The sequence below is a fragment of the Malus sylvestris genome, chromosome 11 (assembly GCF_916048215.2).
Source record: "Malus sylvestris chromosome 11, drMalSylv7.2, whole genome shotgun sequence".
In the NCBI taxonomy this organism is placed as follows: domain Eukaryota; kingdom Viridiplantae; phylum Streptophyta; class Magnoliopsida; order Rosales; family Rosaceae; genus Malus; species Malus sylvestris.
The window spans coordinates 6,523,171-6,664,224 of record NC_062270.1 but is presented as its reverse complement, the minus strand read 5'-3'; the positions used below and the strand labels follow the sequence as shown (position 1 = coordinate 6,664,224).

Below are 141,054 nucleotides of genomic sequence, written 5' to 3'. Positions count from 1 at the left end.
AACACAAACTATTTAACGTGGTTCACTCAAAATTGGATTGTGTCTATAAAGTATTCTTTAATTTGTACATAGGTCGCATATTTCAACTGTATACATGGCTTAAGGGTTTTGGAACCATGCAGTACTAGTACTCTTCGTTACTGGGAATTTGCACCTTGCCAAATCTGCAGCGCAGTATATATGCATATATATAGTATAAATCTGGTGTTTGGTTTTTATTTTCTCATTCAAAAGAAGCAATTAATATTAGTTTATTAGTGTCTGTCTTGTAAATTTTATCTTTTGAATTGCTGATAGTGACCGTACTTCTTGATCTCAAATTAAGAATAATATTTGTATGCATTATCCATACAAAATATAAAACTTACGGCCACTATTAGCAATTCATAATATAAGGGTGACTAGCATGCTTGTATGCATGCATGTTCTTGTCGCTGTTTTTCTTGCTAAATTAATCCTAGCTTAATTAGTTGACTAAATATTGAGCTGACTAGCCAACTTACAAAATTGAAACATAATTGTGGACAGTACATCATTAGTCATTCTTCTCTTTCTTGTTCTTGACATTGATATAAACAAAATTTGATTCAGCTCTCACCTCAATGCGGGACATGATATATATATATATATAGACGTTATACAGGTTTAAATTTGAATCGTTTTAAAAAAAATAATAAACTAGTGGTTTCGTTACGACAATTTATTTGTTTGCGAGCCATAAAATTGTCCACAAGTTATAAAACATCTAAGGATTGTTTAAAGGGAACTTTAACAAAAAGTTCCCGGTACTGTTCACTTTAACGAAAAACAACATTTTTACACTAAAAAGTCAATCATGGTATTATTCACTTTACCCTTTATTTTGTCCTTATCATTAAAACTCAAAGTTTTCAAGCCCTTTTCATTAGTTTTCCTTTGTTTTGGGAACTTTAACAAAAAGCTCCTGGTACTGTTCACTTTAACGAAAAACCACATTTTTACACTAAAAAGTCAATCCTGGTATTATTCACTTTACCCTTTATTTTGTCCTTATCATTAAAACTCAAAATTTTCAAGCCATTTTCATTAGTTTTCCTTTGTTTTGGGAACTTTAACAAAAAACTCTCAAGAAGACAGATTTGTGACATCACTTTTTTGACACAATTTTTGACACATGCTTTTGTAGGGCTCACTTTGTACTGTATTTCAAGATCTAAACCATCTATCTTTTAGCCCTTCCCTAAAAAATCATGTCTACCTAAATCACCCAAATCTGAAACCATATCACTGTTGGATTAAGGATTTAGAGTTTCTTTGTACAACAGTATTCGTCTAGTTTCTTCACTACAAATGAATGTTTTAATGGTTTTGGATTTGTTGAATTTTTTATCAATGATGATCTCTGAAAGATGTTCTAAAAAATAGACAGTTCAAATTATTAAAATATATTATGAAGTAGGCTCCACAAAAACTTATGTCAAAAATTGTATTAAAAAGTGTCGTCACATATCCACTCCCTTTAAAAAAAAAGTGACAATGAACAGAAATGACTAATGTAACATGTAATATAAACACGATTAATTAATTTAAAAACCCCAAATCTTTATCATACGGCAAAGTGTGAGGGTGTAGTTGAGAAGGCCACCAAACTTGTGGGCTGTGTATGCCTAATCCTACCTAGTGTTCCAGTTGACTTGTTTAAAAACATGGGTATGCTAGTGCTACAATCTTACTAACAACTTCCACTATTAACTGCTACATGTCGTTTTTGTAGGTGGTGCAGAAGAACATCTCAAGATTGTGTTCAAGCAAGCCCATTGTCACTGTCAATGGAAGGTATCCTGGTCCCACCATTTATGCTAGGGAAGATGATACAGTACTAGTCAAGGTGGTCAACCATGCCAAATACAACGTTAGCATCCATTGGTAATGTCCCAATTTTGTCCCGTTGAACTTATTTTTATAGAAGATGCGATTAGTAATATGATTAGTAAGTATACGAATATGTTGTAATATTATTTTCCGTAGGCACGGGATCCGACAACTTCGGACAGGTTGGGCCGACGGGCCGGCATACATAACCCAATGTCCTATTCAGCCGGGCCAACAATATGTATACAACTTCACCATCACCGGCCAAAGGGGCACACTTTGGTGGCATGCACACATCCTCTGGCTCAGGGCTACAATCCATGGTGCCTTGGTCGTCTTACCCAAGCTCGGTGTCCCGTATCCATTTCCTGCACCCCAAAAGGAAGTGGTTGTAATTTTGGGTGAGCTCAAGATCACTACCCTCATACTCTCATAATGTATCTTCTTTGTTCGAATCTTCCTCCCTTACTATGGCTCAGTATAAAAAGAAATCTATTTGGAAAGAGTCTTTTTCCTTATGATTGTTATAATTTAACTTGCAGGTGAATGGTGGAAATCAGATACGGAACGTGTCATCAGACAGGCTTTGAAATCTGGCTTAGCCCCAAATGTCTCTGATGCTCACACAATCAATGGTTATCCAGGGCCGATCTCAACTTGTCAATCACAAGGTAAATATTAGCGGATCTCATTAGTTGATCACATGATGTGATAGTTAATGTGTATTTATTACGTAGATTACATAGTTATTATGATCAATTATTTTAATTCATACATAAACTGTCACATTATCTTTACAGTTTTGCTCGATTTCTAATCGTCAAATTTATATATGATATATATCCAGGAGGATTATTACCAGTAAGACCTGGGAAGACATACATGCTAAGAATCATCAATGCTGCACTTAACGAAGAGCTCTTCTTTAAGATTGCTAACCACAAATTAACAGTAGTTGAAGTCGATGCTGTGTACACAAAACCTTTCAAAACCGACACCGTTCTCATAGCTCCGGGGCAAACAACAAATGTTCTTGTATCAACAAACCATGGCTCAGGAAAATACTTGGTCGCAGCCTCACCATTCATGGACAATCCGACCATCGTCGTGGACAACAAGACCGCCACCGCTACATTGCATTACATAGGCACCCTCGAAAGCACGAGGACTATTCTCACATCCCCACCTCCTCAAAATGCCACACTTGTGGCAACAAATTTTACAAACTCCCTCAGAAGTCTAAACTCAATCCGGTTTCCAGCTAGGGTTCCATTGAAAATTGACCACTCCCTTTTGTTCACTGTTGGTTTAGGGCTTCACACTTGTGATTCGTGTGCCAATGGTATTAGGGTGGTGGCAGATATCAACAATGTCACATTTGTGATGCCTAAAATTGCACTTCTTCAAGCACATTTCTTCAACATGAGTGGAGTTTTTACCGATGATTTTCCCGGAAACCCTCTGAATCCTTATAATTACACGGGGACACAGCAGACGAATATGCAGACCAAGAAGGGGACTAGGCTTTATAGACTTGCTTACAACACCACAGTGCAACTTGTGTTGCAAGGCACTGGGATGCTTGCCCCTGAAACCCATCCAGTTCATCTTCATGGGTTTAATTTCTTTGAGGTTGGGAGGGGACTAGGGAATTTCAACCCGAACACGGATCCCAAAAGATTCAATCTTGTTGATCCTGTTGAGAGGAACACAATTGGAGTGCCATCTAATGGATGGACTGCTATCAGATTCAGGGCTGATAATCCAGGTATATCTTCCTTAATTATGTGTTTAGTTTGTGTTAGAAAAATAATTGGAAGATGATAATTTCATATTACTTCTCGAGTTGCAAAGAACCAAATTTAAACAAACATATTGCACTCCAGAAAAAAATAAACAAAAAGAATTTCAAGGCTCAAACTGGTTAAAAGCATTTATCCATCTTAGTCTGATTCCCCTACTCCAATATTGTACAAAACAAACATGAATTATAATCAACAGAAAAAATTAAGGCATGAATAAAGCTGTCAGATGTAACTAGATGCGTGAAATGAGCATAATTAGAAGACAACATATAAGATTTCACATCAGTAGTATTGATTAACAGTCTAATAATATAACATAAAAGACTTTATCCAGTATAATATTTTCAATAAAACCATATTTATCTCCTTTGTTTTTGTATGCAGGGGTTTGGTTTATGCATTGCCATCTTGAAGTGCACACAACATGGGGGTTGAAGATGGCATTTGTGGTGGACAATGGCAAGGGCCCAAATGAATCTGTTCTTCCACCTCCAAGTGACCTTCCCAATTGCTAGTTAATTACATCTAAACAATATTTCCACCACAAATTGTTGCCAATTCAATTCTCAATCCTCATAGCAATAACAAAGAACAAGCAAAGAGGGCCAAAATTCTGAGATAGGAAGACTTCTTTGGAGCAAGCAAAAGGAAGCTGCTGCTGCATGTTGAATAAAACTTGTTCTAAGACTAGGTCTCTTCTTCTTTTTATTTTATTTTTTTGGGGGTTATTTTTTGGTATAATCGGGGTTAGGGGATGTAACACTTTCTCTCGGATTCTTTTATTACATGACATGATTAAGTCATGTGATGAAAGAGATAAAGATAGAAAGATAACAAAATCTCTTCTGCTAAAGTGTCGGTGATGTTCCTATAAAGATCAATTCTTACCCAAAAAGGAAATGAAACTGTTATTAGCACTCTAAAAATCTTATTCTAAACTCTTTACAAGTGTATTTTTTTTTCTAATTATATAATTTTAGAGTGCAAAATGGAATTTTTAGATTGTCAATAACAATTTCGAAAAGAAAAGGAGAATAAAAACCTATATATGCATTATGCACCAATTGTTGTTAAGAGTGAACCATGTCATTCTTGGCCCAATTGTTACTAACAAATAAGCCCAGCATGTGATGACATCAAGAAGTTCATGTCTGGGCTTCGCTGGCAAATGGCTCGCATTGAAAGCATTTCACAAAAATGGTTGTTGTCACGATGCGAGTTAGATTAGTTAGTTAGGAGCAGAACACTCATGTTTGAATATTTTTCATGTAAATTAGAATAATTCAATAATTATTGTCTTCTTAGAAAAAAACCACTTTTAACATTTCTCTTCATGAAAAAATTTCATTATGACCGGAATACATATGGTATATCACGTATTTTTATATAAGTGGTGAAGATTTTTATTTATAAGTTATTAATTTTTTAACACACATATTCCACTATTTATATAATAACACATGATATAACATCTTGTGTACCGATCATATTGAAAATTTTCTCGAGACAAAGAGCACATGATGCACATGCAAGCTAGAGTAGTAGCAATATGTCTGACTTTTCGACTTTTATGGAAAGAGGGTGGGGGCAGGATTCTCGCCAGATCTTTTTTTGGGGATCATAGGGATTTCGTGATCGTTCATCGTATATCGTACGATCAGTTTTTATTAAGTATTATTTATATTTAATTTTAAATTTTAAATTTTGAAATGATTTCTAACCACACGATATACAATAAACGATCACAATCACGTGATCTCTACTATCCTAAAAAAAGGGATCCCGCGAGGATCCTTTTCCAAGGTGGGGGTAACACTTTGAAAAGGGAATCTTTCCTTTAATGGTAACAAATTCGTGTTGGTGCCCCACCTGCCCCAAAACCCCTATTTAATTCAATTATTGGGTTGTACCTTTTTTTTTAGATTTTTTTTAATAGTTTTTATTTATTTATTTTATTTTCATGCATATACAATTATCCATCATTTCAAGTTGCATTAGCCAATTTAGAAGGGCACCAAATTACAGAGGTGTTAGGGCAATTAGAAATACTTGAATTTTGGTAAATCTAAATAGAATAATTTTTTCTTTCTATTTTTCGTTTCAAGCTACTTGACTTTATTTTTCGTTTCTATTTTTTTTTCTTTCTATCTTGTGATACAATTAGATTAAATGCTCATTGAAAAAAAAATTGGAAATTTAGATACATTTTTTATTTGAAGGTGTAGCTAACATCTTTCATTATTAATGGTATTATTGGTATTAAATTGGACAATATTTTAACAAGTAGAAACAAGTCTCCAATTGTTTTTGTGTTGTTTCCTGCTCCCCATGCTTTGCCTGCATGCGCACAGGAGCAGCCTCCCATACGCATATACGCGGAGAACCCAACATGTGAAAATGATATACTAACAAAAGGTTTAATATATAAATAAAACCTTAAGACCATATTTCCAATGTAAGATCACAGGTAAGAAACAGATAATGGAAAATTTTTTGTTTGTTAAGCGGTGGTGAGCATTACCAATGCATTGATTGTCGTTAGATGAGTATAAAATTCAACTTTTTCACAAAAAATTTGTGAACATTGTTTTGATCATAATCTTGCGTCCATTGAGTTTTATGTGCTAAACTCCCTGTTGTATTTGTTGGTCGATGCCAAATTGTGTAAGTGGTTAAGTTAAAATATTATCAGCGATGAACCAATCAGTAGAGAATTGTTGTGCCGCTTCTTTAAAATCTGAACAAGTTAATAGTGTTTACTTAAGCGCACTTGTAATTTTTTTTCTAGAAAATAGATGTTGGTTCTAGTTTAATTATTTGTTGTAGAAAGGGATTATTTATTATGGCTACATATTGGAACTTTTTTTAGCATTATTTTATATGTCATTATTGTTAGGTATGGTGTAGCTTCTATCTAATTGTAACCTTTGTGTCGACATGCATTTTGATATGAAAAACTCGTCACGTCTATTGGCTATGTGTATTTTTAAATTTTAGCAAAAAATAAATAATTCCCATTTTTTTTTTTTTAGGATTTCGTGATTTAGAACATTCATATTGTTTTGACGGACATATTTTAAGCTTTTTAGATAAGATCGTCTACTGTTTCAACAAACTATACATAAGAAATTCCAAGAAAACAAACCAGACGTTAGCTAACTTGGCTTTATTTTTTTAGTTTCACTTTATCCTATGAAATTTGTTTTGTTCCAACTTGCCATCTTTTTTTTTTTCATCAAACAACTGAATTCATTAAATATAAAACACACTAATACAAAGTGAGGCTAGTTTGAAGACAGTCCACAACACAGTAAAAGTGCAGCCCAATACAAAAGTAAAGGAAACAAGCCCCAAAAGTGAGCCCAAGATAAAGCCTAAACCGAAAACCCTAGATCTGGAAACGAGAATCAACCGCTTCACCAAAACAGCCGCACCACCATCACAAAGCCGCCGCCACTGGTAAAAAGAACCAACGAACTGAAAGGATGAACGGAAAATGAGGGTGGGCAAGCCACCCGCTTAAAAAGTGCTCTCATAATCCTATCAAATAGTGCGAAATGCACTTTAGCAGCCACCGAAACCCAAGGCACGCCTCCAACCAAAGTCTAAAAAGGAAGAGCACAAGAAGCCGAATAGTTAAACCAAGTGGGTAGGAGCTCACGATTGGCAACAACAATTTGAGAAGGAAACAACGTGAAACTCGTATCTGCAACAAGATTGCCAAACACTGAGACAAAACTCAAGGAAAATGAGACAAGCTCAAAGCAAACACAACTAGCAAACACTTAGATTGTTTGCCCTCCCCAACCTATACCCTCCACATGCCCTCCTATTTATGTGGTCACAGTTAAGCCACATCAACATTTTATATTCCCATTACTTTTCATCTTATTATTTCTATAAAAAAAAAAATCAATATAAAATGTTGACGTGGCTTAACTGTGACCACATAATATAGGAGGGCATGAGAAGAGTATGGGATGAGGAGGGCAGACAATCCAAGTCTGGGAGAGAGAGATCTCCAAAACACATATATGTCTCACTTTACTCTCTGCCGTTATCTTCTTCCTTCATATCCTTGACGTGACACCCACCTGTCAAAAAACATAGGACATTTCTGCTAAGAGAAAAATAAGAAATTAGTTTCAAAGGTAATAAGTCCAATCTAATTCATTTTGGAATCCCCATCCCTTCATCAAAACAAACACACGATTGTATCGTCTAATTGGTTAAAAAAATTAACCAAGTATATTATATAACACTTAGCGCATCAGACCGTGTTTTTTTTTTTGGCACACAGAAAAACTCTCTAAACAATGGACACGAAGGTAATGGGAGAGCTACTGGGCAAATGCGAGACAGCGACCTTGGCTCATTAATAGACACGTCGGCCTATTGATTCAAAATTGCGAGATTCGAGGTGGACTCTTAAGGGATGATGGTGGGCCCCTACACCAATCAACAATACAACATGTTTTCCCCCGATGAAAAACTGTGTGCATGTGGCAACAGGCATCTCCTTCCTTGGGCTTCTTTATTTACACATGATAGTCCAAGCCCAATCTCAAAGTTAATTACGGCCCAAATAATTAGACATGGGTAACAAACTTTTTTATATATTGAATATTAGGTGCCAACGAGAATTAGAGCTAGCTTTGTATAGCGAAGTACGGTGCTAAGAATAGCCCACTCACAATAAAAGGGAATGACTGATTAGTCTTTAATTGGATTTGGATCCACTCCGAACTTTAATGTCCGGAGCTTAGGAATCAAATCATCTAGGCTGCTAATTAGTATGTAAAAGAAATCAGAGCCGTTAGTTTTGTGTGGTAGGCTAGGAAAATGAGTTAATGGGAACCGTTTAATTGAATTTGTACGGCCCAGATGAATTGATCCCTAGGCTCCAGACACTAAGATTCGAAGCAGATCCAAATTCTCTTTAATTAATGTATAGCTCGTTCGGAAGTATTTTTCATATGATTGAAAGCAATTTTGGTGAAAATATTATTGAACCCATCTTTCTTAGTAAAAATACAAGTTGATTCTAAAGAAGCACTTGAAGTGCTTCTGCAAAAAACAAATATTTTTTCTAAAAATACTTTCAGTTATTTGAAAAACACTTTCAAACAAACTCGTACTACCGACTTGTTAGTTATAATGATGTTAAATTTCGACAAACTTATTTTTCTAGGTTAAACATGTAAGATATTTATATGGAGAAAATATGTAAAGGGTCCTTGTCACGTGGTAATGTAGAGTAGCATAATAGTTTTTTACATGTGTTTATATTTGATGATCAATTTTTATCTATTGAACATGTGTCATCTTATAATTATATTGTTAAGTGGAGGATTGTTAACACTTTTGTGCGTTAAATAATAACGGATGATTAATGCAAAGTCTACTTCGAGACTCAAATCTATTAATGGTTAGTTCTTTACACAAACATAAACAACTCAAATGATTAAAATTACTTTGGACACTCGTTGATCTGCACATATGTAACTGTTAGTTATTGGTTAACCATTATTCGCCAACAATTAATAATCAGTAACATATGTTAACCAAACATAATAGTTCATGTTCAAAGTCTAGATGTGAATAGTCGTAACATACTATCTGAAAAGATCTTATGTTGTCAAACAGTATGCATGAAAACATTTTCAATCGATTATACTTTATTATTCTAGTACGATATGTCACATAGTATTACAGTTTAGTAATATTTATCTACACTTATAAGTATAGGTCTTAGATTCTAATATCATGAACAACGAGATTAAAACTAATTTATTTCTCTTACTTCTTAATCGTTGTAGCAAAAGAAATTCTAAATCCATCAACGGTCAAGAGTTATCTAGATAATTAGAACCTTTAAGGAATGAGAATAATGGTTGAACTCAAATCACAACAAACTTTAATGAACGAAACCGACTATTTTTCAAGTTACACTTTATAAATCTTTCTTACAAAGGTAGAGGACATAGCAGTGGAGCAGTTGGTCACATCTGAAGGGGACCGCCTAGTTGTATTGGTTTGTATTACAGAGCAACAAAAGCACAAAGAACCAACTGCATACATAACGCGTGCCCCCACGCTCCAATAGATTATTCCGGTTTTCTGGTGTTAAAAGTTATAGAAATGAGAGTGAAATGCACGCGCATTCAAGAGAGTAAATATTACATCATTTTGAACATTTGAGAGACGAAGGAAAGAATAAGTGAGCTGAGAGAGGGCGGTGGTGGTTGGCTAAATTATCAGAAGGAAACCAGCAACACTCGGGTCCACGATTTGTATTCCTACGTGGTTCCAGCTCATTGGCCGACGCAGCTCCTTGAGATCATAACTTTTGCAATGATAAAGGAGGCTGACCAATCATAGCCCGGAGGAAAAACCACATGAGGGCCCCCTACTCCCTCAAGTTGCAACTGTACAAAGAGTTTGAAAAGGATTTCTTATCTCAGCAGTGGAAATTGGCTTAGTTAGTAACCCCGTCCTCACTTGTACGTCGCTCCATTAAAGTTTGAGTCTATCAGCCATTCATGTTGATGTGCGATACATAATTTTTTTTGTAAATTCATATCGATAGAACATTGCAGTCACGTGCAAGTTTTTTCGATTCAAAATTGTAGGTATACCTTAGCGCTGATGGGGAGAGTAATCAATCTCCTTCTAAACTTTCTGTTACTGAAAAATAAAAATAAAAATCTGACTATTTTATCAAATTTCAATTAATCATGCATTAGAATCCTCTACAATTTTTCTATATCTTTTAGGTTAAACATTTGCTTTTTAAAAATTTGATTAAAGTGCTTTGACCAATAATCACCTCTATTTTTTAAAATTAGAATAATTTTTGAATTTATCCTTTTATCAGCATGATGTATATTTCCTAGAGATATTAGTAATTAAACTTTTTTTTATCACAGTTTTTTTTTTGTTATGCAAACATTTAATATTATTTCTTTTTTCAAATGGTTTTTTTTTCTTTTTCAAATAGTTGGTGATCAACATAAAAGCTCTGTGTAATGTTTTTCAATTTTTTTTGTGAAATTATATTTTTTTGTTTTTTTAAGTATAGTTGTTGACGAATTATTATTAGGTACAATACGTTACTTATATATTATCTGTGAGTACGTTTGAATTTAAAAAAAAATCATTAATTGGTACGTTTATTTGCAATTTTGGTACATTTGATTTGATACATATTGTTAATATTGGTACATTATTATTATTTTGGTACGTTTTATTTTGTACACATTGTGTATTGGTACGTTTATTCTCAATTAGCCCGGAGGAAAAACCACATGAGGGCCCCCTACTCTTTCAAGTTGCAACTGTACAAAGAGTTTGAAAAGGATTTCTTATCTCAGCAGTAGAAATTGGCTTAGTTAGTAAGCTCATCTTCACTTGTGTGTCGCTTCACTAAAGTTTGAGTCTATGCCGTTCTTGTTGATGTACGATACATAATTTTTTTTTTTTGTAAATTCATATCGATAGGAGATTGCAGTCACGCGGAAGTCTTTCCAATTCAAAATTGTAGGTATACCTTAACGCTGGTAGCGAGAATAATCAATCTCCCTCTAAACTTTCTGTTACCAAAAAATGAAAAAAATCTAACTATTTTATCAAATTTCAATTAATCATGCATTAGAATCCACTACAGTTTTTCTATATTATTTAGATTAAACATCTGTGCATTTTTAAAATTTGATTAAAGTTCTTTGACCAATAATCACCTCTATTTTTTTTAAAATTAAAATAATTTTTGAATTTATCCTTTTATTTGCATGATGCACTTTTTCTTATTTAGTGGAGATATTAGTAATTAAACTATATTTTCTCTTCTTCCAAATATGTTTTTTTAATCACAATTTTTTTGGCAAACATTTAATATTATTTCTTTTTCCAAATGGTTTTTTTTTTCTTTTTCAAATAGTTGGTGATCAACATAAAAGCTCCGTGTAATTTTTTTCAATTTTTTTTGTGAAATTATATTTTTATTTTGCTGTTTTTTAAGTATAGTTGTTGACGAATTATTTTTAGGTACAATACAATATGTATATATTATCTGCGAGTACGTTTGAATTTACAAAAATCATTAATTGGTACGTTTATTTGTAATTTTGGTACGTTTGATTTGATACATATTGTTAATATTGGTACATTATTTTTATTTTGGTACGTTTTATTTTGTACACATTGTGTATTGGTATGTTTATATTATTCTCAATCATATTTTCTCTTAACGTACTAAAAGAAAAACTTATTTCGGTACGTTTGATTTTGGGGGATTTAAAAATATTTTAAACTATTTTGGAAAGAAAATATCTTAAATCCTAGATAATTATTGCTAAATTGTAGCATTATTGTGAAAATAAATTGAATTTAACCAACTTTTTTTTTTTACAATTATCTCTAACGGAGGAGAGTGTAATAAAAAAACTATATTATAAGAAATTTGTTACAATATAATGTGCATATAGCACCAAAATTATGACAAATTTTATTTTTTTAATAAAATCATTAAAAGGTATGAATGTTTGATCTAAAAAATTCAAAACTGAGGCACCTATATCAAAAGATTTTTTTTTTTCAAAAGAATAAAAAAGTCTTGCTTTAAAGGTTGGTTTAGAAGAAGCGATAGGGATCAAATTGGCTGCTGTTGACATCCAACATAGTGGAAAATTCGTTAGGGCTGTTAGACAATGTCAATTTTCGTACTGTGAGAATACTGTGGAGTCTGATAAGACCTAAATACAAGGGTCGCATGCTTCTTGCGAAGGACTTGCCTATAATTTTTGTAAGCTATGGTCACATTCCAAACAATAACGGAATTTCGTGTTTTACTTCCAAAGATACGTTACTAGCCTACATGTTAGTGGTGAGTCCAATAGGCAAACATGATTTTCCTAGCCATATAGAGTATCTCCACTAATTGGTGGAAGGTAAGGAAAAAGGCAACAATATTGCCCTCCAACTCCAACCCAAAAAACAAGTGGCGGCCAACCACTGCCAGCCCAATTGCCCAGCCTTCTCAAGCCCGGCCTATTGCTTTCGGGTAAGCTGACGTCAGCACACAATTTTTAATTTTTTTTTATCAGGGACGTGTAACACACGCACCCAAAAAAGAGAGTGGCCAACAAAAATTGCAACGGTGGAACCTGTTGCTGCAGAAATTAGACCAACAAGATCCTGTTCGGATCCTTTTGGTGAGGATCTTGAGGATCTGTGAATCGTGTCCGTTCATCGTAAATCGTACGGTCAGTTTTTGTCAAGTACTGTTTATATTTATTTTTAAATAAAAATATTTAAAATGATTTCTGACCACACGATATACGATGAACGGACATGATTCACGGATCTCCAGGATCCTCACAAAGAGGATCCGGCGAGGATACTGACTCGAAATCAGAGACCTTTCCAACAGCTACTGACATGGCGCTTTGTGGACTGTTGGATTTCCAACGGTTAGATGATGGACCATTGGATTTCCAACAGTAAAACAAATTAAAAATAATACCATTGCGACATGTGGCACAATATGGTGCCTTCGATTTCAAATCATTTTGAAAATCAACGGCAACAAGTAATCCAAAGTTAAAAAATAAAATAAAAAGATTAGAAAAAATTGAAACAAATTATTAAAAAAAAATCTGGAAAATGAAAAAAATTAGAATTTTTTATATTGCCGTTCTATAAATACTCAATCTTCAATATTCATTTTTACTGCACTCTTCCATATTTGTTTTCCACTTTCTAATTTAAGGCACATCCAGACTGAGCAATCTCTGTCGAGTAGGTACAAACATCTACATAAAGATTTGAAAGTTTGGGAATAAGCCCTTGAAAAAGCAGAAGGAGTTTATGCTAGTGGCACTAAGAGCATGGGAATAAGCCATTTGACATTTCTTGCAGAAGATAAGGAAATTCCACACTTCAAGGGAAGATGGACCGAGCCATATTGATTTTATCTCCTAGGTTATGCTATGCTTTTGGCTTGTATTTGGAATAATTTATTAGAATTAAACACTCGTTTAAATGTCAAAAAAAAAAAAATTGTGAATGGTACTTGCCTGTGCCCTTGTTGTTACCATTGTCAAACAAGTGGAGTTGCATAAGGACAAGTACTATTCAAAGTGAATAGTAAGGGCAACTTACATGTCCTTACCTTTGCCTTCCACTAAAGGGTGGAGATGCTCTTAGACAAAAACTTATCAAAGGGAATGAGCAAAGAAGTAGGCAATTATAGCACTCTCCCAGAAAAGAACATACCACATAGATTCCTATAACACAATTTTGCTAATTTAATTTGCACACTCCCCTGGTGATGCTTTAGGAATTCTCAATAAAAATGTCACCCTGCTCTCACAAAATCGTATTAAAGTTTTGTTTCTAAAAATGTGTCAAACAGTTTTATCAATTTTTTTTTTTGCAATAGACAAGTTATTACAGGGTGAACTTCCATCAATCATCATCAGTTGCCAACCCATTGTTTCCTCACAACTCAAAATTAAAGAAGGAAATTTGACCTTCAAACCAATAAAAAAACCCAAAAATCAGAGTGAGTGTGCATTATAATAAGAGGGAACTTTTTCATAATTTGAAGTATCTACAAACACCTTACCCTCCAATCACAGCCACCCCACCTTCATACTCTCTCTCTCTTCCCCCCTCTCTCAAGATTTTAGATTCATTTCTTGAAGCTTTGCTTTTATCTGAGCTCCCTATAGTTTTCTTTTTCCATTTCATAGCTCAAACACTACACTTTTGTTTTTTCTTTCTTCTCTTTTCTTTGTTGCTGAGAGGGCCTCAAAGAAAAAAGGAAGAAAGAAGAAACCTTTCCCTACTTTTCCTTCTCACTCCTGCTCTCAAATTCAGAGCCCCTCTCACTCTACTCCCCAATTGGGTTTTCCCCTTTCTTTTCAGTTTCTCTGTCTTTCCTAATTGGGATGTGTTAGAATTTGAAGGAGAAGAAAGAACAAGAACTTGCAGATACAAGTGAGCTTTCCTGTTTTTAAATCCTGCCCAAGATTCCAACTTCCATTTTCTGAAAACGGTTTCAGTTTGGTTCTCTGTCTATGATCTTTGAAGCTTCCATGGGTTCAGATCCCATTAGGGTTTTTGGGGTTTTTGGATTTGGAGCAAGTTAAACTAATTTGGCTTCTTGATTTGGTTTTCAAGATTTCATTTTCGATTTCGAAAAGTTGGGTTCTTTTCTGGATTCCTCAGAGAAAAGGTATTCTGATTCCTTTCAGAATGCCCCTTGATTTAACACATTTCACCACTCTGAAATCTCCACCCCTCTCGCTCTGCATTTCCTCTTAAGGGTTCTCCTTCTCTTGCTCTGTTTCTCCAAATTCTTCAAGTTTTTCGTTATGTTAGTGTGAATTGGAGCTCTTTAATTCGATCATATGAAGTTTGAGATGGAGATTCTGTCCCCTTCGTCCTACTCTTCGACTTCGAATTGGCTTGTCGAAGAGAGCAGGAGCGCGAGATGGACTTCGGCGGAGAACAAAATGTTCGAAAACGCCCTGGCGGTGTACGACAGGGACACGCCGGACCGGTGGCACCAGGTGGCGGCTATGATACCGGGGAAGACGGTGAGGGACGTGAAGAAGCAGTACGAGGAATTGGAAGCTGATGTTGGCCAGATAGAAGCAGGGCTAGTTCCAATTCCGGGATACAGCACCTCTCCATTCACATTGGAGTGGGTGAACAGACATGGCGGCTATGATGGGTTCAAACAGCAGGCTTACGGGTTTGGCGGCAAGAGATCTTCGTCGAATCGCCCTTCGGATCACGAAAGAAAGAAAGGGGTTCCGTGGACTGAGGAAGAACACAAGTAAGTTTTCCAATGTACAATTGAGAATGTAATAACATTTTGATCTGTTGAAGTAAATTGGATTGAAGTTTTAACTTTTTTCGAGTGTATGATCAACAAAAAGTGCGAAATTTTGGTATAAATTCGGTATTGCGTATCAAGGTTAGCTAAGATGTCGAAATTCTGATGAAAATTATATTGGTTAAGAATTTTTCAGATATTGTTTTGACATGATATTTTGATGATTTTGCACAGGCTGTTCCTAATGGGGCTGAAGAAGTATGGCAAGGGGGACTGGAGGAACATCTCGCGGAATTTTGTGGTGACACGAACACCTACTCAGGTGGCTAGTCACGCACAGAAGTACTTCATCAGGCAGCTTTCCGGGGGCAAGGACAAGCGAAGAGCCAGCATCCATGACATAACAACTGTCAATCTCAACGACATGAGAACTCCGTCTCCAGACAACAAAAGTCCTATCTCTCCAGAGCTGCCTCAGCATCCGAATTCTGCTGCCACCGCAAGGGTTCCATTTCAGTGGCATCAGCCGCAAGGCGGTGGAGTAAACATGGGTTTCAATCAAGGGCATGGAAATATGTTCATGTCTTCCCATCCTTATGGGATTAGTTCATATGGACTAAAAATGCAGGGGCAGGACCTGCACAAAGGTGCTGCTAATAATTTGTACTATGGACCGCAAAATTTGGGTTTCCAGATGCAATCCTCGCAGCACTACCCGCACGGATGATCTAGCAGCGGCAGCTCTCCTGTCCTCAATCCTCTGCAGCTTCACATGCCGTCATATGGTCTTTTAGTTCCTTAGTTTAGCTTGATCTGAGCTCTATTTTCATGGTTTAATGTAAATATGTTATTCAGAACTTTGAGTTAGCCAAGCAGTATTTGGGGAACAGGATCCAAGTTTTTTCTTGGAATTTCTAATTATGAAAGTTGAAGCATCTCAAACCCTATGGATTTGATGTTCTTGCCCCACTCTGGATTTCATATTCTGTTATGTGATAAGGTAGTGGTGAATTATTGCATAAGGCATCTAAATGATGAACAAGAGCATGGATGAGAGAGAGAGAGAGATTGATTTTACTTTCTAGAATCCGGTTTGCGAGAAAAACTAACGAAAAGTTCAAAAAAACTTCTCTTTTAACAAAAAGTCATTTTTAAAGGTATAGTGAATAGTGCCAGTTAAAAGCAAAAATATGATTTTTCGTTAAAAGTAAACAGTACCGAGAGTATTTTGTTAAAACTTCCGAAAAACTTAAGAAGGGCAATTTGATCAGCACCACTTGAGTCACACACTCTCAAAGGGACGAGGCCGAGGCCCACATCGAATCCCACATAGGTTATACTTCCAATGTACACCGGCCTTTTGTGAGAGTGGCCGAATCAACTGACCGATTAGGTTGCCTTACTGAATATTTTCTCCCGGCTTAAGGATCTTATCTTAAAGCAAGATGCTAAGCTGAGCGGTTTGACTGTTCTTTATCTGAGACCTTAAAAATGGTTCCTCTAGTGAAGAATGGAATGCAGGAGGGAGATCATACATCAGATCAGATCGCATCTTAGTGAAGATAAAGCATCTTTAATCAAATAGTGAAAGCATAATTAGTACGTCTTAGCATCTCACCTGCATATTAATTATGAATCTTATGACCAGGATTAGTACTAATCATGATTAACTTAATACGCACGGGGATCTTCCAAGCTTTAGTTTTTCTCTACCCTTTGAATTTTAGTCAAATGTCTAGGACTTCTATTTTTGCCACAAAGGCTCAAACTTTGCCACTTAACAGAATACGGGAAAATTTAAAATTGTTAAAAAATCTACGAGCATCTCACATCGTGCTTTGACTACTTGGAATAATTTAAAGAGAATGATTCCCGCTTACTCATTTTCTCCTTCTGCACAATTCCGTTTATTTTTGCCATTGATTCTCCTTTGATTTATGCAATCAAATAATCTATGAGCATCTCACATTACGCTTTATCTGTTCAGGGAAGAAAAGACGTTGCGGAAATCACTTCCCTAACTAGTCTTTAGACTATGCAGTCAGACTTGTTGCTTTCCACCAGGGAAAAAAAGGGTAAAGAAAGGCACTGGATGCTGGATTTTGAATTCAAATAGGCCAAGTCATAGAGCACTTATGTTTGGAATTCGATGGTAATTGGTAAGTAAGACTGCCTACTTTTAACTCTTTTTAGACTGTCTCACTACTTTGGTTCAAAAAATGGGCAAGTTGACTAGCCAAGACCTTCAAAGTCCAAAAGCTTTGATTAAATGCTGACTCTTCCCTGCACTAACTCAAGCATCTTATGCTTCTTCAATCACTTTTCTGGCAATGTTTCTATGAGATCCTCTTCTAATTAGGAAAGAAGATCCCCTTCTAGTAGTCTAGGAGTGATGATTAATGATTTAATTAAGCTTAGAAAATACTCGATTCGTTCCAGGGAAGGAGTTTTTTTCTTCTTTTTACAAGTAAATCACAGTTTGACACGTGAATATAAATTTTTCTTTTTAATAAGTCAGTTTAGTATATGTATCAGCCGATAACTTACTATTATTGATGAATGACTCATTAATTGAAAGGAGCCAATATTAGTGGTCCATTATATAATAATATACAGCACAGAACAAGATACAGAACAGATTTGGTCTGGTAAGTTTCTATAAATTGGTGGTTCATGTTTTCAGTGCTGGATTTGGAATTTTGACGATGGTGGTTTTGTGATTCCAAGTGTACGGCACCTATCAACTAAATAATGTTAAAAGAGATTAAATTGTCCTCTAATCAGATCTTAGACTCAACTTGTGATCATGATACAGAATTTGGAGACAATCCTTTTATTGGCAGAAAGACTTCTTAACCCTTGTTTCTCTGAGTCTGCATTATTATTATTATAATTTCAAATATATATATATATATATATATATAATGACGAGGAATTTGTAACACCAATTTTTTTACAAAATTTGTTTACTTGATTTTGTATAGTTCATTACGTAATTTGAGATTCTCTTTTGGTGGGGATATGATTGACTTGTAATATATTTTCCTTTTGACTTTCTTCTTTTATTTATTTGGAAGAAGAATCTTGCTTCTAATTAAGTGCTACTTTGAACTAGTAATATGCAATGCCATATGGTAAGACAACCTAGCAATTATTACCTACTATTTAGCTGCATAATGTTCAATGACAGTACAAGCATATTTTGGAAGCTGAGTTTGCATCACACGTGCAAAATATGAGTGTAGTGGAGATGATAATACTTCGTTGGATATGTGCCCACATGAGAAATGATAGAATTAAGAACGAGGATATCCGAGGTAGTAAGAGTAGTTACAATTGAAGATAAGACAATAGATAATCGGTTAAGGTGGTTTGGACATAGAAGACATGCAGATACTCTGGTTAGAAAATGCAATTATTGAGATAGGGCCTCATGGAAAAAGGGATGGAGGAAGACTTTAGAAGACTTGGAAAGAGATTTTAAGAAAAGACATGGAGCACTAGAGCTAAACACAATGGCGGGATAGGATTCATACAATCAACCCCAATTAGTAGGATAAAGCTTTGTTGTCATTATATCCTTAGAACGAGGGAGTATTCAATAAGGCTGTCGCACTACTACTATGGTACATTGGCAGACCAAGGGGTTCAGGACACGGTCATTGGGTGAGAGTTAAAATATAGGTGATGAGTCACGTGATCTGGATGCTCTTATTAAAGTTTTTTTCTCCCTCGTAACAAGGTTTTTGTGGAACTAATTTCCGCATTGGACTAATGATCCATTCAAAGGTAATGTCATGGCATGGATGTTTGCCACCCAAACCCAAAAAGATCAACTTGTTAGGTGATACCATTTTCCTAACCTCGTGAACCCATGAATTGATCGAACTCATTCCTATCCGGTGTAGTGTTCCAGTCCGTAACATTCACCCCTAATCGAACATGAAACATCTCTTCTTCATCGTTGAACACCCTGCCTATCTATGTGTGATCTCTCAGCAGATTTCTAATATCGATGTGCAGATCATATAGTAGACATTCCGAAGCGTTACTTTTCTCCAACAGATGGTTAAAGAAAAGGGATGAGAGAATCGATGGAGAGAAAACAAGAAAAACCAAAAACAACTTCAGGGGATTTACTACGTGAAACTTCAACTTTATATGAAAGGAAACTTGCTATTGCAGAGCATACAGTTAAACAAAATGGCAAAACAATAAACAAATGGCTCTAGTTGCACTGTGCTGTTTTTCACTTTGTTCCATTTTCAAGATAGGCATACTAGGGTTACACCCTCGTGTCAGGGCAAAATCTTGGGTGTAACGGGGAAGATACCCCTTCTATCTTACTTATTGCGTGACCGTGCCAAATATATTTTTCTCGGTCAATGAGATACTGTTCTAAAGAGGTCGCACTTGGTGCGATGGCAAGTGTCTTCGCCCATGAACGGTAGGTCTCGGGTTCGAGACTTGGGAGCAGCCTCTCCATAAATGGGGGTAAGGCTAGCCGACATTCACCTCTCCCAGACCCTGCGTAAAGCGGGAGCCTTGTGCACTGGGTACGACCTTTTTAATGAGATACTGTTCTACTCAACCCTGTGTATGAAGTAAAGAATCCAGACCAACTCGGGCAATATAGTCATTGACAATTGGGTTTCTCCACAGTAAAATGACAAACTAATCACCATCTTTTTCCAACCCTTTCTGCAACTTGGAGAGGAAAGCATCCTATACCACTTTATTCCTAGTTTGATTAACATCTCAAAAACTAATTCTAACCACATACATATAGTATCGCACCATCCGTACTTCTACTTTCGGCCATCTTGTTTTCTCTCCATTTTCTCAACTTGTATTCTGATTCTTCTCTCTCAAATTGCTAGTAGCTAAAATGCACTCCAGAATTCCCTATGGACCCTAGGTCCGGTTTTTGCTACAGTAAAACGGGATCCCTGCTAAGAAAGGGCTAGATATTCATACATCAAAAGAAAAGATATGAGAGGACTTTTTGTAGGGTTTGATTCTCTATGATGCTTCACTTCAGTGGCCCCCCGGAGATATCTGGGAATAATCTCTTGTGGGGGAACCTATTTCTACATATCAAAGTAAAGAATATTGAAGGTCGGAAAGCAGAAGATGCATCATATCTGAACAACATTAGTTAATGTAATCACAGATTAAACGGGTTTCATTTCCGTGTGAGTAATAAGAATCGGAGAAACAGTTGAACAGACTAAGGAGTAGAAGTTGAGGCATACCTGGACAAGAAAAAGAGTATAATAGATAAAGACATACCATTGTCAATAATATCAGTTGGGATCCGAAGCTTTAGTTGGGTAATATGAGACTGGAAACCTTGTCCTTCTATCTCTTTATTGTAATGAACCGAATTTCAAATATCTGATAGTACGACTTGTATCCGCTCTAAGAAAACATTGCATAGTCCACCCTTCATGCCAGCTGACTATAATGACAAGGAACAAGCGGCATGGTAATAAGGTAACATAAGAAAAGAACAGGATAAATTCATACATTCAATAAGTACAGAGACATTTGATATCCAGGTGGAAATTATTCCTGAACGGTGGTTCTGCTAAAATAGACTCAGGAAACTCAGTCTACTCTTGCGAACGGTCTCAGTCATCGAATGATTTTAGTGCAAGGACCTTCCCTTATTGTAAGTCAACCCGAAGCCAAGAGGATATAAAGGGTCATATGAGTTGTCTCTGGCGTTCATGGGAAGCTGTTCAACACTTTTAAACCATGAAACTGGTAGTCTGCCCTCGAAGTCATAATCTCCGAAGATAACATCTGTAATTCCCTCTCCTTCACTACCAGGCAACCAAGCAGCGACAAGAGCATCCATCTTTTCCAAGAGTTGGGGCTCTAAAGTTAAGGGCCTTCCAGATATCAGAATCACCAGCGTAGGGAATCTGTCAGCAACTGAGCTTATAACATCAGCTCCATTAAAGGGGATCACAAGCGTTAAATTGTCACCCCTGAATTCCGCATATGGACCTTCACCAACAGCTACGACTGCAAAAGAGATATCTTGGCGTGCTAAGGTCTCTGTTGACGGACATAGCTCATAAATAATTTCTGTATCGTCTCCAACTGCCTTCTCGATAGCTTCCAAGACGGTTGTGCCTTCACATGTAAATCACTTATTAGTTAAGTGTGTCTGTGCAATCAAAGCGACAGTATAAGATATTAACATGAAAATATACAATCTAAGAATTCCTTGTTCTCTACAAAATTTCAGCATAAGATTTAACTATGTTGTTGAAAAACAATAGAACCTAACTAGGGAGCAGAGGAAAGTTTTCATTGTTTCTTCACCCCCGAAGAAAACTGTGGGCCAAGACCGTGGGAGCATACAATGATTTAGGAGTAATACATTACCAGATTCCCCAGTGACAAGAAAGGAGAATGTCTCTTCTTTGCATTAGTTATTCAAGAAGCAGATTTTCAGTTCAATAACTCAAAACAGAAAACTTATCGAAAACTATCTGTATGAAAGTTAAAATCCTACTGTCCTCGTCTAGTGAAGTTATATATAATCACATTAATAATTGATTATAACAATCAACCTATAGCCTTTTCAATTATTCAAACGGTGGGCACATAACATTTCATACCAATTGTGATCCTGCCACTGCGACCATCCCAAGTAGCTGTCCATCCTCCACACTGATATCCAAGATCATCGGCATGTGTTCCAGTAACAAGTATTCTTTTTACTTTTCTATCTAATGGGAGAAAAGGTTTCCTTGGGTCCTTTCCATTCTTCAACATAACCAAGGACTTGCGAACTGCTTCCCGTGCTAGATCTCTATGCAGCTGTACAAAACAGTAACAGTAAAAACTGCATCTCAGGTATCAAATCGATTGGGGAAGTTCTTGTATAACTGTTGCTAAATTTAAAGCATTACAAGGTCCAAAATGCCTCAAATAAGAGTAATATTTTTAAAATAGAATATGTTCAATGAGCAACGCGAAGCATGTGATTTTCTATGAGGTGAATACAAGACACTATGAACTTACCTTGCAACCAACTATGTCTAGCAAGGATCTATCGGAGAAAGGATGCTCAAAGATACCGGCAACAAACTTCACTCTCAGTATTCTTTCAACAGCATCATCTATCCTGGACATCGGTATCTCCCCATGTTCCACCAGATATACCAAATCCTCCACAAACTGTTCATATCTGAAAGGCACCATCACCTGCATACCTTGTCAATCAGACAAAAGAAGTGCCAATCAAGGATTGAAACAAACAAATTGAACTTAAAGTTCAATGTCTACCATGTCAACTCCTGCATTAACGGAAGATGAAATGCAGAAACGATAGTCTGAACCTTGAGGTTCACAAAGTCGGTCAAGTGCTTCCCAGTCAGAAATCACAAAACCCTGCAGCAGAAAAAACACTGTTATTTATCTGACATCCCGCCTTTTAATGTTAGAGAAACTACTTTAAAAAAACCACGCAAAATCTGACAGTCACATCTAATACCAATAAAAATGTGCCTCTTTTAATTAATTTGAGTTTCACTATATCATTCTAATGTTAGCAAAGTTGCATCAAATTGATCAGTAGGAAGCATATCCAGAGCCCAGAAAGCTAGCAAAAAGCAAGCAAAATGTGCAGTGTCACATTTCTTTATAGAATCTATGATTATAACAAAAGCTCTTACAGGTGCATGTTATATGGTTTCTTTACCTTAAATCCTAGCTTATCTTTCAATACTTCTGTCAGGAGAAAACGATCAGCATGTAATTTACTTCCATTCCAACTGGAATAGGATGCCATAACAGTAGAAACTCCCTGAGAAATACAGTCCAGATATGGTGCCACATGAATCCTCTCTAAGTCCTCGTAAGATGATATGGTATTCCCCTCGTTTAGACCTTTATGTGTACCCCCATCTCCGACAAAATGCTTGGCACATGCAATAGTTTTGTTTCTGGAATAAAAAGAAAATGGAAGTTAAAAAATAATTTATAATCTTTATTAGCAAGTTATATCTGACTTAGTAATGGAATACAAAATCAAGGTATGAATATGTTAACATGAAAGATGAGAAAGTGAGTACAATTTCTAAATATCTAAGATAATTGAACTATGTGAAAGCATCTTGACATAACTTCAGATACAATTAATACACAGAACAAAGGAGATGAGTTTTCAGGAAACGATCTCATCAGTGTCTATGTGAATCTCCAGCAAGTATTCTTTTTCCCTTTTCTTCCCTCTTGAATTCAGGCAAAGATGTAACATGTTTGATGAAAGACGTATACATGGAAAATTTTTAACAGACGACTTCTACTTACCTTCCCATTACAAAAGGGTAGCCCTTTGGATGTCCTTCAGGTGGCTGCCCCTGCAAGCCTGTAACAACGGTAGTCATCTTTCTAACAATTTCAGTGTCTTCACTGAAACTCTCATAGCATCTTCCCCATCTGGGATCTTTGCAAACCTGTCAGAACCCATTCAAGTGAATTGCATGACTAATACATTTAATTTCATCAGTCTTAATGTAATAACAAACATATGTCCCTCGTGACATACAGCAACACAGGGAGCAAAAGTATAGTGAATGCCACTGGCCCTGACTTCAAGAGCAGTTGCAGCACCAATCCTTTCAGCCAAATCAGCATCTCTGTCACACAGTTCATAATAGATGAGGGGAAATACAGGACTAAAACAGAACTTGTATCTATAATTTAGTAATTTAACTCCACTTTTTCCTTCTGGGTTTCTTTTTTTCTTTCTTTATATCATTCTTTTTAACTGAATGGCAACACGAATATCAACCACTACAAGGAAATCAAATTAAAAGGACAAAGAGAACATAGAAATAGCCACCAACCCATTGGTGGTTAAGCTGTACAAGTTATTAGAATGTGAGCATTCCATTCAAAACCAATTGGCAAGACTTCAATTCTCTGATGTGGGAATCGTTTTCTCAACACTCCCCCTCATGTGTAGCGTCACTCCAACCAAATACCTAACACGTAGCCTGCTCTAATCCCATACGAGCATCCAACGCAAAACCAATTGGCGGGCGGAGAGACCCAAGATCTTTTAAACTGTTATGCAAGGCTTTATTTCTCCGACGTGGGATTCACAATCTCAGTTTGAGCAGCATTATAAATATATGACTAAATTGCTGTTCCAGAAAAGATGAAATCTTGGGTCCATGTTCTTGCCATTCAACTTCCAGTAATTAACGTAACTGTAACCTTTTGAGTAATGAATAGGGATTCAAAACATAAATGATAAATTTCAATTCTTTTCCAACATTTTCTTAGTAACCAAACAAAGCAGCAACAAGAAGTAAAAAACTGGATCAATTACAACTTTGAACTCAAAAACCAGTGAATGAAGCTAACCTGGATGCCCCAAGACCAACATTGTGAGGAAATATGGTGGCACCATATACACTGTTGTTCCCATGAACCGCATCAATCCCATATATCATCGGTATTCCGAGCCTGTTTTCAAGTGCCGACCTCTGAAACCCGTCGACCATATCTGCCCAGTCCTTTGATAAGGCATTCTCAAAGGGCACACTGCCTCCAGCACTGAGTATACTCCCTGCATGATAGAAACGCAGATATTGCCCTCCAGATTTTTTATGAAACGAGTGAAAGAAAGTAAAGACATGCATGTTAAAGTTCAAGCCATGGGGTACCGATGGAGAAGTCTCTGATGGCTTCTGGGGTGGAGACCTGGCGCTCGATTTGGGTCATCTGGCCGGCCTTCTCTCTCAAAGTCATGCGCGAAAGGAGGTCCTTGACTCGAGCTTCAATGGGTTCATTCGGGTTTCTGTATATGCAATTCAAGTCGTTGACTTTGTCCATCTTTGAGCTCAGCTTAAGCTCTTCTTCTTCTTCCTTCCTCTTCCTAGCTTCAGCTGAACAGATCAGGTATGCAACTCTGAGTGTTACAAGTAAGGGCTGGTTTGGTATTGATGTTTTATGAAAAAAAACTGATGTGAGAATAAGCGGCTGTCATCAAAATCAGCAGAGTGTTTGGTAAACTTTTTTGTAAAAGTGTTTTGAAAAAAAAACAGTCTGATAGTGGGTCTTTTCATTAAAGGAGCATTGTAGCTTCGTGTGCTTTGAAAAAAAGCCAGTTTTCCAAAGCTACAAATAGCAGCTTTAGCTTTTTCCTTTGATTTCAGCTTATTATCATAGCAGCTTCCAAAATAAGCTATTTTTTTTAATTTACCAAACACCTAAAACCCTCACAGCTTTTTTTCATGGGTGCTTTTTTTTAAGCACCTCACTCTCAAACCATACCTAAATCTGAACAATTTTAGCCGATAGAGTTGCATTGCAGCATATTATTACGTACAATGTCATCGCTTGTCTGGAAGCCACCAATTTTCCATCTCCGACTCGCATCACGTATCTCAAATCAATCTTACATTTTAAATATCTTTTTATCTAAAATAGTTCTTGAAATTGACATAACTTTTTATTCTGATCTTTGAAACTTGAAATCAGCACTTTGGTTTCTAAGATTTAAGATCAATAGAAATAATTCCTAAGTTTGTCAAACATCAATCATTTTCTAATAGAAATAGTTCTTAAGTTTGTCAACCATCAATCATTTTGTAAAAAGTATCCATTAAATAAGGATAAAATGATAAAACTATCCTTAATTTTTGTCAAATTAAGTTGGCTCATTGTTTATTAAATTGATGATATTTTTGTCATTATGGGTCTTTTAACATATTTATCCACGGAATGATCAAAATGATAATGGTCGACAAACTCATGGACCATTTATATCGATTTCAAATTTCAAAGACCAAAATGAGAAATTATGTCAACTTCAAAAACTATTTTAGCTAAAAAAATTCTTAAATTTTGCACACAATAGTATGTGACATCCCGTTACATTGGTACGCAAACGGGACGGAACGGGACGAGACGGGACAAAACAGGACGGAACGGATGATGTAAATATTGAAAAAGATAAGGAGAAATTTTGTCATAAAATGTTATAAATTTGTGTTCCACGGATGTGGAATTGATCGTATCAGGGGGAAGAGGTGGAACAAAAAATCAGCCAAATTTGGTCCCATGGGACAACCCGTTCCACAGTTTTTAGGCGCACCAAACGTGGGACGGAATGGCTCGTCCCATTCTGTCCCGTCCCGTTCCGTCCCACGTACCAAACGGTACCTCAAAGTCTTTTTAACTTGAGTAAAGTGTAGCAATGATCCCTCAACTAAAAATCCATTACCATTGGTCCCTCAACTTATCAAAATATGTAGCTATAGTCATTTTCATCAATTTCGTCAAAATTTTATCAAAATAAGTTATGTTGGAATAACCATTTATATCATTAGGATCCCTCAACTCATCAAAGTGTGTAATTATGGTCATTTTCACCAACTACGTCAAAAAATTTGTCAAAACGAGTTATGTTGGAATGACCATTGTTACAATTAGGTTATAGTTAAGGGACAATTTCTCTAGTTGAATTAAAGTTGAAGGACCAATGGTAATGGATTTTTAGTTGAGGGACCATAGCTGCACGTTTTGATGAGTTGAGAGGCCAATAGTAATGAATTTTTAGTTGATGGACCATTGCTCCAATTGTTAAGGGATTATAACTCGTCAGACAATACTCTACGTAACTATATTACTACCTACTCATTTGAATAGGAGTGGCCTTTTGTTGTGTGGAGGATGTCACCAGCTTTCTTGCTTTGTCTAAATCTAACTTTCTTGTGATTGTGGATGTCGCTTACTAGGGCTAACTGGCGCATCTACCATTCATAATTAGTCAATTGTTTGTCAACAAATTTTGGGGGTAACTTGCGCATCTACCATTCATAATAGATACTGGCTAGTGATTTTAGCACGTCTTTTGCATACATCGGCATAGTTAAGTTAGTTAGGACAATGTACCTCATTAGCACCCAAGCTTGAATTTCTCTCCTGGTATTTTGGAGTACATAATAGAATATCTATCCAAAAAAACACATACACATCTCTTAACCTCTACTACCCTCCCTCTTGAGGTTTCAAAAAAGGCTTTTGTTTTACAATGTATAAGTTTTCTTGTGTGATCAAATATGAGGTATAAATTTATCCGAATTCAACAAAAGTAGTTGCATTTACATTGAATTCTTTCTCAAAAAAGGGGAAGACAAAAGAAAATTGATATGTTTCAAATATTTGAAACACACAAAGGTTTCCTACTCTAATCGTATGGAGAGCCAAATGAATCTGTTCAACTGTTATTGAACATCATATTATTTATTTATGCTACAACGGTTACGCGGATCATTATATTACTTTTTAATGTTTTTTTTAGAAAAAAAGGAGGACAACGGATGGCAAGCCACTGTTACCCACATCTTCTACAGACTAACTTCTTCTAATTTATTCTGGAATTCCTTGTCACGACTACTCGATCATCAAATTCATTAGTACCTGTTCTATTTAACAAGTTTTGCGTTCGTTAGTCTCGGAAACTCAATGAATATAAGATCCCTCTCTTCTAGCTTTTAGAGAGAACAAAATAACGTTGTGAAAATGTGAGTTATATTTATAATAATATTTGCTTATATATGAGGTTTGCAGAATAACGAGGTTTGTAAAATGTTTGCTTATTCACCAAGAAGAAACAAAAAAATATTTTTCGTGGAAAGTATACTTTGCTTACCTTGCTTACCTTGCTTCACTAAAGTTTTTGTCAAGTTTTGATCTCTTCAACTTGTTTTTTCAATTCTGCAGTAGCCTCAGTAGTTGGTTTCCTTTCAATTCAGGAGCAGCCTCCGTTGCTTTTGTTGCCACATTTACAATTTCTTCACTTAGCTTTTTCACCTCAATAGCTCCCTCATTTGCCTTATGTGCGAAAGTAAATTAAAAACCTGAATATGCTAAGATCGTAAAATCTTTTCAGTTGTACTAAATTGTAATAGGACTAAGAATTTCATACAAACAACTGATGGTGTGGTGTATTCATGTTTTTCGTTAACTTTAAGAGGTCAAGGGCTCGAATACAAAGTAGGGCAATGCCCAGTGACGCTAACAAATCACTTTTGTAAACTAGCTACACATCTAAATGTATATATTTCCGATCTAAGTCCTATTTCTTCAGCTGGCCTTTTCAGTTCTCTCGAAATCTCTACTTGTTTTTGTGACGTTGCTTCGCTTTCTTTAGCTGTTTGTTTCAATTCTGTTGCAGACTATTAATTTTTCTGATCCAATTCCTTTTTCTTTAGCTGACCTTTTAAGTTCTCTCGGAATCTCTACTGTTTTTTGTGATGCTATTTTGCTTTCTTTAGCTGGTTTTTTGAACTCTGTTGTAGAATCTATTGATTTTTTTGGTCCAATTCCTGTTTCTTCAGCAGACTTTTTCAGTTCTCTTGGAATCTCTACTGCTTTTTGTGATGCACCTGCAATTTTTTCAGTTGCTTTCGTTGGTACACTTCCGGTCTTTTCATCTGTTTCTTTCATTCTTGCGGACGCTTCTGTTTCTGTTTGAGAGACATTTTGAACTTCTTCAGGCGGTTTTTTCAACTCTTTACTACCGTCTGCTATTCTGCAGCAACCTCTGATGCTTTTTGTGGTAGATTTTCAGTTTCTTTAGCTGGTGGTAACAATTCTAGCCCAGCCATTGTTGCTTGTTGTAATACAGTACCTAATTCTTCAACTGGATGTTTTATTGTTTCTGGAGCCTCTATCATTTTTTGTGATCCACTTTCGATTTCTTCAGATGATTTTTTCAAAGCTACATGAGCCTCTGTCTCTTTTTGTGATGCAGTTCCAACTTCTTCAGCCGACTTTTTCAGTTCTACAGTAGCCTCAGTTGCTCTTTGTGATTCACTCGGAACTTTAACTGGTTTTTCCACTTCTACAGCTACCCCAGTTGAAACGTTTCCATTTTCCTCTGCTGGGTTTTTCAACTCTGCAACTACCTCTATTTTTTTTCTTGGTACATTTTCAACTTTTTCAGTTAAATCTCTTGATTCTGTGGCTGCCTTTGATGCTTTTTGCGATACACTTTCAATTTCTTCAGCCGGTTTTTTCAGTTCTGCAGTAGTCTCGCTTGCTTTTTGTGATACATTTTCAATTTCTTCGGATGGATGCTTTAATATTGCAGGAGCCTCACTTGTTTTCTGTGATATTATTCCAACTTCTTCCGATGGTATTTTTAGTACCACCGGAGCCTCTGTTGCCTTACATAACACACTTCCAATTTCTTCAGCTGGTTTTTTCACCTTTGCAGTGGCCTCGACTTCTTTTGTTGATACACTTCCAATTTCATCACCCTGTTTTTTCAATTCTGAAGCTGCTTCTATTGTTTTTTGCAATATATTTCCTGTTTGTTCAGCTGGTTTCATTATTTCTGCTTCAACCTTTGTTGTCTTTGCCGATGCATCTTCAATTTTCTCAATTGCTATTTTTGACCATGCGGCAGTTTTTGTTGCCTTTTGTGATACATTTGATGCTGCTTTTACTGATTGCTTCAGTTCTGCATCAACCTTTGTAGTTTTTTCTGGTGCCTCTTTGATTGCTTCGCCTGGTTTTATCAATTTTGTAGGAGCCACAGTTGCTTTTTGTGTTGCACTCTCAATTTCTTCAATCGGTTTTTTAGATTCTACTGCAGGCTGTGTTGCTTTCTGTGATACACTTTCTATTTCTTCAGCTGGTTTTTTCAATTCTGCAGTTTCTGCTGCCTTTTGTGATACTTTTACAATTTCTTCAGCCGGAATTTTCATCTCTGCAGCAACCTCTCTCGCTTTTTGTGACATGCTCTCAATTTCTTCTGCAGACTTTTTTAATTCTAAAATAGTCTCAGTTGCTTTTTGTGGTAAGTTTCCTGTTTCTTCAGCTGGTTTTTTCAGTTCGGCAGCAGCTTCTTTTGCTTTTCCCGATATTTTTTCAATTTCCACAGCTTGTTTTTTTAATTCCGAAGCAGCTTCCCTTGTTTTTTGTGAAAGATCTCCAATTTCTTCAGCTTGTTCAATCAGTATGATGTTGGCTTCCTCGGATATCTCCGTAGGCTTACATTGTTCCTGTTATGTGAAATGTAAGTATTAGCCAAACCTTACAATTTTGATTCCAAAAATCATGAGAGAACATTTTACTAGAGAAACAAAAAGTCAAAAAATTTGATTGGAAGTATGTATCTTTAGTTGCTAGGAGTTACAAACCTGTGATTTTTTTGAATAACTCGTATTTGAACGGTCACTTGTTGATTCCTCAACAGGTTGTACTGCAGTTTGAGGTGTCAAAAATGTGCTGTCATGTGGCTTCATTGCGGATGAATCACTTTTCGCCTTGCCTCCCACCTTAGATTCTGAGACACCAATGTTTCTTTCGGGGTTGTAAGTTGATAAGGAAGCTTGATCCCTTGGGATATCTTCTAGTAACACAGATGTCAGAGATGATGATGATGATGATGATAAATAATTGGATGCAACGACAACGTCTTCATTCACCAGATCTTTCTGCACAACTGTTGGAATACGATCGCTACAAACTCTGCTTTCTGCAGTACGTTGATCATCCTTTCTGCCTTGAATTGGGTTTGAGTTCTTTTTTGCATCAAGTTCTTTTTTGTCTTCGTTTTCAGTTTCCTGTTGAAGATCTCCCTTGGTATAATTTGAATTCTTATTGTCCTTGATCAGTTGCTTAGTGTCCAAGGAAACATCGCGTTTATCAGAATTCGCAAGAATTTCCTCCGAATGCCTACTAGATACTAAAATCGTCACCTCCTTTGACTTTGACGACTCTCCCCCAGTCTCTTGCTTAATCAATATCTGGTCTCCGCCATCTCTGTCTGCATTTGTCATCTCATCTTTCAAATTAGCGGCATTGATTGCTGGCGTATTCACCTTCTTTGTCGTCTCATCAAGGGGATTCAATGATTCCTGTTCAATATATATCCAACAAGTTCAGACAGAAAGAAATAGGTTTCTGCATATAAAACATTAATTGAAAGTCATTTAGCAGATAGATTTACCTCTAGTTTTGCAGAAGAACGAGTCACCAAGTTTTCATTTGATTTTGTTGTTTCGTCTTGGTTTTCGAGTAAAAGTACAGTGCATGAGCTGGAAGTCCTTAGCTTTCCAACTTTTTCGACCGCTTGCCTGACATCGTCATAGCTCTTTCCATTATAACCCATTGAATGGGTTTGGATGTCTCCATATAAGTCTGTTATAGAAGATGACAACGAGCACATATCATCTAGTTCATCTAGGTGCTGCATATGCATAGATGATTCAGAAGAATCCTTGATGTTCTTATTGTTACCCGAAAATCTTATACTTGCCAGGTCTTTCTCGCTGTGTCCACATGCGTCCCTAAGTTTTGATTCATTTTCTTCTGTTCTTGATGATTGAGGCGATGCTGTCCACATGTACTCTTTTTCGAAGTTTCCATCCAACGTCTCAGATTCCTTATCTGAAGGTGAATTGGCCGCGTTATCTGTCAGCGAAGGTGAACCAGCCTCCGAAACCTCCACCTGCAGGTCAGAAGCTATAGAGTATGTAGGAGTATGACAAGTGCCCCTTTCAGAATAAAACAAGCGTTCTTCTAATCTACTCATTTTGTTCGCAGACGGGCTAGAATCATACAACAACTCCTTCACAGATTTGCTCATAGGAATCGAACAATTTAGGGGTTTTGGTGGAAAATGCCTCACTTTTGATCCTGCATTTTGTGAGGGCCCAGGTCTAGTAGAACGAAAGCTCTGTTCATCGTCTTCGGAATATGACGTTGAGCTTGTCTCGTCATTACTGTCATCAGTTACGTGTGACTCCATCTCTACACTTCTACTTTCCATCTTGTTCGTTGCTTTTGTGTCAGTCAACCTCTGAGTTTCGCTATTTCCTTCATCTTTCGGTTTCACTGAACTAATTGCCGGAATGGGGGATTCAATAAGAGGGGACTCAGTTCTGCTTTCAGCAGTATCAGCATTGCTGCCAATGTCGGACATGTTGTTGCGTGCCATTGACAGCAGAGCTTCAATAACTTCGTCATGCTTACCCGACAACATTCTTTCGATATGCTTATCGTGAGCTCCTGTCTCTACGGAAGAAAAAGAAATATGGATGCATTTAAGACTTAAGAATCATAACTTGAACTACAAGCAACAAAAAACTTTCTAAAGCGGGAAACACGAAAAGTTCGTCTCACCTGATAGCTTTTTAAATCCGGAAAACCCCAATCCATCCAATGATTTTCTCTTGGGTTCCAATGGATATGAAGCAGCTCCCGAAGAGAAGCTCTCGTGCCGGCAAAATAACATTTCCTTCTGGTGAACCGTCGTGAATTCTTGTTGGAAACTATCCGCCATAAGGTTCGGTTTCTCTTCTTGTGGATCGTACGGAAGATCAAATGGATTTTGCATTGGTAACAAAATGGGAGGGGCTGAACCAGGTGTGTCCAGATTGCTTGAAAATAATTTCGCGTAATCAAATGGGGTGTTTTTCGCAACAAAAATTGGAGCAATCTGGCCTGGTATGATAGTATCCAGGTCAATTAGACTTTTCTCAACTTGCATTTTGAACAACTTTCTTGCTCTTCTCCTGGCAATCAAACTTTCCAGCCTTTTGTTCCTTTCTATCTCCGAAAGCCCGAGATCCATAAGATTCCTTTGATCATCATCTGTCCACTGCACCGCCTTGTTCCCATCCTCTTGCATCTCTTCTCCATTAGTTCCACCACCTTTAGATTTGTCAGGCTGCTCATCCGAGTCATCAGAAGATAACAGTTGAGAGTCTGCAATGTCGGAATCTAGGACCGAATGGTGTTGCTCAACAAGAGCCTGAATATTTTCTTCCGCTGATGCTTTCGCTGTTGAACTCTCTTCCTTATCAAAACCACATTTCCTTTTCTCCTCCATGATTGCTTTCCTGCTTCTGTCAATTAATGCAGTTCCACCAATCAAACTATCTTTCGGAGTTTTGGATATAGAAATGCCTTTTCCTACATTGTAATAATCTTGCCCACTCGCTTCTATGCACCTTCTCGAGACATTTGTTCGTCTGCTTTTCTGTTTCATCAAGGAGCACCCATCTCGGTTGACAACACCATCACCTCCAACAGGATGGTCAGGTTTTTTACATGACAGTCGATCATCAGTACTTCGTTTTTCATCTCGTTTGGCCTCTTCTAAGATAGCGAGTCCTCCGGAAGTGTAAAATAATCTAACAAGAACAACAATGCAGACCAGAAACGGAAACCAGAAGACGAAAAGATTGAAAAATACATAAAAAAGGTAGAAGAAGAACAAAGTGGCAGAAATAAATGGATGCCTACGTACACATAGGCTACTAGTTTTCATGGAAAGTTTAAGGAATCTCCATACACAAACTAGTAAAGTCTCTGCTCCAACAGACATATCTACCTCTTTGAACAATCTCGAAAAATACAGAACCCGAAAAAATTACCAAACTAAGTGAACAATTGCTACATCAAAACCTAGCACAATTTGAGCAGTACTAGGACTAGAAATGGAGAAATGTACATTTATGCGGTTCTTGGACTAGAAACAGATGAACGAAAGCAAACCCGCATTTTAAAAATTGGTGAGAATCGGGTTTTGAAGAAGGAAAACAAGATTAAGAACTTTTGAGATGGATGACGATTTCGATATAATAAAACCTTGTAAAACCATAAGAAAATGTGAGGCAGAAAGGAAGAGCAAACGAGGGAGGAAGAGGGGTCAAATTTTTTGCCTACGAAAAAGGATGAAAGTATCTCACAATCTTTTGCTTTGTGTGTGTGTGTGTTTCTCTGCAGCTCCGGATTTAGGTTTTTTCTTCCAAATTTAGCAAACTTGTTTTTCTCTTGGCTCCTAGTTTTTGTAAGACGATCCTTCGTTTCAGGACATTAGTCCAAGCCTCCATCGCACAAACCTCGGCAAGACAAAATAGAAAACAGGTGGCGGTCGTTATATGACTCTTGCAACTCATAGTCAAGGCCCAATCCTTGAAGACGCGTGTTGTTGAAACCAACTCTAGGGTGCATATTCTCGTTAAACAAACTCAACCATTTCTATTGAGTCAAGCTTGAACTGGTTTATTTTAAGGGAGTTTTAACGAAATTCTTTCAATACTGTTCATTTTTAACGAAAATAACATTTTTACCCTAAAAAGTCACTTATGGTACTATTCACTTACAACGTATTTTTGTCATTTTCATTAAAACTCAAAGTTTTAAAGCCATTTTCATTAGTTTTCGTTTGTTTTTATTCCTAACCGAACCGATGAGTCAAGTTTGTGTCAAGCTTGATATGAACTTGAGCCGTATTAATCTGCTTTACAACCCTCAAGTGTTGCGAGGTATTATTCAAATGTAGCATAAATGCGGTTACACGGTATTATCATGTGTGTAATTATTAAATGTACTACCAAGGTTTTAAAAGACGCTAGCCGCTAGTCGGGCGGCGCGTTAGGGTTTAGCGCTTAAGTGGCTAGCAGGCGCCTAAACGGACTAGACAAATTTAAGTAAATATATTATATTTCGTATAAATAAATGTTTGTTTATACTTAAAATATATATAATTTCATTATGAACTACAAAGTAGAATGACATATATATTATGAAGCATTGTAAAATAATGAAAACATAGGAATAAACATATAATGTGTGTTCATTTAAGTATTCAACAAGTTTCTTACAATTTATTGAAAAAAATAAAATGCAAAATAAAAGTTATCTGTTTTCTGTCTAAGTGAGCCGCAACTAAGTGGGTGCCTAGGCGGGTTTGAGCGGCATAGGCAGGCTCCTTAGCAAGTCTAGACGCATTTTCTTAGTTTTCAAATGTCTAGACATTAATCGAAAGGGTGACTAACTACCTAACACTTAGACGGAACCTAGACGGCACTAGTGAGAATTTTTAGAACAGTACGAACTACGTCACTCATATTATAATCACATGTAATACCCACAGTTTGTGACAGTATAACAATCATACACTAGTGTTGATACGCAGACAAACACGGCCCTAGATATCTTCAGTGTTAGCGTATTACGGGAGAAAACTGAGGATAACGATAAGTCGCTTGGAGAGTTAAAAAGCCGACGGTTGAGATCTCCAACTCCTGCTTCATCCGACGGTTCACATCCCAAGTTCAACCTGTACTTTTATCATCTATCTTTCTCTCTCTTCTGTGTCCCAAAAAGTTCCAACCTTTTGCCTCACAGCGCCATTGACGAAGCTCAAGAATTTCTATTTTTTTATCTGATTGGGGGAATATAAAAAGATGTTGTGTATAAATATGTGAACCTTTGAGTTGGGAATTTTGAATTTTTAGGGTTTTTATTGGGATGTCGTCGGTCGAGTATTTACGTCCAACAATCCACAATAGGTTTTGCTTGAATTTGAATTTTAATGCGTATCACTCCCGCCATGGATTGGGATTCCTCCGCAGTCAATCGAGGGATTTCAACCAGGAAGCGAGACAGTGCGTTTCGAACACGGCGGTGTTCCCTCTGGTCACGTTGTACGGACAGGGCGGCAGAGCTGTGACAGTTTCGGACAGGTTCGGCGGCCTCTGGAGGAGCCATGGGGGGTTTCGGACGGTTAGGGCCTCGGCGAGCGGTCAGGACACCGATTCCGGGGAGAAGAGCGACGCGAATACGACGGAGAGCCAGGCGGTGAACAATAACCCGCCGAATTCGAACTCGCCGGCTTCTAATCGGCGGCGAGATAGTCATAAGAAAGAGAAATGGTGGTGGTCGAAAGGAGGGAAGTGGCGGTGGCAGCCGATAGTTCAGGCACAAGAAATTGGAATCTTGCTGTTACAATTGGGTATTGTTATTTTCGTTATGCGGTTGCTCCGGCCCGGAATTCCGTTACCCGGGTCGGAGCCAAGGACACCGACTACGTTCGTTAGCGTTCCGTACAGTGATTTTTTGAGCAAGATTAATAGTAACCAGGTTCAGAAGGTTGAGGTTGATGGGGTTCATGTCATGTTTAAGTTGAAGTCTGCTCAGGGTGAGCAAGAAAGTGAAGTGAGCGGTGGTGGGGTGAGCAGGTTTCAGGAATCTGAGGCTTTGGTAAGAAGCGTGGCTCCGACGAAGAGGGTGGTTTACACGACGACAAGGCCAACTGATATCAAGACGCCTTATGAGAAGATGCTTGAGAATGAGGTGGAGTTTGGGTCGCCGGATAAGCGGTCTGGCGGATTCTTGAACTCTGCAATGGTGAGTTTTTTTTTTTTTTTTTTTTTTATCATTAAATACTGTCTGGTTTTTCTGCTGAAAAGATTATATTCACAAAAACAAGAAAAGATCAATTCTTGTGAACTAAGTAACCATGATTGGAAGCTAGTTACTTACGCTAATACGTGAATTATATTCGCTTTTTTATGTGTAGGAGGACTGAGTATAGTATTATGTTAATCCCAATGTATTAACTATTACTAACCCGCAACCCCTATGTTTTAACATGTTTTGTCTTCATAATACATTTCCTTTTCTGTTCGTGGGTGTGTTTTTCGATAGAAATTAAAGATGTTTCATGCAAACAAGTTTTAATCTGTTGACTTGGCTACGCTCCTTGCAGATATCTTTGTTTTATGTTGCTGTGCTTGCTGGGCTTCTCCACAGGTTCCCTGTAAACTTTACTCAGGTGCGAGCCAGCAGTGCTTTTTTCTTTCAACCCTTTGCCTCTTTCTTTTTTTGTTCTTTGAAACTTGTTCTAGATGGTTCTCATTGAGTACATTCTTATGTACAGCAAACAGCCGGTCAGATTAGGAACAGGAAATCTGGGGGCTCTGCTGGTGCTAAAGCATCTGAACAAGGAGAAGCAATAACCTTTGCTGATGTTGCTGGCGTGGATGAGGCTAAAGAGGAGTTGGAAGAAATCGTGGTATGTTGGATGCTCCTCAGTGTACTTTGATATCACTAATGAATCATCAGAGTCTTTTAGAGGATCCTAAAGGCCTCCTACTGTTTTCTGAATTTTTATTTCAATTGTAATTATGCCAATGTTTACTGTCCAGGAATTTCTTCGGAATCCAGACAAATATATACGCCTTGGTGCTCGTCCTCCACGTGGAGTTCTCCTGGTGAGTTTTACAAAGACCAGTTTATCTATGATGAATTAGACTTTGGAAACCAGGGAGTGGGAAGTCATAATGGTCTTAATTCAAATCTTTAGCATTTATTGTTGAAAGATGTGCCAACTATGGTAGGTCTTTCTCTTGGATATCTCCCATGGCACAAGTTCTTGTAGCATGGCTGCAGAACCGATAGGGAATTGACTCCACGTGTAGATAGGGTAACATAGGGCCCTACTACTCACGTATGAGTACTCTCTGTAGTATCCTTTTGACACTTGATTTGCACTTGGTCTACTGTTAGGGTGTATTGTATCAATCGCCACCTCGAGAATCATATAGTTTTACCCTTGAATGGTCCCATTCACTGGTTGTAATTCAGTGCATTTCTGGAGGATTTGTAGAAGACGCCTCTATTCTTTGTTTGTGTAATAACTAGTAAGCATGGCTTGTTTATCTTGCAGGTGGGTCTTCCTGGGACAGGTAAGACTCTTCTTGCCAAGGCTGTGGCTGGGGAAGCTGATGTGCCCTTTATAAGTTGCTCTGCTAGTGAGTTTGTAGAGTTGTATGTTGGCATGGGTGCCTCTCGTGTAAGGGATCTATTTGCACGGGCAAAAAAGGAGTCGCCATCTATAATATTTATTGATGAGGTATGGATATGGATAATGTAATTCTGTTGTGTAACTATCTTGATTCTTGACCCATATATTTTTTAGTGGATTAGTTTCAGTATTTCTTCTTTTGCACAGATAGATGCTGTGGCAAAAAGCCGTGATGGAAAATTCCGTATTGTCAGCAATGATGAGCGAGAACAAACCTTGAATCAGTTGCTCACTGTAAGCTTTTGTCTGCACTTAGTTTTGAGTGTTTGGGTGACTTTGGCTACATGCCACTGACATTCATGTTTATGAATTCAAATGCAGGAGATGGATGGATTTGACAGCAGCTCTGCAGTTATTGTTCTTGGAGCAACTAATCGCGCAGATGTCTTAGACCCAGCACTTCGTCGACCAGGGAGATTTGATCGTGTGGTTATGGTTCGTAGTTCTTGTTTCTAGTATATTTCTGAGTTTTAAATGATATGAAACCAAGTTTCGCTTTGAAACAATGTGTTCCGCATATGTTTGTATATATGAATTTATATACGAATGTACATAATCTTATATCACATTAAATCATGCCTTGTCTTGTTAGGTGGAAACACCAGATAGGAGAGGAAGAGAAGAGATTCTAAAGGTGCATGCTACCCAAAAAGAGCTTCCTTTGGCAAAAGATGTCTACCTTGGTGACATTGCTTCTATGACTACTGGCTTTACTGGGTATATGTTATTATTTGTTCATTCTTTAGTCTGTTTAAGATCTGCACTGAGCAGTAGATAATTAAACAAATGAGAAAAAGTTATGCTTCTGACCTGTGCATTGGGAATGACGTTTCTGATATATATTCTGCAGGGCAGATCTTGCAAATTTGGTGAATGAAGCTGCTTTATTGGCTGGAAGACAAAGCAAGTTGGTTGTGGAAAAAATTGATTTTATTCAAGCTGTGGAGAGATCAATAGCTGTAAGTCTTTCTCTTTCCCTCTGTTATTTAGTTACACCTATTCTTGAATTATGATCGAAAACTGTAATAAAATCATATATAACTGTTTTTCAACCTTTTTCGTATGCTTCCAGCTGATTCCTGATATTAGAATTTTGTTTGTTGTCTTTCTTGAGCCGGTCTATGTTGTTGGTGCCTTAGGGTTTTTGTTTTGTATTTGTACAACCCTTAGTCCACTTTGTCTTCCTGATCCTCTGAAGTGTCTATACTTGTATGTTTCCTTTCCATAAATTCTTTAGTGACCCGAGAGCTCCATTTCTCTGTTCTGGTTTTTATTTTATTTATTTTCGTAAAACATGCTTCTTGGTGTATAATCTTGTTCATACCGTTCAATGACAACATTTTTAAATCAAAGGTGTTCTTTTAATTAACTAGTAGAGAAACTTAGCCGAGTTACTTGTTATAGGGTATAGAAAAGAAGACTGCCAAGTTGCAGGGAATTGAGAAGGCTGTTGTTGCACGACATGAAGCTGGTCATGCAGTAGTAGGGACTGCTGTTGCAAGTCTTCTTCCTGGACAGCCACGTGTTGAGGTGCATTTTTTTAGAGATTTACTGAAAATACTTCTTATTTATATTACTAATGAATGGATAAAAATAACTTAAAAATAATATGAGAAATTGTGGATAATTCAAGTCCTGCAGTAGCTCACTTGTTAACTATCAATTTACATAAATATACTAATTATTTGCGTCTTTGTGTTATCAGAAATTGAGCATATTGCCAAGGTCGGGAGGGGCGTTGGGCTTTACTTATATTCCTCCAACAACTGAAGACAGATATTTACTCTTCATCGATGAGTTGCGTGGACGTTTGGTTACACTTCTTGGAGGACGTGCAGCAGAAGAATTTGTGTATTCAGGTCGTGTCTCAACAGGTGCACTTGATGATATACGACGAGCGACTGACATGGCATACAAAGCAGTAGCTGAGTATGGTCTCAATCAGAACATTGGCCCTGTGTCTATAGCAACACTTTCTGCTGGTGGAATGGATGAGTCTGGAGGAGGTGCTCCTTGGGGAAGGGATCAGGTCCAGTGTATTTTTATTTTGTTTTTGTTTTTGAATAAATTGATTGCTGTAAATACTGATCCTATAATGATAACAACAGGGGCGTCTTGTTGATCTTGTTCAAGGAGAGGTTAAAGCTTTGCTACAATCTGCCTTGGACATAGCTCTTTCGGTTGTACGTGCTAATCCTACTGTTTTGGAGGGTCTTGGTGCTCAGTTGGAAGGTGATGTTTTGCTGCTTTGGTATTATTATATTGTTTCCTATGTTCTACAGTTTTATATAATTGAAGCCTTTTGCTATTCGGTTATGTGCACTAGTACTCTTGTGGTAGCGTCAAATTTGTAGAAATCAGCATGACACAAAGAGTGGCTATTAAATAAAATGAAGTTCAGCAAGATACAAAGAGTGGCTATTGAATAAAATGAAGTCCTGTTTCAGTTTAGTCTTTTGGCATTTTGGACATTTAGCCGTGTTGAAATTAGCTGTAAAATCAATCATAATCACTTGCAAATTTGTCATGCTGGGACTTGCACCGTGTAGTTATTATAGGCCTTGTTGATGAAAGATGCAAGTTAACGGTTGTGTTTGTTAGATTTTCCAGGTTTTATGTATCTATTGAGCTTAGGGACTCTCACATACAATAATATGCTCATATTATTGGCAAATCTTGATCTTAGTGTGCAGACTGGTTTTTATTATAAATGTAACCTCTGCAGTTATCATGGTATTCTGATAGTGTTTCTTGTTCAGAAAGAGAGAAGGTAGAAGGCGAAGAGCTACAGAAGTGGTTAAAATTGGTGGTTGCACCAACGGAACTGTCAATCTTCATTAGTGGCAAGCCAGAGTCTCTTCCCCCGTTGCAGACCATCGAGTCTCTTCTCCCATTGCAGACCGGCTCTTATTAACTACCATATGTGGTTATACTTATTCTCCTCGGTGTGAAATATGGAGTAGCTTACTGCTCTTTGTGCCGCTGTCCTGTCAGTGAATTCATCCTCTTTATTGGCAGCAGCTCCCACTTACAACTTGTATATTTTGGGTTCATTTTCTAACGAGTGTGATCACGCTCTTTGTTTTACCTCACAATTCACGCTCTTTGTTTTACCTCACAATTCACCAGCCCAAGTTGCCCAACCAAAGAGAAGGGAAAGAAGCCGGAGAATGGTACCTGAAACTGTTTGGTATCTGAAACTGTTTCGGGGTCACCCATGTTAACTTCAGCACAACCGGGTTGGTATCTGAAACTGTTGTACATTGACTGTTACTCAATTACACATGATCTGCCTATATGCAATGGTAATTGTTCATGAGTTGTATACGATAATTATTACAAAAGATGTAATCTCCTCATATTGGTTCAAAAAGTTCAGATGAATGGTGTGCATGTCATATTTTTGGTATTGGGATGGTACCCGCAATGTTGCCGGACAAAGAAAGTTTGCCCTAGGCTTGAACGCCGGTGGTGAGAAGCGGTATTGACCCAAGGGTATGCCAAGTCGTTGTTTTATTTGGTTGTTTGATTTGTTGGTGGTTTCAGTTTTCGGTCATTGTTTTGCCCTTGGGGGTTAAAGAAGTCTCTTTCGGTTTTTGATCTGAAATCGGAGGAATTCTAGACACGGGAGAAGTCATTGTAATAGCATCTCAAGTCAATACGCACCGTCTCGTTGAATAGTTGAGCCAAGGGTAGAATACGGTCCAAATTATTTGAGATGGGGAGAGATTGGTAATGGATGTTATTATTGGTGATGGATATTATTGTCTGTAATCTTTATGCTTAGACATTTTGGAGTCCAAAAATATCGGCGTCCCTTTCTGAAAGAAACATAAGACTTTGGTGTTTAGGGTTTTGGCCGAAGGAAGCAGAGGAACATCTTAACCAGCTGAAGGACCACTGTCCCCATATCTTTCTGTTTCCTTCCGTAATTTGAGTGTCCTATTCATTCACTTGTAACTTCAACTTTTCTCCACTACCAATCCACTTTATGACTAACGAAAATTCTTACTTTCGACTATAGGCCATAGTTAGTTTATGAGCCATTTGTGTTGGTCAAATTTAAGGCGAGTCTTGACGCAACAGAAAAGTTGTTCCTTTATAATCGAAAGGTCATGGTTTCGAGTCTTGAAAACAGTTGTAAGGCTGCGTACTATAGACCTCTCCCGTGATCTTTGTAAACGAGGGAGTCTTGCTGGCTTGCAGTCACCCTTATATATTGATCAAATTTGATGATTCAATCCACAAGAACCCTAATGCAAACTAATTTACTTTAGGGATAATTTATAATGGAAAATAATCGGTTTCTTTTACCTGTAAAAATTCATATGATAGTTTGATATATGTGAGTATTGTTCCTTTTAATAATTTTAATAAATAATTTGTATTTTCCAGATAAGAAAGACTAACCTTTTACATATAAGGAAACAAAATGCATGGCAAAGTAACATGAACAAAATGTTTTGTACTTTCAGATATTAGAAAAGGAAAAATGTTTTTTGTGCTCTTGTGCAAGGGAAATGGAAGTAGCAACAACAATAGTCTCCATATGTGGTTTGTGGACGATTGTAGATGCACGATGACTTCACTAGTAGAAAACATGGCATCAAAACACATGCAGTTGGCTAAGTAGATAGAAACTCAGATAGAGAACATTGGATTGACATCCACTCCACATCTCTTGTATCTGGAGCTCGCAGATCGAGAAATTCGAACTGTTTAATTTCAATCCTATGCCTCCATCCCACTAGTTCATTTAATAAAAATCTAAAAACTTGAACAGCTCGAATCTCTTTCCCTTTTTTTAAAAGTAAGGATTTCTCGGTCCGCGAACTCTGGACACAGAGATTCGAATCTCATTTGGATAATATTGACCATACATTAATGGCTGCATGGTGACCGTATCGATTAGACACAAAAAACAGAATGTTGGTATTCTAAAAGACACTTGTGAAATCGGTGGGAATAGCCAAATTTTCTACTAGTCGTTCTATGTTACATTCAATGGTTGAGAGTTATTCACAATAATACGTTAATGGTTAAGAGCGTAATGTTGATAAGTCGCTGAGAACAAGAGCTTACTATTGCGGACGTACGTAGCACGCTTGACGGTTTTTGCATGGCAATGGCATATAACATGCATAATTAGCAAGTTGCTTAATACGTAATGACAATTTCTAAACTCTATTAGCTACTCTTTAATGTTTGGAAGCAAATACCAAATCTCTTCATGTACTCTCTGTCACCTCGTGTTTTTTACACAATGTTTTATAATTTTGCAAGAGAATTGACGTTAAACTGTGAGGTGACAAAAAATATATGAAAAGTCTCACTTTGAGAGAGTCCCCTTAACATTTCTCTTATCCTTATTAAGCAATTATTCTTCATAATAATCTGCAGAAATTGCCAAAATTTGACAAGAACCAAACGCGACGACACAGACACAGAACCAAAGTTGAAGGCCCTAAAGTAATTTGGAACATCTTACGTTGCCCCTTTCGAAAATTGAGAAGATCGCAATGTCTCACGTGAATGGTAAGGCCAAAAAAAGGCAGCTACATATTCATATGACATGCCAAATTTGTCAAGATGTTAATGAAAGACAGTTAGTCATACGCTCCTCATGAACAATTCCAAAGCATCCAACGGATCGTTGGAATAAAATCACGATATATCATAACTTAATCATAAACTCACCAAACAGTTAAAAAAAACCGCTAAAAAACTTGGAATAATGTAACCACAAATTATATCGTCATCTCATCTCGTTTGATCATAGAATCATCTTAAACTATATGATATTTCAAAGTTGTCACACAATTTCACATGTTAGCATAAGACAGTTAGCCACAAGCACCTCATGAATAATCGCAAAGCATCCAAATTATACGTAACTATGAATTTGTTCTAACGGAACCACCATGAGTCATAAATCTTAAACTCTAAATAATTCCGAATGAACTCTAGAAATTGGAATACGCAACTATAAATATATCCTCGTCCCATCATGTGTGATTAAACTTTAAAATTAAGACAAAGTGAAAAGCGAGTGCTATTAAATTAACAAGTCATGTGCATTAATTTTTTATTGAATTAAGAAGAATTCAGAAAATATCTGGTTGGAAAAATCACCTAGAGCCACGTAGTGTTGGCTTTCTGGTTACCTTCTGGAGCAAACACGAGTACACTGCTTTTTAACTCCCTATAAAATGCTACAACGTAATCTTAGGCAAGTGCTCGGATTGTCATTGAAATTTTCAGTTGTGAGAGAGAGAACAAGATAAGCCTGTGAGAAGCCTTCCTTCTTCTACCAGCCCCAGGTTCCAGGTTCTTCCTTTCTCTCTCCTCTCTCTCTCTCTCTCTTCAAAACCCAACATTTTCACTCTCATAGTAATCCTTCTAGCTCACTTGGGTCGGTCTTAATTTTCTGTTTGGTTGCCTAGAAAGTTCAAGGTGCTTGTGAAATGAACACAAATTATCAAACTTTTAACGATTTTGGTTTCCTGCAAATTCAAACAATTTCTAATACCTGACTGTTGAAGATAAATTGATTAAATTCTGATGCTTTTGTTTTGTTTTTGCATGCCTCACTGAAATTGTCCATTTCCTGAAATGGATGTGAAATTGTGAATAAAAATAGGAAATTGGTTGCATCTTGCTAATTTTTAGTTGCTTATGGGTTGAATTTTTGTGTCCCAATTGTTTGCTGAATTCAGAAATGGCATCGGTGCATAGTGCCCTGACATCGGTTGTGTGCAAGAATGGCAGTCATTCTTCTGCAGCAAAGTTCCCAGCTACCACCTTCTTGCCCGGGTTTGATGCCGTGGGGCGTCTTTCAAGCCCGTTCAAGAAGGAAGTGTGCCTTAGTTCCCTGAGGTCAGATGCCAAAGCTACACTAACCTTTGATCCCCCAGCAACCAATTCCGAGAAACCTAAACTACCAAGGCATACAGCCGATCCCGCTTCTCCTGATTTTCTGCCTCTTCCGTCCTTTGAACAATGTTTTCCCAAGAGCACAAAAGAACACAGGTGTGTCTGTTTATCTTCTTCCATTGCTTCACATGAATTAATTGGACCCGAAATGTATAACTTGTTCAATCACTTGAGGTACATTTGTGAATTGGATTGCGGTGTACTGATGCGTGATTGCCCCTTCAGGGAAGTTGTTCACGAAGAAACTGGCCATTTGCTCAAAGTTCCCTTTCGACGAGTCCACCTGGCTGGGGATGAACCTCCATTCGACAACTATGACACTAGTGGTCCACAAAACATAAGCCCGCGCGTTGGTAAGCACAACTTTATTTCGGCATCTTTTTTGTTGGTGGTCTTCTTCACGCTCTGGAACTGAACACTCGATTGAAAATTGTTATATGATGTTCAATTTTAATACAGTAATGTGGTTTCGACTAAAATGTCTTTCTGTTCTTGTGTTTTGGGCTTAAATTGGATTTCTTCATCCTTTTTCTTGGTTGATGTTGATAAATAGGACTTCCTAAACTGCGGAAAGATTGGATTGAGAGGCGAGACAAATTAGGTGCACCAAGATACACTCAGATGTACTATGCTAAGCAGGGAATTATAACTGAGGAGATGTTGTACTGTGCTGCTCGTGAGAAGCTTGACCCAGAGTTTGTGAGATCAGAAGTGGCTCGTGGGCGGGCAATTATCCCTTCCAATAAGAAGCACTTGGAGCTGGAGCCAATGATCGTTGGGCGAAAATTTCTGGTCAAGGTTAATGCAAACATAGGAAACTCTGCTGTTGCCAGCTCTATCGAAGAGGAAGTTTACAAGGTCCAGTGGGCAACTATGTGGGGTGCTGACACTGTCATGGATCTGTCTACAGGACGTCACATCCATGAGACTCGTGAGTGGATCCTACGTAACTCCCCTGTGCCAGTAGGGACAGTACCCATTTATCAAGCACTTGAAAAAGTGGATGGAATTGCAGAAAACCTGAACTGGGAAGTGTTCAGAGAAACTCTTATTGAACAAGCCGAACAGGGTGTAGATTACTTCACCATCCATGCCGGGGTTCTACTGCGGTACATCCCACTAACAGCAAAGCGTATGACAGGAATTGTTTCACGAGGAGGATCCATTCATGCAAAGTGGTGCTTAGCTTATCACAAAGAGAATTTTGCTTATGAGCACTGGGATGACATACTCGACATCTGCAATCAATATGATGTCGCCCTGTCAATTGGTGACGGGCTGAGACCTGGTTCGATTTATGATGCTAATGACACTGCACAGTTTGCAGAGCTCTTAACTCAGGGAGAACTGACCCGTAGGGCATGGGAAAAGGATGTGCAGGTAATGAATGAAGGACCTGGACATGTTCCAATGCACAAGATTCCTGAAAACATGAAAAAACAGCTTGAATGGTGTAATGAAGCTCCTTTCTACACTCTTGGTCCTCTAACAACTGATATTGCTCCTGGATACGATCACATCACCTCTGCCATTGGTGCTGCCAACATTGGGGCTCTAGGCACTGCCCTTCTCTGTTACGTGACCCCGAAGGAGCACCTGGGATTGCCAAACCGAGATGATGTGAAGGCTGGAGTTATAGCATATAAGATAGCTGCTCATGCCGCTGATCTAGCCAAAGGTCACCCACATGCTCAAGCCTGGGATGATGCATTGAGCAAGGCAAGATTTGAGTTCCGGTGGATGGACCAGTTTGCCTTGTCACTAGACCCTATGACTGCCATGTCATTCCATGACGAAACCCTGCCAGCAGACGGTGCCAAGGTGGCCCATTTTTGCTCCATGTGCGGTCCAAAGTTCTGTTCAATGAAGATAACGGAGGATGTGAGGAAGTATGCTGAAGAGCATGGTTACGGGAGTGCTGAGGAAGCTGTGATCCGTGGAATGGATGCTATGAGTGCTGAGTTTCTTGCTGCCAAGAAAACTGTGAGCGGGGAACAGCATGGTGAAGTTGGAGGGGAAATTTACTTGCCAGAAAGTTATATAAAAGCTGCCGAGAGGTGAAGGTCAGTAATTTCTTTTTATTAAATTTCTATTTTCTATAAACTTGATGTGATTTTGTGGGAAATATCAGTGGTGCGGAGAATTTAATTTGCCATTGTAAAACTGTCAATTTCTGTACTTAAGCTGCATTCACAGGATGAATCGGTTTGAAGAAGAAATTTGCTATCGTGCATTCCATCATCTTCGTTTAGCAAATAGACCGCTCACATCTACGCTATTCTCATTATTTTGTTCTTCTGTTCTACAACGGGAACAATTGCAGGATCACGTGAATAACCAGAATCAGTTTGACGACTCTGGAGGCTTTCGTGCATGATTGGCTTGTGCGCGGCGAGGTTTTCATTTTCATGCTATGGTATAGACATAGTTTGGTGTGTGTGAAATAATTCTGAAGACTCATGACATTATCGTTTTCTTGCTTGAGCTTGTGTTTCTCCGTAATAAAATGCTTTCCGTTCATATTACATCGATATTGTGTTTATATTGTTAGCATCGTATTGACATAAAGGACGCACCAGGGGTGCCTGTATCTGCTCTAGCACTGGCCTCGTGGTTAGTATGCGAGGAGCAGGTGAGGCTGAGATAGTCCCTTTGAACCTGAACAGGTTAATGCCTGCGTAGGGAGTGTGCATCTCTTTTTCCTGTTTCTGTGCTTGCACAGGGAGGGAGAACTTTCGTCCATGGTTCGGGCTAGCTGATAGCATCATGGCCGAGCCGATCAGTCTGCACGGCTGGGAGTAACTGAGTGGCAATTCTATGATACAAAGAGGAAAACAGTGCCTATAACTCACCAGCTTCGATTATTTTGTTCTCTCGTCTGTTGCAACTGGTTTTTTCCTCAACACTCAAATTCACTGTACTTCAATTAGCCGAACTTGGTGCTAGATTGAAAAGCACTTTTAGAGAAAATATTTTTGAGTTCCAAAAACATTTGGAGCGCTCCCTGCAAGAAGCAGTCAGTCGTTTTAAAAGTATTTTCAAATGAGCCCTGACTTGAGTCTTTCATGTGTTACATAAAGGGGTTAGTTTTCCGAATTTCCTGTTACCAAATTTGGTTCGAGATCATATCCTTGGATACAAAACTTCGACCCAAAAGAGTTGTAATACTGAGAGAGACACCAAATAAGCGAGCTTAGCATTTTGTCACACATACAAAAGACCACAAGGATGAAGATAATTGTGCAAGAAGATTGCATTGGTAAAAGTAATTCATGGGTAGTAATTGCCGTACCCCTTTTCTCCTCGTGCACTCATCTGTGTCTCTCTAGCCTTTCGATTGAAAAACCTAGTGGAGAATCAAGGGGCAAAACGAAGGAGGACGGCAAAAGGAGAACAAGGGTTTGAAATCACCGCCCTAATTTGCTCACAAAAGGGATAACTGAACCAAATAGATACATTTGTATTGGATTTCACTTGCGAATTTTACGACAAATACAAAAAACGATGGAGAGTGTTTCGAAACCAGCCTGCAACATGACTCGGTTGCAATCCTAACAAGGCATGGACAGTTGATCGCACTGTTAGGGATGAACTGAGATGAAACCTCCTCATAGGTTAATCTGGGGGCCGAAAATGTGTTAACAAAAGCAGCTCTTTATCTGTCTCGTCACTCGGCTGCATCAGAACTCTCATCTGCTGCCGTCCCTGCAATCCAAAATCGAAAAACGAAACCAAATCAACAAGAGGAAATTCCAAGAAAAGATCATCATCATCATCCTATACAACTTTTTCCTCTCCGTAAAATTACACAGAAAACCCATGACTGGTTCGATGTAAAAATGCGAGTAATGTTTGATACAAACTTGTTTCCGTAATCTAATCACCGATCATTTCCTACACGTTCCAGCTTGCAAGAATCAATGAATATGAATTTGATAAAGAGAAACCACATTGCCCCCTGCACCCGAAATCCTGTATTCGATTTCCCCCTCCATTAACATCGCACCCGAAATCCTGTATTTGATAACTAAACAACCACATTGCACCTTGTCCCCAAGTTTCTATGTTCGTCTCCCCCCTCCCTAATATCGGTTACAAGAAACAGAAAAACCACATTGCCCGCGAACTTTTTATCCTCCACGTCCGAAATTCGGAACCAAATTAACCGCGGCATTGCTAACAATATGCATACATGTGTTGTATTCTTATGCTCAATTCAAAAAATTTCAATCAATACTAAAAGACTGCAGCAAAAACTAGTTCTACAAACGCAGATAAACGAAACAAACCCGAATCAAATCATATTAAACCAGCTTCAAAAAATGGCGTAAGAGACTTAACCTTCACCTTCAACTCCTCCTTCTTCTTCCTCCTCCTCCTCGTCCTCTGTCTCGCCGTCGTAATCAACCCCGTACCTTGCATTCAGATAATCCACAATCTCCGGCGTCATGATCAACTTATCCGCATTCAAAATATCAAACAAATTCAAAGTCCTCGGCGTCAGCATCTTCAAAGTCCCAATATTTCTGCTCGAAAGCCTCACATTGTTCGCCACCTCCGTCACCAGAAACGTCGTCTTCTCCTTCGGGTCCAAACCCCACCGCTTCATCGCCGCTATAAACTCCGTCGTCTTCGGCTTCTCAAGCTTCTCGAACTCGTCGCTGAAATCCTCCACCACGATCGTGTTCTCCGCGGCGCTCGCCACCGCCGTCGAAATCGCCAGCCGCTTCTCCTTCCGATTGATCTTGATGCTCCAATCCCTGGGCTTGGGTCCGAACACGACCCCTCCGCCGGGTCGTAGCGGGGTTCGAGTCGACCCCTGGCGGGCCCGACCCGTCTTCTTCTGCGGGTAAGGTTTTCTCCCTCCTCCGCTGACCTCCGCGCGGGTGAGGGTGGATGCTGTGCCGCGGCGCTTGTTCTGGAGGTCCGTGATGATGGCGCGGTGGACGACGGCGCGCGCGGTGTCGGGGAGCGCGGACTTGAGGTCTAGGAAAGTTTCCCCAACTTTGTCGCCCGTGAAGGAGAGGACTGGGAGGGTGGCGAGCTCGGCGGAGACGGAGAGGGGTTTAGAGGTTTTGAGAGAATTTTTCGGTGCGAGGGCAGAGAGGGGTTTGTGGGAGGAGGAGGGGAGGAAGATTGAGGAGTTGAAGAAGGAGAGTGATAAGGACGCTGCGGAAGTCGCCATTGTTGGAGAGCGAGAGCGAGAGCTCGAGTGAGAGAGAGTTTGTGACTCTCAGTGATGGTGTTGAAATTTGCTATCCACAACCGCTGCGCCCGCTGCCTATCCGTTGGGTACTAGGCGCTTCTTTGTATAAACGACGTGTCGTGTCAGCGCTTGGACCGGCCCACTTAAAAATCGAATCATGCTTGGGCTGATCCGCTTGTACCTGAGTAAAAGCATTTACCCATACAAGTAAAGTTTTATATTTGAATTTCCTTTGCTATATAACAATTTAGTTTAGTTGTGGTTTTAGAGAAGAATTTACATGGAATAACTTCACCATCATGTGGTTCCCGATCAAATGCTGTATTATTGTGTGTAAGTTTTTTTTTTTTTTTTTATATATGGAGAGATTTTTCAAAGTGTCGGAACACTGTCTGCTACATTAAATGTCATAATATAATTGGTTAAAGTTTTCTTTTAAGGTTTCGATCAATTGTATTATTATATTTAATGTATCGGACTACATTACCGGCTTTCAAAACCGCCTTAGTTCGCCAGAAAACAATGGGCCATAACACCACCTCAGTAAAACAATGGGCCAGGAGGGCCACGACCCATTCGCCCCACTCTCCTTCTCATGACGCGTTACCTAACTTCAAACAGATTTCAACTTCCTTGTCCACCTCGGAGAACAGTTTCTGCACAGCCAAAGCTTTTGGATTTGTCTTTCTTCAAATCATTCACTCTGGTTCCTCAAATCGTAAAAAGTTTCTGCCTTTCACACCCAGTCGGTGATTCGCCTTTTGGATTCATACGTTCTCTCGGTAAAAGAACTGGAATTTTGAGAAATTGGAAATGTCGACCGACAGCAGCTCCCAAGTCTACCACGAGCGGCAGAAGCTACAGTTTTGCCTCTTGCACTCGCTCAACAATCTTTTCCAGGTAACCCTTTCAAAACCCATCTCTCTTTAATCTACTTCTTGTTTGAATTTTGTTTTTATTAGGAGAAAGGTAATAGAAGATTACCCACTAATTATTTCTGCCCAAAATGATCATTCTGCTTTAATTTTATGATTTTAGACAACCTTAATGTGTATTTTTCGGTTTTAATTTGCTTTGAGTATTAAGTGGGTTTGATGCTAATTATCGAAAAAATGTTTGTTGAACAGACAAAAGATGCATTTACTCGATCAAGCCTGAATGAGGTTGCTGAAAAACTTGTGGTTGAAGAACCCAACAAGGAAAAATGGACACCCTTTTCTGTGCTCTTTAAACCCCATCATAATTCACTCACTGGAAACTATGACATAAATGTGCTAATTGCTGCTTTAGAAGACAAGGGGAAGAATGTGGTTTGGCACGATCGGCGTAATGGGGCGTCTAAGATTGATCTAGACGGGCCTGAAGATGCTAATTTGATGGGTATTCTGCTTAATGTTCCGGTTAGAATGTTTGCCGGATTGTGGAAAAGTAGGCATTGGGTAACGTTGAGGAAGATTGGTGGGGTTTGGTACAATTTGGATAGCGATCTTGTTGCTCCTGCGGCCTTTGAAGATGCTGAAAAGGTTAGAGAATTCTTGGATTACATGATTGGACATGGTGGAGAAGTTTTGCTTGTTATGAATAATAAATAGTAATTTTCTTTTACTTGAATCAAAGTAATCTGATAGGATTTTCAAATGACTGTATATAAACTCTGCTTGTAAGAAGAAACTGTTTTGTTTCTTTTTCGTTTTCAGTTTGTTCCTGTGTGTATTCTGTTTCAGTGCCTAACATTATTGAGGAGATGTTGGAATTAGTAGGATAATGCATTGGGTGGTAAGGATGCTACTAAATGATTTATGTGCTTGCATATTTGGTCTTGGAAAGGATTCTCCATTAATCTTGACGCGTTTAGTGGCTTTTGAGGTGAAATGTTAGATGTTAAGGGCAATGTTCTCTTAGTAGACATCTGGATACTCATTAGAAAAGATTGAGTTTGGTTTCATATGAATATGGATCATGTGCTTGACATAGTATGAGATATTTTTGCACAAATTTTGATCAGGAAATTGATTTCAAGTTGTCGCTAATCAGTATCGTTTGATGCTACGTTTGAAAGGGAAAGTTTGGATGGATTGATTGTGCTTTTTCCAAGTTTTGTTAACCACTTTCTTGCTCTGTAGAAAATAGAACTTAGTTTTGGATTTGGGACCGTTTGTTAACCATTTCGTTTTTAGTTTTCATTTTTTGGTTAGAGATAGAGGTTAAATACAGGGGAGAAAGGCAAATACAGGAAATTGGTGGAAGAGATGCGCAAGAATGTACACAGAATGGTAAATAATATAAAAATTAGAAACAATTATAATTTTTACTTTCAAGATTTTGTTTTAGATATTCTCTTTCATTTCTCTCTCCCAACACTCTCCATCCACCGTTCTTCACCCCTTTTCCCTTCATAACCTCCCACTCATCTTATCACAAACAACGAAACTAAAACTTGTTGGGTTTTTTAGCTATGATGAGTTGTCTTAAGTCTATTAGAAATTATTGTCTTAAGTGGATTAAATTGTTTTCGTAATTGAATTAGTTTTTTTCCAATTGAAGTGATTTTTCCAATCGGAGTTGGTTTCTTAGAGAAGGATTTATAACTAGGTTCCAATTAGGATTAGTATTCCTTATTGAAGAATATCTTTATTATATCTATATAAAGAAGCTTTGCACGAGTTTTGAATTGGAGTAAAATAATAAGTTGTATACCACTCAAGAAGTTAGAAGTTAGAGTTGGAGAATATTGTAAGGGCAATGTGTGTGAGAGAAAAGAAAAGGATAAGAGTGTATTTTTTGTTCTTGTTTTTTCAAGTATTCTGTCAAGTCTTTATCTTAAGAGGTTTGGCAAGATTATTCTTTGTACTCATTATTGATATAGAGAACATAGATGAACCACGTTAATTCTTAGTGTGATCTGTCTCGGTTATTTTGTTTTCGGTTGTCCGAGTTTGTTTTGTTTTTCCCATTCTTAAACGCAATATCCACAACAAAACTAAAACGGAATGGTATGGGCACCATAAGATAGTTTGTTTAATGACAAGTTGATGATCTAGAGAGCTAGTGCATGTTATGTTATGATTTCAACGGGGTTTTAAAACTTGAGTGCTGTTCATCTTTCGATGTTATCTTAGTACATTGAAACCTCTACTTTCTCTATATCAATAATGAGTACAAAGAATAATCTTGCCAAACCTCTAAGATTAAGACTTGACGAAAAACTTGAAAAAACAAGAACAAAAAATACACTCGTATCCTTTTCTTTTCTATTTTCTCTCGCACACTTTGCCCTTACAATATTCTCTCACTCTAACTTCTTAAGTGGTATACAACTTATTAGTTTGCTCCAATTCAAAACTCGTGCAAAGCTTCTTTATATAGATATAATAAAGGTATTCTTCAGTAAGGAATACTAATCCTAATTGGAACCCAGTTATAACTCCTCCTCCGAGAAACCAACTCCGATTGGAAAAATCACTTCAATTGGAAAAAAACTAATTCAATTAAAGGTCGTACCCAGTGCACAAGGTTCCCGCTTTACGCAGGGTCTGGGAAAGGTGAATGTCGGCTAGCTTTACCCCATTTTATGGAGAGGCTGCTCCCAAGTCTCGAACCCGAGACCTACCGCTCATGGGCGAAGGCATCGCACCAAGTGCGACCTCTAATAGACTTAAGACAATTTAATCCACTTAAGACAATAATTCCTAATAAACTTACGACAACTCATCATGGCTAAAAAACCCAACAAGTTTTAGTTTCGTTGTTTGTGCTAGGACGAGCGGAAGGATATGAAGGGAAAAGGGGCGAAGAACTGTGGGGGAGAGAAATGAAACAGAATATCTAAAACAAAAACTTGAAAGTGAGATCTATAATTGTTTCTAATTTTTATATTATGTACCATTCTGTATACATTTCTTGCGCATCCCTTCCACCAATTTCCTGTATCCGACTTTCTCCCCTGTATTTAGCCTCTATCTCTAACCAAAAAATGGAAATTAAAAACGAAATGGTTAACAAACGGTCACAGATCCAAAACTAAGTTATATTTTCTATAGAGCAAGAAAGTGGTCAACAAAACTTGGAAAAAGCACAATCAATCCATCCAAACTTTCCCTGTCAGACATATCATCAGTCAAGTATCAAACGATACTGATTAGCGACAACTTGAAATCAATTTCTTGATCAAATTCGCACAAAATGTTGTGCAAAAATATCTCATACTATGTCAAGCATATGATCCACATTCATATGAAACCAAACTCAATCTTTTCTATGAGTATCCAGATGTTTACTAAGAGAACATTGCCCTTAACTACTAACATTTCACCTCAGAAAAAATCAACTCAGAAGCCACCAAACGCGTCAAGATTAATGGAGAATCCCTTTCAAGACCAGATATGCAAGCACATAAATCATTTAGTAGCATCCTTACCACCCAATGCATCATCCTGTTAATTCCAACATCTCCTCAATAATCTTAAGCACTGAAGCAGAATACACACAGGGCATAGGAACAAACTGAAAACGAAAAAGAAACAAAACTGTTTCTTCTCTAAGCTGAATGTAAATTGAGTTTGTTACAAGCAGAGTTTATATAGAGTTATTTGAACATCCTATCAGATTACTTTGATTCAAGTAAAAGGATGTTTTGACTCAAGTAAAAAGAAAATTACTATTTATTATTCATAACAAGCAAAACTTCTCCACCATGTCCAATCATGTAATCCAAGAATTCTCTAACCTTTTCAGCATCTTCAAAGACCTCAGGAGCAACAAGTTCGCTATCCAAATTGTACCAAACCCCACCAATCTTCCTCAACGTTACCCAATGCCTACTTTTCCACAACCCGGCAAACATTCTAACAGGAACATTAAGCAGAATACCCATCAAATTAGCATCTTCAGGCCCATCTAGATCAATTGAAGATGCCCCATTACGCCGATCATGCCAAACCACATTCTTCCCCTTGTCTTCTAAAGCAGCAATTAGCACATTTATGTCATAGTTTCCAGTGAGTGAATTATGATGGGGTTTAAAGAGCACAGAAAAGGGTGTCCATTTTTCCTTGTTGGGTTCTTCAAGCATAAGTTTTTCAGCAATCTCATTCAGGCTTGATCGAGTAAATGCATCTTTTTTCTGTTCTACATACATTTTTTCGATAATTAACATCAAACCCACTTAATACTCAAATCAAATAAGCAAATTAAAACCGAAAAATACAAATTAAGGTTGTCTAAAATCATAAAATTAAAGCAGAATGATCGTTTTGGGCAGAAATAATTAGTCGGTATTCTTCTATTACCTTTCTCCTAATAAAAACAAAATTCAAACAAGAAGTAGATTAAAGAGAGGGAACGAGAGAGATGGGTTGTGAAAGGGTACCTGGAAAAGATTGTTGAGCGAGTGCAAGAGGCAAAACTGTAGCTTCTGCCGCTCGTGGTAGATTTGGGAATTGGTGTCGGTCGCCATTTCCAATTTCTCAAAATTCCAGTTCTTTTACTGAGAGAAAGTATGAATTCAAGGGGCGAACCACCGACTGGGTGTGAACGCAGAAACTTTTTTACTTTCTCACCAGAATGGATAAATCGGTGAAAGATAAATCCAAAAGGTGGTTGTAGCTTTTGGCTGTGTGCAGAAACCGAACTGCGAAGTGGCCAAGGAAGTTGAATTTTGTTTGAAGTTGGGTAGGGACGCGTCATCAGAAGGAGAGCGAGGCGAATGGGTCGTGGGCCATTGTTTTACTGAGGTGGTGTTATGGCCCATTGTTTTCTGGCGAACTAAGCCGGTTTTGAAAGGCCGGACAAAAGCTCAAAATCATGGCAACTCACGAAATTATCGTCACAGTTCAGAGAGATTTTTTATTATGTTTGTCAGAAAAAACAACCCGATACAATAGGTATAATAATATAATTGGTGAAGCTTAAAAATAAAATTTTCAACTATTTGAATTATAATATTTGGTGTACCGACCTGTGTCCTGGCACACTAAAAAATCTCTCAACAATTCAGTTCAATAATGTATTATAATTTATAACAAATAGAGAAACTTACACCATACATTTGATTGGAACACCATGTGATGATGAACTTGTTCAATGTAAATTCTTCTGTAAAACCACAACTAAACTAAATTGTTATATAGCGAAGGAAAATCGAATATAAAACTTTACTTGTACGGGTAACTGCTTTTTTTATTTTCGGGTCAAGTATGGGTAACTGCTTTACTCAGTTAAGGTACAAGCGGGTCAGCCCAAGCACGATTGGATTTTTAAGTGGACCGGCCCAAGAACACCCAAGCCCACATGCATGCAACACCATCATATGGTCGAGGAAAAGCGCAAGGTCGTATAACATTATGTGAAAATCCACGACACGTCGTTTATACAAAGACGCGCCTGGCGCCCAACGGATAGGCAGTGGGCGCATGGTAGTGGATAGCAAATTTCAACACCAGTCATAAACTCTCTCTCACTCGAGCTTGAGCTCTCCAACAATGGCGACCTCCGCAGCGCACTTATCGCTCTCCTTCTTCAACTTCTCAATCTTCCTCGCCTCCTCCTCCCACAAACCCCTCTCTGCCCTCGCACCCAACAATTCTCTCAAAATCTCTAAACCCCTCTCCGTCTCCGCCGAGCTCGCCACCCTCCCAGTCCTCTCCTTCACCGGCGACAAAGTTGGGTAAACTTTCCTCGACCTCAAGTACACACTCCGCGACACCGCGCGCGCCGTCGTCACCGCGCCATCATCACGGACCTCCAGAACAAGCGCCGCGGCACAGCATCCACCCTCACCCGCGCGGAGGTCAGCGGAGGAGGGAGAAAACCTTACCCGCAGAAGAAGACGAGTCGGGCCCGCCAGGGGTCGACCCGAACCCCGCTACGACCCGGCGGTGGGGTTGTGTTCGGACCCAAGCCCAGGGATTGGAGCATCAAGATCAATCGGAAGGAGAAGCGGCTGGCGATTTCGACGGCTGTGGCGAGCGCCGCGGAGAACACAATAGGTGGAGGATATCAGCGACGAGTTCGAGAGGCTTGAGAAGCCGAAGACGGCAGAGTTTATAGCGGCAATGAAGAGGTGGGGTTTGGACCCGAAGGAGAAGACGACGTTTCTGGTGACGGAGGTGGCGAACAATGTGAGGCTTTCGAGCAGAAATATTGGGACTTTGAAGATGCTGACGCCGAGGACTTTGAATTTGTTTGATATTTTGAATGCGGATAAGCTGATCATGACGCCGGAGATTGTGGATTATCTGAATGCAAGGTACGGGGTTGATTATGATGGCGAGACGGAGGAGGAGGAGGAAGAGGTTGCAGAGGAGGACGAAGGAGGAGTTGAAGTATAAGGTTAAGTCTTTTTTGAAGCTGGTTTGATATGATTTGATTCGGGTTTGTTTCGTTTATCTGCATTTGTAGAACTAGTTTTTTGCTGCAGTCTTTTAGTATTGATTGCAATTTTTTGAATTGAGCATAAGAACACAACACATGTATGCATATTGTTAGCAATGCTGTGGTTAATTTGGTTCCGAATTTCGGACGTGGAGGATAATGTTGGAAACTATTATTATTTAGCTTTATTTTAATCTTTGGTATTTTGGGCTTAGCCCGTTAGTATTAGGGTTTTGGTCTAGGGTTTGCTTTGATCATTCTCTATATAAAGACCTCTTTGTTTTGTTTCTGAATATCAATCAATAAAGTTATGTTTTTCCGGTATACTTTTCTACTTGGTATCAAGAGCATGTTCTCTAGACCTATCTCCCGCCGTCAGCCTGACTGATTTCTAAAATCGTTGGCCTACCACCCCGCGCTGCTACCCTGAATCCGCATCACCGTCGTCGGCAACCTAACCGTTCCGTATCCAGATCATCTTCACCATCATGTCCACCTATTTGCACTCTACCACGTGGCCACCACACTATCACCCCTGCACCACTGTTTGACAAAGCCCAGACACAAGGAGCACTTAGATCGAGTTCGTCTTCGACTTGCACAACAACCATTTGAATCCCTGCAAAAATCCGACAGTTTGCATCTGCACCGCATCAGCACCTGACGACCCGCACCAGCCCCCTGTTTCTTTCCGCAACCATCTGAATTCGAACCGCTACTTAGGCCCGTTTGTACCTGCATCCCTCGCAATCTGGCAACCTCTGCACACTGCACGCTTGCACCAAAGTTTCTGCACTGCACCAAAGTGTCTGACCGCCCCCTGCACTGGCATCAATCTGCAACAGTACTAGATTAGTATTGTTGCGGCATAACCATATCAGATTATTATTCGCTGATTGCTATCAGGTATTTTTCTTAGTGTTGTCATTGTAGATATGGCATCTGCAAAGGATGATTCCTTACAATCTATTGGTGTGAAATTAAACGGAAATAATTATGTGTATTGGGCGTATGTGATGAAGAATTTTTTGATTGGAAAAGGACTGTGGGGCTATGTTTCTGGAATGGTTTCCATTCCGAATAACCCCAAGGATGAAAAATATGTTGAATTGTTTGCTGCATGGGAGATGAATAATTCAAAGATTATTACTTGGATTAATAATTCTGTTGATTTGGCTATTGGAATGCAACTGGCTAAGTTCTCAACGTGTAAGGAAGTTTGGGATCACTTGGCAAAGTTGTATACCAAGGCCAATTTTGCTAAGAGGTATCAATTGGAAATGGAGATTCGTACAATCCAGCAAGGTGATAAGAGTATTCAAGTGTTTTACAATGAACTGACCAATCTTTGGGATCAACTTGCATTAACTGAGCCTGAAGAACTCGGCATTGTCAAGCTCTATTGTAAATATAGAGAAGAACAACGTCTTGTTCAGTTTCTAATGCCTCTTCGGGATGAGTTTGAGACGCTCCGTAGCTCCATCCTTCATCGAACTCCTCTTCCATCTGTTGATTCTGTTCTTAATGAGTTACAAGCAGAAGAGGTTCGTGTGCAGTCGCATAGGCTCTCTTCATCGTCGTCAAATACTTCAGCATTTGCTGCAGCAAGGTCTCGTAGGGTTGCTATGGATGAGTGTTCTTATTGTAAAGGGAAAGGGCATTGGAAGTCCCAATGTCCTAAGTTGTCTCAACAACATGAACTTCCACAGAAAGGAGGAGCAGCTGCTGTTTTGCATATTGGAACTGATTCAAAATCTGAATCTAGGAAGGATGATTGGACATGGTAGTTTGAAGTTGGCATCGGCATTGACATGGTTGTGTTTTGAAGTTGGCATCGGCATTAGCATGGTTGTGTTTTTCGCATCGGCATTGGCACTGGAATAAAGTTCGCGGGCAATGTGGTTTTTCTGTTCCTTATAACCGATATTAGGGAGGGGGGAGACGAACATAGAAACTCGGGGACAAGGTGCAGTGTGGTTGTTTATTTATCAAATACGGGATTTCAGGTGCGATGTTAATGGAGGGGGGAATCGAATACAGGATTTCGGGTGCAGGAGGCAATGTGGTTTCTCTTTATCAAACTCATATTTATTGATTCTTGCAAGAAATGATCGGTGATTAGATTACGGAAACAAGTTTGTATCAAACATTACTCACATTTTTATATCGAACCAGTCATGGGTTTTCTGTCTACTTTTACGGAGAGGAAAACGTTGTATAGGATGGTGATGATCTTTTCTTGGAATTTCCTCTTGTTGATTTGGTTTCGTTTTTCGATTTTGGATTGCAGGGACGGCAGCTGATGAGAGTTCTGATGCAGCCGAGTGACGAGACAGATAAAGAGCTGTTTTTGTTAACACATTTTCTGCCCCCAGATTAACCTATGAGGAGGTTTCATCTCAGTTCATCCCTAACAGTGCGATCAACTATCCATGCCTTGTTAGGATTGCAACCGAGTCATGTTGCAGGCTGGTTTCGAAACACTCCATCGTTTTTGTATTTTTCGTACAATTCGCAAATGAAGTCCAACACAAATGTATCTATTTGGTTCAGTTATCCCTTTTGTGAGCAAATTAGGGCAGTGATTGCATTGAGTTCATCAACTCTTGTTCTCTTTCAAGGTCAACTTCTATAGCCAAACATTCTCCTTGGATTTACGATGAATTTCTGTTCCAACTACCGTTCTTATATAAATCGACTCCTAGTTTGTAACAAAAGAAACTCGAAAAACAAAGTTCATGGTATTGTACAGAAGTTTGATGCATAAAATTGGAGAGCTATGCCTATGCTGCTATGCATATGGTTATCATTTGTAATTTGGTGTCCTTAATTATGGTATAATGCAAAATTTCCAAGCGTTGCCTGGTGATGCAAACCTGATAACAGTGGTGTTCTAGGATTCATACAGCCAACCCACTTAGTGGAATAAGACTTAGTGGAATAAGGCTTGGTTGTTGTTTGTTGCCTACTGATGCAATGAATTAGTCTATTAGATGCTAACAAGCTGCTAATTTTTCTAATTTTGACTAATTAAGTTCTCGTAGAGGTCAAAATTTTTTGTTAGCGATTCCTTTTAAAGAACAGAGAAAACTTATCATCGGAGCTAAGGTGTCATCGGTGAAAATCAAGTTCGAACGTCCTTCGGAAAACAAAGAAAGGAAGACGATTACAGAAGCTCTAGGGTTTGTGAAGTCATCAAATAAGTATACCAATCCAGTGCTGTCACAAGGCGTGAGATCCGTGCATTGAGAGTTGCACTTACGCGGGCCAAATGGTATTCAAATACAAGAGGCTCGTTCGCTTGTGAGAGTGGTTTGACCACATGGTTGGTCAGGCGACCCCACTAAAGTTTATCTCCTAAAGCATTCTACCAATCTTCACCACTTTGGTGGTGTGGGATTAGAATGTTTGGTTTTTTCTTATCACATGATTTGGAGAGATCTTTCCAAATACCGGATATTGAAGCGGTACTCTACATGTCATAATTGAAGTAGAGAGAGAAAAAAGGTGTGTGAAAATCATTTCTCACAAGGAAAACATCAACAGATCATAACCACATTTGCCACAATTTATTCTAATTTCCAAAATATATCATATATATTATCTACCAGCTGATCAAAAATGGATATTAAAATGAAGATCTTTAGATGCAGAGACAGGTGAAGAATTTAACATGCTTAACATGTTTCACAATGATCAATGAGTACAGAAAGCAAATTAGACACAGAATACTGCCTGAAACGATCAGTCCTTCTTGGCAAAAAGGCCTCCAAAGCCACCCTGCTTCTTCTTCGGCGGCACAGCCACAGTGCCCTTGCCGCCGCTGACGGAACCATTCTTGTCCTCAACCTTCTTCAGGATTGGATCAACCTCCAGCAGCTGGTCCTCCTTTGCTAGCCCTCCGAGAATCCAATCAAACGGACCCTTCTCTTGTTTGCTTCCTCCCTTGGCCTCCGTTGCAGCGTACACTTGGCCGGTTGCTCTGCCAGTCACCACCGGAGGAAAGACCATTGTCAAGGAAGCCATGTTAAGCTTGTTTGAGTCTCTAGAGGAAAATGGTATGAAAGTTTGGAATAGTTGGGAGTGAATAAGAGGAGGGAAGCAAAGTGAGTAGGATAATGTATCCTCCTCACTTTTTTTTCAGTGAATGTGAGCCGCTGGATGGATTTTGTATGGTGACTTAGATTTGAATGGATGTGTTTGTAGCACAAGCTCTCCACAAGTGTCTTATCCTCATTCCTCTAATATTTTTGGCCAATATTTTTGCTGCTGTCTGTAAATTCTAAAAGGAGGAAAAATAAATAAAGGGTATTTTGTAAGATGAGGGATAGTTCTACGAGAAATTTTTTATTGTGATCGGAACACGAATAGTACATTATATGTTTTGATATAAATGATGAAAATTGTATTTTATAAGTTATTAACTTTTTAACACACATATCTCATCATTTGTATAGTGACACGTGGTGTATCATCATGTGTTTCAGTCACATTGAAAAATCTCTCCTCAGTTACACGGATTTGAATAGGACACGTGGCAGTACCATAACCTGCAGTTAGTTGAGACTAGAGTTTTAAAAGGGGCAAGTGGAGATGGTTAGCCAACTAGGTCTATTGGAGCTTAACGTTTAACAAACTAGGAAAACAAAGCCCAAAGAGGATTGGAATTTGTGTTCCATATGATTGCTGACATTTTTGGCATTGTTTGATGTCCAAGATTGAATAAAACTAAATAACTTACTAGAATTAATATGTTAAAGAAATAAATGAATGTTAATTTCTAAAAAAATTTCAAGTTAAAAGCAGTCGATTATGAAAAAAAACTAAATTATATCCGGTCTCCCAAGATTTTTATAGAAATTAAAGGGATAGATTTTCTGCATAGCTAATTCCATCTTAGCATCAAACGAGACCTTATAATTTATGTGGGAGAGAGATGCATATAAGGTGTGATCGACGATAACAACGAGAAGAAAAGTGGAAAAAGAGAGAGAAAGAGTGGAAGTTGAATCGAGAAATTGAGAGAACTTTTACGCCAATATGATTCTATGCTGATTTTTAGAAAAGAATTATAAAAAATGCATTAAGCATGTCACACCTATGGTCCACACAGGCACATAGTAAGGTGGTATTTTCTTTGGGCCCAACTCAAAACAAGTCTTACAATGGAGATGTAGGTTGCACCTAACTTCATGTTTGCTAACCAAGATGTGAGATACCTAGTAACTTGCTAGTGTCTTCGCGCCCGCTCACATATAATACAGCGATAGAGATTCCCGTACTCCGAACGTCAAGTATGGGGAACACTTATACAAAGTTATATGGAGATAATTTTACACATAACCTGTATTAGTAACTTGAAATGCCACACAATGGTGAACTCGTTCAACCTTCTCTAGAAGCTGCAGTCGAACAGGCCTAAGTGTCAGAGTAGATTTAACTTGGGTTCTGATAATGGCACGACAAATAACTAGATGAGACAAAGGTTCTAAAAGAACCTAGACGCTAGTCGAGCGGCAGGTTTGGACCTAGCGCCTAGGCATGGCCTAGGCTGATTAGGAGGATTTAAGTAAATTTGTTATATATCGTATAAATAAGTGTATGATTATACTTATAAACTACATAATTTCATTGAGATACAAAAGTTGCAAAATAGAATGACATATAGATTATAAAGTATTTAGAACATAATGAAAACATGAGCAACATGCATATAATTTGTGTTCATCTAGGTATTTAACAAGTCCCTTACAATTTATTGAAATAAATAAAATGCAAAATGAAAGATATTTGTTTTATGTCTGAATGAGAATCACAAACTAGGCGGGTTTGAGCGGGTTAGGTGGGAGCCTAAGCAGGTCTAGGCGTCATTTTTAAATTTACAAACTTCCATGGATTAATTGAGACGGTGATCAACAACTTAGTGTCGCCTAGGTGCTAGGCAGAGATTTCTAGAACAGTGGGTGAAACCAAGCTAATAAATAGGCAGTGAAGAAGCCATAGCATGCAAAGACGACTTACCTATTATGGGTACACCGTACACCACTATAGTAGTGTCTCATGTCAATATTAATACAATGTCATATGTAATGATTTTTCCTCCTCATGACATTGTATTATTGACACAGAACGCCACAATAACTATATACATGTGCTAAAGAAGTCCGTCCCCTAGCCTGTTGTGTGAGTTCGACAATGGGCAATGAAGATGCCCTTGCCGTGAAGATTAGCGTGAGTGGGCTACCGCCAATAACCATTTCCCATGGGGAACGGTGTGAATAAGAAAATCATATCCATATGTGTGTAAAACAATGGGCATTGAGGAAGCCCTTGTCGTGTGGATTGGCGTGAGCAAAACCAAAAACCAAAAACCAACCAACCCTATTTGACAAAAGTTCACCATGCATAGAATTTCCTTAACTTGCAGTACAATTTTGCAGTGAAACGTGAGGTTTAGACGAACTACGCAGCATGGATTGGTGCCAGTGTCGTAAAGAAAGGGAAAACGTGACAATTTGTTCTATGCAAAGCTCCATCTTTTCTTAAAGTACTTGTAATATTTCAGATCAAAAGAGAGTCAACTGAGCTTCATCTCTTAGGTGTCAGCTAGTTGTCTCACTTAGAAAACACAGATGTTTTAGATTTCGTTTTCCCTGTTTTCTAAATCGGGTCAACCGACTCCACCCACCCTTTACTCTCACATTCACAGAGATTTGCTGAGCTTGCAAGAATGCCAAGGAAATCGACCATAATTTCCATGCATGTATTTAGATCGATTCTGTGGAAGCTTCTGAATTACTTGCTCTCTTTGATATGCATACATATTCCAAGAAAGTGTTTTTGAGTATTGTGTACAACCCAAGTAATTAGGAATTACATTCATCAGTATATATGGTCCCCAACCACCATGGAAAATGGATAGCCATAACCTTACTTGTGTGAGCTTACAATTTTCAGAGATTTGGCATGCACACAAGTAGAAGTCTAGAAACCAATTTCCAAGTACATTACCTAATTCTCAAGTAAAAGTTGTAGTCGAAGTAGCGTATAAGTGTCTTTATAGTCATTAGTGAAGGGGTTTGATTAAAAACTTTCTTTTAATCTTTTCTTTTTGGCTTTAATTATGTAATTATGTAGCAATAGTTCTTGAATAATAGTATCCGTTGTATTTGGTCTGTGAACTCAAATATTAATTAGATTTTGGTCATCAAGTTAGGACTCATATAACTCTAGTGATCATTTTCGTCAACTCTGTTAAGTTTTTTCTCAAATGCAAGGGCAAACAAGAAATCACCTTCCATCTTAAAAATAAAAATAATTGTCTAAAACAACAATCATTTTATAAGTCTGTTAACGCGGATCTATGGAAGGACACAGTCCCACTCTTGCCATGTCACCATTGTGAGAGAAGACTCTTTGACTGGGATAAAACCACTCCAGGTACTCTACAGACAACCATCTTTCCAGGTGCTCTACCGAGATCACCACTCCATGCTGCTCTATTGAGACCACCACTCCATGCTGCTCTACTGAGACCACTAGGTCACCTCTTTAAGTGCTATACAGACGACCACCTCTCTAGGGCGCTCTACAGACGACCACCTCTCTAAGGTGCTCTATAGGTGACCACCTTGCTAGAGTGCTTTACAGACAACCACCTCTCCAAGGTGATCTATTAAAACCACCAGACCACCTCTCTAGGTGCTCTACAAATGACCACCTCTCCAAGTGATCTATAGATGACCACCTCTCCAGGGGACCACATCTCCAGAGCGCTCTACAAATAAACTATCATTGAATGAAGTCCCCTTGAACAAGACTAGATATTTGTTATTCGTTAGACATTTATTGGGTGGTCAGAGAGAGGTAACATGACTCTGTATTTGAGACCACCAATTGACCTTCCGTAGGGAGGGGGTTTTGTCTATATAAGGGAAAGAAGGCAGAAGGGGATGACATACTAGTACAAAAAAATGTTTGAGCGACACATGTATCTTCGTCGCGCAAAGTTAAAAAACGTTGCATGAAAATTAGCCCAACAATATCTTTGTCGCGCACAAACCGTCGCGCAAAGTCCGTGAAAGTAGGGTTTGTGCGACGAAGACATAACATGAATTTGCGCTACGACAACACCTGCGTCGCTCAAAATGACTTTTTATAGCTATACTCATTGACCTTATATGAATACAATGAACGAATTCAATCTTCAATTTAAAATATTTACACTAATGGATACCACAAAATCTTATGTTATACTTAATAAAAATATAAATAAACTCTAAGTGTTAGTGAATCTAGCTATTGTTTTGATGTGATACGTATTCTATGAAACTAGTTTCAACGATCCAACCGTCAAACTTGTTTGTATATACTTCGAGATCACATACGCCAAAAATCGCAAAAAAAAAAACATTCAGAGATCAAGTAACGAGACAAAAAATTTCGACGATTATAAACGAATAATCACGATTTAACAGTTATTTTAACTCCGATTTTTATGATTTTTATAATTACACTCCTTAACCCTATATGAATACAATGAACAAATTAGATCTTGAATTTAAAATATTTACACTAGTGGATTTTATATTATACTTAATGAAAGTATATAAATAAACTCTAAGTGTTAGTGAATCTATTGTTTTGATGGGATATGTATTCTACAAAACTAGGTTCAACGATCCAATCGTCAAACTTGTTTGTATATATTTCGAGATCACATATGCAAAAAATCACAAAAAACAAACATTTAGAGGTCAAGTAACGGGACAAAACTTTTCAACAGTTATAAACAAAAAATCACGATTTAACGGTTATTTTAACTTGATTTTGATGGTTTTTTACAGCTACACTCTTTGACCCTATATGAATACAATGAATGAACTCGATTTTCAATTTAAAATATTTACACTAGTGGATAACACAAAATCTTATGTTATACTTACTGAAAGTATAAAAACCCTTTGTGAAACACAGTTGATATGTCGCGCAAACAACTTTTGCGTGACGCATTGGTTGATACATCGCGCAAACAACCTTTGAGTGACGTATTGGTTTGTACGTCACGCAAAAATAGAACACATACTACTTTTCGCTTGAGCGGACTACGTGGCCATTGGAGCAACAGAACACATACTACTTTCCCCTTGAGTGGAAGAAAAATCACCGCTTGAGCAGCAGACCCCAATGTAATGCCCACTTGAGACCTAATATATATATATATATATATATATATATATATATATATTTTATTTATTTTTTTGTTTTTTAACAATTCTTAAAACAAAAGCAATGAAAACACAAAAATTAAAGTGCCCACCCCCAAATTTAAATGAAACATTGTCCTCTATGTTTGCAAAAACTAATACACACAATGCATTCATCAAAGCAAAGAAATGGAAATACCACATAAAGATAAAAAATTGAAAAACAAAATAAAATTTGCAAAAATAGGATTTAGAACTCCCTTTAATGAAGATCAAAGATAAATCACCCATTCAATGATCCAACCGTCACTTTAGAGATGTGGAAAAACTAATACACACAGTTTTACGCAACGAAGACCTTCATCGAGCAAACAGTTTCACAGAATAAAAGTGTACCTTCGTCGCGCAAAGTTGGGAAAAAAGAGGTTGAGGTCTGGTTTGGTGCCAAAAACTTGTGCGAGTGTCGCGCAAATAATCTTTGTGCGACGATGAAGCAAAACATTGTGCAAAGGCCGTTTACGCAACGCGGTTTGTGAGTCGGGCAAGATTTTGGAGCCAAACCAAGACTTTTACCGCTTTTTTTTTCCAACATTGCGCAACAAAGGTGAAGATTCATCGCGCAAAATGTCCTTACTTGACGCTTAGTTGTCAACGTTGTGCAAAATGTCCTTGGGCAACGTAATTTGCTACATCGTGCAAGTATTTTTTGTACTAGTGCTGCTTGGATGGGGAAAACCTATTGTTCTTTGGTTTCTCCATGCCAAATGAAAGCTTTGAGCCATTTCATGTACATTTGTAACCTCATACAATTATATATAAACTACAGTGGACGTAGCTCCGTTTATGAGTGAACCACTACATATCCTTATGTTTGTCCTATTATTAATTCTAATTATATCCTCTAAGTTAACCTCCTAATTTTGAATGTTAACCAAGTCATTAGATGAAATTTGATGGTTAATAATAGGGAAACTGTTATGTTCTTTTAACCATTGTTAGTGTTTTATAAGAACGCTAGCTAGTAAGGCCTTGAACTTTAATCATCTATTTAATTGTGAGGCTGTGAATAATTGTCTCTTATATGTTAGAAGTTCTTCAAATATTAAACATGCTTATGAAAAGTTGGGTTACTCCCTATATTGCTAATTGGTTTTATGGTTGAACTTTCATTCATAGTATTATAGCAAGTTAACCCACATGTAAAGTGTAACAATCACATGTTTGCATAGATTAGATGACAGAACGAATTGAACAAGAAGTCAAAAGATGCAAATTGGGTAGCAAGAACAAAGTTGTGTTTTAAATCTCAATTCTTTTAGTAGTTTCTTCTTCTTTTCAATTATATCAAACACAGTATATTTCCAGAAGGGTGTGCTATATACACATCATATTTTACTTCTCACACATCTCTTGATAATTTCTGTTCGTTGATCTTTTTCAATTTATTTGATCTAACGACCAAAAATTAAAAAGGTGTGTGAGAAATAAAATGGGATGTGTGGATATCACATCCATTTCCAGAACATGTTTATAAGGCCCATTTCATGCCAGCATCATCTTTCTAAGTTACCATTTGTAAGCGTGATCTTTCTAAATTACAATGTAAGCATCATCTTTCGAAATTAAGTAATTAACCATATAGTAAGACAATGCCACGTACGAGGGTTGAAAATGATACTAAAATCAATGGTAGCGTACGTTAACATGTCGACCGGAGGTGGCATTTGCTTTTGCTTTTGGCCAGTCACCAAAGCAACACTAAGACAGTTCAAAGCAAGTTAATTAAAACCCTACCTAATTAACCAGTAAATAATCATTTTACTTCGGATAATTAACCCCCCCCCCCAAAGCTAATATCTTCCCTCCACCTACTCAAAGAGAAACTTTTAGTTATGACGGGAATACGGATGGTACACCACGTGTTTTTATGTAAGTGGTGGAAATTTTTAATTTCTAAGTTATTAATATTTTAACACACATAACCCACTATTTATGTAGGGACACGTGGTACCTTCTCGTGTGACGGTTACACTGAAAAATATCTCATACTCAGATTAACAATATAAACCCCTTAAATTAATATTTAAACCTTTCTAATTAGGTTCAATTGGGCAGCGACTTGTACGAATGCCCCAAATTTCCCAACAACTCTTCCTACAAAACTTCCCATTAATATTTATATCAATCTTTATATATACACCCGTCACACTTTTTCTCTTAGTATATACTGCTCGATCGCCCAATTCTATAACCTCAAAACTGATATAGCTAGCTAAAATGGAAACCCTACCAATTCTCTCCGCCCTATTTGCTGCCACATCCGTATACCTCTTCTGGTTCTACCTCTTGGCTAGAAAACTCACCGGCCCGAGCGTCTGGCCAGTTGTGGGCAGCCTTCCGTTACTCTACTCAAATCGGAAGCAAATCCACGATTGGATCACGAGCAACCTCCGCGCCACCGGCGGTTCCGCCACCTACCAAACATGCACGCTTGCTCTCCCCTTCGTGGCTCGCAAGCAAGGGTTGTACACCGTGACAAGCAACCCTAAAAACATCGAGCATATTCTCCGTGCCCGGTTCGATAATTATCCCAAGGGCCCGACGTGGCAGGCAGCTTTTCATGACCTTTTGGGGGAAGGGATATTCAACAGCGACGGAGAGACGTGGCTGATACAGAGGAAGACGGCTGCTTTGGAGTTCACGACGCGGACGTTGAGGCAGGCCATGGCTCGGTGGGTGAACCGGACGATCAGGAACCGGCTTTGGTGCATTTTGGATAAGGCGGAGAGAGATCACATCGCGGTGGACTTGCAGGACCTTCTGCTTCGCTTGACATTCGACAACATTTGTGGACTCACATTCGGTAATGTTCAAAATTAACTCTCAAAATTTATTAAAAATGTAATTTAAAAAAAATAAATTAAATTACACTTTTCTCCCCCCTGTTTACCGTAAATATTATCCTGGTCCTTATACTTTTGATATTCAAAATTGTATCTACGTGCTTGACAAATTTATCGAAATGATAAAATTTGGCAAATTAACCAAATGGTCTAAATGTTTCTAACTATAAGATGAGATTGAAAATGTTTAACTTGTCGGGACCAAAATGCAAAATTATTTAAATCTAAGTTCAAAAAAGGTAAATTTGTAAAACTGTGCATGGTAGTTATTATAGTTATTAGGTGGCGATATTCAAACTAACATTTTCCCACCAGGCAAGGACCCGGAAACGCTGTCGCCGGATCTACCCGACAACCCATTTGCAAAGGCTTTCGACAACGCCACTGAAGCCACCCTCCAGCGCCTCCTCTACCCCGCTTTCCTATGGAGAATCCAGAAGTTCTTCGGTCTCGGCGCCGAGCGACAGCTCGAGAAGAGCCTCAAAGTCGTTGGGGACTACATGAACGACGCCGTCGCCGCCCGCAAGTTGACACCGTCCGACGACCTCATTTCCCGCTTCATGAACAAGCGCGACGTTGACGGCAACCCATTCCCAAGCGCCGTCCTCCAGCGCATCGCTCTTAACTTCGTCCTCGCCGGCCGCGACACGTCGTCGGTGGCTCTCAGCTGGTTCTTCCACCTCATCATGGAAAATCCCCACATCGAGGAGAAAATCATCGCCGAGATCTCGACGGTGCTGAAACAGACACGTGGTGATGATCCGCGGCTATGGACGGAGGAGCCCTTGGCGTTCGACGAGGCGGATAAATTGGTTTACTTGAAGGCAGCGCTGGCTGAGACTTTACGACTATACCCCTCCGTGCCGGAGGATTTCAAATACGTCGTGAAAGACGACGTTCTGCCTGACGGGACTTTCGTGCCGGCCGGTTCGACGGTGACGTATTCGATTTACTCGGTGGGGAGGATGAAGAGCATTTGGGGTGAGGATTGCATGGAGTTTAAACCGGAAAGGTGGATCTCGGCCGACGGGAACCGGTTCGAACCGCCCAAGGACGGTTACAAGTTCGTGGCGTTCAATGGTGGACCGAGGACTTGTTTGGGGAAGGACTTGGCTTACCTGCAGATGAAATCGGTGGTTTCCGCCGTGCTTTTGCGTTACCGGCTGTCTCCAGTTCCCGGTTTCCGGGCCCAGCAGAAGATGTCGCTCACGCTCTTCATGAAGAAGGGGCTTCAGGTGCATTTGCATCCACGTAAGCTAGGTGTTGGGCCAGGTCATGTGGCTGCCACCTCAGCATAGGCAGAGGTATTTTCGGGATTGTTGGCATGTGTGTGAAGAAATTTTTTAATATGCTGAAAACACGGAACGATATATTATATATTATTATGCAAGTAGAAAAAGTTTCTTTTCACTTGTATGATGATATATGACATATGTATTCGTGTTTCAGACACACTGAAAATCTCTCAGGGATGATGGGGATACAAAAGTCATTTAATTTGTTTTTACTTTTAAAATGTATAATGTTGTCAAATGTTGTTGGTTTTTATTGGGTGGGTGGGTTGAATGGGTGAGTGAGGGTTGCTCACCTAAGTTGGAAGATTTGATGATGTCCTTACATTGTTAATTATATTCCATACCATTTTATGTGGGTTTTTATAACTAATACTTTTATCAATATCAATAAAATATCATTAATACTCTTTAAGCATATTCTGTACATGTAATATCTAAACTAGATTAGCAAATTGTTTCAACATTTTAAATAAGTAGCATAAGTGTGATATTTTTGTTTGCACAAAGGATACAAGGCAGGGAGAGTTGAACACAAAATCTCAGGTGCAAGGATAAATTGATTGTATTACTTTAGTTTTAAATTTTGATTTATGTCTCAATCCAATCATTCTCTTCTTGTTTTGACAAACATTTATCGCAATTTATAATCTTGATATAGTATAACTAAGTGTATTACGTGTCAATAATAGTTAATCGGATTGTTGAGTACAAATCTTATAGAAGCGAGACTTGTTTCCGTAAGTCAATATTAACAAATCAGTTTGTAGCTAACCAACTTGTAGGAGAGACACTCAGACACCTTCAAGTTAGACACTTTTTTCATTTCGCTCATTCGGCATATTTTATTTTTTGTTGGTCAAATCATTCAACATAATTTGGACATTGTAAACTCTCTTTTCAATTTCAATTTTAAACATCAAACGAGCCCATACCAACACGCATTTTAATTGGAAGTGCTTTTAAGCGGTTTTGGTTAAATTATTTTTGGGTTTCCAAAACATTTGAAGTACTTTTTACAAAAAACACTACTGCATGAAACATTTTAAGTGTTTTTCTTTTAAGGATTCACTTGTATTTTTACTAAGGATTGGTTCCAAAAGTACTTCTGACGAAAGTGTTTTCAGCAATTTTAGAAGCACATTCATACTTCAATGTCTAAGAATGAAGCTTAGTAGTAAAAAAGGGTATATTAATGGGAAATGCATGTACAGACAAATTACAATATACAACATTTACAGAAAATGGCTGTGTGTTGGGGGATCATTTAATTTTACTAGTATATTCATCATTCATGAAAAATTTGTATGAAATGCTGCCGGTTTATGAAACTTCAAATGTTGCAGGCAGGGAAGAATTAGCTAGCACCTCACTCTTTCGATTTCAAGCTTCCAGTTCCATGTCAAAATCTTTGTAACAGTTCTTCTGCAAGTCCAAGACTGTCACTAAAATGACACTGCTTTCCTTCCAAGTTCAATTTCTTGGCATTTTTGCTACCTCTCTCCTCCAATATAACTCTGAACTATAAAAGCTCAGGAATGAAGTGCCGGCGATTATTAAGAATCAAGTTATCTGTGAACTAATCTATGATCTTTTCGCCAGTTGAGAACAGATTCCAGACAACAGTTCCGACCAGGTAAAGGCCTACCGAAACCTTGAATACATCATCCCAAGAACCTGAAAAATATCAATGTGGCGAGGGAGGGGTGTTAGAATCAGCTTGTTGCCAATGGATTACAACTTGATGTCATGATTTGATGTCCTCATGGCCAACAAATTCGGGCAATTTGATTTCCATCAACGCGTGAAATGCAAACTAAAATTTGCAATAAATGGAGACTGACCGTGTTGTAAAATGTAACCAGTGGATGCCGTTCCAAAGACACCTGCCAGCACTCCGGCTGTATTAGACATACCAAGCAATACCCCCTGAGAAACAGAAGGAACAAAGATCATTGGAACCACAGTTTTCTCCCACTCTTCACTCTGAGATACAGTACTACAAATCCAAATAGCACACAATTGCCAATTGACTGATAGGCTTATGTTGGAACTCGGTAGATGTTTGATTTATGATTCTAACACACAGTAGAAACTGGCACGGGCAAGACAAAATCAGAAACTAAACCAATACTTACAGAATATCGTGGAGCGATATCTTGATGGTTTGAATATAGACCAGATTGCGAGAATGCATCAGTTCCCTATTTAAGCAAAAGAAACAAAACAAGATAAGGCACATGATAGCTAATTATTGAATGAACAACAAAAATATTAAGCAATTGTACCAAGCTTTGAAACGAAGCATACCTGACTGCATGCCATGCATAGAACAGCCATTGCAGGAGAATTAATATGGCTCAACTGTGTTAGGAAGAAAGCAGGGCCCAGAAACCCAATTGTTTGCATAATCTGCGATGGATGATATAGATTAGTAACGCGACAGCTGAATTAGAAAATGTGATTTCTATCTCGGAAAACTGTTCCCCAAATAATGTTTGGTTTAGATTAAAAAAGATGATGAAATATGATACCTTCCGAACCCTTGTCACAGAGTAGCCCTTGCTGACAAGAGTGTCTGCAATCCACCCTCCAAGATTTGCAGAAAATGCCATTGTTAGCCAGGGCAGGACGCAGAATAGCCCTGATTCGGTAAGATTGAACTTCAGTACCTAATGGTTGGATTAATGGTAAAATCAGTATTCAACTTGCAATTTCAGGCCTGATTGAACACTTTGCCACTTACGCAGCAACAAGCATTAAACCCATTTTGTAGTACCGTCTATTTTGACAAAGCCACAAGATGGTTAACTTCTATACTAAAAGGAAAACTATGCGGCATGAAACTAGGGTAACAAATGCAAGAAATGATGACTTACTTGGTTATAGTAAGTTGGCATCCATGTGAGAAGAATAAATGTTCCCCAATTGTGGCAGAAGTGAGACACTATCAGGGCCCAAACAGGTGCTTTTGACAAAATTAATTTCCAAGGAATCTGTTTAACAGGTTCCTTGGAAATACTACTTGCAAGAATAAGCTTCTTCTCAGCTGGTCGCAGCTCAGGATCCTCGAGAGGTGAACTGTGTGCCTACATTAACAGCCCCATGAAAAGAAAAAAAAAATCAAATATAGAACTTATACATCAGTAAAGAAAAAAAAATTAAGGACATTGCTTATAAATACCAAACTTATAGCGAAAAGTTGTACCTTAGGTTGCAAGTAACATGTTTCCTGAAAAAGAATACTAATCTGAGAGGGGGTAAAAGTCACTCACCTTACTTATCCATAGAGCGAACCAGACCGTCCCCAGAGAACCAAAGGAGTAAAAGACTGATGGCCATCCAAACTGATGTATTAGAAATGGTGAAAAGGCCAAGCCGGTGACTGATCCAAGATACATTCCACTGTAAACCAGAGCCAAAGATCTACTTCTCTCTGCTACAGGAATCCATTTCGACAGTATATTATTCATTGCAGGCATAGCAACACCCTGAAAAGAGAAGCAGACTAAGTGAATAGTAATTAGTAAAAGTTAACGAATAACCATAGTGATTAGTATTAGCAAAAGTTGACAAATTATCATAGTAACTAGTGATCGATAAACAACCTATTTCCTACAGATTACTGATAAATTATAGAAGACCAACCTCACCAATCCCCATGAATGCACGAACAACGAGTAGGAAAGGCAATCCAACTTTAGCGGCAACAGGAGTGAGAATAGTAGCAATGGACCACCAAATGACTCCAAATGCCAATACTTGCTTACCACCTACTGTGTCTGCCCATATTCCACCAGCAATCTGCCACTCACAGTCATAAGTTAACCAAAAAAAAAAAAAAAAAGAAGGATAAAACATTAAGCGTTTGAGTCCTGAGGGAGGGCGTATTAATAGATTAGATTACGGTAAGTCCATAATTTGATTCCCTCTAACGTAACTAAAAGAAAAACCAAAAAGTTTCTCACAAGCTATACTTTTGAATCTTTGATGGAACATCAGGAATGTGTCATCAATGTTACGGGACAAAAAGGAAAGTACTTGGCAATTGACTTATTTTTATTTAAAATCACGATATTCTGAACTAGTCTAATCTACGAAAAAATGATTTGACAAACTCGGGTACAATAGAGCGGGTACTATGCCCTCTACTAAACTCGATTGACCCTATCACATATAAACTTAAAAAAAGTAATGTAATTACTAACTAGAAGAAGTGCATAAATGTAATTAACCTGAGTGAGGAGGTATCCCCAGAAGAAAGAAGACTGTATCAAACCCACAGTTGCTGGGTTCCAATTGTACTCTGCTGACATGGGTAGTATTGCAATGCTCATATTTACCTGCCACAATTCACAAAAAGTTACTTTTTTACTGCTGTAATTAACTTCCACCTTCCATTTTTAATTACCATTTCCAAATTGCATAACCATTAAAGCTTCAAGCTTTAAGCTTACTCTGTCCATGTTGCAGAGAAGGAAAGCCGAAAAGCACAAAACGACAATCACCCATCGTTTCGGAAACTCTTGTAACCACGAAACCTCCGCCGCGGACTCCACCTCCAAATCCCCCTTCCCCGAAACGACCTTGTCCAACCCCTTCTCGAACTTATCCACCGATTTAACATCCGCAAACACTTTACCGCTCCTCCGGTTACCGCCGCCGCCGCTCGAAACGCGTACAAAACAGCAGTACTGCTCACGGTTCCGAATCCGCACACGAAACCGAAACGGCGGTTGGTGTCTCGCGTGATCGCCGCCGAAACTTCTCTTGGTGGCCGAAATATCGGGCGGGACGATGTTGGGTTTCGGAGAGAAGGAGTAAAGGAGCGCTCTGGGGTTCATGGTTTCCAGAGCATGAAACGACTCGCTCAGTCGCTGAGTCAGTGTACCGAGTTCCCAGCTTCGCAGGGAGCGAGACGGATATTCTATAAGGTCGGGGAAGATTTTTGGAGAGAGGAACTGTGGAGGGATATTTATCTGCACTGGCTGTGGTTAGAACACGTGGCGGTTGCACAGAAGGGATTTGGATTTTAGGGGTAAGGGTAGGAGGCGGACGGTTTTTTCCGCTTTGTTATGGGTTGGCGGGTGATTAACTGAAAATTGAATTCCAATTGGTAGTTAATGCTTCTTCTAAATGGACTGGGCTGTGCCTTCCAAAACTAAAGGGGCTGCTCTTGTGAGCTCTGGAAAAATGTTTTTTTTTTTTTAAAATAATTTTTTATTTACAATTAAACGTGTTTCTGACTTAAGAGTGTTCATGGGTTATAGAAGCGCATTTTGGAGAACCACATGTCATATGCTTATTTAAAAAGAATTTTCAAGTGGATTTTCTATAAAACACTTGAATTTTTAATAAATCTATTCCCATATGTGGCATGATATTTTTTACGTAATGTGTATGAACAGAGAAATGAATATTCTAACAGTATGCAATATTCTCTTACCGTGACTCCAAAACCAGTCCAATCTTTGTTTCATGAATGATCTTAATTGATAACACTTGTGTCCCAATGAAATTTGTTCTCTTGGGTCACTCACCCATCATACCTTGCACAAGAAAATGCCTAAACTGCACATAATGTCCACAGTTCTTTCAGATGCTCAAGCTCAATAGTGACTATAACGTGGACGGAACCAAAACGCTTTGTAGGTCAATCATGTCAAGCAATTTGAGTTTCAGAAGCATGGCCTTTCTCTGTTTTTTTTTTTTCTCTCTCTCTCTAAAGAAACTGAATACTTATTGGTAAAAGTCTTTTTATCTTTGTTCCCACCACAAGGGGAGAATAATTATTAAATGAATTATGCAGCCTACATGCATCAACCCCTCACATTCATTCACATATGCATGATGCATGAATTTATCAATTTCTTTTTCTTCAACGCTTTATTTAACTTGAAGTGTTTTTTCAAGATTCACTTGTTTTTTTTAACAAGGATTGGTTCCAAAAACACTTTTAGTCTTTTTAAAAGAACATGAAAACAAGCTCGATATAAGTGACGCGACAGTGATTTCGAATGTGGACCAAAGCCGACCGGATTGCACACCGGTTTTTTTGAGGTCTTTTAATCTTTAAATTTTATGTTTTATTTTTTATTTAGTTTTACAAGGGAGAGTACTACTTTAATTTACACTAGTTGGAGGGACAGGGTGATGAGGTATATAATATTTGAATATGAAATGTGGTGTGCTTAAAAGAACTATCTTAACCAAAGGATAATTTTACCACCTGCCTAATTTTCTTTAATCTAAATACAGTTAGAGGTGTAATCAAGTTAAGATTTGAAGAGATTTTAAAAAGAGTGCATGTACGTATACGAAGTTTGATGGAATTTGCTTTACTCTCAAATTCAAGTTTATGCAATATAATATTTTAAGTTTTCATCAGCCGAGTTGGTAAGTCCATGGTAACTTCGTAAGAATTGGCTCTCAAGGATCAAATGAGTTTTTGTGCCATGTACAAATCTTTTGGTAGGTGTTCTTAACAGATCGAACATTTAGGATTTAAGATCTGTTCAATTCTTTTGGCCTGATAATGATACCTTTAACTATAAGCCCACTTTTGGAGGGCTTGTCATGAATATAAAGATCAAAGATCACCTCTCCCGTTTCTCCTGCCATGGACTGAAAGCTGCCACCAATAAGCTCCATCCACAGTCCTCTCGGCTTCTCGAGGAGACTATATCGGCGCTTCTTTTCTGTTCCGCCCTGCCCTGGGAGATTGATTTTGAGTGTAACAGGGAGTTCCCATCCGGATGCTCCATTTGTTAATTTAACAATGTAGGCAATCTCATAAACAACTCCTGATGAGAGCTCTGACATCTTGAACCGTCCTCGGACATCTAGGTCGCGTACGCCCAATGTCATCCCTGTGAATCAAGGACGTAAAAATTCTCTCTGTCATATTGAAAACTGTAGGCGTCTAGAAGACATGAGTTAAATTCCGCTTGTGAAATTCGCCATACCCGGTCTCTTTATAACAATTCCAAAAACAGTATGGAGGACCCCCCAAGTGATAGATAGCTAAAGACCTTGCGTATAACACCATGCATTTGTAGCCAGAGTGCTACATCAGTCTAGCATTTATGTTAATATAGATACATACATAAAATCTGTGCCGAATGCCGCCGGCACAGAATGTCATTTTAGTATTCACTAGCAAAAATGTTCGCGCGTTGCTGCGGAACTTGAATGCACCAGCCTTGACCACATGAATAAGACATTTAACCTGAAGAAAAAAAATTCAACATAATCATGAACGAACAAAAAAGATAAATGAATGAAAGGTGTCTGTAAGATGAGCACTTCGGCTTTTATATACATCCAACCAAGCTGATTACAAAAGATACAGTTGCAAAAAAATGCTCCGTTTCCTAAGATACAGAAGCAACATGCATTTAACACTTATATTGCCCTTCAAGTTAAGATGACAAAATATATGTCCTGCAGGCCAGACACGTGTTTTAACAACTAAACAAAAAAGCCAAAAAAGTGTGTTGGTCTTGTTTCAACGGCTAATCTTTCAAGCACTAATGTATGGATTAATGTGAAATATCTGAGATCCTATTTGTTTTTTATTGACTGATGCTTCAACATCATCCACCTAATTCTTATCACATCCATAGATACTTAAGAACACTTATTCCCACCACCATTGCGCTGTTACCTTAATAAATGGATTCTTTTCGATACTCTCAGGTCATCGGATCTCAATACAGAAAAGGGCTAAATATTTTTTAGGTTCAAAACAAATGCAAGTGCCATTACAATAACACTAACCCTTCTTAATTTTTGACACCGCAATCCTCCTAACTTAATAAGTAACAGTCTAATTCTTTCTTAGCCGAAAATTGTCAATCCCATAACCGACATAGAAAACAACTCCAAATTCTCATTTTCAAACTGAATTTCCAATTCCCACCAAACTTTCCGAGCATCCCAACAGAGGATAGCCAGAAAACCCAACCACGCAGAACTCGATACGATTCAATATTAGCTAGATGAGGGAATTCGATGATCATTACAGCCAATTGTCATTTGTTCACATTAACTTCAATTTTTCCAATTTCTAACAAATAAATGAAAACAGCTACATATCAGAGAAAAGAAGGAACAACAAAAGCAATAACAGAAAGTTAGAAACAAATGCATAAATGGACAGATGGTGTTTTAGAGAAAAGTTTCTCTATCTTGATATTCAACACACAAAATTTCAAATCTAGAGTATTTAGCATATTTAAACATGAAAGAGCGCTAATTGCATGAACTAATTAGGATTAGAAAAATGGATTCAAGTAGATAACTGAATAAAATTGAGAACGAAATTGATCAACAAAGTTGGAGCCGGTCTTTGGTAGACGAAAGTTGATTCGATTGTTCCATTGTGTTGGCTCCAAAAACTACACTTTTCAACTTTAAAATGCAGGAAAATGAATATCTTGACAGAAATTTCAAAAAGGATAATTAAATTACAAAAATATAAGTACAATGCATGGATCCACACCTGGCAATCAAGAAGGGAGAAAGAAGCCATTGCAAAGCAGGTAACTGACTTAGTAAATCTGTGCTATAAAGTTCCTTGGTTTTCTGTAGACAACAAATCAAATATATTAGATCCTTTATTCTTAACAGCATCACAGAACTGATTATTTATATCATCTGAAAATAGTAAAGAAACGAAACATACAGTTAAAAACCATTTGAGAAACATAAGTAAGCCTTTGGTTATTAGATTCCCGGTAGGCAAAGCACAAAAAATTACACACAATGAAACTATTGAAACTTTAAAACCTACTTCCCAAATTAGGTTCTCTAACTAGCAAATGGCCAAATTGGATTTATATTATCATTTCAAACACTGCAATGCCTGAGTTTTTTTTTCCTAGACATTCTAATTAATCATTATTTAACAGAAGAATACAATTCATAGGACAATAATTAGATAAAACAGGAGAATCATTAGAATCGTTTCTAAGTCAACTAATATCCTATTTGGGTTTCGAGCCAAATTGGATTTATATTATCATTTCAAACATTGCAATGCCTGAGTTTTTTTTTCTTAGACATTCTAATTAATCATTATTTAACAGAAGAATACAATTCATAGGACAATAATTAGATAAAACAGGAGAATCATTAGAATCGTTTCTAAGTCAACTAATATCCTATTTAGGTTTCGAGCCAAATTGGATTTATATTATCATTTCAAACATTGCAATGCCTGAGTTTTTTTTCTTAGACATTCTAATTAATCATTATTTAACAGAAGAATACAATTCATTGGACAATAATTAGATAAAACAGGAGAATCATTAGAATCATTTCTAAGTCAACTAATATCCTATTTGGGTTTGTAGACATCGAAATTTCGGTGAAATAAATGTTGACCAATAGTTACAATTTCAACGCTCACACGTCTTATAAATTTTACACGTAGCGTGTGACTAAACGAAAAATCAAAATAAATCAGAAAAGTCATCAAACAGGACACATGTCAACACCTGGCACAAACGATTTATTTCATCTGAATATTATATTCGAAATTAGGCATTGAAAAATTCTATAAATAGAAGCCATTTCATTCATTTTAAGGAGGATTTTTACATACATTTTCTCTACTCCCAAATTGGAAGAGAATTCACATCACACCAAAACCTTGAAGCTCTAAAGCTCTCAAGCAATTCCCGAATGACCAATAAAGCCCTATTCATTCTTCGTCAAATCCTCCTTCAAAATCAAGCACCAACGACCCTTGAAGAACTTCCACTAATTCAAGATCAAGCTCCGACGGCCCTTGAAGAAAATATTCATCATCCGTTCAATCCCTAGATCAAGCCACAATGGCCCTTTGGATCAACGATATCAACAAATCCGCACAACTGTTTACCCTAAGATCAAGCCCCGACGGCCCCTTCGATCAACAACACATCAACAAATATACCCATTGCAAAGATAGAATCAGAGGATCAAGTTGTAAAAGAGATTGTAACCCCGAAATCAAAATCACAAAATATTATTTTGTACACGTGTTCTTGTCTCATTTATTGTAGGAATTTCCGTGTTTACAAATGAATTACAAAACAAAATAAAAAAAAGTAGCCTTTACTTTCCAAAAAAAAAAAAAGAGGCATTATCATGATGTCTTCCATTTTCTTTCTTTATGTTGTGCACTTTTCCAAAGCTTTTTTTTTTCTTCTTTCTTTTTCTCGTATGGTGTCGTCCACTTTGCTCGACCATCTTTTTTTTATTATATATATATATTTATTTTTTTCTGCCGTGTACCATTCCACAGCTTTTCATTTTTTTTCTTCAGAATGGTGCACATGCACCTCCAGAAACTTTTGTTGCTTTTTTTTTTAAATCCGCCCACCATCATATATATTAAAATGGGGTTCGAGCACCCAAATCATGGTGCGTGAAACACCCAAAACCCTTACAATTTTTTTTATAAATGATGGCTGGCCACCATTCGTTTGCTTTTCCATTTTTTGTATTTTTTTTTATTCTTTTCAAAATGTGCTGATGGATTCCACCATGATCCTTTATAATTTTTTTTTTCAATTTCTTTTCTTCACTTGGCGCTAAGGCACCATCGACGCCCCATATATGTATATATAGGGGATGAAGTGAGAGTTTTCAGAGAAGGGAGAAGACGGACGGAGAGCTGGAGTCAAGTTTGGCGATAGTGCAAAGCGTCGAGCTTCACGACCGGCTAGTCGTTTGACGGCGGACACTGAAGTTCTTCACCGACTTTGATCATGGTGGCCAGAGTGAAGCTAAGGGTTTTGCAGGCTTGGATGTAGGTGTGGTGTTGTGCAAAAGGCTGCAGCGGGGTTGCGAAGTGCAATTGCGTAGCATTTTGGTTTTCTTCGCCAGTGTAGCGTGCTTTGAAGGACCGCTCTGTAGCTGCCCTATTTGCCGTGCTGCTTAAGTTTTGTGGCTGATTTTTTTTTCTCTTGCAGTCATGGTATTTTCAAGTGTTTTAAGAACAACACCATCACCATTCTTGCGAAGGACGGCGATTCGCAAGATAAGGGAACAACGTTGAAGCTTTACGCGCCACTAACTGATCCTAAGGCGCTTGCTCTTCTCGCGAAATACAAGTCCATGCATATTAAGTTGTGGTCTTCCGAAGTATCTTGGGAGGTGGTAGACTATGTTTGACCAAATACGAAGAAGAAGGCGTGCATATCGAGGGTTCTTATCTTGAATCTTTCGCACCATGCTCGTGACAATCATCTGGCCTCGTTTAAGCTTCTTGGTGATCACATCCACAGTGGAGCTATGGCTTGGAATGGTACCCTGTCGACTACTGGAGACGTCGTCTTTGATGAGTTTTATTGGGAGTGGCTTGAAGATATCTTAAGCCGATCTAAAGATGTGCTTACTAACATGGGCCTTTACCACGCTGTGTACGCATCTTTGTTTGGTTATGATCACCATCATTCCGTCATTCGTGCGTTCTTTGAGCATTGGTGTTCGGCGACCAACACACTTTATACGGCGTAAGAGGAGATGTCAATTTCACTTTGGGATCTTCACAGGATAAAAGGTTTGCCGATCCAAGGTAAGTTTTACGACGAGGTCGTTCTCAGCGCCGAGGAACTTTCTCTTTGCAATAGCCGAGGATTGCCTGCGAGTTGCTGCTGTTTGTTTTGGGCGTATCACAAGCTTTTCCAGGATGCTCAAGGTAAATCAGACATGAGAATTTCCTCATGGATTCGATTTTGGTACTGGGAGGCCATGAGATATAAAAAGCCTTCGAAGAAAAGTGACCATAACAAGACCATTAGGCCAAAGGAAGATTCAGACCCGTCCAATGTTATTGGCTCAACCAGGTGTCGCTCTTCTAACGAGTTAAGAGCGTTTGAGGATCTTGACATAGCATCAGAACATATGGATGAGTCTTACCTACTGCTTTCTTAGCTTGTTGGCTTTGTAAGTTTGTTTTCCCAACGGGCGACGTCAACTTAGTTCGTCTTGAAATTTTCAAAGTTGCTAGCAAGATGGCTGCAGGTGAGTTTTTTAGCCTTGCTATTCCGATCTTAGCCAACATTTATAATGGCTTGAGCATTATTTCGAACTCGGCAAGCACTGAAGATCGTGCTGCGGTGCTTCCTTACCAATATGTGTATGGTTGGTTGGGTGAATACTTTGGCACTCATTTTTCTTTGTCGACTCTAGACAAGTCAAGGCCTTCTTCATCGACTGCAGCCAAGCTGGGGCCTTTGATGACGAAATATTCTAGCGTGCTCTCCGTGAAGAGCCTTGATGATTTGCAAGTGCGAGTGCTGTTTAAAAGTTGTGAAGATTTGAGGATGGACCCCTTAGAGAGAGCTGGCTCGGTGCAGTGAGGCATCATAGACAATTAGCATCTCCGCTTCTCAAACTTGTCTTATCTTATAAGTCTTCGCTCGAGGTTTGTTTCTTTGCGGCAAGAAGATCGATGCATTGTTCAGCCATATAGTCCCCACCGTTTTAGCAGACAATTTGGTTTTGTCCAAAACGTGGCAGGCAAGTTGAAGGAAAAGAATCAATCGGCATCCTTGCAAGTCGTGTATATGCATTAGGAGTCTTGTACCCGTGCATGTACAAATGTTGTTATCACGCTGCCAACCAAGGACGAGTTCAAGAGTAATCCAGTGACCCGTGTTTACGTACGTTGGTGGTCAAAGGTATATTATAAGAACTTGGGGATGACAAGTGGTACCAATTCTTCTCACTCAGGCAATGATATGTCGAGAGAGGGTTGTCATGTGATTCTTATGCAACTGGTACCTCTTGATTGCGCGAGTGCGGCTCCCTTGCAAGATAGACATGTAGCTTTAACCCCTTAATGCACATGCTCATCTCCTCGACATCTGGATGCTTCTGAAGAGGCGGGAGATGAAGTTGATTTGCACGAAGATGGGTTTATTTTGCGGCAGCGTCAACAAGTTTCAAACAAGCTACCACTTGAGGGTGCTCAGGTTAACAGCGATGTCAATTTTCGTCATAAGAAGAAAGAAGTGTTTAGGCCTCCTCAATTCGAGGACCATGTGCCATTTGAGAGAGATGTATGTATTTCCTTTTCTCTCGTGATTTCTTCTGCTTTCACCATTTTGGCTTCCGTTTCTAATATCTTTCTTTGTCTTCTTTAGGTTGGGCCTTCTTGTCCTTTTGATTTGGCAACTGCAGATGTTTATTCCTATACAGAGATGCTATTTGGAGGTGACCTACCTACAGACAGGGAGATCGGAGATCCGTCTGGTGCAGAGCTTGTTCCAAATCTACCGAACTTCCCGAGTTTGCCATGTGTAGGTAGAGGTATGCCAAAACCCGTCATGCGTCCAACATCTTTGAGATCTCTTTGAGAGGGCCGAACATTAGCGGTACTGAGCAACTCATCCATCCCATCAGTCTTGGTGCGGCAATGGATATCAAGAGCCATATTAAGAAGATGATTTGTCGAAGCTTGTTTCTGTGATGAACAACCTTAACATTGATTTTTCATCCTTGAAGATCAAGATTGCCAAACTTATGGCCGCAAGAAAGAATACTCAGTCGAGGCGGCAATAAGTTCGGCAATCTTGATCTTCAAGGATGAAGAATCAATGTTAAGGTTATCAATCATAGAAACAAGCTTCGACAAATCCTCCTTGAGTAACGTAAGGTCTTTCAACGGGCACTTAGAAATCCTCTCCTTAATATGGCTCTTGATATCCATTGTCGCACCAAGACTGATGCGATGGATGAGTTGCCCAGTACCGCTAAGGTTCGGCCCTCTCAAAGAGATTTCAGAGCTAGCTGGCAAAGGTGTTGGACGCATGACAGGTTATAGCATACCTCCACCTACACATGGCAAACTCAGAAAGTTCGGTGGATTTGGAACAAGCTCTGCACCAGGCGAATCCCCGATCTCCCTGTCTGTAGGTAGGTCGCCTCCAAATAGCATCCCCGTATAAGAATAAACATCTGCATTTGCCAAATCAAAAGGACAAGAAGGCCCAACTTAAAGAAGACAAAGAAAGATATTAGAAACGGAAGCCAAAATGGTGAAAGCAAAAGAAATCACGAGAGAAAATGAAATACATACATCTCTCTCAAATGGCACACGGTCCTCGAATTGAGGAGGCCTAAACACTTCTTTCTTCTTATGACGAAAATTGACATCGCTGTCAACCTGAGCATCCTCAAGTGGTAGCTTGTTTGAAACTTGTTGACGCTGCCGCAAAATAAACCCATCTTCGTGCAAATCAACTTCATCTCCCGCCTCTTCAGAAGCATCCAGATGTCGAGGAGATGAGCATGGGCGTTGAGGGGTTAAAGCTACAAGTCTATCTTGCAAGGGAGCCGCACTCGCGCAATCAAGAGGTACCAGTTGCATAGGAACCATATGACAACCCTCTCTCGACATATCATTGCCTGAGTGAGAAGAATTGGTACCACTTGTCATCCCCAAGTTCTTATAATGTACCTTTGACCACTAACGTACGTAAACACGGGTCACTGGATTACTCTTGAACTCGTCTTTGGTTGGTAGCGTGATAACAACATTTGTACATGCACAGGTACAAGACTCCCAATGCATATACACGACTTGCAAGGATGCCGATTGATTCTTTTCCTTCAACTTGCCTGGCAAGTTTTGGACAAAACCAAATTGCCTGCTGAAACGGTGGGGACTATATGGTTGAACATGCATATGTCTTCTTGCCGCAAAGAAACAAGCCTCGAGCGAAGACTTATAAGATAAGACAAGTCTGAGAAGCGTAGATGCGAATTGTCTATGATGCCTCACCACACCGAGCCAGCTCTCGATAAGGGGTCCATCCTCAAATCTTCACAACTTTTAAACAACGCTCGCAACTGCAAATCATCAAGGCTCTTCACGGAGAGCACTCTAGAATATTTTGTCATCAAAGGCCCCAGATTGGCTGCAGTCGATGAAGAAGACCTTGACTTGTCTAGAGTCGACAAAGAAATATGAGTGCCAAAGTATTCACCCAACCAACATACACATAGTGGTAAGGAAGCACCGCAACACGATTTTCAGTGTTTGCCGAGTTCGAAATAATGCTCAAGCCATTATAAATGTTGGTTAAGACCGGAATAACAAGGCTAAAAGACTCAACTGCAGCCATCTTGCTAGCAACTTTGAAATTGACATCTCCTCTTGCGCCGTGTGAAGTATGTTGGTCGCCGAACACCAATGCTCAAAGAACGCACGAATGACGGAATGATGGTGATCATAACTAAACAAAGATGCGTACACAGCGTGGTAAAGGCCCATGTTAGTAAGCACATCTTTAGATCGGCTTAAGACATCTTCAAGCCACTCCCAATAAAACTCATCAAAGACGATGTCTCCAGTAGTCGACAGGGTACCATTCGTTGTGGATGTGATCACCAAGAAGCTTAAACGATGCCAGATGATTGTCATGAGCATGGTGCGAAGGATTCAAGATAAAAATCCTCGATATGCACGTCTTCTTCTTCGTATTTGGTCCAACAGAGTCTACCACCTCCCAAGATACTTTGGAAGACCACGCCTTAATATGCATGGAGTTGTCTTTCGCGAAAAGAGCAAGCGCCTTAGGACCAGTCAGTGGCGCGTAAAGCTTCAATGTTGTTCCCTTATCTTGCGAATCGTCGTCCTTCGCAAGAATGGTAATGGTGTTACTCTTAAAACACTTGAAAAATACCGTGACTGCAAGAGAAAAAAAAAAGCAGCCACAAAACTTAAGCAGCACGGCAAATAGGGCAGCTACAGAGCGGTCCTTCAAAGCACACTACACTGGCGAAGAAAACCAAAATGCTACGCAATCGCACTACGCAACCCCGCTGCAGGCTTTTGCACAACACCACACCTTTGAGCACACCTACATCCAAGCCTGCAAAACCCTCAGCTTCACTCTGGCCACCATGATCAAAGTCGGCGAAAAACTTAAGTGACTGCCGTCAAACAACTAGCCGGTCGTGAAGCTTGACGCTTTGCACTACCGCCAAACTCGACTCCAGCTCTCCGTTCGTCTTCACCCTTCTCTGAAAACTCTCACTCCATCCCCTATATATACATATATGGGGCATCGATGGGGCCTTAACGCCAAGTGAAGAAAAGAATTTTTTTTTAAAAATTATAAAGGATCATGGTGGAATCCATCAGCACATTTTGAAAAGAAGAATAACAAAAATACAAAAAAATGGAAAAGCAAACGAATGGTGGCCGGCCATCATTTATAAAAAAAAATTGTAAGGGTTTTGGGTGCTCCACGCCCATTTTAATATATATGATGGTGGGCGGCTAAAAAAAAAGTAACAAAAGTTTCTTGAGGTGCATATGCACCATTCTGAAAAAAAAAAAAAAGGTTGAGCAAAGTGGACGACACCATGCGGGAAAAAGAAAGAAGAAAAAAATAATAAATAAATAAATAACTTTGGAATAGTGCACAACATAAAGAAAGAAAATGAGAGACATCATGATAATGCCTCTTCTTTTTTTTTTTTTTGGGAAAGTAAAGGCTACTTTTTTTATTTTGTTTTGCAATTCATTTGTAAACACGGAAATTCGTGCAATAAATGAGACAAGAACACGTGTACAAAATAACATTTTGTGATTTTGATTTCGGGGTTACAATCTCTTTTACAACTTGATCATCTGATTCTATCTTTGCAATGGGTAGATTTGTTGATGTGTTGTTGATCCAAGGGGCCGTCGGGGCTTTGATCTTAGGATAAACAGTTATGCAGATTTGTTGACGTCGTTGATCCAAAGGGCCGTCGGAGCTTGATCTAGGGATTAAACAGATGATGAATCATGAATCTTTTCTTCAAGGACCGTCGGGACTTGATCTTGAATTGGTAGAAGTTCTTCAAGGGCCGTTGGGACTTGATTTTGAAGGAGGATTTGACGAATAACGAAAAGGGCTTTCTTGATCCTTCGGGATTTGCTTGAGAGCTTTAGAGTTTCAAGGCTTCAAGGTTTTTGTGTGATGTGAATTCTCTTCCAATTTGGGAGTAGAGAAAATGTATGTAAAAATCCTCCTTAAAATGAATGAAATGGCTTCTATTTATAGAATTTTTCAAGGCCTAGTTTCGAATATAATATTCAGATGAAATAAATCGTTTATGCCAGGTATTGACACTTGTCCTGTTTGATGATTTTTCTGATTTATTTTGATTTTTCGTTTAGTCACACGCTACGTGTAAAATTTATGTGACGCGTGAGCGTTGAAATTGTAATTATTGGTCAACATTTATTTCACCGAAATTTCGATGTCTACAGGTTAGAATCAATTGTATGCAAATGAAAGTATTATAACTGAATATAGACAGTATAATGGAAGGATTTCCTCACCATTTTAGTAAATAGTAGAAAAAATGGCCACGCTCTGTAGGTTTTGAAATCGTAACCCACAATTTAACAACCATTTCTAAATTATTCAGAAATTGAGCAGAGAAAACTTCAAGTAGAAGAAAAATGAGTTCTCAATCAGAGAAAACTTCAATTTCATGCAAGTTTTTTTGTTCTAATTTCAGGGCTTAACAATGCAAGATAGGAATTTGCATTTGGTTCAAAGAAGATAAACTGATAAGCAAAATGAACTAAAAAAATAGAATCTATTCCAATTTGATTATCCATTCATGTTCAAAAAGACAAAACGAATAATATATAAGCATCCAAACATCAGTTAAACTAAACAATTAAAAGAAATAACACTATACCATTTCATTGAAGACATAGATAACATATTTGGCTCTTTGTACCTAAAATGGAAAACATTTGCTTTCCTATATGCTCTGAAGTTTGCATTAGTGCTAGAAATTTTCAACATATAAAGAGACAATCTCAGAATAAAACACATTTGAAGGAAAAGTAATAAGAAAAGAAAATAGTGTTTTTTACCTATGATCTATGTGAGGAGTAGAATTTCCAATCACAATTGATAACCCAAGAGCTCTATAAATCAAATATATAGGAAAAGATCAATAAAAAGTGAATTACAGTTTCTAAAATCAGAAAGTAACATTTATTTGAAAAGATTCAGACTCATTTTGGATATAGATAAACAATGGCATGTTAAAAACTAAAATGATAAGGCATTCAACATTCAACATTTATGTAAAAAAAAAATGATACACATGTTATCCATCAATGTTTTGGTAAAAATTTCCCAAATTGCTCTCCATATTGCCCAAACCATTGAACCAAAACAGGACAAATTCACTGCAAAAATCCCATTTTTTCCCTACTTTTGAATGAATCAAGCATACCATTTTAAGACTTTGTGTAAAAGATTATATAAACCAACTAAAAATCCCATTTTTTCCTACTTTTGAATGAATCAAGCATGCCATTTCAAAACCAATGTAACTTTTGTTCTCAAAACAAATTCACAGAACACACAGACAGGGACACCAACTCAAATTGCAATTTCAAAACAAAAGTAACTTTTGTTCTTAAAACCAAGAACCACATAGAGGTCAAAAATCTAAATGAAGGAAAGTCTACCTTCTCAAGGTGTAATTCTTCACTTGGTATTGCACCCTCCCTAATCATCTGCACATGGTACACCGCAATGCCTGCCAGCCATTGCAGGTTCCACAGTTCCTGCACCTCAAGACTGTAATTAAGAAATCATCCAACTTCAATACACTATGAACGTACACCTAGTAATGTCATCAAGTGCACCAAGAAACAAATTTGCAGCTCAGATTTTTTTTACACCTAATTTGGCAGCTTAGAGAGCAACCATCAATAGTGCCATGATTTTGGAAATTTACACATAAAACATTCTAAATTGTTGTTTGCAAATTATTTCTGAGTGATAGAGAGTGCTGCCTAGCAAAATAAAAGTAGTGTACTACAAAATAATAGAAGGGCAACACCTTTACACACTAATACGTATAATTTTCATTTTCTATATAGTTTAGCATGTTTTTTGTTAGATGATCATTCTACACACACACATACGCATATGTACGTGGATATATACAACATAGAAAATAAACACAACTAAGATAAGGAACACCATCAAAATTGAACGGATAACGAAAATTACCTTTGACATACCACCTTCTTTCCCATCTCTAATGCTATGTCATAAGTCCCTAAAGAAGCTTTGGAATGATTCATTTTTATGTATTTTTGTTCTAAATGCCTAACAATCGGTAATCTAATTGTATCATTGCTTTTTTGTTAATTCAAGGTTTTAGAATAATTGTCTCTGATGTTTGTATTTCATTGTCAATACCAATTAAAAATTAATGTACAAATGTTTAAAATGCAATGCAATATCTATGATAATGTGATTTGGACATACATAAATTAGTGTAGTGGAGCAGAAATTAAGCTTGGGTACTCAAATAGTATTTCTCCAAGTGGCTTCCATTGTCCTTGGGAATTATGCACTCCACCTTAATCCAACACAACATACACAGAAGAAAAAAAAAAGGGTTCAAAACCTTGTCGAGAAAGGCATGGGAGATATCCGTGAAAGGCATACCATAGTTGGCTCATCAAGTTAACCATAAATGCTAAACATTTGAATTGGGACCTTTGACTTCCCACTCTGAGGTTTTGAGGTGTAATTCATCATTGATTAATTAGTCTTTGGTAACTCACCAAGAGAACCCCACGTGGAGGATGTGCACCAAGTCGTATATACTTGTCTGGATTCCGAAGAAATTCCTGACCAGAAAACATGGGCATAAATAAAAATTCAGAGGACAGTAGGAAACCTTTAGGATCCTCTAAAGATTGTGATGATTCATTTGGTGATATCAAAGGAAACAGAGGAGTACCCAACATACCACAATTTCTTCTAGCTTTGCTTTAGCCTCATCAACGCCAGCAACATTAGCAAAGGTTATTGCTTCCCCTTGTTCGGATGCTTTAGCACCAGCAGAGCCCCCAGATTCCCTGTTCCTAATCTGACCAGCTGTTTGTTGTACATAAGAGTACTAAATGAGAACCATAGAGCACATGTTTAACAGAACAAAAAGAAAGAGACAAAGGGTTGAAAGAAAAAAGCATTGGCTCACACCTGAGTAAAGTTTGCAGGGAACCTGTGGAGAAGCCCTGCAAGCACAGCAACATAAAACAAAGCTATCTGCAGGAAGCAAAGCCGACTCAACTGATTAAAACTTTCTTCATCGTTAACTTCTATCAAAATACACACCGGCAAATAGAAAAGGAAACGTCTTATGAATAGAATTACATGTTAAAACATAAGGGGTTGCCTGTTAGTATATAGTATATAGTTCACCACACACAAATCTAATATAATTTGTATGTATTAGCATAAGTAAGTGATTAGCTTCCAAACTCGATTACTTAGTTGACAAATCAGAACCCTTCAAAAAGCCTTTCTTGTTGCTTATAATATTCTTCAACTTTGTATTTCTTCCCTGAGTTCAAAATCCCAACAAAGGTAAGCACATTTATGAAGCCTATAAGATTTTGAAGCAAGGAAAAATGCCTTAAAACCGAAAAAAGAAAAAGAAAAAAAAACATGAAATTATCCTATGTTACCAATATTGATGAAACCATTACAGGTGAACAATGAGGCAAATAAAGCTTAACAAAATAAATGAAGCAATTAGTATGGGAAAATTTGATGGGTTTCGACACCATTCCTCCAAAAGCCTTAGCAGTGGTAGTTTCACTTAGCACGCCAACAAAATTTCAAACACCATTCTTATTCTAGTACCAGATCAAACACAAAATTATTCACGAAAAATATGTAACTTATTTAATAAACTATACAAAGGAACTCATCACAGGTCAAGTACTTTTACAAACTTCGAAAAATATAAATCCCAAGTATAAATCATGTCAAAAATATCAAAACGTTTACGAAATTTTTATCTTTCCATTCCAAAGACAGACCAATTTCAGGCCAGAATAAAAGATAGACCTCCTCAAGCACACAACAAATTTGAAATAATAATTCCGTAAGACAAACCAGTACAGATAAACACTGAACAACCCTGTTTTTCTTTTCTGCACAAAATCCAGATTCTCAACCATCCAAAAGTTTGAATTCAGTACCTTTTCAATGGCGCGAGAGTGGGAGAGGCCAACTCGGTCCCTTTCGTTATACATTCCTTCACTAATTCCTCCCTAAATACCATGAAAATGCAAATCAGAATTTCACCCACTCAACAAAAACCCATCAGCATAGTGTGAAAATTTCACTATTTCACTTAAAGATAGCCACTTTATTGATGGGATTAATCCAAATAAAATCCCAATTTCCAAAAGTAAATTTTCAATTAATTTCTCAAAAGCAATCACATCAAAAAGCCCAGAAGTATACAAAAATATTACCAAAAAATAGAGATATATTGAATAAATAAAGAAAAATAACTTAGAGAATGGGATGGAGTGGAAGCTGTGATGAGGGTCGAAGGCCATGAGATTACCCAGATCGACTTGAATATGCTGCTGCCGGGTCTCCATTGCTGCTTTCCTGTAGTTGCTTTTCATCCTCTCCATTCGACAGTCCAGGTCTGCAACCCCCAAAACATACAGAAACGATTAGCTTCGCGGTCGGATTATCAAATCATGCGGTGACAGGACCGACATACACGCAATTTTTTTTTCTGAATCCATAAAAAAAAAACATAAATCCATAAAAAATGTGCCTGGTTGAAATAAGAAATAAAGGATGAATTAGAAGCTTTTAGCAGAGAGTTTACCTCAACAGGGAAAAGTTTAAATGAAAATTGAAGCTTCAACAATGAGTGGGTATTTTAGAGAGAAAATCAAGCAGCTGAAGAGCACTGCCGCAGTTCCATCAAGTAACACGACCAGTACAGCAAAGCAAGAGGGAAATATGGAGTCCTCGCCTCAGGCTCGTATGAGAGCTGGTTGGGTTCAACTCCTGAGACTCTCGTGTCCCGTTAACTACTACAGGCCCCATACTTATCTCTGAATGTCCCCCCTCTCCCACTCATGAAATCGAGAATCTGCAGCAATGGCGCTAAGATCCCCACTCCTCCCTCTCCCTCTCTCTCTCGCTCTCTCTCTCTCTCTCTCTCTCTCTCTCTCTCTCTCTATCGGAGGCATGGCCTCCCATCCCCGAAACCCTCACTGAATCACAGCAAACCTACACCCACCCCAATCCGTCTCAAACAAACAGGACAAAATTGCCCTTCCAACCAGCCCCAATATCAGCCCAAACCTGACGGCTTGGTTGTAAATAGCGTGAAATCGAGTGGGTCCTGCTTAATCATATGGACAAAATTACCCTCTGAATTTTTGAGAATCACCCTCCCAACCCATTCTCATTCGGCTGGTATTGTTGTAAATAAAGCAAAATAAAAAATAAAAAAACAGTGGCTGCCCTCCCCCCTACTTTAGAATAGGTAATTCTCCCCTATGCATACATGTATACAATAACTAGTAAGCATAAAGTGTGGACCTCCGGAGTAATAGTTTATTTTCTTTTGATATGTTTTAGCTTTGATTTTTTCATCTTTGTATGACTCATCTTGATCTATGTTAGCTTAGTTTGATATGCGTTGTTAACTCAGTCCTTGACAGCACAAGAGTAGAATGGATGTCGAACAGGGAGGAGATATTTGGTTCCAGAAGGTTGTGGTCCGAAAGACTCCAACAAACTCATTCCTTCACTTACAATTTAATCAGGTGAGTCAGCAGGGCTATTCACTTATATGGTCCAGATCTGTCCACACACGGTGGCTACTATGTGTGAGAGATGGTGTTAGGTAGGCTTGGCAAACTGATCGTGTTTGTAGTTTTTTTGTGTCAAACCCGTTATCTTAACGAGTCGTGTTGTGTCAAACTCGTTAAGATAACCGGTTTGTAACAAGTGATCTAATAACGATCCGATTCGTTAACAGGTTATATAGGATTAACGGGTCATGAAAGAAATTGATTTAGAAAGATTATCTGAATCATTCTTTTCTATTTATAACTTGCGGAAATGCCATTAAGCAAAAGACTATATTGTGAAAAGATTAAAAGTAGAAATATAAAATAATAATAACTTCACCCACAGTGCAAGAGTAGAGAACCTCTTCGTCCTGGCTTCTTAAAACATACCAGTTTAGGAGGAACGACTAACATCCTGACCTTCCACATAATTTCTAGTTGTTGGTGAAAGATGCGTTCGCACTATATTCTTTGAGTGCTGCATCTGGAATTGGTTGGTTTGTTTATGCTTTTGATTGTTTTTAGAGCATCTCCATGGGACGAGGTTAGAAGCAAGGAAAAATTCCTCACTTTCGCACCAAGGAAAACTTTCCTTGCAGAAACGTTGATATTTTCTAGTGAGCCACGTTTTTGTGAATTTCTAAGGTTCTAGCTCGGAAGATCTGCTTACCATGACATTCTAATAATTCTTTGGGAAGTTCAATGACAGAGAGAGGACGGGAATTTGTTCTCCTCTCTGCTTGAGTCATTCCTTGATTTTTCTGTATGTTCAAGTATTCAAAGTTCTTTGAGTGTTGTCAAGTATTCTTCTGGTGCTGCTCAAGCCTTCCAATCTTTTCAACCAAAGGAAAGTATCAGATTGTTCCAGAATTGAAGTGTCACATGCCTCGGCTATATATATTGCTCTCTTCAAAGCATCATCCATTAATTCAAGAAACACAGCCGGATTGTCTCTCCAGACTCCAAATGACACAATATTTGTGTTTCCCTTCTTTCACCCTCGTTTCTTCTTGTCCATTTGTTGTTTTCGGCTTTCCATTTTAATTCGGAAGAAAATAGCAACATGGCTGACTTACTTATCAGCCTTGCAAGTCCTATTGTAGAGATTGCAACGAAGAAACTGGCTAATGTTGCGACTAATGAATTCGTAAATATCGAGGATGAGGTAGAGAGGCTGAAACTTTCTTTTATGGAAGTTCAAGATTTGCTTAAAATTTTGGAAGGAAATCATCAGATGAATTCTTCTACTCCTCCCACCCTGAAGAATTGGTTCGAAAGGCTACGAGCAGCATCTTATGATATTGAGGATTTGATCGACTGTTGGGCAGCAGAATGTGAATGGTGGAAGATGAAGAAGCAGCAGCAGCAGGTACACAAATTCCATCTTCTGTTTGGTGCTTTTAAGTTTCTCTTTCTGCATCGTTTATTGTCTAAGTTGAGAGAAATTACATCAAGACTACATGTGATTAAAGAAGATGGAAAATTCTACAGAAAAATGATAGGAAGTGATCATATTCCTTCAAAAACACATGAAACAACGCGGGAAACTGTGTCCGTTCCATACAGTTCAGTTGTTAGTAGTAGGGAAGAGGAAAAAAGGATCATCATAGAACAGCTGATAACTGATAAAGGAGCCAGTAGGGGAAACTTTTCAATTGTTGGGATGGGAGGAGTGGGTAAAACAACTCTTGCACAACTTGTCTTTCAAGATGAAAAGGTTGATGGGTATTTCAGTTTTAAAATTTGGGTTCATGTGGGGAAGGATTTTGAGATGAAGAGGATTTTCACAGAAATACTGGTCTCTCTAGTGTATTCATTAAATTTGAAAAGAACAAAACCAATAAAGTCTTTACTAAACATGTTCGATGAAAAAAAATCTCAACTCCAAACCCATGTCGATCTCAACTATCCCATCTTCGACAAACCCCAAACCCCTGTCGATCCCAACTCTTCCATCTTCGACAAACTACAAATCTCGTTTGAAGATGCCTGTTCCCTCGAGTTGAACCAACTACCTTCCCCCAGTGATCTCAACCCTCTCAACTTGCCCCAACTAAAATCCCTTCATGGTCTCTACTCCAACTACTTGGAACGATTCCAAACCCGTACTGAGAATACTGACTTTACCTCTCTCTCCTTGGACCAACTACAAACTCGCATTCGTGAACTTCTGGCTCGGAAACGGTTTTTACTTGTTCTAGACGACCTGTGGAATCATGAAGAATTGCAGCCACTAGTAAATGTCTTAAATGTGGGGGTCAACGGAAGTAAGGTTCTGGTGACTAGTCGGCAGAAAAATGTTTCATGTATTATGGATTCAGAGTCACTCTATTCTCTCAAATGTTTGGGTGATGATGAGTCATGGTCGTTGTTTAAAAAATTGGCACTCAAAGAAGATAGTAACTTGAGCGATAGCGAACGTCGGGAGTTTGAAAATTGTGGACGGGAAATTGTACGTATGTGTCAGGGTCTTCCTTTGGCTATAAAACAAATGGCAGGTCTGTTGCGTGGGAAAAACTTGAAAGAATGGGAAAATGTTGCCAAAAGTCAAACATGGAAGGCTCGAGCAGGAGATGATACCGGAGTGTGGCCTGCTCTTAGACTGAGTTATAATCACCTGCCCTCACCAGATCACAAGCAGTGCTTTTCGTTGTGTTCCATGTTTCCGAAATCATATCTCTATGAGAAGGATGAGTTGGTCAAGTTATGGATGGCAGAAGGATTTATACAACCACCTGAGAACGGAGTGCAAGAGAGGCTAGAAGACATCGGAAGTCGATACTTCAAGGAGCTGTCAGACAGGTTCTTCTTCGAATGCTCAACTGAAGACAAGACAAAGTATAGGATGCATGATCTTATCCATGATCTGGCACTTTCAGTTTCCAGTCCCTTTTGTTGTCAAGTGAATGATATGAAAGATTTTGACGAAAAATCTCGTCATATATCACTGCTTTCAGAACAAGTTGAGAAGCCTGCAATAGAGATCGCCAACAAATCGAAGAAGCTGCGCACACTTTTACTTCCAGTTCAACACTTGCAACTGAGAGCCTTTGGGAAAGGACAAGGTGAGATAATTCATTCACTTACGTATATGCGCGTGCTAGACCTAAGTTCAAGCACAGTTGTCACACTTCCAGATTCAATTGGGAGGTTGAAGCTCTTGCGCTACCTCGATTTATCGACAACTGAAATCAGAAAGCTCCCTGACTCGGTATGCAACCTCTTCAATTTGGAGACGCTGAAACTTTTGCGTTGTCCTTGGATTTTCAATTTGCCCAAGAAATTCAAAGCTCTTGTCAACCTGAGACATCTGGAGCTAGATGAAATTTTCTGGTACAAGGCCTTGATGTTGCCACGAAGCATGGGGTGTCTAACCAGTCTGCACAACTTGCACAAATTTCCGGTTTGTTTTTTGTTTTTTTCCTTCAAATATATTTATATTTTGATTTTTCCAATCCTTTTCTTGTTGTTGAGTGGGGTCAAACCTCTATCTTACAAAATATATATATCTCTTCAGGTTAGCCAAGAAACAGGATACAAACTTGAAGAATTGAAGAACATGGTGTACCTTAGAGGAACGTTGCACATCACAAAGCTGGAAAATGCAGTGAATGCAGGGGAGGCCAACTTGAAAGGGAAAGAAATGATTCAGAAAGTGGTTTATGAATGGAGTGATAACGATCTGAATTTTCATGATGAAGCCGCTGCAAAGCAGGTACTTGAAGACTTGGAACCTCACCCAAGGGCACTCAAAGAGCTCCAAATCTGTCACTACAAGGGCACTGAATTTCCACGATGGATGGGACTGCTCACCAATTTGGTTAGTATTCATTTGAATAATTGCAACAGATCCAAAGTCCTTGATCTTGGGGTGCTACCGAAACTTGAAGAATTCCGTCTCAAAAATATGCTAGAGTTGGAGGTTTGGAAAGGAACGTTTGTATCCCTCAAAAAGCTAAAGATAGCTAACTGCCCGAATTTGAAAATGTGTGTAAATTATTCGGAAGGACTTGATTTTCTGAAGATCAAAAGGTGTGAATCATTGGTAAGCCTTACAATAAACTACCTCGTCCGCCCGAAGAATATCACGCTTGTTGACAATCCTGTTCTGCAGAGCTGGTTTGTAAGGAGTTCTCACCTGCTTGGGCTTTCAAGTGGGATCTTAATATTGAATGAACTCATAATCATCAATTGCCCCGAGCTACATGCGTTGCCAAACTGCTTCAATCTAGAGAAATTGGAAACAAGTGGGTGCAATTCAGTAATCAAAATGCTAGAAAGAGGTTCTTTAAAGCAGTCTGTACAAGCGAAGGAACTTCGACATTTGGCATTGGATACATGTTCTGCAGATGCTAAAACATTAGTGGGTTTGTGGCCTGGTATCATCTCTGGTCTATGGTTCTTGACGCTTTCCAATATCTCAAACCTCATACGTCTTCCAGATTGGGGTCTCCCCAAACTCAGAGCACTCTACATCCATAACTGCAAAGATCTTGAGTATTTGTCCAACCAAGAAAACAAGTTGTTCCAAGGATTCACCTCCCTCACAACACTCTCCATCCACAATTGTCCTGAGCTTGTAACGTTGCCAGCTGAAGGCCTCCCAACATCTCTTGAGTATTTGAGTATTGGCTCGTGTGCAAGGCTCGAGTCATTTGGCCCTGCGGATGCACTCCAAAACCTCAATTCCCTCCATGATATATACATTGAGGATTGCCCTGCACTCCAGTCCTTGCCAGAGGGTGGGCTACCAACCTCCCTCCTGCATCTCTCTATCCAACGCTGCGCCTCGCTGATAAAACAATGTGGGAAGGAAGGCAGTGATTGGCCCAAGATCAAAGATATCCCTGATCCGGAAATAGGGATGCCATCCACCGAAACTGCAACCTCATCACCATCATCTTCTTCAGCAGCTTGGTACCATCTTGGTGGGAGCTGCGCTTGCGTAGGTATGTCTAGGAATTTGAATTTAATTTATTGTCTTCCATACTCTAGTCGCAAGTCAGTTGTTTATATGTTTTGGTTTGTATCCAGCCTATGTGGTAGACCAAAACGTACCATACAAGTTTTCATGTTCGGAAATTCCCATTTGGGAAGGAGAATCGATTTCATAACAACTCCGAGGATTAAGATGCGTACGTGTTTGAATTTGCAGGACAAGCTTCAAAAGGAAAAATGGTTGCAGAATGATGCTGAGCTTCTCGCAATGCAGGACAAGTTCGTACAGTATTCCGTTCATCTCTATTAGGCAATCATTAATTTGCTTGTAGCTTGAGATGTATTTCATGCATGTTAACACATACACATCTCAAGCAAAGTATTATAATCAACTAATTATGTTAAAAGGCTCTATATGATTGACTTGCAGAGGGATCTGAAGCTGGACGGAAAGCCTTGAGACGACGTGTTTCTGGAATCCTGCATGATGGTGAAACTCAAAGTGTAAACAGCCGGTTGAAGAGAGAGACAATGCATTGCATTCTAAATTTATAACCTAAGTTGTTTAGTTTCTATACAATAAGCTGCCTCCCTACATCTACGTTGGTCGGGGCATTGCGTGTACGCTGTAAATATTTCTGTTTCGTGAGTGTGTAAAACTAAATAAGCAGCCTTCCTCCATCTTCCTCCATCTATGTTGGAAGGGAAGACTGCCTGATGAATTTATGATTTAAAGTCATATGTACATACAAATTATTACAAAACAGAATAGTAATAATTCAAATCCGGGTTTCATATTACTTAAGGCGCAATATCTTACAAAAAAAAAATTGCATATAACAGGTGTGTACATGCAGTGAATCAAATACAACGAATTCCCTTTTACGATGAATAATATCATCACCAATACTACAATTAGTAGTATTGGTATTGTCGTTGAAGGGATCCAACCGAAGAAAAAGACGATCATCATCCTTAACTTGGAGATGATACTGCATATGTAGCAATCATCTCCGTGCGGCCCTGATGTCCAGTGAACGTCCCGAGGTGTGCTGGTCATCACCTTGGATGGGTGACGAAGCCATAATACGCATAAAAACATAACTAAAGTTATCAACCAATAAAATCTATTTAAAATTCGGCAGAACTTCACTTAAAATAGGGATATGCACAAATTTAAAACAAGTGGACATGGCCACAAATATTCCAACAAACGCATATAACAGGTATAAGTATGTACAGGCAGAGAATCAAATACAACACATTTCATTGTCGTTAAAGCTTCAAGCTTTAAGCTTACTCTGTCCATGTTGCGCAGAAGGAAGTCCGAAAAGCACAAAACGACAATGACCGATCGTTTCGGAAACTCTCGTAACCACGAAACCTCCGCCGCGGACTCCACCTCCAAATCCTCCTTCCCCGAGACGACATCGTTCAGCCCCTTCTCGAACTTATCCACCGTTTTAATTTCCGCAAACACTTTCCCACTCCTCCGATTACCGCCGCCGCCCCAAACGCGTACGAAACAGCAGTTCTGCTCACGGTGACCGAATTGAACCGAACCGGGGTTTGGGGTTGTTGGAACCAGAAAGGGAACACAAAAGTTTACGTAAAACAAAGCTTGATTACTGGGAGAACTTTCTTATTGAATTCAAAACAGATATGACTATTAAATAGTCTTACAACTTGAACGTAAAAGAAGCAACAACCCACACCTTAACAGCCCTAGAATCGTGGTACAAAGTCAAAAACAAATAACCTTGTCCCTCAAGTATAGGGATTATTATGCATGACTTAAAACAAGTCTAAAAACAAGGAACCCTAACCCTAACGGCTAGAATATCCTAACAACTTTAACATCCTTCCTTAAACTGATTACTACTGACGATCAGTTTATTCCTGGGTATTCAGAAATCCCCATTAAACCCCGCATCTTCAAGAATACTTCAAGCTTTACTGGCTTTGTTAAAAGATCTGCAACTTGCTCCTGGGTGGTGCACTGAATTAAATCCACAACTCTTTGCTTGATCAAATTTCGAAGAAAATGAAAACGAACATCTATATGATTGCTTCATCCATGCATTACCGGATTCTTCGAAAGTTTAATTGCTGAAAAATTATCACAATACACCACTGTAACCTGACTTTGAGCATGTTTAAGTTCTTGTAGAATTCTTCTTAACCATACGGCTTGACAAGCGCATGATCTGCAGAAATAAACTCCGCTTCAGTGGTAGAAAGTGTAACTACATGTTGTTTTCTTGATGACCACAACACTGCTCCTAACCCCATCATGAATATGTACCCTGAAGTGCTTTTCCTCTCATCTTGATCTCCTGCATAATCGTTGTCGGTGTATCCCACCAATTCTTCATCTCCTCCCTTCTTGTAAAACACCCCAAGACCTTAGCACCCTTTTCACTGCTTGCGAATGAAGCTTAGTGGGACACTCCATATAACGGCTGATTAAGCTTACTACGAACATCATATCAGGACGTGTAGCCGTCAAATACATAAGACTTCCTACCATTTGTTTGTAGAGAATGCTATCGACCCTCACTCCACCTTCATCTTTTACAAGCTTGAAACCTGGAACCATTGGGTTGTGCACGGGATTGCACTAATCCATGTTAAACCTTTCCAATACCTCCTGAGCATACTTCCGTTGGCTAATAAAAATACCATCTGTTCTTTGCAATACTTCAATACCAAGAAAATAACTTATCTTTCCAAGATCAGTCATTTCGAATTTAACCATCATAGATTGTTTGAACTCTTTGAACATCCTCTCATCATTTCCAGTAAATATAAGATCATCAACATAGAGACAAACAATTAACATACCTCCATTCTTTGTTTTGGTGAATAAAGTATGCTCATATGGACATTTCTCGAATCCTTCTCGTACGAAGTAGGACTCTATGCGACTGTACCATGCTCGAGGAGCTTGTTTAAGGCCATAAAGAGCCTTTTTAAGTCTGTACACCTTTTGCTCATGGCCTTTCTTCTCATAACCAGGTGGTTGTGCGACAAACACCTCTTCGCTCAATTCTCTATTTAGAAAGGCAAACTTGACGTCTAACTAATAGATTGTCCAACTTTTTTGTGTTGCAAGTGCTATAACGATTTGTTTATACCATACTTATGACCTCCGTATTTAGACCTCGTATAAATACTCGGGGGACTCAAATGTAATTATGTAATAAATGGAAGGGCAAATATGTAATAAGTGAGGAGCCCTTATTCTATAAAAGGGCCTCCTCACCCTCACAATCCAAAAGCTCTGAGATTCAGAGCAAAGCCTCACTCTCACATTACAAAGCTCTCTCACCCTCAGAAGCTCTCATCCTCTCATCCGCGCACAAACAGAGAAATACAATATCAGTGTGGACGTAGCCCAAACATTGGGGTGAACCATGATACATCTTGTGTTATTTACTTTCTTGCAGATTCATGAGCAGATTTACGTTGCTCCAAGACCCTCTGATTTTGTGTATCAACATTTGGCGCCGTCTGTGGGAATCGATACGAAAAGTTGTGTCGGTTCTCTTTCATTTTTTTTAGCTCCGCCGTGAATCTGCAGAAACCTAAGAACCAAACACCTACACAGTCACTGCAAAACCCATCATACTATTACACCACTGCAGCACCAAAGTCACCATCATACTACTACACCACTGCAGCACCGTGAATCTGACTACTACACTTGTCACCATCATACTATTACACCACTACAGCACTAAAGTCACAGCCACTTAGAAGCATACACGTTTGGGTCCTTCCCATTACCAATATCTAGAGATCTGATCTGATTTCTCCATCTTTGTAATTGCTACTGTTTCTTAAGTTTTAGCTCTCTCTCTCGCTGTGATGGTGTCCGAGGAAATTATGTTGGGTATTGGGCTTTTTGACTTTGATAAGAGTCGTTATTACCTCTGTTTAGCTGAAATTATAGAGCGATTCTGATCTGCCGGATTCTGATTTAAAAAGGGTATTCGTCAGATTCAGATTCTCGTGCTGAAACTATCTGCTAAGCAATTCATAATTGACACTCTATAACTGACTACAGGTTTTTGTCTCCAAATCTTTGAACAACTTTGTTCCGGAGATCCGGGTACAATGTGTGCACCATCATTGCTTGCACAATGTTTACTTGGCTTGGTGCCTCAAGACAAAGGAAGTCATAGCTTGTCCTTCTCTATTTTGGAGAGGGAGTCGCACCTCCCTTCACCAGCTGTTGAGATTATCCTTTCAAAGGTTTTGGCGAATTTGAAGATGAAAGTTCCCGGAAACGAAGGGAAATTGGAGGAACGGGTGTCGGAGGATGTTCAGATCTTGCTGACCTCCAAAGAGGACCCGACGTCCATGCGCTTGCTCGGGGCACAATGCATATCAAAACTCATCAAGGTTTTCAAGATCACTATAGCTGTTTCGAGGGTCAAGGTGAATGCGACTTATGTGATTATCATGTGTAAGAACTGTAAAAATGTGCAGATGATACCTTGTCGGACTGGTCTTGGTGGGGCAATCGTCTCTCGCTCTTGCAACCATATTCCTCAAACTGTAAAGAAGATATTAATGATTAATTGGGTGCACATGCATGACAGCAGCGCAGAGACAAAGACAGAAAGAGAGGTGCGGTGGAAAAGAGAAAAGTAAAAGTAAAAGGCAATTGGCTGGTGATAGTAGTGCAACTTTGTGGCTTTCCTATCATGCTTCCCTACTATTTCATCCCATCAAGCAAAAATAATCCAACCCCTGTAGTTTTGAAAGTTGCAGGAAATGAAGTGGGAAACAAAAACAAAAACGAAAGCAAAGCAAAAAAACCGAGAAAAAGCAGAAAGCAAAGGGAGGCTTTCCTCTGCGAGAGCATATGAGGACACTGTAAAAGCAAGGAATAAACACCCACACTGCAAAAGCAAGGAATAAACACCGCACCAGAATGATGTGATTTACTTTTCTTGTTTTTGAATGGTGTGATTTATTTTTCTTATTTTTTGGAGACATCTGTATAAACTCCATCAGAGGGTAATAATAATAAAAATTAAAAAAATTAAAAAAAAAAGGGCAAGCCCAAAATAATGGGCTGGAATGTTATGTGGAAGGCAAAAGCTCATATGCTCAAAAGAGCCAGACCCTCTATTATCACCAATCAGGTGATCAAAAGTACGTCCATTACTACAAAAAATTATTCAGTAGCCTACCGCTATTATCACCAACCAGGTGATCAAAAGTACATCTAGTACACCAGGTGATCAAAAGTACGTCTAGTACTCCAAAATTATTCGGCAGCCTGCCGCTATTATCACCAACCAGGTTATCAAAAGTACATCCAGTACTTCAAAATTATTCGGCAGCCACCAGGTAATCAAAAGTACGTCAAGTACTCCAAAATTATACATAAGCATCGCTCATGTCGATTATACATAAACATTCATGAACCTCACTCATGTCAATCATACATAAACATTCATGAACATCATTCATGTCAACATTCATGAGCATCACTCATGTCAATCAGCTTCGAAATCTTCATTTACAGAGCTCCAGCTTCTAAAGCTTCATTTACAAAAGCTCCAGCTTCAAAAACTTCACTTGCAAAGCTTCACCTACAAAGCTTCAGTGCAGGGTATTCAAAACTTCAATTTGAAGTCTCCAGCCAACAGACTCTATTGACTGAAGACTTGGGGGACTATACTATGTGCCATATATTGGGCTTCCACAACTGGGCCTCATGAAAAATACTCGGGGGACTTAACCCATTATTCATGCGGTGAGGAGCGAACCCTTATTCTATAAAATGGACTCTCTCACTTTCATTAGAGAGCAGCCCATCACTTATGTATTGAGGAGCGAGCCCTTATTCTATAAAAGGAGCCCCCTCACCATCATTAGAGAGCATCGCCGCCTGCTGAGCAACAGTCTCACCGCGAGCATCAACTCTAACCCATCGCTTATGTATTGAGGAGCGAGCCCTTATTCTATAAAAATGGACTCCCTCACCTTCAACGCCACAAGCCGAGCCAACCAAAGTAACATAAGCCACAAGCCGAGCAGCCTCGCAACATGTTCTACTTCTAGTTGAGCATCATTTCACATTGAGCACCACCTCATATCGAGTATTCAGTTCTAGACAACATCTAGTTACTTCGGTCCACACATGGACTGAATTTCAAGTCTCCAGCCAAAAGACTTTCTAACTGAAGACTTGAGGGACTACTGTTTATACCATACTTAAGGCCTCAGTATTTAGACCTCGTATAAATACTCGGGGGACTCAAATGTAATTATGTAATAAATAGAGGGGCAAAAATGTAATAAGTGAGGAGCCCGTATTCTATAAAAGGGCATCCTCACCCTCACAATCCAAAAGTTCTGAGATTCATAGCAAAGCCTCACTCTCACATTACAAAGCTCTCTCACCCTCAGAAGCTCTCACCCTCTCATCCTCTCACAAACAAAGAAATACAATATCAGTGTGGACGTAGCCCAAACATTGGGGTGAACCATGATACATCTTGTGTTATTTACTTTCTTGCAGATTCATGGGCGAATTTACGTTACTCCAAGACCCTCCGGTTTTGTGCATCAACACGATTCTTATAATATCCAAACGTGCCACAAGTGCAAACACTTCAGCATAATCCACCCCGTACTATTTATTGTACCCTTTTGTGACTAACCGAGCCTTGTGCTTGTCTACTTCTCCATTCTCATTGAGTTTTGTTTTTTAAACCCACTTCACCCTAATTGTTTTCCCTCCAGATGGTAGCTCGGTCAGTTCTCATGTATCATTGCTTTCAATAGTTTCAATCTCTGCATCCATAGCTTGTCTCCATGTTTCACTTCTTAATGCATCCTCGTAGGAAAGTGGATCAACATTTAAGAATAATGCCAAATGAGCCAAGTTTTCTTCACATCATCCTCCTTTGAAAAAACTTCTCCACTTACATAATCCCTCATCCAAACTGGTGGTCTCCTTGTTCGTCCGGCTCGTGATGAGCTTTCACCTATTTCTTGCACTGAATCTTCATTCTCCACGGCTTCTCCGATAATGTCCATTGTATGTTCCTCTTCACTGTCGCCAACTTCTATACTGTTTTCTCCTTCTATTTCCCATTCAAGGTCAACTAAATTGCTTCCTCATGACTGTCACTCCAATTCCAACTTTGGTTCTCTTCAAAAACCACGTCTCGGCTCACAATAATCTTCTGAGAAATAGGATCAAACAGCCTTTAGGCTTTAGATTCTTCATTGACCCCAAGAAAGATGCATTTCAGACTCTTATCGTCAAGCTTAATTTGCTTACTATCAGGTATATGGACATAAGATATACACCCAAAAACCCTGAAATGTTCCACAGATGGCTTACGTATATTCCAAGCTTCTTCTGGAGTCTTATTCTTCACAACGAGTGTTGGACTTCTATTTAGAATATGCACTGTCCAATTTGTTGCCTCGGGCCAGAAAGTCTTTGGAATTTTCTTCTCATAAAGCATGTTGTGAACCATGTTCATTATGGTTCGATTCTTCCTCTCCGCTACCCTATTCTATTGGGGAGTGTACGCAACTGTTAACTGTCTTTTAATTCCATTTACATCACAAAAGTTGGTAAATTCTTGTGGTGTAAACTCACCTCCATGCTTTGTGAACAAGCTTCTTATAAACCTTCGAGTTTCCTTTTTAACCTTAGCTTTGAAGGCTTTGAAGATAACAAATGCTTCTGATTTCTCTACCAAGAAAAATGCCCAGGTTTTTCTACTAAAATCATCGATGAAAGTGATGAGGTACCTTTTTTTACTGTTTGAGGTGGGACTTATTGGTCTGCATATGTCCGCATGCACCAATTGGAGAGTCTCGGACACCTTCCATAGACTCTCTTTTGGAAATGGATCTCGAGGTTGTCATCCCACTAGACAGTTTTCACAAATTTTCGAATGAGCTTTAATCTGAGGCATTCCATTAACCATCTTCTTTTGTTGGAGAATTTTAAGAACATTCCAACTAAGATGTCCATATCGACAATGCCAAAGTTGGGATTGATCTGTGGTCAGCAAGGATAGACATTTTTGCTCCTTTAATGAACGCCGTGCAAACACGGCAAACATTCGATTACATGACATCTCAGTCTCCATGATAAGACCTTTCTCAGCATGAAAGATCTTACATTTTCCATGTTGCATAAGCACTGCAAGTCCATTCTCTTGGAGCTGCCCGATACTCAATAGATTGTTCTTTAATTCTAGCACATAGAAAACTCATGTGATAACTTGTATTATCCATTTGATCTCTATTCTTATATTGTCTTTGCCATACACAGTAAGACTCAAGTCGTTCCCCAGCTTCACTAACTCTCGGAAATTGCCGTTAAAGTTTGAGAACATATCCCTTTTTCCACACATATGGTTACTGCAACCTGAATCCATGAACCAAATGTGGTCTCTACCAACTTCATTGGTGTCCATATATGCCATCAGTAGCATTTCTTCACTTGCATCTGCATAATTTGACCTGGAATCTTTTCCCTTCTTAGGGGACTCCCACTGGAAATGTCCAAGTTCATGACAATTGTAACACTTTAGGGTGGATTTATCAAAACCAAACCTACCCCTTCCTCTTCCTCTTCCATGATAAGCACTACGACCTCCACTTCTCCCTCCTGACTGCGCTCCATGAGTGATTTTCAATGCTTGCTCATCCACAGTGTGTCGACTCATCCTTTGCTCACGAACCAGCAGGCTACTTTGCATCTCATCAATGGACAAGGCATCCAGATCATTAGACTCCTTAATAGAGCAAACAACATAGTCAAATTTTGGAGTCATGGATCTCAGAATTTTCTCAATAACTACCATATCCCTCATTTGCTCTCCATGAACCCTCATCTTGTTGGCTATGGTGAGGGTACGTGCAAAATAATCGTTCACATATTCTCCTACCTTCATATGAATCACCTCAAACTCTTTGTGAAGAGCTTGCAACTGTGCACGCTTGACTCGTGCAATTCCCTGGTACTTTTGCTTCTATGAATCCCAAATGTCCTTCGCTATTCCTTTCTTCAAGATCGTCTCTAGGATAGAGCGGTCAATGGCTTGAAACAAGTAGTTTTTTGTCTTCAAATCTTCAATTGTCTTCTTCTGGGCATCTATGGGATCAACTCATTCTGCTGCTGCAGGAATCCCGGTCTCCACGAGGCTCCAATACTTCTTGAAACGCAAGAAATTTTCCATGAGCATACTCTAGTGATCATAATGCCCATCAAACTTAGGTATCGCAGGTTGCACGAAACTACTCTCTGCTGCTATGTGGTTGTTCTAACCTTGATCTTTTCAAGCTTTGATCAGGCCCCGTGATGGGGCTCTGATACCAGATGTTGGAACCAGAAAGGGAACACAAAAGTTTACGTTAAACAAATCTTGATTACTGGGAGAACTTTCTTATTAAATTCAAAACAAATATGACTATTAAATAGTCTTACAACTTGAACGTAAAAAAAGCAACAACCCACGACTTAACAGCCCTAGAATCGTGGTACAGACTAAGTCAAAAACAAATAACCTTGTCCCTCAAGTATAGGGATTATTATGCATGACTTAAAACAAGCCTAAAAACAAGGAACCCTAACCCTAATGGCTAGAATATCCTAACAACTTTAATAGGGGTCTCAGGTGATCAGCGCCGAAACTTCTCTTAGTGGCCGAAATATCGGGGGTCTCGGGCGGGCCGAGACGATGTTGGGTACCCTAACCCTAACAGCTAGAATATCCTAACAACTTTAACAGGGGTCTCAGGTGATCAGCGCCGAAACTTCTCTTAGTGGCCGAAATATCGGGATCTCGGGCGGGCCGGGACGATGTTGGGTTTCGGAGAGGATGAGTAAAGAAGCACTTTGTGGTTCATGGTTTCCAGAGAATGAAACGACTCGATGAGTCACTGAGTCAGTGTAACCAATTCACAAATTCGCAGGGAGCGAGATGCATATGCTATAAGGTCGGGGAAGATTCTTAGAGAGAGGAACTGTGGAGGGATGGATATTTATATGCACTGGCTGTGGTTAGAACACGTGGCGGTTGCACAGAAGGGATTTGGATTGTTAGGGGTAAGGGTAAGAGTTTTTTCAGTTTTGTTTTGGGTTGGCGGGTAATTAACTGAAGATTGAATGACAATTGTTATTTAATGCTTTTTCTAAATGGACTGGGCTGTGCCAATTTAAAATTTTTGGGCTTGGTCTTTCAAATCTAAAGAGGCTGCTCTCAAGATAAATCCAATTTAAAAGGTTTGGGCTTGGGCCTGCTAATCATTAGTAATGTATCAAGTAATTGATGGTGGAAACTCGTTTTCTTGGTCACTTGGTCGCCAGTTTGTGAATTTGATATCATTGTTTGCTATTAAAACATTGAAAACATATTTATTTAGTCGTCCAAGTACAATTCGCATTGTCAAGCAATTAGTAGTGGAAGCTCGTTCTTGGGCTAATGGTGTGTCCTCGTGTCTTTGGTTTCCTCAAGGTTTAAACCGTAGTCGTACTGTTGGTTGCGATGACGGGCTCACAAACTTTAACACGTGAAAAGTAGTGAATCCCTGCCCTTAGGCAAAACTTCATAACCTTTCTTTGTATATACAATAAGACTGTTTTTCAATACCACAGTAGTGTGCACGTCAAGTGTTATATATGTTTAGGAAAAGAAAGTTAGAGCTATTGAACATTTCCTATCCATCCAAACATATATATAGCAGCAAATCTGTGGCATCACACTTTTTGACGTAATGTGTATAGTACATATATGCACACACACACAGAGCCTTTAACAAGAGGGATCCTCTTTTTTTTTCTTTTTTTTTTTAAAAAAAAAAATGGATACTCTCTTGACCATTTGATTGATTTTAACGAAACTCTATGGTTGAAATTAAATCACAAGTCACACAATCTCAACCATACAATTTCATTAAAGTTAAATTTAACGGTAAAGAGGTTGTCATCAGTTTTTTTGAAAAATGAGGATCCCTCTTGTTAAAGGATTTGTACACACACACTCCAAAATCGGTCCAATCTATATTTCACGAACGATTTTATTTGAATTTTTTTTCTTTATTGTCCCTCTAAATAACTTTCGTAACACTTGTGTCCCTTTGAAATTTGTTCTCTTGGGCCACTCAGCCGATACCTTTCACAAGAAGATGCCTAAACTGCACGTAGTGTCAACAGTTATTATACAAGTCATTGCAATGATGATTATAACGTGGATGGTACCAAAACGCTTTGTAGTTCAGTCATGTCAAGCAATTGGAGTTTCAGATGGAACCCCTTTTTTCTGTTTTTTCTATAGAAAATGAAAATTATTGCTAAAGACTCATTCAGTTTTCGACATAAGACTTTTCATCTTTGATCCCACCACAAGGAAAGAAGAAATATTAAATGAATTACGCAGCCAACATGCATCAACCCCTCACGTTTGTCTTCTTTCCTGTAGTAGTTCATCTGATGAGTTCATCGCGCAATTTGAGTTTAAGCATTGGGCTTCTGAAAGCTATCTTCTGTAGGGATCCCCGATCGCCTTGTATAACTATTGATCAATGGCTTTCGCGCTAGGAGATCATCAGCTTATGGCAGGATGGATGAGCTCCTTATTGATATAAAAAAGGATGGGGTGAAGTCTGAGCCTCGGATGACGGAGGAATATAAATCATGGAAGCCTTCCGCGAGAGGGCCCTGAAGGAGAATTGGAATAATGAGAGAAGAAACCCCCTTAATCATGGTGGTATGCCCCGAGATTGGAATGAGGAAGTGCGTACTTTTATCAATTTATTTATCTTCAAAGCTTTATTTTATTAAAGTAATATTTTGATACTAAACTATAGAGAAGGATATTCAAACTTAAATGCAGAAAGATGAGTACGTATATACTGCTCTAGCTGACTTAACCTTAATCATTTCAACAATCTTGAATGGTTATACAGGTTCCGAAGATATAAACAATACGCTCTTAGAACGATCACATAGTTGCTAATTCATGATTATGATCCTAAATTCTGATTACACCACAATGAGAAAACAAGTGTCTTCACCAAATGAGGATAATATATATATATATATATATATAGATACATACATGTACATACATATACATAGATGGATCAGGATCCTCTCCTGAACAAATGGAGAGGATCCTCCTAACCAGGTACATCGGGTCATTCAAATTTTATCAAACGGCTACAAACAAGGAACCCCTCTAAAAGTTATAATAATTGTAACCGTTTGATAAAATTTGAATGGCTCGATGGGCCTGGTCAGAAGGATCATCTCCATTTGCTCAGGAGAGGATCCTGATCCTATATAGATAGCCTAGCCTCACTCACACTATATCATGATAGGATAGTTTATTTCAAAGCATGATAAACAAATAAAATGGTGGCCAATTAAAGCTGTGCCCTTTCCAAGTGACATCACATTATCACAGTACACATACAGGGTCACCACCAAATGTAGAAATAAATAAGTAGAAGAATACACACCATGATTACCCACTAATCTAAAAGCAAATCGATGTCGGCAGCTTTCTCCTACTGACTGGGGCAAAGGAGAGGAAATAATACCTTATCAGTATAGATGAAAGATTTTCTTGGTGTGAAAATGAAAGCTTTACCAAAAGAGAAAAGCACCACAGCAGATGCTTCTTTTACTTCTTTTTCTTCCCCTTTAGTCTGCTGTGTTTTCACTTCATCGAGTCAACAATATCAAAGTCAAGTCAAGCGCACTTGTTGGCCAATTCCTTTTTAATAGTTCGAGACTACTGATTAGTTTGGAAAGAAAATGACAATGAAGCTTGACTCTAAGATGAATTCACTGCAAAAGTTCGAACAATGAAAATTGTTTAAAAAATTGGACTAGTGATAGGTTTAAGAAAGAGTTGTGATCTCAATTAGATTCAAGAAAGAATTTCAACTTTCTTTGGAGAGAAAAGTCTTTTTCTTACAGTCCCAGATCATATTTCAACGTGTTCAGAAATCTCATTGTATCTAAGAATTCTTTTGGTTCCAAATGATCTAGCTACATGAGAACCAAGAAATGAGAACTATATAAAGCAGGTTAACTTATGCGTTATGTGTGAAGGTTTACAAAAATATATAAGACAAGAAGAATTGTGTCATCCATCTATTGTCAATTAGTTTTTGAAAAGTGTAACCTCATTTTTTTCGAATTTTCATAAAATTGAGGCTAAACATGGACCAATCGAAAATGTAATTTCCACTCTAAAAATCCCACAAATTAGTGTGATAAATTTTGTACTTAATTTCCCATTTAACCTAGGGTCATTAGGTTAATTACGTGCCATTATTAGCTCATATTATAAGATAGGAGTGGGGTGTGTACCACAGACAAGGAGATTTCAACACAATATTTTTCATCAGCCAAAGACAAATCATATTGGCCTACCGAAAACGAAAGCTAGTACTCGACTTGTTCGTCAAGTGGGCCATGTGGCCCACATTAAACTATTATAAGGGTTGTAGAATCATGGAATCATAGAGCCCACAATGAAATAATGAAGACCGAGGCATATAGAAAAATCATAGAGGATAAATAAACCAATATGTCACGAGATGTAGATTTCTACTTTGTTTGATGAATCCATCGAAATCCATTCAGGTTTTTTTTAAGTTAGGGGAAGTATTTTTAAAATTATTGAAATTGTTTTTAAAGAAAATATTTTTGGGCTTCAAAAGTATTTGAAATGTTTTTCTAGAATTCACTTGTGTTTTTATTAAGAATTGGTTCAAAAAATATTTTTACCAAAAGCACTTTCAGTTATTTTAAAAACACTTTCAAACAAATAGTAGCTGGTACTTCTTCAAAGAAACACTATAAGTGCTTTTCTAGATTTCACTTGCGTTTTTACTAAGGATTTGTTCTAAAAAAAAATTTAATTAAAATATTTTCAGTCATTATTTGAAAGCACTTATAAACAAACCGTAAAACTTCACTTCAACCTTTATCTATGAGGGTTCCCAACTGCTAATCCGCTCTGCTTTAGTTACAAATTACTTGATGAACTAAGGTTTTTTTCTTCCTCTTTTTAGAGGATGGTCAAGAGCCAAACTCTTACGTAGAGGTAAGTAATAAACGGACGAAACAACAGTGAGTCATCACAGCTATACTATTGCTGTGTTGCATACACATCAATACAGTGTGACACTATTCAGCTATGTGCGTACGTAGCTTATTGTGCATGTTTGGAACCAACTAGTGAAGAACTCGTACCATCATGGAAAATGTTTTTCGAGTGGTAAGATGAAGATTGTAATGCAGTTACGAAGTATTATCAGTTCACATTTTATAATACAAATAGACGAGAATTTTTGTGCTTTAGAGAATGATATAAAACATGTCTTAAGATCCATATGAATTGTAACCCTCATGATATTCACAAAATGTTTCTGAGAGTGTTAATTTCCCTAAGTTGAATCAAATTAGGGAAATAATACTTTTAACATTTGATAACGTGGAGGTAGCTAGAGATACCGATTCCTGCCGATAACGAAAAAGTAAATCAGAGGCATATATCTCTCCAAAATGCATGGCCACCAGCACTCGAAAAATTGTAAATTAGAATCGATTCTGTACAGCACTAAAACCAATTTAACCCCTAAGTTTGGTTTCACTAACTTTTACAAATTAAATTAGTTTCATGCATGTATTGTTGCAGATATTTTCTAGTGTGTCACGAATACGACAGCTTGGTAAATTATATATTATAATATAAATGATTGGATATTTGAAAAAGAAATTTCAACAAATTTTCAATGTTCAAGTATCCAACCACTTGTATACGACACTTGGTGTATTAACACCTGTTTCCTATATACTGAAATTTTTTTGTACTCTTGAGGGTCCTCCACACACAGTGTCATCCTAAATAAATGGAATCTTGTCGCATTACTCCTTTTCTTTAGTCATAAAAAAAACCAGTAATTTTGGACAAAATCATGTGTCATATTTGTTCATATCTTTCAGTGAAAAAACAAACTAAACGGCAAGGGCAGGCTTTGGATTCTTTTTGAGAAAGCATTTATCTAATTGTTGGTTTTATGCATCAAAAAATTGTTTAATTAAAAGAAAAACTAATGAAAAATACTTGAAAATTTTGAGTTTTAATGATAAGAATAAAATAAAGGGTAAATTGAATAGCATCATGATTGATTTTTTAGTATAAAAATATGATTTTTCGTTAAAGTGAACAATACCGGTAACTTTTCGTTAAAGTTCTCTTAATTAAATGTGTTGGTGCTTTTGTGGGAGAGCCTTTCACGTGTGGAATCACATCCATTCCGTAGTATCGCATCTAGGAGTTTGTTCTTGATCAATTTGTTAATTTCTTCTTTAATTTCCAAGTAGATATATGTATTGTTAATTTGGTACGTGATCGTGAATAATGATGAGCTTAAGGAACTCCACATGCCAATCTCAGTTTCCCTCAATTAATTGTTAACAATGATGAAGCACTTTGGATTGTCGATCATTGAGGTGATTAATTAGTTTTGATTAGGTATTTAATTCATGATCGAGAAGTGCATGCGTAAGGAGTTTTCGTATTTGATATAATGATTTACTTATGTTAAGACGTGTGAAAATTTTGAATGAAGTCACAGTCAAACTCGTTATTCATAAAAATTAAATTAAAAATTTTCACTTCATAAATACTAATATATCGTAGTGATAAGTGATTGTTTTTTAATTCATAGTTTTTATTAATAGGAAATTGTAATGACAAAGCTCTAGCAGACGAGAGATTTTTCAGTATGATTGGTACACGATGTGATATACCACGTATCACTATACAAATGGTGGGATATGTGTGTTAAAAAGTTAATAACTTAAAAAATAAAATTTTCTACCACTTCTATAAAAACATATGATGTATCATCGGTGTTCCCGGCACAAAGAAAATTTTCCCTAGCAGACAAGTTGTGTTTTGTATGTCTCAAATATGTAAGGGAACGCTAATTATGGTTAAAGTTGCGACATAAAAAGTAAGATCCATGTGATGCATGCGGAGTGTTTCAAGTTCATGTATCATGTTCAAGCCAAAAAGCATGCTTCATGTGAAACCGTAGAAAGTACAAGAAATAAAAAAAAAAAAAAGTCCTAGCTACGTCATCTGGAACTCTATTTTGATCTCACTTTATTTGTAACTCAAAATTCACCACTTTACTCTTTAAAACTCAAAATTCGTTCCACTTTTATTTGTGAACTCTCTCTCTCCCTAAAACTTCACCTCCTAAAATACATGTGGTGCCCAATACCCAATAAGACTATGCCAACAATAAATTTGATTATAAATCTCTATTATGAGAGATAACATTCAACAATCAGATAATATTAAATTTAAAGTATGAGATGTCTAACCCATTTTCAAACTCAGAGCTGAAAAACCATGGCTTTGTGTTTAGTACTTAAATGATCGGAGGGATGAACAAAGTAAATGATCGGAGGAATCAAAGTTCTTGATTGTTCAGTTAAGTTGGAAGACTCGGATTCAGTTGTGGCTGAATGACAATTGAGAATTGGAGTTGGAGAGCTGAAGATAAAGATGAAAAAATGGGGAGACTCGAGAGATAATATTTTTTTATGGTAGAAACATGACGATAAAAATCGTGGTGCACCTAGTGGATATAGTCAGTAAGATGGTATCATGAGAAGAAGGAAAGAGAAAAAAAAAATAGAAATCCATAAAAATCTTAAGGGATGTGGCAAGATTTGTTATGGCTTAACTCGCTACGAAATCCTAGCTATGAAATCCAACAATATCCAAAATTCTTTAAAACCAAGAGTAGTGCAGCTAGTGCTACACTTACTATCCAATTTTTACCATCATTAATTTGGAGCATCTCTCTTACAAATGATAGTATAAATAGATGATAATAATAACATTTTTGTAAAATCAATGTTTTTTATTTTATTTTATTACACATGAACTTTTATGAATTCATTTGAAATCCTTATCGAATATACTAATTAGAAGTCCTAATTAGATACTCCATGACTTTCACAAACTCGTTTGAAATCCTAATTAGATACTCCATGATTTTAAATACTCACTTAATAAAATCTTCATGGAATACCTTGATCCTTTTAAAATCTTTTAGAATCTAAATTGAATAGACGGCCTTGATAAATTTCTTCAAATGTTAATCACTAGCTAATATGGTGTGGTAATTAGATGACAATTCAATATATTTGTTAATTCAATTGTTAATAAGATTCATATAATGTTAGATTGACGAATTCATTGTTCTTCATCAAGGGTATGTATGGATTAATCATAATTCCATATGAAATACGAATTTTTACTGAAAATGCATGATGCATCCCTTATACATATGATGCATGCATGATAAATTCCCTTCAATGGAAGACTGTTAATTTCAGTCAAAAGTATGTTATACAGTAATAATATGTAAACAAATAAAAATAAAATAAAAAAATTCGTCGACATAAGATTCATACTCTCGCAGTAATACTAACCGCAAAGCTAAAATATTCTCACCATCTCCCCATCATGTAAGAGAAACGAGATATAGAGATATCCCTAGAGGTAGACAGAGAGATACCATGAAGTTGCCTTCCACCTACTCTCTCTCTTTTAGCTTTATTCTTCTTCACCTGCTCCCGTGTCCCACCTCCTCCCCCTCTCTATCTCCTTCCCCTTTCATGATCATCTACTCCTCTCTCCTCCTCCTCCTTCCATAATTTCCTAACCATCAATCATCTCTCTCTCTCTCTCTCTCTCTCTCCATCTTCATGCATACCCTATAGCTATCGACATCTACTATACACTCATTTTCCAAAACCCTAATGGCCAACATATCAACACTCTTCAACAAGTTCCTCTCTCTCCTTCTCCTCCTCCTCCACCTCGGCTGCTTCTCTTTCATCGCCACCACCAACCACCAAACAAAGCCTCATCACCGCCGCAAACTCCTTAAACCCACCACCCTAAAACCCCAAAAAGCCCTCTCCACCTCCTGGTCCTATCTCAAACGCATCTTCACCTCCAAATCCTGCAAAATCACCTGCACCAACATCATCCAATCCCACCTCTCCACGCCACCCCGCTCCTCCAACCACTCCATCGTCTCCCTCGTCCTACCCGACCCAGACACCAAATACCCACCTGGGTCATTCCCCGAATCCGGTATCTCGGCCGGTTCCCACCAATTCTTCCCTCTCCGAAACGATATCTTCCCCTGTACCGCCTGCGGCGAAATCTTCCCGAAACCCGAGACTCTCGACCACCACCAGGCAATCCACCACGCCGTTTCAGAGCTCCATGACGGAGACTCGGGCAAAAACATCGTCCAAATCATATTCAAAACCGGTTGGACCGATACGCGAAAAGCCCCCGAAATTCACCGGATCCTGAAGATCCACAACAGCGGCAAAATCCTGTCGAGGTTCGAGGAGTACAGAGAGCTGGTCAAGTCGAAGGCGGCGCGAAACGGCGCTTGCCGGAGGCGGGACGAGCGCTGCATTGCCGACGGCAACGAGCTTCTCCGATTTCACTGCTCGACTTTCGTCTGCGATTTGGGACTCAACGGGAATTCTGGGATTTGTAATCACGAGTACTGCAGTATTTGCGGGATTATTAAATCTGGATTCTCGCCCAAGTTGGACGGAATTTCCACGTTGTCGAGTAGCTCCAGGGCACACGTGGCGATTCCGGAGGATATCGAGGAGGAGTTTAAGTTCATGAACGTGAAGCGGGCTATGCTGGTCTGCCGGGTCGTGGCGGGTCGGGTCGGGTGTGACTCGGAGGAGGATATTGATGACGTCGACAAAGAGGGCGGTGGATTCGACTCGCTCGTGGGACGAGGAGGCAGCGGGGCACACTCGAAGGTCGACGAGGAGGAGCTTTTGGTGTATAACCCGAGGGCTGTGCTTCCTTGTTTTGTGATTATATATACTGTGTAATAGTGTGACAGTTTGAGTGTTTGATGCATGGAATATGAACGTGTAGTACTCCTTATTGTAGAGCAAGGATTGTGATTTTTTGGTGATGTGTGGTGGTAATGGTGTTTGATCCACTCCAGGTTTTTGCTTAGCCTGTGACCAAAAACATGTCACAGCCCCTAATCCTCAATTTCTATTGCCCATCATCTTCTTATTAATTTACTAATTTAGGTATGTGGATATTTATTTTTTGGTATGTAATTATATATAAATAGGATGATGAATTGTTGATGTTAATGGTTAGTGTCTTAGTGTGGAGTGTGTAGGTTGAGCTCCAACCCTTTGTGGCCTTGTCGGTTTCTTGTTCTATCCCATTTAATTAACATGTGATGGTTGGCATGGATTTATTTGGTAATTGGTGCAGCCTGCCATGTTAATTTGTATGCTAATTAGCAAAGCCTCAATTGAGAGTGGGATTTTTGTCCCATTTTAGTGCGTGTGTGTTTTTTTGTTTTTTTTTTTTTTTGTTTTTTTCGTTTTGTCAGTGTTAGGGTATGGTGTAAACTTTCACTTCTAATTGTTTTCATTGAATTAAAGTGATCCTGCCAGTTCCAAGTAGCATACGGTTTAGTACATATTTTTCTCTACTTGAAAGTGAGGAGATTTTATGTTCGACCTATATAGACAAAGAGTTTGGTATTTAATTATATGTTATAGTTGATTTATTATGTAGCTTAACTAAATCACCCACTTCTTAGATTAAAATATAGTTGAACAAAGATAGAAGGTGATTTTGGCAATTTACTAAAGTGATTTGTGCAGCTCTTAAAGGCTTCGTTTAAGAATGATTTTGGAGGTTTGGAATCACTTCTAGAAAGAAGCACATGAGAGGTTATTTCCCGTAAAAGTAATTTAAATAATTTTATGGAAAAGCGCATAAGAAGCATTTCTCTAAAAATCAAATAGTTGTGAGTTAGCAACATTATTGGGTGTTTACAGGCGTACAATCTTGTCCTTCTAAGGTCCTCATTTTAAGCACTTGTGAGGACCAAATAATATTAGCCACAAGATTGTATTAGTTAAATCTAAATGTTTAAAATATTTGACAATTTAATAAAGCAAAACCAACTTAAAATCCATGAATCATTATAAAACTCATTTTCTTGCTTGCTTTATTAAGTTGTCAAAATTTTAAGCATTTGGACCTAAACTCTCAAAATGAGGATCTTATGAGAGCAGAGCTCACAGAAGCAAGGTGTAGAGAGACAAAACTAGAGTGCATACAACATTTTTGCTACCAAAAACCGAAGATATCCACAGAAGGACAAAGGTGGGCTTTTGAATTTAGCTTATAAAAGGCCTAGATAGAGATACGTTGGTAGCAAATTGGGGTGCCCTCTTATAGTATCACCCAACTAAACATCTGTCTACGTTGCATCCTTTGTTACGAAACATTCATAGTTAAAAGAAAATATGTGAAAGATGGAAGGACGGGGAAAAATAGTATATGAATTGTGAAAATATAAAGGATGAGTCTTAGTGCAACGAAAAAGTTAATTTTTTGTGTTATGAATATAATTATCAAGATTATAATTTCTATATCTTTTCTAATAATCCAACGATCAGAAGAAATCTCATGATGTCGAATTCTTGATTTTTGTACAATTTTGAACAAACCAATGAAATTTGAGAAAATCCAACTTTGTTGAAACCTGAACTTTTTATTGGAGAAATTTTCATTGTGCCGGTGCACGGATGGTACATTACGTGTTATTATATAAGTAGAGGGAAATTTTATTATTTATTAACACAAATATTTGACCACTTGTATAGTAATATGTGGTGTACCACTCCGTTTTTTGGATACACTAAAAAATCTCTCCTTTTATTGGTTGAAAAGTTTAGAAAAAAAAGTTGAAATAAGACTTTAGAAAATCAACCTAAAACAAAGAGTTAACAAAAAAATTACCACGTAATTAAATTATAATCCCCTCCTGAGATGGCTTCATACTGTTAAATGTTAATCCATATAACAACCGCACCAAAAGCATTCGTTTGAAATCCTTAGCAAATTAACAACAGCAAGTGACCCAGTGGCAATGGTGCGGACTACGACTCCTTAATAAACAAAAAAATGTGAGAGGTTTCGAGTTCGATGCTCCGAGTTGGTGAGTTTGATTGTCTGTAGCCATAGGCATGGTGAAATTCCTCATACCCTGGATAACCGTGGTTTGCCACCAATTGTCCCAATTTTTAACAAAAATAAATAAAAAATCCCTAACAAATTCAACCGCCTGCATTATAATCTAGCTTCCCGAAATTTCTTCCATATATTTGATTCCTACAAGTTAATTTGAAGGTTTCGGGCAAGTTTGATGAGCTTCCGAGTTCGACTAGGATTATTCATGCATGTTTCCTTCCTCCATGAGGTAGATTTTTGCTCTCTATATAAACTCCACTCCTTGTCATAACTTCATGCACTATTGCAATTTCCTCCGTGTCTCTCTCTTGCAAGCACTATTTGCAGTATAGCTATAGCTAATGACGCCTAACATTAGTTTTCAAGTCCGCAGGTTTCAGGAAGTTACGCTATGTCATCGTCCCCCGCCTCAAATTCCTCTTCCGCCGCATCTTGACTAAAACCACTGCCACATGGTCCCCTGCCGCCGCAGCTGCTGCTGCGACCAGTAAAGAAAAATCCCACAAGGCCCTCTCATGCACCGAACCCATCGATCTTCTCTCCCCGCCCATAAATTTCTCCCACCCTAGACTTTCTCCACACTTTGGACCCCAAAAAATCCACCCCTTAAACTCATCTCGATCTTCAAACCCTGAATCCAATACTTGGGCCTTTTCCCAACTCTCTTACCCTAACATCCGAAACTGTTCTAGTCTTCCCTGTACATCCTGCCATTGCACTGAAATTTTCTCGAATTCCAGTCTCCTTGAAAAACACAAATCTGTCTAGCACGCCGTTTTGGTGCTCACCGGCATCAACGAGGGCACCGTCGCAAAGATATTCGAAGGCCACAAATGGACCGACACTTTAGAAGAACCCAAAATTCACCGTATTTTAGAGATCAATCTGTTTGGACCCAAAATTACACAATCGGTCCGAATAATCGAGGCTATTGAGTGAACGAAGTTCTAAGCCGTTAGGTAACTGAGTCAGGATAATTTTAGTTATTATTAAGGAATAATATTGTGATTTTTATCATAATAATTATCTCTTAATAATATATTGAATTATCTAGAGCACAGTTGGGTGATAAAGTCGTGGTAATTTGATACGATGCCGTGAGAATTAATATTGTTGCAATCTCGTGAATAGATAGCATGACTATCATGAATGGAGTTAGAGTATGGCAGACTATCTTCCATGCATTTATACAAACGCAATGGAGATAAAGATGAGATTTGATCAAAGTTAGTTGGCTTAGATAAAGATGATCTGATGACCATCGTTGGTTGGTCAACGAGGTGGAGGAGATTGGTTTACTCATCCAGCACAGGGTAACTTGCTTGGATAATTAGCCAATAAAGGTATTGTTTATTTTATGAACCTATGCATGTGGAAATATGGGATAAAAGATGGCATATGCCATTTTATCCAGTTGTTATTTCTCCTGATGGCGCGGCAATTAAGATTGGGAAAAAGGATGGTTGTGATTTATCATCAAAGATGGTTGGATGTTCACAACTTGGATTCTACAACACGTCTAAGAGTTTTGATTCTATAAATACCGAGCGGTAGACGACTAAAAGGGTCTCCAATTCAACACACAAACTGCCCTACGTAAACTATCGTTCTACGCGAAACCTCTCAACAACCTTGAAATTTTTATTTTCTTTTTTCCGCCAACACATCTTCAGTTTGGATAAATAGCATTGAGAAGGCAACCGGTGACATCTTCAGTTTGGATAAACAACATTATTGTCATAGAGTTAGCCGATAACGGAGCACCTTCAGTTTGGATAAACAGCATTGCTTCGAAGTAGACTGATTACCTATCCAAGTCTCAGTCAATAAGGATTTTCGAGTCCTGGTTGGTAGAGGTCATCTCATCAGCCTTCTCGACGAAGTGATGTGTTACTAGGTTACTACATTCGGCACATTAAAAGCCGAATCTGATATTGAACTTTGCAAAACTAGCAGTCGTGTCTTCAGGCTCTAAAACCTGAAGGCTGAGACGTGTTCCTTCCTCGGCCGCAATCGCAAGATCAAGAAATCAGCAGCGCGCTCAACCAAACATCAACACATTTTACTCCCGGACCGAGCTCGACCGATGAGTTGGCATGCCCTGCACACAACCGAATGACGTAGTTAGTTTATTAATTACTCGGCTTGCCTGCCACATAGGCTTGGTAGTTTTTAGGGTCAACACAATCATAGCGCCGAAATGCTAATGAGATATGACAAGTACCTACATTCAGTCATAAAGACCCTATGAAGATGCGAACTACCTACACCTGGACAGAAAGACCCTATAAAGCTTCACTATTCCCTAGGATGATCCTTGAGCCTTTCTTGCGCAGCTTAGGTGGAAGGCGAATAAGGCCCCCCTAGGGCTGCATTCTTCCTTAATTACTTGTCGTGCATTTTATTTATTTATTTAATGCTAAGAAAATTATTAAACTCTAATTTTGGTATATGCTTTCCTACCTATAGTGTCAATTGGAGTAGTCTGTAATGGATTCTAAGCCTTTTTTGGGGTAAATTTTTGCTTATTAATATTCTGCATTATGAAAACTATCTGTTTTGTATTTTTTCCAATTTAATTATATTTTATCTTTCTTTTTGTACCATGCATAAACTGTTAGATTTAATTTTGTAACGTCATATAAAGTAGGGTATTTTAATTTGCACTCCACCAAACTATTTTGTTGGGAAGTATGAGAACATGCATGATACACGATGAACAATCTCGTGAGTTTGGTGCTAGTGCCCTTAGTGAGATCAAGCAACTGACATCGAAGGTTGGTGGCATTGGCGATGGAAACTTGAGAGAAGTGATCACGGAGGCAGTCCGAAGTAGCTTTTGACAAAGTTTTGTTGACAACGAGAGAGAGAATGGCCTCGGACATGGTAGAGGTGAGATAAATACAGACCAATTGGTCAGCCTGGAACCAAGTAACGAACAAAGGATTAGGTTTGGCCGGCCAAGTTTGGCGATGAGAGCATTATCAGGCCATCAACGTACTCAACCATTTAAGGTAGTTGAAGTTAGTGAGCTTGAGAAAGTGGGCGACGTTGGCAACCGAAAAAGAAGGGTCGAAGGTGGAGGAAGCAACAACGACAGCAGCAGAAGCCATGGAGGAAATAAGAATCTTTAGGTTTTCAGGGAAGAGAGAATAAGGTTAGGGTTTTGAGTTATAGAGAAATCTAGACGAGTGATACCATGTAGAATTGGTAAATTGGATGATTGTACGGATGTAGAGGTTTACACTTGGATACGCATTCATGACTTGGCATATAAGAGATATATGTGGGAAAATGATCGTCTCCCGATTCATTTTGTGGGGATCCTAGGTATCCCCACATCCTAGCCGTTCATTGTTTATTGTGCGGTCAGTTTTCGTCAGATATTATTTGTGTTTAATTTTAAATATAAAAAAAAGTCAAATGATTTCTGACCGCATGATACATAATGAATAGCTAAGATGTGGAGATCCCTAGGATCCCCACAAAGTGGATGCGGATGGAATCTGATTCCGAGCCTTTACAAGAAACCAAAGCCCAGATGACTAATAAATTAAACCTAGCCCAGTATGTAGAAAAATCCTAACCGATTTGCGTACTCTAAAAATGACATATGTACAACAAGTTAGCTAATATAGTAATGGTTGAACAAAGACATAATGATAACCTACAAATATATCATAATCAAAGGGAGCGGGAGGTTTGAACTCAGAATACAATCAATTGAAAAGTAAGATCCTAACTATTAGAGCAATCCACCACTTGCATTGCATGTTGAAGATGCTCTAACGGTCTCCTCAAAACTCGGTGCCGTCGGACAGAAATGAAAATAAAAATTCTCATGGTGGGCTTGGTTGTGATAAAGATTTCATGCCTGATGGGCTTCGTTGACAAATCTCTTTCAATATCCTGAACTCTGCTCCAAACCCAGATCAATAAATAGTCCATAAGCCCCAAAATCCATCCATAATTTCCGCGCAAAAAGCAGACCGTTTGAAATTCCACGCGAAACCCAAAAGTGATTGCTTTCCAAATTCCGGATTCCGGCGTCCCTGATTCGATTCACAGAAGAGAAGAAGAAGCAGTACACCTTCATTGACCTTCTTCGTAATGTTCTACAGAGAGAGAGAGAGAGAGAGTCAGAGAGAGTCAGAGAGAGAGAGAGAGAGAGAGATAGAGAGAGTCAGAGAGAGAGAGAGAGAGAGAGAGAGAGAGAGAGAGAGGAGAGAGATGGAGGATGATGATTCGCATAAGGGTTTGACTTTGGGTGCATGTGGTAGTGTTCCTCATTCCCAAATATCATTCAATTTCTATGGCAGTCGCCTGGAATCTCGCCCTCCCACTCTGTTCCTTCCATTCTTAATGCTCCCTCTCTCTCTCTCTCTCTCTCTCCTTCTCCTTCTCAGACAGTACTGCCGCACTTGACTCAGATTTGCGTGCTCTAAAAAAAGATGAGTTTTCACGGATTCACGTTTTCTTCATGATTTTCGTTACCCAAGCGTTTGATATATCTCCCTTTTCTACTTTCACTTAAGCTATCCCGGTACCTTTGTCTCTGGTGTACATTTCCAGAGTTTGAAAGACTGAATAAAAAAAAGCTTGAAGGGTTTAATTGGTAAGAACATTTGTACCTTTAAGTATAAAAGATACGATTTTTAGCTTCAGGAAGTGAAAATTTGAGCTTATTTTGCAATTGGGTTGTTGATTTTTTTTTACCTTTGCAGGTGGGTGATTTGTCATCTGATTTCAAGTTGGATGCAGTGAGGGGCCATGATAGTGAGGACCCAGAAGTTGGCTCTATCAATGGAGGAGTCCATTTGATTCTTCTGGAACGAAGAGCTGTGACATTGACTGACAGGTAGACTCCTTAGTTACTCTTACTTTTTGTTGATCGAAGGCTTTGAATCTCCACAACAAATTTGTCTTTTGTTTTTGTTTTTGTACTTATTTAAGTTGAAGAAGTAACTTTGATGAACACTACGGATTTTTGTTAATGGTGGTCACGTTTATCCCATGAGTCGTCTTAGAATAATGACAATTTCTGGCTGTATTCATATGTTGATGTTGTGTTGTGGAATGAGCTGAGAATTTAGAATATGGTTGCTTTGTGGTTATATCGACACATTGTTAATTTGGCGCATTGTCCCCTTTTTTCGGGTACTTTCTTAAAAGCAGATTGTTTAGAGGGAGTCAAGGAGGGCACGGTGAGACTGTCTCTATTCCAATCAGTGGAGATGAAAAGCGTGAACATAGGTCAGCAAGGAAATCTGGACCACTGTTGTCTGGGACAGCTTATTGCATTTCTTCTTGTAGTATGATATTGCTGAACAAAGTTGTTCTGTCCGGTTACAACTTCAATGCAGGCGTATCATTGATGTTTTATCAAGTACGTATCGTAATGCCCTTCCAAACGACTTTCTTTTGAATAAGGACGAAACATGTACAAAGGTTTCGATTTTTCTAGGCCGATAATTGATCCCTCGTCACTAATTTGATGATCGTTTCTTTAATTCTTTGCAATTCCTTTAATTTAGCCAGTCATAGCAAAAACTTATTTCTTCTGTACGCTTCTCTGCAGAATTTGATAAGTACCATAATTGTTGTCCTCCTGGGTTTATCTGGAGTTGTTACAGTGGAAAAGCTGAATTGGAAACTGGTTAGGGTCTGGATCCCTGTCAATGTAATCTTCATTGGAATGCTTGTATCAGGCATGTATAGGTAAGTTGTAGGCCTACATATTTTGGGGCCTTTTATTTTCCTTTTAGTTTGGAGCTTACTGTTCTGACCTGCGGTAAATTGAACAACGACAACTTGTGAAGAGAATATTAATTATAACATCTAAATATACACTTCTCTTCATGTGATGACATATATGGTTCATTACTAAAATGTATTCTAACATATATGGATTATGGACTGCTTAATGTACTGTGGTTCATTTGATGCTACATAAAGTTTATTACTAAAGGATACTCTTAACATACGTACAAACCTTTGACGTACTGTATTTCATTTGTTTTTTCTTTCAGTTTGAAATATGTAAATATTGCAATGGTGACCATTCTGAAGAATGTGACAAATATTTTAACAGCACTTGGAGAATTATATTTGTTCTGGAAACATCAGAATCAGAAAGTGTGGACTGCCATGTTTATGATGGTAATCAACTCTACACTTACCGTGTTGCAGGAAACTGCCAGCATTTTGATTCCCATATCATATTCATTGCTCTGTAGATGAAATATAATTACTTTTTTCTTCCCCCATAAATTTTTTGAAAGAGAACTATCTTTTCTGTATGTATTGCAGATTATCTCTTCTATCAGCAGTGGCATTACAGATATCTCCTTTGGCGCAGTAGGTTACGCATGGCAGCTTTCAAATTGCGTACTAACAGCAAGCTACTCATTAAGTAGTAATTACTATATTTTGGATGCATGTAAATTATAGTTTGTTTGGGAGACCTATAACTTTATATGTGTATTACACAGATCATTTTATAATTTGTGCAAATATTATCTCTTTGTGACTGCTAACTCTACGGCGAGTCATGGATGAGGCAAAAAAGTACACAAGATCTGGATCCCTCAACGAAGTTTCAATGGTCTTGCTGAATAATTTGTTATCTCTACCTTTTGCTGCCTTCTTGATTGTTCTGTTTGATGAATGGGAATATATAATGAACGTGTAAGCGTATCTCCCTAATTCAAAGTTTGACATAACTTCATGCCCTTTTCTTTGTGGAAACATATTAACTTCAGTTCTACTTACTCTTTTGGTTTCGATATTGCAGAGATGTGATCAAATTGCCAATGTTTTGGGTTGTTGCAACAGCTAGTGGATTGCTTGGACTTGCCATCAGCTTCACCTCCATGTGGTTTTCACATCAAACTGGCCCAACCACTTATCGGTAATATCGATGTATACTTTAGCTCAACACGAAAACTTCTTGTGAGTATCTATACAGGAACTAAAGATACTCTTCTGCTTTGCAGTCTCGTTGGTTCCTTAAACAAGATTCCGATCTCGCGTGCTGGTTTAGTCCTGTTCAGGGTGCCCCTTAGCCTACTAAACCTCTTCAGTATACTATTTGGTAATCAACACAATCAACAATGAAGACATTGAAATACTAATGTGATTTTGTTGTGTTTTACTCTCATCTTAATAACTTTTGTTTGTCCCAGGTTTATTCGCCGGAATATTTTTTGCCAGGGCCAAAATGTCCTGATCCGGACCGCTCGTATTAGGATTGAAATGAAGGAACTGACTCGCGCTCAGATTGAAGAAACTGGCTGCACATAACAGTTTCTAGGCTTAAGTTCTTTTTGGTTTTGCTTTGTTTTTTTGGTGTGAAGTCTTTTCCTTTCTTGTTGAAGAAGGCAAAGATTTTATTCCTGCAAACATATAGCATCAATGAGTTACAGGAGTTGGAAATTGCAGCTCCATTTACACTTACTAATAGCCAAGAAAAATCACAAGCCGGTGAGCATACTTCCAATTTATTTTTCCAAATGTAATACTTGTAGCTAAAGTTTTGTTGATGAAGTATTAACATTCTTTTTTGGTTGAATGATCTTATCTACTTTAAGTCTTCTAAATCAAAATAGATACCTTTTGTTTATTAATAATTGTTTCTTTATAGATTTGAAGTCGGGATCTCCTCCAACAAAGCAGAAAATGAATGTCGCTAGACCAATTACCCTGAATAAAAAGATTCATTTCTTAAAAGATGGTATTACCTTAAGGAGACCTTTTAACGTTTGTTTTGCGGACGTAGCTGTATTGGCTAGAATCGGTGTGCTTCTCATCATGCACTCAAGTTCATGTTCCTTCTTCTTTCAGAGACCAGACTAGTTAAAGTTCAATATCGCTTTTGGACAAAAAATAATAATAATAAATTTAAACATTGCTAGCATAAAATTTAGATTTTAGGTAATCACTCATAGATATTAATTACCAATATTTCAATTTTTATAACTTCTTCATCTACTCCAGTAACGGAAATATGTCCAAAAGTTTTAAATCGATAAATTGAGCTTAATATTTTCTTTGAAATTTCTCGTGTCAAAATTCTCAACCCTACCTCTCTCTAAGTCAAATTCATCCATAAAAATAAGAAAATTTTCAGTGTGTCATGAACATGACCCGGTACAAATGTTATAATACAAGTAATTGAATACTTGAAGAAAAACAAATTCCAATCACTTATGTTATAAAATTTGGTGTATCAGGTCATATTCCTAGCACACTCAAAAAATCGCTCCACAAAAATAAACATCGAGGTGTCCAAAAAAAAAATTGAAACAAAATATATAAAATAAAATTATAATGAGGGAGATTAATATGAAAGAAAATGGAATATGTACAATTGGCTAAGCATTCATAAGCCCTAAACAAAGCAATAAAACTGGGGCTTAAAGTTTTGCCAGAATTCCTCTTCCTAATTAATTATAATTAATTCATAATTAACTCAGACAGTCAAAACATTTTTCAATCTTTTATGTCCCTCATTTTTTTATGGTATCAAATGGTCCAAAACACCCTCTCATTTCATTATGTGCCATTAGCTAAGAGTGTACATACGGGGGCAATTATGTCTTTCCGTCATTATGGGCGCCAAAGTGATTAACAGTTGGTAGCTGCCCAAATCATTACCTGAGGGTTAGTCCAAAATTTAAAAAATCTTGTAATAAAATGTATTTTTAATAATTGTGGATTTTATAACCAACGCGCTAATCTCTTCCAGCTCTTTCTACTTTCTACAAGAAGGGAAGCTCAGGAGTCACAGCCAAAGACATTTTGAACCGTTAGATGCATCTCCGCATCGACGGTCATTGTGACATGTGGCTCTTTACTAGGCTGAGTACATGCTAATTGTCAAGCACTCGTTTCAAGGTTGTTCCCTTCTGACTCTAAGAAGTAAGAACAAACTGAAAACAAGAAAAACCCCTTAAGAAAAGCTTACCAAAATTGAACCCTAAATTAATATCCTGAATTTCTTTCTTTCCTCTTGCATTTTCTCAGTCTTAATTTTCAAATATCTCTTTTCATGGAGGGAGGTAGAGGAGGAGGAGGCGGAGGAGGTGGTGGTGATGGCGATTATGGTGTTTATGGATTTACAAACAACACACAAGATCCTCCCCAGCATCACAATTTATGTAAAGCAGGTCCTCCATTGACAGCCATAGATAGGTTCTTGTGGGGAAGTCATCAAAGCCAAAACAATGCAAGCAACATAGATCATCAAAATGTGGTTTTCTCAAATGGGTTGAGTGGTTTTGCTTCTTTTGGCGGTGGTGGTGGTGCAATATTTGGCCATGAGGCAGCAGCTTCTTGGCCTAATAATTATAGTATCACTGATCATCTCCAAGAGCCAAGCTTTGTGGATGAACTTTTTCTTGAACAAGGAGAGGCCTTGATGATGAGTTGGGTTCAAGAGCAAAACCCTAATACCACAGGTGGTTTCGGAGAGGAAGGAAAAGTTTCTGAAAGAAGTTGTAAAGCGGTCGGAAAGAGATCTAAAAAAGGTTTAACTGCTGCTACTTTAATAAAGGGACAGTGGACTGCTGAAGAAGACAGGTAAGATTATATATAGATATATATATATATAGATATATATATGTATATATATCTGTAACAAGAAACCTTGTGATGGTTCTCTTAATTTGCCCTTTTTTTTCTTAAAGCTTGTGGATTTTTTGTATTTCAGTGTCGATCGATCATCAAACAATGTTGCATGTAAAATTAATTGGGTTTTTTCTTATAGTTTATCGATTTTTCGAAGCCATCAAATAATATTTCAGGTAAACTTAAATAGGTTTTCTTATATCTTTTGTTTGGCTTTGTTTTCGTATGGTGAAATTTTCAGGAAGTTGATCAGGCTGGTGCAGCAATGTGGAGAGAGAAAATGGGCACAGGTTGCTGAGAAGTTGGTGTGTAGGGCTGGCAAGCAGTGTAGAGAAAGATGGCACAATCATTTGCGTCCTGATATCAAGGTGATTTGTTCTCAGATCTCCATAAACCAAGAACAAAAATTTGCTGCTTGGATACACTTTTAGATTTGTACAATTAATTAGCTACAAGTTAGAATTTCACCATGAAAAAGTATCCAAATTTTGCTATATTTTTGCCTGGATTGTGATCTATGGCAAAGATATAGCTAAAAGTCAAAGGCGCAAATTTAGATTGTGAAGGATCTATTTGTGGATCTCATAGATCTCCTCTCTTTCCGTTTGGGGATTCAAATTTCGTTGTCAAAACCCTAGTTCTACTTCTAGCTCAAGAACATTTAAGCATCTCATCTTCCTTTTAGAAGTAAACATTTTTGTAAATGTTTATTTTGCATAGGTTTTTTGTAATCAAATTTCATTTTTAAAATATTAATTAGAGTTCGCAAGTGAAGGATTGTGTTGGTGGATAGGGTGTTCATCTCCATCCCATCGAACCCTCCTCCCTCCCTTTTGTCGCTTACATAGATTTATAGGGTGTTGATAAAAATGAAAATGTTTTATAAGGTTAATTATTTGGATTAAAAATAAGAATTCATTGGCTTTTCTCTTGTAGTACATAATTTTATGTTCCATATTTTTTTTCTTGGTGAAATTTTATTTTTCAGAAAGATGGCTGGACTGAAGAGGAAGAGAGGGTACTTGTTGATGCTCATGCTAAAGTTGGAAACCGTTGGGCAGAGATTGCGAAACGCATTCCTGGAAGAACCGAAAACGCCATTAAAAACCATTGGAATGCAACAAAAAGGAGGCAGACTTCAAAGAGAAAGAACAAGCAACCTGAAGGCAACAATGGAAACCACAAAAACAAGCCTCATTCTTCCATTCTCCAAAACTACATCAGAAGCAAGAATCTCATGAACAACTCCTCCAATATTTCCAATGTTTCCACTAGTACCCCTACTAGCTCTTCCACTCTCTCTCAAAATGATCCATCAAAAACCCACCTCAACACTTTGGTCACAGAGCCATCTGATCAGTCCACTACTAGCAACTGTTTTGGCTCTCCACTGAATTTGGCTGACTCTTTTTATGATGAACTTGTTTTTATGCAAAATTTCTTCACCAACAACCCTCACAATCTCAATCATCCTCAACAGCCTTCCAATTCCACTGACAACAATGTTGAACTAATTGTTAGTCCAATGGAACCCTCACAAAATCCAAACATGTACGATTTTGCTACTACCTCCACAACTAGTAGCCCCAGTCCTACTACTACCACCCCTCTGTATTCTGACCTTTACCTCTCATACCTCTTAAATGGAGCTGACAATTCATCATCTTATAATTCAAATTATCATCCTCCTCACTTAGGGTTTTACAACACAAACATGGAATATTTGGCGTCACAGGATCATCATCTTCAAGCTGCAGCTTCTTCGAACGAAAGGAGAGAGATGGATTTGGTAGAGATGGTGTCTGCTTCTCAATGTACCCAAGGAACCAGCTTCTGATCTTTAACCTAGTACTTCGTTCTACCTTTAAAGAACTACAAGGAACTAATAAGTAATGGGTCACCTTAGAAATTTGTGTAACCTAAGTTGTCCTTTTTCTTTCTTTTTTGTTGTCTGGATTTGAAATTCCCAATATGGTGTTGGTTGGCTTAGTTGCTTGTGGGAGTGTAACTGAACAAATGGTATGTGTGGGCTTTCGTTTTGTATATATAGCAGCTGAACTATCAAGTTTCTTTTCAGTTTTATTTGTGTCTTTTTCTTTGCTTTTCCTAACCGCCTCTGATTGATTACGTACGAGTTTTATAGATTTGAGAGTTTGGGTCGGTGGACGTGAAAGAGAGTTACAGTGGAATGGTTTTGCCCACAATTCCATCTCCATGCATTGCATACGTCCAACTCCTCTCTCTCCCCTCATTTTCCCCCTCCTCCCTTCCCCCTTCGTCCTCTCTCTCTCTCTCTCTCTCTCTCTCTCTCTCTCTCTCTCTCTCTCTCTCTCTCTCTCTCTCTCCTTTTTCACGCAAGCCGTCCACCAATCATCAACGACTGTCAAATTAAACCTCCAGAATCCTCTTCACGTCCTCTTTCCAACCCCCAAGTTAGTTTCTACAAATTCGTAGCCAATTTAGTCAATTTTAGATCTAAGAAGCGGTGGCCGCAGATTTTCCGACAAATGTTTGGCCAAACCTGCCTGAATTGGACCTCGACCCAAGAGGTAAAAATGATCCTTTCCTTGTGGGTTGTCCTCCACTGTAAGTTGTTTTCCAAAATAAAAACTTTTAGTTTTGGGGTTGATTCTAGATTTCGAATTTTAAATCCATTTTATGTATGCATGTCAAAGATTGGGACGAGGAAGGTGGATCAAGTTTGTTTCCAACCTAGGCCGAGAAGAATTAGACCCACCCACGTATGGATTTTTTTTTTTTATGTATATCAAAAATTGGATTTTCTTTTTGCTTAAATTCATCCTAGTGTTACAAGTAGCTTCTGAAAGTTTATGGAAGAGCTTATGAAAAGATTCACATCCGTTTTACTCGTTTAAACTTGAAGTAGTTAATTGTCTTTTTTCTTTTGGGGCGCCTGGTTCCACTTTATTGTCCTGGAATGCATGATGGTAGTTGATGAATGTGTTGTGCATGTGGGTAACCTGTAAATTCCAAGTGTTCATAAATAGTACAAATATATTCTATTTGCCATCAAGCTAAGAATGCCCCTCATAATAACTTATAAGTAAATATTTGTGTCTGATTTGTGGTTCTCATAAAATTATACAAAATTTACAATATTGTATGTTTACATGCAATTTCTCTATGTGCATGAACACTTATGTGGAGGGGGTGGGTCAGGTTTGGGAAGATCGGTGGATGTAGAGTCTGAATCGGAAATCGCGTTGGTAAAATCAGGTAATCTTTTTTCTAAGATTTTTCAATTTAAATGTGTTTTGGTTTCTAGGTAGTACTTTGTTTTAGTATTTCTTGTTTCGAATTCATGATCGTTGACTGGTGTTCATGTGATAATTAAATTATGTAAATCTTCGTTTCTTGACTGTTTTTAACTGGGTTTCTTTTGGGGGAGTTTCAATTTGACTATAGAAGATATTCCCTAATTTTTTTGCTCAGATCTGACTCTGATTTAGGTAATTTACATTAGGTTTCTTTTGGGGAAGTTTCTATTTGACTATAGGATAACGTCATTATCATTGAATGTGAAAATTTGTCAATGTCTTACAGTTAATTGCGATGCCCATGACAAGATGTGCATTTTTTTTCCATTAGACTTATGTGTTCTGTCAATTAAACTTCAAACCAACTACTAATTATCTCCTCCTAAGGTCCTAAAATTCGTGTTTGTTATATGTTGTAGGAAATGACCTATTTTGAGATTATTTATTTTTTGCATCTTTCTTTTATTCTACATTCAAAAGAGGTAGAGTCGCATTATTGGGATTGTGGATTGCTTTTTTCATGTGTTAATCTGTGTGAAGATTGATTGCCATGCATGAAGAAATTAAAAATGTTACTAAAGTGTCTGGCAAAAGTCATTATGTTTCAATCACAAACGAGTGCATGTATACATAGCATAATTACACCAATTAATTTGTGGGAGGAAGGATATATAGCATCTGATCAGGTAAAAAAAAGGAATCATGATTTAAAATTTTGGAAGCCATTACATACTCATTCTTGATGCTCTGTGTAAATGATGTCACCTTCATTTCCAAGAGCTTCTTGGTAGTCTAAATTTATAGTTCATTTTTTCAGCGATATCCAATGTGATAATGTATTTTACTGCTTGATATATTTCTTACTCATGGTCATTTTTTTGAAGCTATCAGAGCAGGGGATATCAATACTATATTATCTGTGGTGGTTGAAGGTTGTTTGGCGTCCGACGAATTCAAATGGTATTAGGAATTATTGGTTTCATTATTTGTGTGAATCAGTTTGTAGAACTAAATCATAAAAGCTTGTTTTTGCCCTACTCATAGTTTAATTGCCTGAACTACAAGATATTGATATTTTGGTGGATCGATTGGATGGTATCTTTAGAAGATATACAAATGCTTTTATCAATCTCTGCAAGGAGAAATGGCTTGAGGGGTTTGCTGTTTTGCATTACAGTTATATACTATGTCTTCTTGGAATTGTATATAAGATGCACTTTTTTCTTTAATTATTCTTACTAAAGACTAAAGAGTATCGGCTTTTGTTTGTGTGTTTTTCTTGTTACCAGAGATTTGGAAGTACCAGCGAGTTGGCCTTCCTATTTGGACGTTCCACGCTTTGAAGATTTAAGTATCACCGACAAGCTGGCCTTCCTATTTTAGACCAATTTTGTTTTGAATTCGACTATATATGTTATGGCTTCTGATGAGGTGCAAGGCTTGCTGGGGAAAATGCATCTGTCCAAAAATATGTGCTTTCAAGTTTTATTGTATTAGAGATAAAATATGTAACATTACATTATGTTTGTGAGATTGGGAATGTGTTGTAGGCCTTTTCATTTTAAGAAAATTAAAAAATTTCATTTCCTCAATTTTTTTAATATTTAATTCATGTTGGCACAATTACAATATGAAGTGCCAACGTTTCTGGAAAAGGTTGTCTAACAAGTTGTCAGAAACGAGGCACAAATAGTGGTCTATTTGTGCCTGCCTCTTTGAGCACAAAACATCATATTGTGTGCTATCAGCAATGGTGACGCTCATAGAGGGCACATACACAAAGATAGTAGCTGCACTGTTGCTATTGGTCTATGAGCACAATTGTTGGTGCTTTTTGACCTCAAATGGCACAAATAATTTATAGTGCGCAGTAGCCATTTTTATTGTAGTGTCACTTTAAATGGAAATTAAGATGAAAGAAAAGTGAGAAGAATATTTTTGTTTTGTTTTAGTTTTGATAAGGTATGTCATGTGGATTTATAATTTTACATATGTTTGTTAGCAATTTTAGTAAAATTTTCAATTTTTCAGCATTTTATGAAATCATTCACGCGTAAGCAGAGTTAGAAATTCGAGTAAGAGGTGGAACCTAACAAAACTTGTCAGGCTGGGGTAACTTGAGCTCTTTTATTAGTGACAATCAATCTAATTTGTAAAATTTCCTACTTCGGTTTCCTTTTCTCTTCTTTGTGCTTCATGTTTTGATCAATAAGATAATTCAACACTTCTTCATACAAATAAGTATATACAATTCAAAATGGATTCGGACATGATAGTGAAAAACAAAAAAGAAAAAAATAAGGAGGTAATTCACTTCAAACTTGATGGGGTAAATATAATTTATCCAGTTATGTATTATTTGTAAAAACTTAATATAGCAAAAATAAAAATAAAAATGTAAGCAATGGCGGAGCCAAGTTAAGGGCTGCCCTGGGCTGTAGCCCAAGTAGCTTGTGGTGAAAAATAAAATTTTACATGTAATTTTGATTGATTTTCGAATGTAGCTCACCATATATTTAGTCGCTAATTCGAATTATCTAGGTTTAACTATATAAAATTATATAATACAGTTTGCAAACCATCTCTTTTTCTTACATTATTTTTCTCATCGCTTATTGTACATGTACAAATTTGGATTTGTTTAATTTTAACATGTTTTTGGCTCACATCGTGAAATTTTTTAAGCTAGCTGATACTATGAGAAATAGGGTATCAAGTTTCTTTATTTAAAAAGATTTAAAATTTTAAACTAGCCCATCCGGTAAAAAATTCCAAACTCCGCTATAGAATGTAAGAAAGGGAACGTGCATGGACATGTGCAGGCATGCATTGGCTCCGACCCTGCGCGTAAAAGTATTAAAAACATGAGAAAGGAAACGTGCATGAGATGCGCAGGCATTCACTGGCTCCGTCGCGCCACGTAAAATTCTTAAAAACCTGAGAAAAGAACGTGCATAGGCATGCACGAGCATGCATTGGTTCCGCCCCTACGGGTAAAAATATTAAAAACATGAGAAAGGAAACGTGCATGGGTATGTGCGGGTATTTCACTGGCTCCGCCCCCTCCGCGTAAAAGTATCAAAAACGTGAGAAAAGAAACGTGCATAGGCATGCACGAGCATGCATTGGCTCCGTCCTTGCGCGCAAAAGTATTACCTATAAGTGTCGTTTCACATCAATTGGTTGATTAGGCTCTTTCAAGTGAAATGGCAGCAAAACGGCCAAAATAATATCACTACGCAAATAATTACAAAAAAAAATTGTTATTTATGTTTATACCATACTTAGAGCATCCGTATTTAGATCTCGTACAAATATTCGGGGGACTTAAATGTAATTATGTAATAAAGGAATGGGCAAATATGTAATAAGTGAGGAGCCCTTATTCTATAAAAGGACTCCTCACCCTCACAATTAGGGGAAGCCAATTTCTTAGGCCATGGAAGGGCTCTCTCACCCTCAGAAGCTCTCTCCATCTCTCTCCCTGGCAAACAAAGTAATACATAATCAGTGTGGACGTAGCTCAAACCTTAGGGTGAACCACGATACATCTTGTGTTATTTACATTTCTTGCAGATTCACAGTCGGATTTACGTTGTTCCAAGACCTCCGGTTTTGTGCATCAACAATTTACATTCTGGAAAAGTCATCATGCACTCTAAATTTATAACGAGAACATTTGTCTATGCAAAATAACAATTTTGAAGTGTCAATAACATCATTCATAATTAACAGCTTTTGGATATTAGACCATGATTCTAAACAGATGATCAAAATCACAAGACTTGACTTATAGGAAAAGCCATATTTTTTTGGTTTTTCGGTTTTTTGGTTTTACCATGTTTTCTTCCTCAGAGGTCGCACTTGGTGCGATGGCAAGTGCCTTCACCCATGAGCGGTAGGTCTCGGGTTCGAGACTTGGGAGCAGCCTCTCCATAAATGGGGGTAAGGCTAGCCGACATTCACCTCTCCCAGACCCTGCGTAAAGCGAGAGCCTTGTGCACTGGGTACGACCATGTTTTCTTCCTCATTTATCCATATTCAGTATCATCTAGAGTAAGGCTATTGGGCCAGCAATGGAGTAACTCAATAGTCAATAGAAACTTGTCAAAATAATAATAACAATAATTTAAACTACATATCAATAAAACCCCCTTTGTTAACCAAAAGAGGATGAAAAGTCAATTTAATTTTATTCCACAAAATAAAATTATGGGCAGTAAAGTAAATTCACACAAACTAAATGTTATAGTTTTTTTTCAATGCCTCATCAAAAGATGACCTTAACATCCTCTAATTTAAAAAATAAAAATAAAAATTTCTCTCCCTAATTCCATGTTCCTCCTTTTCTCCCTCTCGATCTCCTTCCCATTTTAAAACTAAAATAAAAAATATTTTCACGTACAAAGTGTGGGGTATATGCTAGTAGTAATAATAATAACAAACGAGCTTGACATAGTTGAGCTAGAAACGAACATTATTAGGCCTAAGATTGAGCTCGGTTATATAGAGAGAATTTGTAAATGATGATCACACCGTCACGTAATTTTATTAATTTACTTCTTACAATATAAATAAATGACACAATTAATTTTTATAAATAAATTTACGTGTTATAAAAGGACAAATTGACATTACCATGTGGTAGTGTGTGACATGTGAGTGGGAAACTTCTCACATGGTCATGCTTGGGGACTCGTAGGCCTTGCCAAATGGCTTGCAGCCTATAAAATGCAAATTTGAATCCACCCGTCCTCCAACATATTTTCGTTTTTATTGAACATATGTGGTTTAAATTTTGATTAAGGCGCTTTGATTTTCTCACGCATCAGCATTTTTAAGTTTAATTTACATGAGCTTAGATATGTTTGTGGTACGCCAGCCATGAGTTTGGGTAGGTTTCTTTGTTTGCATTTATAGATTAAAGAGGATGAAATAGAAGACTAGTACACTACGCATGATGACTAGCTATCTTTGATAGAAACTAAAATTTTCACCTTTGTTGAAAAAAGCCTTCTATCCAAATTCTTCTTGGCTCTCCAGAAGTCTCAGAGCAAGACCTCTAAAGTCATCAAACCAAGCTTCCTTGAAGACATGAGGATGAGGATTTTGTGCTGCCAAGTGCCAAGATATCCTCTAGGTGGCTAGCCTCGAGTGTTGAAAAGGTTTGTGCTGTCAGATTGAGTCGGGATTGGGTTTAACTAGAATGACAATGGGTCTAGGCTGTGCGGTGATATAGCTTTCGGATGTTCGGAGGATGTGAAGCGGCGACATGATTTTATCTTTTTATTTTTTTTCTATCTAATAATTTTTAAAAACTGTCTTGGAGTCTGGTTTTGATTTCTCTTTTTAAGAGAGTTTGCTAGTTTGATTGCTCTCTATAAGAGAGTTGCTTGATTTTAATTTTCGTTTTGCTGTGCTATCTTTTTTGGAACTATTTGTGAAGGGTGAAGCTGTTTGATTTACTGGTTTATTTCACTAGGTATTCTGTGATCGTAGTGGTGATTAGGTGATATGATCGACCCATGGGCATTGTACTCTCTGTCACAATATATGATTTGAGATTTTGTTTTCACATGATCTCTGTGTAACACGAGGTTTACCGATTTTATTGATTTGTGCAAGCTAGCGGTTCCTGATAAGCTTGGATGAATGCTTGAAGTCTACTCATTGTTTTGCAATTAGTGATACTTTATTGTAATATTTTTAGATCTACTTTGCAAAGACTCTTTGAGGGCCGATTTATTCAATATTTGTAATGTCTTTTGTTCAATGAAAGAAATATCGCACTTTGCATTCTTAGAACATATCAACAAATCAGCTAAGTTATCCTTTTTCGCTTTCACGATTTTCATCTTTGTTTCGTTTTGCTTTTTGTTGTTGTTGGTTCCCATTTCATTTTTTTGAGAAAAATATATCTCGTTTTTTCTTGCTCTTCTTTTAAATCCTGGTCTTGTTTCAATTGTATTCTCCCAACTCACTACGGCATGCATGCCTATTTTCGGCCTATTTAGGGGCTTTTTTGGTTTCTTCTTTTCATATTTCGTCATATGCATAACTTAAGGTAAAAGTCCAATGAGTCAAAGTTGAATAGGTCTAGAAACCCGAAACCACCTTTAAGACGCTTTTGACTGACCCAACTAACTATGGCATCCCAAACTCAAGTTTATTGATTTATAAGTTACGCCTAATAGTATGACATTACTAATATGACTTTGGAGTGAAAAATATTACAATATATATTGAGTTATATCAATTTTTATATAGGTAGGAATCTTACACTTTTTTTTTAGAACAAACGATATTAGGGGGAAGGAGTAGACTAAACCTCGCAATATACTAGCATTAATAATATGGTTCAAATTCGCCATTGACGAGAATCAAACCTAAGAACTCTCACTCACAAGTTAAGAAGAATACTACTAGACCGTAATACTAATTGGTTACACTAATTTTAATTGAAGCTTACATTCCTATTACACATGCTACAATCACGAAGATGATTCCGGATTAACTAAGGATAATCTAACACTACCCAAGCTAAAGAACCTATTGATTTGAATTGTATTACAATACGGTATATCTCTAACTCATTGATTTTGATCACGTTATAAGAAGTCCTTACAGTGAAATTCTAAAGTCTATGATTTGTGATGGTGGTGAAAGTCTGCACAACAGAAACCGCTTTCCGAGAGTGGCTCTCGAGTGTTGGATTTAGGATAAAAATTAAACATTCAAGCATTTAAAGAACATGAACTGTAAAAAGAGAGTAAACAAAGACATGGTGCAAGTTCACCCGTTTTAGGAAGGTAAAGGCAAAGTAAAGGTAATGAAGTTGTTTTTACTATTCAATCTAAATAGTAATTGTCCTTGTGCAAACCTACCCGTTTGTGAAGGGCAAGGGTAAGGGCACTGTTCACGAATATTTTTTAAATTTTAATGCTTTGTAAGTTTGTTCCATAAAAATAAAATGATTGTCTAATTTATTTCAAATACAAAGAAAATTTGTAGCATTACAACTTGCCAAATATATTAAAATAAATACTGAGTTGTCGTGTAGTGTGTGGAATGCAGAAGATAGTTGGTAACCGTTATAATAATCTTAGCTGTTCAATTTCAAATTTTTTATGATAGATGCCCCAGATTGCACCACTTGTCAAGGACAATAAAATTTGCAAATTTTTTTTACCATTAGAAATCCACTGGCTCAACTTGGAGGAAAAACGAGTCATTGGGTCGATTCCAACTGCCAGTGGGTGGAAGCCCAATGATCAATTGCAAAGGCAGTCCAACGAGCACAAGCCCTTGGTCCAATTGCCCTTCCCTTTTGGGACTGCTGGACCTGGATTTTTTGGCCCAAAGACAGTTTAACCCAATTGTAATGGCTAACTTTGAGAATGCTGGTCTTGCTCTTACAATGCAAAGGAAATGACTCTCTCAAGAAGAACAAACTCTAGTGCTGTCGGGCAACCGTATTCAATGCTATCGAACTGCATTCAGTGAACTACCATTGAAATGATCGACATATTTTTCCGATCATATTCAAACACATCGGCCAAAAATTACAGAAATCATAATATATATGATCAGAATATCTTTCTCGATCCCGACGAATACCTTGAGTTACTTCCTTGATCATGCATGATATATAGTATTACGAAAGATCAACAATATAATCATAAAAGTAACTATAGTACCTCAAATTTAAAGACTAATTTGCGTTAGTAATGTAAGTTGTAACTAAGAGTTCTAGATTGACACAATTCCCTCCAAAACCCATATGATTGGTAACCGGCGAATGAGAGTCTGACAGATGAGAGATTTTTCAGTGTTTCAGAAACGCGGTCTAGTACAACAAGTGCCATAATGCAAGTGGTTCAATACTTAAAAAAAATAAAAAATTCTAGCACTTGTATTATGATATTTGGTATACCGGAATGTTGTGTTTGTTTAACTAAACACCACCTCCCATTTCACGTGATGTACCGTCATTTTCTGCTTGGACGTCTAAACTTAATCCCAACAATGGTGGAGGCAATAACAAGGCTAGGGTGGGCTCTAGCATAGGGAGAGTTTTAATTGTTTGGGCTTAAAAATACTAATAGTTTAGACTATTTTATTATTTTTAATTATTATAACTCACCCTGTTGATGCACAAAACCGGAGGGGTCTTGGAACAACGTAAATCCAACTGTGAATCTGCAAGAAAGTAAATAACACAAGATGTATCGTGGTTCACCCCAATGTTTGGGCTACGTCCACACTGATTATTGTATTTCTCTGAGATGTTGAAGAGGATAGAGAGAGCTTCTCTGTGAGGGTGACAGCTCTGAATCTCAGAG

At 38.2% G+C, this 141,054-nt stretch overlaps 15 protein-coding genes, 1 long non-coding RNA gene and 3 pseudogenes across 18 annotated transcripts in view; 12 read left to right on the top strand and 7 right to left on the bottom strand.

Annotated features, from left to right (window-relative positions):
- The window catches only part of LOC126589074 (laccase-4-like), a 5,006-nt gene extending 424 nt beyond the window's left edge, over window positions 1-4,582 (top strand). Inside the window, exons 2-6 of the mRNA XM_050254253.1 lie at window positions 1,754-1,905; window positions 2,008-2,252; window positions 2,394-2,522; window positions 2,699-3,619; window positions 4,041-4,582. Of these exons, the coding sequence (XP_050110210.1) occupies window positions 1,754-1,905; window positions 2,008-2,252; window positions 2,394-2,522; window positions 2,699-3,619; window positions 4,041-4,171 (1,578 nt within the window). The 3' untranslated portion in view covers window positions 4,172-4,582. The remainder of the gene's footprint in view (window positions 1-1,753; window positions 1,906-2,007; window positions 2,253-2,393; window positions 2,523-2,698; window positions 3,620-4,040) is intronic.
- Window positions 4,583-14,139: 9,557 nt separating this feature from the next.
- Window positions 14,140-16,470, top strand: LOC126589078 (transcription factor DIVARICATA-like). Its single transcript, XM_050254258.1, has 2 exons — window positions 14,140-15,501; window positions 15,736-16,470. The coding sequence occupies exons 1-2, from the start codon at window positions 15,071-15,073 to the stop codon at window positions 16,226-16,228; spliced, it is 924 nt and encodes a 307-aa protein (XP_050110215.1). The 5' UTR covers window positions 14,140-15,070; the 3' UTR covers window positions 16,229-16,470.
- A 4,355-nt stretch (window positions 16,471-20,825) lies between these two features.
- On the bottom strand, window positions 20,826-25,452 carry LOC126589070 (uncharacterized). Its single transcript, XM_050254247.1, has 9 exons — window positions 25,197-25,452; window positions 24,895-25,099; window positions 24,071-24,161; window positions 23,833-23,978; window positions 23,222-23,465; window positions 22,807-22,911; window positions 22,543-22,725; window positions 22,137-22,338; window positions 20,826-21,645 (listed from the first exon to the last, which is right to left on the bottom strand). Exons 1-9 carry the CDS (start codon window positions 25,363-25,365, stop codon window positions 21,152-21,154), a joined length of 1,839 nt encoding a protein of 612 aa, XP_050110204.1. The 5' UTR covers window positions 25,366-25,452; the 3' UTR covers window positions 20,826-21,151.
- A 6,144-nt stretch (window positions 25,453-31,596) lies between these two features.
- Window positions 31,597-34,346, bottom strand: LOC126590164 (uncharacterized). The gene is made up of 3 exons (XM_050255696.1): window positions 32,674-34,346; window positions 31,808-32,565; window positions 31,597-31,689 (listed from the first exon to the last, which is right to left on the bottom strand). The coding sequence occupies exons 1-3, from the start codon at window positions 33,878-33,880 to the stop codon at window positions 31,597-31,599; spliced, it is 2,058 nt and encodes a 685-aa protein (XP_050111653.1). The 5' UTR covers window positions 33,881-34,346.
- Window positions 34,347-35,498: 1,152 nt separating this feature from the next.
- On the top strand, window positions 35,499-41,533 carry LOC126589067 (ATP-dependent zinc metalloprotease FTSH 9, chloroplastic-like). The gene is made up of 13 exons (XM_050254246.1): window positions 35,499-36,690; window positions 37,052-37,117; window positions 37,223-37,357; window positions 37,491-37,556; window positions 38,012-38,197; window positions 38,297-38,383; window positions 38,471-38,584; window positions 38,742-38,866; window positions 39,000-39,108; window positions 39,554-39,679; window positions 39,855-40,178; window positions 40,258-40,381; window positions 40,909-41,533. Exons 1-13 carry the CDS (start codon window positions 35,812-35,814, stop codon window positions 41,061-41,063), a joined length of 2,496 nt encoding a protein of 831 aa, XP_050110203.1. The 5' UTR covers window positions 35,499-35,811; the 3' UTR covers window positions 41,064-41,533.
- A 2,810-nt stretch (window positions 41,534-44,343) lies between these two features.
- LOC126589068 (phosphomethylpyrimidine synthase, chloroplastic-like) lies at window positions 44,344-47,607 on the top strand (annotated as a pseudogene).
- Window positions 47,608-48,518: 911 nt separating this feature from the next.
- LOC126589079 (50S ribosomal protein L4, chloroplastic-like) lies at window positions 48,519-50,362 on the bottom strand. 2 transcript variants are annotated; one of them, XM_050254260.1, is made up of 2 exons: window positions 49,430-50,362; window positions 48,519-48,787 (listed from the first exon to the last, which is right to left on the bottom strand). In XM_050254260.1, the coding sequence occupies exons 1-2, from the start codon at window positions 50,265-50,267 to the stop codon at window positions 48,750-48,752; spliced, it is 876 nt and encodes a 291-aa protein (XP_050110217.1). In that variant the 5' UTR covers window positions 50,268-50,362; the 3' UTR covers window positions 48,519-48,749. The 2 variants fall into 2 exon arrangements, with proteins under 2 accessions (XP_050110217.1, XP_050110216.1); XM_050254259.1 differs by having other exon boundaries at window positions 49,424-50,361.
- A 489-nt stretch (window positions 50,363-50,851) lies between these two features.
- LOC126589082 (josephin-like protein) lies at window positions 50,852-52,098 on the top strand. Its single transcript, XM_050254262.1, has 2 exons — window positions 50,852-51,188; window positions 51,416-52,098. The coding sequence occupies exons 1-2, from the start codon at window positions 51,102-51,104 to the stop codon at window positions 51,878-51,880; spliced, it is 552 nt and encodes a 183-aa protein (XP_050110219.1). The 5' UTR covers window positions 50,852-51,101; the 3' UTR covers window positions 51,881-52,098.
- A 2,694-nt stretch (window positions 52,099-54,792) lies between these two features.
- Window positions 54,793-55,918, bottom strand: LOC126589083 (josephin-like protein). The gene is made up of 2 exons (XM_050254263.1): window positions 55,657-55,918; window positions 54,793-55,410 (listed from the first exon to the last, which is right to left on the bottom strand). The coding sequence occupies exons 1-2, from the start codon at window positions 55,741-55,743 to the stop codon at window positions 54,946-54,948; spliced, it is 552 nt and encodes a 183-aa protein (XP_050110220.1). The 5' UTR covers window positions 55,744-55,918; the 3' UTR covers window positions 54,793-54,945.
- Window positions 55,919-56,699: 781 nt separating this feature from the next.
- LOC126589080 (50S ribosomal protein L4, chloroplastic-like) lies at window positions 56,700-60,323 on the top strand (annotated as a pseudogene).
- A 958-nt stretch (window positions 60,324-61,281) lies between these two features.
- Window positions 61,282-61,816, bottom strand: LOC126589086 (uncharacterized). The gene has a single exon (XM_050254266.1). It carries the CDS (start codon window positions 61,683-61,685, stop codon window positions 61,404-61,406), a length of 282 nt encoding a protein of 93 aa, XP_050110223.1. The 5' UTR covers window positions 61,686-61,816; the 3' UTR covers window positions 61,282-61,403.
- A 7,267-nt stretch (window positions 61,817-69,083) lies between these two features.
- On the top strand, window positions 69,084-71,480 carry LOC126589075 (cytochrome P450 86A1-like). The gene is made up of 2 exons (XM_050254254.1): window positions 69,084-69,728; window positions 70,084-71,480. Exons 1-2 carry the CDS (start codon window positions 69,143-69,145, stop codon window positions 71,064-71,066), a joined length of 1,569 nt encoding a protein of 522 aa, XP_050110211.1. The 5' UTR covers window positions 69,084-69,142; the 3' UTR covers window positions 71,067-71,480.
- Window positions 71,481-72,231: 751 nt separating this feature from the next.
- Window positions 72,232-100,272, bottom strand: LOC126589076 (sodium-dependent phosphate transport protein 1, chloroplastic). Of its 2 annotated transcripts, XM_050254256.1 has the most exons (11): window positions 100,061-100,272; window positions 75,518-75,619; window positions 75,296-75,403; window positions 74,709-74,864; window positions 74,336-74,551; window positions 73,940-74,149; window positions 73,595-73,732; window positions 73,371-73,472; window positions 73,199-73,264; window positions 72,905-72,989; window positions 72,232-72,737 (listed from the first exon to the last, which is right to left on the bottom strand). In XM_050254256.1, the coding sequence occupies exons 2-11, from the start codon at window positions 75,524-75,526 to the stop codon at window positions 72,640-72,642; spliced, it is 1,188 nt and encodes a 395-aa protein (XP_050110213.1). In that variant the 5' UTR covers window positions 75,527-75,619; window positions 100,061-100,272; the 3' UTR covers window positions 72,232-72,639. The 2 variants fall into 2 exon arrangements, with proteins under 2 accessions (XP_050110213.1, XP_050110212.1); XM_050254255.1 differs by lacking the exon at window positions 100,061-100,272 and having other exon boundaries at window positions 75,518-76,065.
- Window positions 88,962-93,378, bottom strand: LOC126589085 (ATP-dependent zinc metalloprotease FTSH 9, chloroplastic-like). Its single transcript, XM_050254265.1, has 8 exons — window positions 92,742-93,378; window positions 92,466-92,552; window positions 92,092-92,163; window positions 91,085-91,150; window positions 90,852-90,986; window positions 90,664-90,729; window positions 90,362-90,455; window positions 88,962-89,662 (listed from the first exon to the last, which is right to left on the bottom strand). The coding sequence occupies exons 3-7, from the start codon at window positions 92,143-92,145 to the stop codon at window positions 90,387-90,389; spliced, it is 390 nt and encodes a 129-aa protein (XP_050110222.1). The 5' UTR covers window positions 92,146-92,163; window positions 92,466-92,552; window positions 92,742-93,378; the 3' UTR covers window positions 88,962-89,662; window positions 90,362-90,386.
- Window positions 94,001-99,458, top strand: LOC126589066 (disease resistance protein RGA2-like). The gene is made up of 4 exons (XM_050254245.1): window positions 94,001-97,123; window positions 97,238-98,669; window positions 98,876-98,937; window positions 99,089-99,458. Exons 1-3 carry the CDS (start codon window positions 94,784-94,786, stop codon window positions 98,908-98,910), a joined length of 3,807 nt encoding a protein of 1,268 aa, XP_050110202.1. The 5' UTR covers window positions 94,001-94,783; the 3' UTR covers window positions 98,911-98,937; window positions 99,089-99,458.
- Window positions 100,273-116,241: 15,969 nt separating the features above from the next.
- Window positions 116,242-117,904, top strand: LOC126589057 (uncharacterized). The gene has a single exon (XM_050254240.1). The coding sequence runs from the start codon at window positions 116,513-116,515 to the stop codon at window positions 117,626-117,628; it is 1,116 nt and encodes a 371-aa protein (XP_050110197.1). The 5' UTR covers window positions 116,242-116,512; the 3' UTR covers window positions 117,629-117,904.
- Window positions 117,905-125,485: 7,581 nt separating this feature from the next.
- On the top strand, window positions 125,486-127,377 carry LOC126589060 (GDP-mannose transporter GONST2-like; annotated as a pseudogene).
- A 1,479-nt stretch (window positions 127,378-128,856) lies between these two features.
- LOC126590162 (transcription factor MYB119-like) lies at window positions 128,857-131,271 on the top strand. Its single transcript, XM_050255695.1, has 3 exons — window positions 128,857-129,386; window positions 129,676-129,802; window positions 130,423-131,271. Exons 1-3 carry the CDS (start codon window positions 128,857-128,859, stop codon window positions 131,269-131,271), a joined length of 1,506 nt encoding a protein of 501 aa, XP_050111652.1.
- Window positions 131,272-132,609: 1,338 nt separating this feature from the next.
- On the top strand, window positions 132,610-134,261 carry LOC126589065 (uncharacterized). The gene is made up of 3 exons (XR_007611700.1): window positions 132,610-132,671; window positions 133,597-133,672; window positions 134,002-134,261. It is a non-coding gene; the product is annotated as an uncharacterized LOC126589065 (long non-coding RNA).
- Window positions 134,262-141,054: the final 6,793 nt, after the last annotated feature.

Coding starts and splice junctions, on each gene's coding strand:
- LOC126589078 (XM_050254258.1), top strand. CDS start 15,071: ATGAAGTTTGAGATGGAGATTCTGTCCCCTTCGTCCTACTCTTCGACT. Junction 15,502..15,735: donor TGGACTGAGGAAGAACACAA/GTAAGTTTTCCA, acceptor GATTTTGCACAG/GCTGTTCCTAATGGGGCTGA.
- LOC126589070 (XM_050254247.1), bottom strand. CDS start 25,365: ATGGACAAAGTCAACGACTTGAATTGCATATACAGAAACCCGAATGAA. Junction 22,339..22,542: donor TAGACATAGTTGGTTGCAAG/GTAAGTTCATAG, acceptor TGTTTTGTACAG/CTGCATAGAGATCTAGCACG. Junction 21,646..22,136: donor CAGTGGCAGGATCACAATTG/GTATGAAATGTT, acceptor TTACATGTGAAG/GCACAACCGTCTTGGAAGCT.
- LOC126590164 (XM_050255696.1), bottom strand. CDS start 33,880: ATGTCTGTTGGAGCAGAGACTTTACTAGTTTGTGTATGGAGATTCCTT. Junction 32,566..32,673: donor CGGATTTAAAAAGCTATCAG/GTGAGACGAACT, acceptor TTTCTTCCGTAG/AGACAGGAGCTCACGATAAG. Junction 31,690..31,807: donor GACACAGCGAGAAAGACCTG/GCAAGTATAAGA, acceptor CTTCTATAACAG/ACTTATATGGAGACATCCAA.
- LOC126589067 (XM_050254246.1), top strand. CDS start 35,812: ATGTCGTCGGTCGAGTATTTACGTCCAACAATCCACAATAGGTTTTGC. Junction 37,358..37,490: donor AGGAGTTGGAAGAAATCGTG/GTATGTTGGATG, acceptor TTTACTGTCCAG/GAATTTCTTCGGAATCCAGA. Junction 38,585..38,741: donor GATTTGATCGTGTGGTTATG/GTTCGTAGTTCT, acceptor TTGTCTTGTTAG/GTGGAAACACCAGATAGGAG.
- LOC126589079 (XM_050254259.1), bottom strand. CDS start 50,267: ATGGCGACTTCCGCAGCGTCCTTATCACTCTCCTTCTTCAACTCCTCA. Junction 48,788..49,423: donor AGGAGGAGTTGAAGGTGAAG/GTTAAGTCTCTT, acceptor TTTGGATTGCAG/GGACGGCAGCAGATGAGAGT.
- LOC126589082 (XM_050254262.1), top strand. CDS start 51,102: ATGTCGACCGACAGCAGCTCCCAAGTCTACCACGAGCGGCAGAAGCTA. Junction 51,189..51,415: donor CGCTCAACAATCTTTTCCAG/GTAACCCTTTCA, acceptor TTTGTTGAACAG/ACAAAAGATGCATTTACTCG.
- LOC126589083 (XM_050254263.1), bottom strand. CDS start 55,743: ATGGCGACCGACACCAATTCCCAAATCTACCACGAGCGGCAGAAGCTA. Junction 55,411..55,656: donor CGCTCAACAATCTTTTCCAG/GTACCCTTTCAC, acceptor TATGTAGAACAG/AAAAAAGATGCATTTACTCG.
- LOC126589086 (XM_050254266.1), bottom strand. CDS start 61,685: ATGGCTTCCTTGACAATGGTCTTTCCTCCGGTGGTGACTGGCAGAGCA.
- LOC126589075 (XM_050254254.1), top strand. CDS start 69,143: ATGGAAACCCTACCAATTCTCTCCGCCCTATTTGCTGCCACATCCGTA. Junction 69,729..70,083: donor CATTTGTGGACTCACATTCG/GTAATGTTCAAA, acceptor TTTTCCCACCAG/GCAAGGACCCGGAAACGCTG.
- LOC126589076 (XM_050254255.1), bottom strand. CDS start 75,904: ATGAACCCCAGAGCGCTCCTTTACTCCTTCTCTCCGAAACCCAACATC. Junction 73,473..73,594: donor CTGTGACAAGGGTTCGGAAG/GTATCATATTTC, acceptor CATCCATCGCAG/ATTATGCAAACAATTGGGTT. Junction 73,265..73,370: donor TATGCATGGCATGCAGTCAG/GTATGCTTCGTT, acceptor TTGCTTAAATAG/GGAACTGATGCATTCTCGCA.
- LOC126589085 (XM_050254265.1), bottom strand. CDS start 92,145: ATGTATAACGAAAGGGACCGAGTTGGCCTCTCCCACTCTCGCGCCATT. Junction 90,987..91,084: donor TCCCTGCAAACTTTACTCAG/GTGTGAGCCAAT, acceptor TCTTATGTACAA/CAAACAGCTGGTCAGATTAG. Junction 90,456..90,663: donor CTCCACGTGGGGTTCTCTTG/GTGAGTTACCAA, acceptor TGTTGGATTAAG/GTGGAGTGCATAATTCCCAA.
- LOC126589066 (XM_050254245.1), top strand. CDS start 94,784: ATGGCTGACTTACTTATCAGCCTTGCAAGTCCTATTGTAGAGATTGCA. Junction 97,124..97,237: donor ACAACTTGCACAAATTTCCG/GTTTGTTTTTTG, acceptor ATATCTCTTCAG/GTTAGCCAAGAAACAGGATA. Junction 98,670..98,875: donor TGGGAGCTGCGCTTGCGTAG/GTATGTCTAGGA, acceptor TTGAATTTGCAG/GACAAGCTTCAAAAGGAAAA.
- LOC126589057 (XM_050254240.1), top strand. CDS start 116,513: ATGGCCAACATATCAACACTCTTCAACAAGTTCCTCTCTCTCCTTCTC.
- LOC126590162 (XM_050255695.1), top strand. CDS start 128,857: ATGGAGGGAGGTAGAGGAGGAGGAGGCGGAGGAGGTGGTGGTGATGGC. Junction 129,387..129,675: donor TGGACTGCTGAAGAAGACAG/GTAAGATTATAT, acceptor TGAAATTTTCAG/GAAGTTGATCAGGCTGGTGC. Junction 129,803..130,422: donor ATTTGCGTCCTGATATCAAG/GTGATTTGTTCT, acceptor TTTATTTTTCAG/AAAGATGGCTGGACTGAAGA.